Source organism: Manacus candei, unplaced genomic scaffold (genome assembly GCF_025592945.1).
Source record: "Manacus candei isolate 608988 ecotype Guabito, Panama unplaced genomic scaffold, ASM2559294v1 h1tg000034l, whole genome shotgun sequence".
NCBI classification, from domain to species: domain Eukaryota; kingdom Metazoa; phylum Chordata; class Aves; order Passeriformes; family Pipridae; genus Manacus; species Manacus candei.
Window position 1 is genome coordinate 15,911,507 of NW_026138082.1, and position 144,179 is coordinate 16,055,685.

At 39.2% G+C, this 144,179-nt stretch overlaps 2 protein-coding genes across 4 annotated transcripts; both read left to right on the plus strand.

Moving 5' to 3' along the window:
- Positions 1-2,666: 2,666 nt before the first annotated feature.
- Positions 2,667-90,375, plus strand: PREP (prolyl endopeptidase). Its single transcript, XM_051792377.1, has 15 exons — positions 2,667-2,944; positions 4,242-4,316; positions 10,884-11,017; positions 13,811-13,941; positions 16,802-17,011; positions 18,222-18,343; positions 27,992-28,097; positions 44,878-45,069; positions 50,152-50,349; positions 53,319-53,422; positions 73,555-73,691; positions 78,915-79,009; positions 82,065-82,196; positions 86,693-86,849; positions 88,691-90,375. Exons 1-15 carry the CDS (start codon positions 2,708-2,710, stop codon positions 88,983-88,985), a joined length of 2,325 nt encoding a protein of 774 aa, XP_051648337.1. The 5' UTR covers positions 2,667-2,707; the 3' UTR covers positions 88,986-90,375.
- A 30,316-nt stretch (positions 90,376-120,691) lies between these two features.
- On the plus strand, positions 120,692-140,391 carry POPDC3 (popeye domain containing 3). Of its 3 annotated transcripts, none has more exons than XM_051792431.1 (4): positions 120,692-120,838; positions 129,799-130,536; positions 132,285-132,393; positions 133,236-140,391. In XM_051792431.1, exons 2-4 carry the CDS (start codon positions 130,046-130,048, stop codon positions 133,557-133,559), a joined length of 924 nt encoding a protein of 307 aa, XP_051648391.1. In that variant the 5' UTR covers positions 120,692-120,838; positions 129,799-130,045; the 3' UTR covers positions 133,560-140,391. The 3 variants fall into 3 exon arrangements, with proteins under 3 accessions (XP_051648391.1, XP_051648389.1, XP_051648390.1); XM_051792429.1 differs by lacking the exon at positions 120,692-120,838 and adding an exon at positions 121,306-121,478; XM_051792430.1 differs by lacking the exon at positions 120,692-120,838 and adding an exon at positions 121,604-122,129.
- Positions 140,392-144,179: the final 3,788 nt, after the last annotated feature.

The window sequence follows — 144,179 nt, forward strand, 5'->3', positions numbered from 1 at the left end:
AAAGATCAGACAATGTAGATTTGCTCCTTTTACTGTTGTTCATGTGTGATCCTTCTTTCCTTCTCAAGCCCTACTTCATCCCCCCTCCTCTCTCCACAAGAAACAAAGGAGAAATTTACAGTAAAAAGAAAATTCACTTTCTGTCCCTGGTGTTCACCTTTAGAAGAAAATTACTGCTCGTAAAATACAGGTCCAAAGATCTTATCTTGGACAACTGTGTACTTGGGTTTCTTTGTACATTCCCTCCTTCTCTGTATCCAGGGTGAATTGGAAGGTATGAATGGATGATTGCTGTGCTTCCTGGATGCTTGCCAGCCCATTCGGGAATTACCCTGCTCTGCACTGAAAGGGCTGCTGAAGCCTGAAAAACCACGGGCACTGCCACGTGCCAGCTGCCAGCTGTGCAGCAGCGTGCAACCAGACTGCCCTCTCCCGCCAGCTCAGGACTCTGCAGCTGTGTGAAGCACAGCTGTCCAAAACTTCCAATACACCTCAGACTGGCTGCTTTTACAGTATAAAGCTCATCTGCGCTGATGTTGCAGGAATGCCCAAGATATTGGGATGTACAGCTGCTCAGTCAGAGCTACTCACAAGCCTTGACCGAGCTGCTAAACATCCAGATATTCTGGACAAACATAAAATACGTTCATCTAGGACAACACCTTGAGGCTGAAAAAGACATTTTCATCAGACAAAATGCAGCTCTGAATCAGATGCAAGGTCTTCGCTGCCTGTGAAGTTGCAGTCGAGACTGCTCAAAACTCCCAGATGTACTGTGCACATACAGCTTGTTTGTGTAGCCCACAGGCAAGTTGAATGCTTGACAGAGGTATTGAACTAATAATTCTCCATATGATGCAAATTTCTGTGCATATATAATTCTGTCTGGGAAGCTTTAGTCAGAAACAGCCTTTGCCTGCCAGTATTTACCTGAGCAAGTTGCTTAGACAACTAACAAGCTTTTATGAGCATTGGGCACATCAAGACATTGCCACTAACCACCTTGCTGGTGGCATGTTCTTGAGCTCTGGAACAAAAGGTGTAGTTGGCAGCTGTCCTGCTGCCTTGCAAAGGGAGAAGATGAGCCGAGAAAAAAGTTCAGAAGGAGAAGTGGCCAAAAGAGAAGGGATGAGAGACAAGAAGCCATGTAGGTGTTGTTTACTGTGTAAGCAGAGCTGATGAACGCAGTTATGTCACTTAGTAAGAGTTATCATTATTTCCTGGCATATTTCCTCATATTTACACAACCCTCAGCCTCCCTACAGGATGTCCAATTACAGACAGTAACTCTTTCCATTAAGAGTAGGCAATCGAGGCACAGTTCTGAGCTGGTAATTATAAAGGTTTCATGCCATTTCAGAAATGCTTTAGATCATTGTCATTTCAGGCAGTTACTTTATTTGCAACCATGAGCATTTTTGGGGCTGATCAGACTTTAAACACCACCACACGCAAACCTCCATGCCTCCAGCTGGTGCCATGCACCACATATACACACGAGTTTACCCTGGATGAGAAGCTGGGGTAAAGTCCTCCCCAGGCTGACAGGACAGCATGGCAAGGGCTCCTGGCAGCAACTTCATTTGGAGGAAAAGCAGTTCATCCATCTTACTAGCCAAACCATCATCTGCCCCCTGCATGTTTCTGGTGTATGGGAGGAGTGCACTGGGTCTCTTCCTTGGATGTAAAATGTTTGCAAGTTTTCTGACCCAGGAAACCCTATTGTAGAATAACCACCGTGTGGATGAGCCTGAGGTCACCCACTTGCAACACCTTTATGGGCTGCACGTTCATCCAGACCTGCTGCACAGGCCAGAGCCTGCAGTGGTGCCAGACTGTAGCCCCTGACAGCGGGAGTGAGGGGGATGAGCACCAGCCACCAGGGCTGTGCACTTGGAGTGGCCATCTTCACTGGGACTGGGTGGCCAACTTGTCCTTTGTTTTTAGGGTGAAGGGGAGTCTCTGGTAACATGTAGAAGTGTGTTGGATGGAAATGTTCTAAAGGTTTGGGTGGACCAAGCCAGGTTTAGCCTGGAGGAGGCTCAGGGGTGACCTTACCACCCTCTACAACTACCTGAAAGGAGGTTGTAACCAGGTGGGAGTTGGGCTCTTTCACCAGCAATAGGAAAAGAGAACATAGTCTTAAGCTGAACCAGGAGAGATTTAGATTGAACTTTAGGAAGAATTTCTTCACAGAAAGGGTGATTAGACATTGGAATGGGCTGGCCCGGTTGGTGGTGGAGTCACTGTCCCTGGAGGTGCTCAAGGAAAGACTGGACGTGGCACTTAGTGCAGTGGTCTAGTTGACATGGTGTTATTCGGTCATAAGTTAGACTCGATGATCTCAGAGGTCTTTTCCATCATAGTCGATCCTGTGATTCTGTGCCTCTCGGCTTCGAGCTGCAGAGCCCCTACCCAGGAATCAGCTGCTGTTTTCGAGGCAGCTCTGCAGGTCAGACCCTCTGCCAACGCTCAGGAACTGAAAGGAAAAAGAATGGAAATCTAAGATTTAATTTTTTTTTAATTATTATTATTATTATTACAAGGAGGATGAGACCCGAGCGGTGCCCGACACACAGCTCCGCCGGAGCTGGGTGAGCAGGAGGGTTTAGCAGAGGCCGGGGGCAGCAGTGAGGGCGGGAGGGCCCCTCGGCCCGGCCCCTTCTGTGCCGGCGGGGCGGCGCGTGCCCGGCAGGGGGCGCGACGTATGGCGGCGGCGCTCCGCCTGTGCCGCGCTGCGTGCCTGCTGCCGGCTGCTGCCGCCACGGCCCGAGCCACGGCCACGGCCCCGCCGCCGCCTCCGCGCCTCTCCACATCCTCCTCCACCTCAGCCTCCTTCTCAGCCTCCTTCTCTTCCTCCTCCTCCTCCTCTTCTCGCCGCTCTCCGCCGCCGCCCGCCATGCAGGCCTTCCAGTACCCCGAGGTGTACCGCGACGAGACCGCCGTGAGTACGGCACTGGCCGGGGCAGCCCCCGGCGTGCGGCGGCCGCCGGGCCTGGACGCGGGGCTCTCCGCTGGCCGGCCCGCCCCGGGTCGCCTGGGGGCGGGTGTTGCTGCCCCGGCTCTCGGGGCTTTGTTCGGCTCCAGCCTGCTCCGTGCGGAGGTCTCGGGCTTGTCACGCCTGCGGGCCGCGGCGGCTGCCGGGGCTGGTTGGGGCGGGATTCGGGGCCTGGCGCCGGTGCCCCCGGGCACGTCCCGCGTGTGCGGGGCCGGCCGGGGCCGCAGGAGCAGCCCAGCCCACGGCGGATCCCGGGGCTTCGGCACCGCTGCATGTGGCAGGGAAAGCCCAGGCCTCCACCGGGGCTGGAGTAGCGTCAGCAGAGGAACAAATAGTCTATTTATATAGGATGGCACATCTGTAACATAGTCCTATCTCCTCATGTTCCGACCGTAACTGGATACACAAGGATTACGGTGTTAGTTTGAGTGAAATGGGTTCGGTTTTTTTTTTCCCCTTCTGCAAAGCGCTGTGCTTTGGGCACCGGCCCGGTAATTATTTACAGAACTAACATGCATTTAAACCAAAATGTTTGCCGGCATGAGCCAAATCTGTAAAAGCTAAAGTATTTATTTTCGTAGTTGGCTAAAAGGCTGAACTGTGCAAGTCCTAACAGGAGGTATCTAGTCCTGTTTTGTATACTGAAGGAAGGAAGCAGGTTAATTCAACCACGTGGATTAGTCTTTTGTGGGTTTTTTTGCTTGCTTGTTGTTTTGGGGGTGGGTTTTTGGTTGCAGGTTTTTTTAATTATTATTTATATATGTACATTATGCACATGTTTGTGGGCAACAATAGTAGGGAGGGCTAAACTAGAGACAGTTCGTGTAACCAGGAACCACATTTGGGGTACATCCAGTAATCAGGTTTGATAATTTGGCTCCAACACCTGGATTTGGAGGAAGCTTTAGGTTGTTTGATTTTTTTAGGGATATTGGTTTAGTGGGGTATATTTTTTACTTACTAATCTATCTTGTGGTAGGACTGAATGTTCATTTCACCCTTTTTCTGGTGCTCTGTGTTTTTTCTGAGGACTACTCTGCTGCCTTAGTGCCATCACCAAAGAATGGTTATATTAGCAACTCACCTGGGAGCAATGTGTTGCTTTTCTCTTTCTTTGCTCCTTAGCACTGTATGTTTTCGTGAAATTCCGAATACCCTTCGTCGTGATGACTGTCATTCCTTGATGGACCGAGTTTGCTTGCGAGTATGTCTCTTTTAAAATTATTGTCTTTTATGAATTCAGGTGCAGGATTACCATGGATGTAAAATAAGCGACCCATACTGCTGGCTTGAAGATCCCGATAGCGAACAGACAAAGGTAACCTTTCCTTGTATGAGAATAACTGTTTTCACATGATTCTCCTTTATAGACTCTGTTTTGAAGAACCTGCCAGTACTTTCTGAAAAGTTACATAGTGAATCATAGTGAATGGAAGTGTAGTTCATGTGGCACTCATGGCGCCAAGAGCAATGCTGTTATTTTGTCCCTGTATTTTAGTGGGAGAAAGGTCGGATGGGGCTTGGAGCAACCTGGACTACTGGAAAGTGTCCCTGCACTGGCAGGGGGCTTGGAACTAGACGATTTTTAAGGTCCATTCTAACCCAAACCATTCTGTGGTTCTATGAAAGACTGGAACACTTTGTATAACCTAGATCACAGAATTTGCAAAATTAAGGCCTTGTTTATCTTGCACCCATTTTTCTTAGACAATTTGAATGCTCAAAGTGGTGTTGTCACACTGAAGAGAAACACTCAGATTTTAGAGTGCTTTATCCACTGTCCTAAGTACATCTAAAATTGCTGTAATAAAATAGTTAGGAAAGGGTAGAAAGAAAACTTCTTTGACTTGCTTTTTATACAGTGATCGAGTGTGTGAGTATATTTTTTTGTTTAATCCTTTTTAAAAGCAAAATAAAACCAAAAACATTTTCCTTCCTGAAGTTAGGCTTTTTTAGTGTCTGCTATTACAGATTGCAGGTGTTGCGGTGTTTTCAGCCTGCAGTCTGGTACAGCTAGACTGTGCTGTTGGAATCCGTCTTTCACTGAGAGAGAATCCTGAAAAGTGATAGGAATGACTGTGAGCTAGGTCCTCTGATATTAATGGTATAGGGACTTACAGGGGTGGTGGCCTGAAAGTGGTAGGTGACCTTGTGGAAGAGGTTTCCTCTGTAATGCCTAGTAACTTTGTGATAATTGTAGTTCCAGATCTAAAACACTGGTGTCTATCCAGTATGCATGATTTTGTCAGGAAGATGATGGAGGGCAGGATCTCCCTTCAAAAATATCCCACAGTGTAGCTTTCCATTAGTGAGATTCCTTCTAGGTTCTGTCATGTATGTGCTTACTTAATACACCTTGATGAGCCTAAGGTTGGTCAAAATGAACTTATTGTAACTGTCAAGAAAAAATAAAATGTGTACAGTTAGGAACTCATTCCCTACTTATAAATCTGTTAGCGTATTTGAAGACTCATGGGATTAAAAAGCTTGGTTTGGGATCTGGTTTTAGTGAAAATGCCAAGACATGATTTTTGTGTCCCTGTGTTCAATACTGTAGCCACGTACTGTGAACAGGTTGGGTGAGAACAGTTGGAGGACAGTGAACCGCATTGTCCAGGGGCTGTAGTTTATATAGGAGGCAAAATAAGGAGTGAGGGATTAGAACATCCTCATAATAGTGCAGCAGCTCAGACACAAGATGTCGTATTGGTGGAATGAAGATCTTGTTATATCTTACTTGCCTACACTAAAAAAACGCATGCCTTGGCAGTGCAGTAGTAGTATGACACAGAGTGGAGAGAGTTCCTGTATGTGTAAGTATGCAAAGTATCCAAAGTTTCAGGAGTTACAGAACAAAAGGGAGTAAAAGTATTTTGCTGTTCTACTTCTTTCTTAAAAGAGGTCAGAAAACAATGGTCTTGAAGTGCTAAACGCTAAACTCCTTGGATCTCCTTTATCACTCACTTCTTTGTGCTCTGCAGCAGAGGTTGCTGATGACCACTCTTTCTTGCTAGCTTTTAATAGTTACATCTCCAAGTTCTTGAGGTAGTTTGCAGGACTCCTGCAGAACAGCCATTCTGAACCTACCAGATCAAAAAATAACCAGACACTGCTATAGAGACAGTTGAATGACCATATGGGCTTCAGAGAGAATATGGAGCGTGCTTTGTAGGCTTTTCAGACCTTCATGTCATTGACCTTGAGACATTTGTCCTTCCCATTCTTCTTCCAAGTCACACTCTCTGTCCTTATATAGTCCTTTATATCCCAAATCTGCATTTGTTTTTTGGAAAAGCAAATACACCCTGTGTACACCTCCAACATTATGCTACCTTTAAGTTTCTACATATTAAGTACTGAACTAGAAGAATTCCTTGGGCATTTATGCTCATCTGTGGTGAAAGACCCCTATTCAGTTCCCGTTTACAACATGCTTGTTTGATTTGAGTAGGTGTAACTTGATTTATGCCAAGAGGGAAGAATGAACATCTTTCATTTATTAAGTTAGAATCTTTTCTCATATGCGAACAATCAAAATTATTTGAATGCATGCTGTCAAATACATACAGAAATATGTTGGAATTCTACTTTTCTATGTGTAGCAGAAATAGTTGTGTCAACTATTGGTGTGCTCACAGAAAATAAATGAATAGGCTTCACTTAGTTTCTGTTTTGAGTCAGTGAAACATAAAGTTTGCTGTTCCCTGAAGCATGGGGAAATAAGCAGGTGAGATTGGTTTTAGCTCTGAAATGTTCATGGCAGTTTCACCTGATGTTCACTGTAGCTAAGACTGAAGGAAATTAGAACAGTTATGAGTATAAAAAAGTCTTATTTGGCTTTTGCTTCAGCTAGTCCAAATTATCTTGTGGACCTTGATAGTTAGCAGTTTACAAACAAGTGAACACAGAAGGGTAGAATTTTTTTGTAATTGGCTTAATCAGGTATTTTTTCAGCAAGAGTAGAGTGCAGATTGTGCTGTACCTGTTCAATTGTAGTTTGAATGTTTCCATTAAGCCAAGTGGCTTTGTAGTTGCCCTCCCTCTCATTCTTGTGCTGACATGAATGCTTCTGTCCCTCCATTGCATGGGTACAGATATCACAAGGTGATATTTTGGGAGGGAAGACTTTAGTGGATTAGTTTTCTATTGACATACATGGTTCATATAGGTCACCCCAAGGCCACATGATAGTTGGATCTAAGATGTTTCAAGAAGGGGATCTTTCCTTTTCTAGCCACCCACACTCTAGTTTTAATTAGGTGAAAGTCAAATAGATCTAGAAATTTTTCAGCCAGGTCACCAGGATGATCTTATTCTGTATGCGGTGCATTTATCTGCTACAAAAAGGAGGTTATTGAAATCTACAGGTGGCTAAGCAGGACTGTTTCTTGTCAAATGGGCAGTCTTAAGAGTCCATTAAGCCAATCATCAAGTCACATCCTCAGTCTTTTGTGCAAAAACTGTTATTCAAGAAGTATGGGCTTTCATATTAACAGTCTATGCTCTTTACTACATCCCTTTTTTTTCCCCTGCGTGTGCTTGGTTGGAGCAACCAAGGGCAGCTATAAGCAAGCAAAACTCCCTTCTCCAGATTCACAAATGAAAATTAACCCCTGGGCAGATGGGGAAGTTCCTATTAGACTTTGGAGAAAGGAAGTGTAGAATGTGGGTTCATGCTCTGCTACTGTTCAGCCACTGACTTTTAAGACAAAATGAGGAAACATCTCTGGCATAGTTAAAATCTGCTACACTGGTAAAATGCTTCTGGTAAGGCCACAACTGCAAACCCACGCTTTCACTGTTGTTTTAGGTTTGGCTTGGCTGGACTTTTGAACTTCTTGGTTTGTTTTAACACTTTGTGGGAAATAAGCTGGGAGATAAGCTCTTTTTTAGACTGCAGCAAAGTCTTTTGCTACTATGTCAGTCATATATAGCACCCCAACTCACTGATGGTGTAGCAGCTAGTTCGAGAGATAAGGGATGGACAAGGGATGAGAAAGCAGGGATCATGTAAGGTCAGGTTGTACTATTATGAACACGTGTATGCTTGGATTAAGACTAGAATCAAAACTCTCAAAAATACAACTAAGTGGATTTTTAGTTACTATAGACCAGTGTTTAGTTCACATTTTGATACATTTCTAATTGCACTTAATTTTTCTTTGTAAATACCAAAAAAGTAAATTCCAAGAGGCAACCCACAAGAAGTCTGATTAGTTTTAATTTTTAATACTTAACAAAGGTATGTACCCTCTTGTAGGAGTTGCAATGAACTACCTTTTACTGAGAATGTATATATGAACTGTAAATATTTTGCAGACAAATAACAAAGACTAGTAGTGTTAAAACAGTTTGTATTCTGAGACTTCTCCATGGAAAGTATACTGTGAGTGGAAATCATTGTCTTGAGAGAGTGTCTTAGTGGAATGTAGAAAGCTGATAGGTTTTAAAATGGCATGGTCAAAAAAAGCTTGTGTTTCTTAGATGAAGTTTAATTATACTTTTTAAAAAAAACAAAAACAAAAACAACAATTGGCCTGCTCGAGTAATGACCAAACACTTCAACCTCATGTAGAGCATCTCTACTCTTAGTACAGTGCTTTAGACCCTTACTCTGTTCTTTCTTCTGCTAGCAAATTCTGTCCTGGTTCAAACCTTATGACAGATTGTCAGATGCAGGTATAATAAAAATCTTTCTCTTTAGGTTCATGAAGATGTACAGTTACTGTTAGCCCTGTAGCATGAGTGGCACGTGTTTTGCTCACCGTGGTGGATGGAGTTGTTTACTGTGAGAGTTTCTGGTGACATATGTTCCTGTACCTCACTTAGAGCAATATTTCAATTAGGTATTGCTTTTTGAACATGAGTGCAACCTCATGCTCAAAGGTGCAAGAACGGAAAGTTGCCAAACTGGACCATATTCTTCTCAGTGGAACTCTTTCAAAAACCTGTAATTCCTTCCTCCTTTTTCAGACAACAGTGGCACTCCCTTTTTCATATAATCTTGAAATATTTGGTGCATATTAAGGGGAAATGAGAAAAATACGTCAAGTTCCTGTAAAAGCAAAATTACTAATGATTCAGTTGTGAGTGCAATAATTAGTATGTAATCATGCTTTTATGCAATGAAGGCTTGTAAGAAAAAGTTTGTGTCTCCTCCTTGAATACCAGTAATGAAAGCAAATGTGATAAGGTGTGTCTGCAGTTAAAAGTGAGTAATGCACAGTTCCAGTATACCCTTGCAGTGGTGTTGTAATTTCGGTTGTGTTATTGATAGATGAAAAAAATATCTGTGCCAGTTTCTGTCCACTGAATGCAAATGAAAAGTGCTTTTGCCCATCCAGTACAATGGATGGTTGTATACATGTTTTTATAAGCCATTTTTAATCTGAAAATGTCACAGCCCTTGGAGAAGTTAATTTGTGTAGGATCCACTGTCTAGATTTTTGTGTATGTAGTCTTTGAAATTCATGTGTTTCCATTTAGAGAAGACAAATTCAGAGACACACAATTCTTAGGTAGATTTGGTTAAGTTCTTTCATCATCTGATGGGGAGAACAGTTCTAGCACTGCAGTGTGGAGGCTGCACGCTGTTTTGACTTACCACTGGGATGTGCTGTGCACATATTAATTCTTCACCTGAAGAATTAATAAATGACTAAACATTGATAGCAATTGGTATACGTGTGCCAGGTACTCTCTCTGACAGCAGCTGGCTTTTCTGAAGAACTGCAAAACACATTTGTAGCCCTACTGTCTTGTAGTTCCTGTCCTGCGATGAAGTGTAACTCAGATGTTACAATACATTGATCTGATTGCTGTGTGACAGATTTGGGACAGGTAGAAACAGTAGCCTCTTTCAAAGCAACTGAGAAAGAGACCTGTGTATGCAGGAGATGAATAGACAGGGTTTTGTGCTCTAGGCAAGAGGCTGGAGTCCCAGAGCAATACTGCTGCTGTCACTGCGACATTTGGCTGTGTATTACAGCCACGCAGTGTCCTGTCCTACCTACTTCATGTTAGATTCAGAGAGGCCTGCTTGTTAGCAGCTGTGGTTCACCTTAAGATGCTTAGCTATTAATTTTATGTTAATGTACCATGCTATAAATAGGGATGGCTAAACACCAGTAGAGTACCCCATTTTCCATGCATGCCATGGGAGTGGCAACCTCTAGCAAACAGCTGGTGTGGTTATGGTTTTGACCACTGTCCTTAAGTGTTTGTGACAGGGAGTTGGAATGTTTTAAAGAAACCAGACTTCTCAAAGCTTTCAGAAATTGCATATTTTTGCCTTTTGTAACTAAGAATTGATCTGTGTACAGCACTTTGGCCTTCTCAGGAAATACTGACTGGGACTAATTCTGTGTGTTATGTTAATAATATGAACAGATGATGCATGTGAGATTTTGTATCATCTTCCCAGCTCCTGAAATGATAGTGCAGTCTGTGGGCAATATTAACCATTTAGACAAATATAAAGAGAGTTTTTAAAAGCATGGGGTGTTTTTTTGGGTTGTGTTTTTGGATTTTTGTTTTGTTTGTCTGTTTTTGTTTTGCTTGATTGTTTTTTATTTGTTTGGGGTTTCTTTGGTAGTTGGGATTTGGGTTTTTTTGTTTTTAAGGAGAATGGCAGGAATATCTTGTCTTTTGGCTGGTTACCCCTGTGCGTGCCCTGGAGAGACATTATTCAAGATATAAGTTCAATTTTATTACAGAATTGTGGTATAATGCAAATAAGCATGTAAGATTCTTCAGGTATGATACTGCACAACCTATGTGGGCAGAAAGATATGTGTGAAGCATTGCTTCTGAAAACATTTCCTGTAGAAAATGTGCATTTCTACTTGAGTTCATATTTTTTTGGGGGGGGATTGTTTTCTTTCAGGCTTTTGTGGATGCTCAGAACAAGCTTACAGTACCCTTTCTCGAAAAGTGTCCTGTCAGAGGACTGTTCAAAGAACGAATGACTGAACTTTACGATTATCCTAAGTACGGTTGCCACTTCAAGAGAGGAAAAAGGTATGTGAGGAATGTCTTGGTGATGAATGTGAAGCAAGTCAGAAGCAACTACTAAGTGGGAAAACAAATTATAAATTATATTTGTATTTATTCTTTTATAGTTCAGAAGTAGGAAAAGTAAGCCAATGTTAACATGTGCGGTTGCATGATGCTGAGCACAAGATGCTTGACTGTCCTCTTCTTGTTCTTTTGTTGTCTTTTCTTTCTGTAGGAAGAATTGTGAGTTTATCAGAACTCAGACAACTTTGTAGAATAATTGTAGTAAAAGTAAGGCTTTGAGGAGTTCCTTTCGGGCCTGGTCATCCTGGAAACAGCATAAGTCTGTCATGTTGTTCCAAATATTTGCTAAAATACTGCTCTTATGTTGGTCATTCTTTTAGCAGCTGGTAGATTTCTTTTGTTTAGTCATAGCCAGTGAAAAGCAGTGGGAATTCCCTTGTGAAAAACTGCTTCTTTATTTGCATGATGATAAGGGAAAAATAATTTGGAGGATTTAAGAGTACTGATGCAAAAAGATATGTTTTTTAAGAAACAAACAAATCCTGCTGTGTTCCAATGTCTAGTCTGCTTGTATCCCTGTTTTAATTCTGTGGCTAGGTAGAGAGATGGTGCTTCTGTGGCTTACCGAAGATTACGAGACTGCAGCTGCTATTGAATTTTGTGTGACTTCTGTTAGAAACACTATCAGGCTTCTAAAGAAAGGAAAGGGAGTAAAGGGATGAAACGCTTGTTAACTTAGTAACATCTAAAGATTGTTTTAGCAATTGAAAAAGGTAGAGGGAACAAGCAGCCATTCTTAATTGTGGGAAACACAAATAAGGTTTTTCAATATTTTCGATTTGTTTGATCCTGGTTGAGTGGTATGCCAGGTATGTTTTCACCATCATCCATGGATCATGAGAAGGAGCAGAGGATGTCTCATTGTCTTAAGATTTCTGCACAGATATTGAGGGAAATTTGCTTTAGTTATCTGTGCTGTGGGGAAGGTATAGATATAGATAGAGAGAGAAATTCTGTCCTGTATGGGGTTTTGTGAAAGAATAATGTGGGCAGTGAACCCAAGTTGATGTTGGTTTCAATTGTCACAGATGCGGCTCAGCATGTCAGTGTATAGAGGTGTCAGGTTTAAGCTCAGAATCAGTGGAGATTTTTAGGACAATGCTGCATCCAGGGAAGTATGCCTTATTGAGAGAGTCAGGCAAAGCTTATTAGTTTGTATGTGATGCATCCATGTATGTGAAGCTACAGCTTCAGCTGTAGCTATGCTGAAGCAGATTCTAGAGCAGGCCTGGTCAATGACTACTCTGGATTCTCTGCAGTGCAAACATGTCTGGATGTGGTTACCTTCAATGCTGTTAAGGCTTGATGTTGCAGAAATGCTTATGGCAGTAGTCTTCACTACAAGATACAAAGTCTTAATTTGATGCAGCTGACTGTCCTCCAGGAAGAACAGTTATGCCAGGAGCTTAATGTGCTTATGATTTAGGACACTTTACTCTGATTGTAATAGATGTCTCTTTGGTCTTTCTGAGTGATACTCTATTTCTTGGCATGTGCTGAAGTTTAATCAGAGCAATTTAAAAATAATACAAAACCCCCCTATATTACGGTGTTTGAGGCAATCAAGAGGGCTTTACCAAGTTAAATAACACTAAGTAAGGGGTGAGGGAAGGAACTGTTCTGTTTGAAGAACCATCCAAACTTCCCATGACACTTAAAAATTCTGAAATTTAGTTACTCCGGTTTAGTGCTGAAGAACAGCTGATAAAGGACAGTGTCTCAAGAGTTCTGCAGAATCTGCATACAGGAGTACTGGGAGGTGCTGTGCCTGTCACATTGTTTGAGGTTTGCTTCCTATCTTGTTGCCCAGCATTGCAGAGGTGAAATAGACAAGAAAATGCCTGGTCAAACTGAAAATTACTTTTCTTTTCCTTCTATTTTTTTTAATCTTTCAGTTTTGCACTTGCTGAACATTACTGTTACTACTTGAGCATATTACTAGCTCAGACTGTTAACCAGACCTTTGTGAGTACAGTTTCCCCTTCTTGGCTTTACCAGGTTCCCATGCTTGTATCCAAGTACTGGTTGGTCTTAGGGGATAGATGAACTTATTTTTAGATTTGAATATTGCCCCATAAATTCCCCTGTTCCCCCAGGTGAGGCTGCTATTTGGTTTATTAAGTCACAGGTTTGTGTAGTAAAGTTCTGAGAAGGAAGAAAAGTGTAGTACCTCTGTCTTGTGTAGAATATGGGTATTAATTTCTTTGAGGTCTGTAGTGTTTTGTGATGTGAAGAGTATCGCTCACTAAAGACAATTCTGTAGTTCCTACAACTCTTTCAAACACTGTTTTAGGGACATTGGTAAATACAGATTAAATAGTTTTGGTTCTGTTTCATTTGAACATAAGTCTACCACCCAATATGGATTGAAAGCAGCTATATGAATGACAAAGTTGAGAACTTAAGGAATGGGAACATGTGCCAGTTCTTGTAACAGGGAAATGCTGTGGCTGCCAGAGATGTTTAACACAGACAGTTATGTCAAGTTTATAGTATACTAGGCATTCTTTGAAAAGCACTGTGGCAAATGCAGCTTTTTATTTTTAAATAATGGTTTGGATGCATCCTACAGTCTCTAGCCATGATTCCTACTCTGCTGTGGAGCTTGTGTTTCCCTTATATATTTATCTGCTTTTATTTCCTTCATGACAATCTCATACAAGTTTTTTTTGTGCTTGCCTAACTGAAAATCAAGAGTTTTCCTGCTTATTTTCCCCTCTTGTGTTCTTTTAGGTATTTTCACTTTTACAATACAGGACTGCAGAACCAGCGAGTTTTATATGTACAGGACTCCTTGGATGCTGATGCCAAAGTTTTTCTTGATCCAAATAAGCTTTCTGATGATGGCACTGTGGCTTTGCGAGGTTAGTGAGACCGCGGTTCTCAGTCTTCAGCAGACACTGGAAATTTAATCAAAGTAATCACAGTAACCCTATGGGGATTTATATAGTGTTTCAGAAGAACACATCTAAGTCTACACTGTATCAACAATGAGCTTGGTTCAGTTTCATTGTGGGTTTTTTTGCAACTCTGTAGCAGCCTTCCACTAAATATGAACAGGTCTTGAGGCTGTCCATAGAAAGGACAAAAAGTTTATGTATTTTTATTGACGAGTTGTCTTAAAATTGTTTTTTACATCTTTAACACAAGCCACCAAGTTAAAAAAGTAAGAGACTGTGAAGGAATATGGCATTAAGTTTTATGAGAATCACAAAATTTCTTGTTTTCACTAGGGCTGTAATTTCTGGTAGCTGTCCCCTTTCCCACTTGCTAGTGGCTTAATGTAAAAGCGAGATTCTTGTATCTAGAAGTCCTGTAAGTCTGTTCAAGGCCAGTTAATAAAAACAGAGGATGGAAAGAGTGAATGCGTCTCTGAGTGTGACCTAGTTGAAAAGAATCAATGTGGCTTTTTTTAGTGAGCAGTCCTGCCTTGAACTATAGATGTAAGGAATTGGGTTCATGTGTTTTTAAAAGTCTTACGGCAAAGTCTTCTTCCAGATGCATTTAGAAAACCAACAACCGTGTAACCAGAGGGAAAACTCATGGTGTGGATAAATGATTGATTTAAGGGCAGGGAATGGAATTACTGATGGGCTGTCAAAGTGGAAATCATCAGTAAAGTTCTGTTAGGGACTATGCTAGGACTTGCAGTGTTCAGTACATATTAGAAAAAGGAGTGAGCCTTGAGGTTGCAGAGTTTGGTGACAATACAAAGTTATTCCAGGTAAAGACTGAGGAATGGCTGAAGAGCTACAGGAAAACCTTAATAATAGTGAGTGGGCAATAAATTGTCAGGTAGAGGTCTGTGTGCAGATAATTAAGTGATGCACAGGGGGCAAACAGTCCTAATCTCATTTGTAGAGGAACGGATAGAATGAACTCTCGAGCTGCTATGATCACGTGATCACCAATGCTTAGACTGTAACACATAGTTCCATGAAAATGTCAGCCTGTTTCTCGGTAGAAGCCAAACAAGCACATCAAATACCAATTTATTTGTCAAGGAGAAATTAATCCCTGGAAGTGTTCAAGGAACGACTGGATGTGGCACTTAGTGCTATGCTTTAGTTGACAAGATGGTGTTCGGTACAACTTGGTGATCTTGGAAGTCTTTTCCAACCTTAATGATTCTATGATTCTATGAAATAGAGTACAGAACAGAAGACATCATTTCATTACCAACCCAGGAGTTTATATCGTAGCATGGAATACTAAATATGGTTCCAGTCTCCTCGGCTCAAAATGGACTCTGAAATACTATTTGGAGAGCAGTAGGAACGATCAAGGGTATGGAGCAAAGGTCAGAAAAAACTGAGTGTGCCTGGATCAATCAGCTTGGAAAAGGGACAATTTAGCAAGGATATAATAGAGGTCTACAGAATCATTTGTGGCATGGAGCACGGACAGAGGAAATAGGAGTTGATTAATTGGTTTTTCTATTACAAGAATGAGGAGATATCAAATGAAGGCATTGGGAGTTGAGTCTAAAGCAAACAGAAGAAAATGACTTTAAACTGAGAGTAGGTTTAGATTGGATATTAGAAAGAAGTTCTTTACTGTGAGGGTGGTGAGGCATTGCAACAGATTGCCCAGAAAAGTTGTGGATGCCCCATCCCTGGGAGTGTTCAAGACCAAACTCTACAGGGCTTTGAGTAACCTTTTTCTTGTGGAAGGTGCCCCTGTCTACAGCATGGGACTAGAAACTAGATTATCTTGAAGGTCCCTTCCAACCCAAACCATTCTATGATTATAAGATTGTTCTTATTCATGTAGGCATCACATTGTGGTTACTCCTGAGGACAGCTAAGTGGAATTTTGCTCTGAATCAGTGGCCACTCCTATGTTCTTATAGGGAGAATAGTGAGTGCACAGTAGTACCTCTCAAACCTATGATGTCTTTGAAATACGACTTTTTTTTGGTCATTTTTTGGTGAATACTTTCAGGTCCATACAGGCCTATGATAATTCAGTCTCTTGACTTGAATTGGTTTGCAAGTAGTGAATTCCATCCTTATCAACTATGACAGAAGCTCTTCTGAATTTTTTTCAGAATAGTGCTTTCCTCACAGTTTGGATAAAGTGAGGAAATATCAGAGGTCTTATCTGAGAGTACTGGTGATTAATACATTTGTGTACTAGTGGCAGAGCTTTCCAGTTACTTCAGTTCTCGTGATTTTGCAGCATCTAGTTTTCAGGGACTCCATTTTTTAAGTGGTATTTACATTATTTGAGGATACATTGCTTGCATCGCAGTTTCTGTGGGCTTCTTTGGTACTGTTTCTCTCTGAAAATACCACTTTTAAGTTCTCTACTTGTGTCCATTTTCATTTTCCAACTCTTCCCCCCAGACTCAGGAAAGTAGAAGAAATACGACTCAAATCATAATTCAGATGTTGAGCATAAGTTATGCTACTGAACATAAATACTTACTGAATATCCTTGCCTAAACTTGGATCTGTGAACAAATTGATAAAAGTGCTGTGAATCCCAAGTCATAGCAGATGTAGTTGCTTGCATTGTCTTTTAGAAAATAAACCGTCTTCTCTCAGTGTTTGGTGAACACAGTGCTTTTAACTAGTATCCCAATTTCATGTTTTCCATTGGGATTTGTCTAGCATGTAGTAGATGATAAAAAGATGTGTGGCAAAATAACAAGCACTTTTTTGAAAATACTGTTTCCTTGTGCTGCTTTTCACTTCATCTTGTTTCTTTCCAATTTCCTAGGTTATGCATTCAGTGAAGACGGTGAATACTTTGCATATGGCCTGAGTTCTAGTGGCTCTGATTGGGTTACTATCAAGTTTATGAAAGTAGAAGGTCCTGAGGATCTTCCAGATACACTGGAGAGAGTTAAATTCAGTTGCATGGTATGGACCCATGATGGAAGAGGCATATTCTATAACTGCTATCCAAAACAAGATGGGAAAAGTGATGGTAAGTATGAGTGTGCTAATTGCATGCTATGTGGAAGCAAAATGACCTTTGCACTACATTGGTGCAACAAATGTTTCAGTTTATACTGAAATAATTAGCTGTACTAGTTTATACAGTTAGAGATCAAACTATGCCTTGTATGGCCAAAGCCTGTGCTCAGTTACTGTGAGTATCTTCTTGTCTGCTCCTGTTTTTCTTTTAAAAGTTTGATATTCCTTTTCTTTTTGTCTGGAATGATTTACTTAGCTTTCATACAGGGTTCTGTTGGGTAGAATTAGATGTCTGGTGACAGCTTACTTAGATCTTTCCCCTTATACATTTGTGTGGGCATAGATGAGCTGGTTTGGGATGCTGACCTGATGAATAGCAATCTGACGCATAAGGCTTTTGTTATTCGACCAGATTAATTCATCTGTGGTTCACAGTACAGCAACACAAAATGTTTATGCTAGCAAAAGTCAAGGAGCAGCACACAAAGTGAAATAAACTGCTGAGAAGCGTCAGCAGGAAAGGAAATTAGCAACTCTTACTATAAGGCAGAACTACTGAAAAGTTTTCTGGAGCTGTGCTTTTTGTTAAACTGGAGAAAACCTGAATTTTACCTCTGTATTTGCTCTTGAAGCCTATCATTTTGCCAAACTTGCAAGACAGATACCCACCTTTTTTTTTGTTGGGGTTTTTTAACCTCATATTTGTAGTTCAGAAGCTGGAGTGTTAGAAAACATTGCAAGAAGAAAATTAAAAAAAAAGTTGTAACTACTCAGTGCTTTAAAATACACCACTTTTATATTTTCAACAAATGGAAATATGAAGGTTTTTAGAAATGTTAATTAGCAGTAAATCTCCCCTTAGTTGCCCAGGATAAAATGGGAGTGAAAACATCATTAAAGGGGTTGTTTTTCCTTGCTTTGCTTGCTTGTATTTCTAGAAAACAAAGCTTGAAATGATAAATATTAAATGTGAAGAACATATTATCAGCAATAAAAGGAAAGGGTAACTGTTTGAAGAGGTTTGCAGTGTGAAGTTTTATTTTGTTTTGGAGGAGAGCGTTTGTTTGGAGGGGAATGGCTACAGTTTGGAACCATTCCTAGTTCTCTCTGCTGAATTTCTCTTTCATATGCAAAGGGATACAGATGTTTCTAAGGGTTGCATATGGTTATTGTTGGATTTCTTTGAGAACTAATTGGTTTAAATATCTGCATTTCACTAGGCACTGAGACCTCTACTAATTTGCACCAAAAGTTGTATTATCACGTATTAGGAACTAACCAGTCAGAAGATATCCTATGTGCTGAATTTCCTGATGAACCAAAATGGATGGGTGGAGCTGAGGTATGGTAAACATCCTGCAGCTTGTCATTGTCATGTTCTGTGTTTCAGATTCTAACTGATAGTAGGTGTTAAATGGAAAACATTTTATTAAAAGAACATGTTTTATTAGTGTTGTAGAGGTGACCGTTGAACTAAGAATCGTTGATGAAGAATTCCCAAAAATAAGACTGCCTAGTTTGCTTTAAATCAATCCTCCAGCCTGTAATGACACAATCTCATATGCTTTTTCTTCATTGAGGTCATTCTGCCTGATACACATTCCAAGACAGAGAAGGATCTTTTGAGAGATAATGTGTCACTGTTCTTGTTTCTTCTTCGTCGATGTTTAGCCCGATGTTTAGCAAAAAGCTTGTTCCAATAATCAGCGTATCTGGATATTCCCTGCCATATATTTATTTTGTTTATTTTCGTCGTGTCTTTCCTGAAAAATAAATATGTCTATTCTGCTTAATTAAAGAATGGAGACATTCAGGTCAAAATCTGTTAATACTGTGTGCACAACCGGAGAATTCTAGATTTTCCTGTAAAAAGTTTTATCAACACAGATAGAGTACAGACTGTGTTGTTGGAAATGGAACCAGTGACTGCTGCTGGAATTGATTTCTTAAGCTTATTTTGTTGAACTACTACTATATAGTGCAAAGGTTTTGTAATTAATATGTGGTTTGTTCTTCATATTAGGTTTAACAGTGCTCAATTCAGTGTACTAAGTGCTGTTGGAATGGAGTGTTGGTCATTCTGTTTATCAAGGAACTGATGTTTTTCCAGTGGATGAATACCCATTGTAATACCTTGCTTTCTCCTAGCTACTATGTTTAATCAGTACATTTTGTTTCTATATAGGGTTGTTTTTGGTTTGATGCTTTTGATAAATATGAAGTAGTTTTACTCTGATTTGGGTCCTAGACTACTTTTCCCTGAGAGCGTCCCTCTTAAAAAATTTGTTCATCAGTCTGTGTCACTTTTCAACACATTAACCCATGAAAATGTTGGTGGGAGTCTTTTCTGTGGGCTGCAAGAAAACAGATCCTTTCAGAGAATTTGAACAGTGAGATTTAAAATGAGACAGTGAGTGAGAACATGAAGGGCTTCCCAGCAAAGTGATGACACTGAGCTTTCTCTATACAAATCAGATTTATCTGTAGGTTCTGTGAATAACAAGAACCTTTTTTACACAATCTGATGTATTCATGAAACGTACATTTAACAACTGACCTGAATATCAGTGTAAACTTGCAAACAGGGCTTTGGATTTTTTTTTTTTTTAATTTTTCAAAAACTAGTCAGTTCTGTTGAGTTTAACTGGCAATAAAATGGAATTTAGAAATCATTATCCTTATTTTCCCCTAGTTCCATAAATAAATGGACTTTCTGTTGGTGACAGATGTCTTGTAGTGATGTATCCACTGATTCACAAGTGATGTTCATTATTATTATTATTTCTTTCCAGTATCATGAGCTAAACTCCACATGTTGTTGTGAAGGCAAATTCGTTTTCCATGGGGGAGGACTGTTGCAGTCTGATTCATTAGGCTCTTGCTGTAGAAGGGGAAGATGAAAGAATATGGTGCAGCTATGAGTTCTGAAACTACTGGAGTTGAAACAGGGCAGTGAATAGAGAAAACACCTCCCTCCTGTGGGTTCTTGTTTAATAAATTTATATCATAGAATGGTATGGCTGCTTATGAATGTCCAGAGATGTTCCATAAATGCTATTTTAAGGAGTGGTAAAACAGAGATCCACCTCAGTGAATAATCATGAACTTATCTAAGTGAGAGTACTTTGAAACAGCTGATATTCTGAGGTTGTGCTGTGAGCTCCAGCTGTAAATATGGCTCTGTTATAGTGATACTAATGAAAAAATGGGTTTTAATGGCCAGGAGAAAAAATATTCTGCAATAAAAAAACCCAAAACCAAATTAAACAGTGCAATTGCAAAACATGGTTTCATCCTTGTGCAGTAGGTCAAAAAATCTTCTTTTCAGGCCATTCCGACAAGTTTTCTGGTGAATTTTTTAAAGTGTTTGAGAACATGGAAGACCACAAAGTAATGGGGGAAAAGTTAAAATATTGTTAGTAAAAATCAAATTATATCGCTTTTTGGTGCTTCCTTGGTGCCGATATGCTGCCATAGATTTTAAAATACACAGCTCAACATGCTGTGAAATGAATGCTTTCATGCATTCCTATCAGATAAATAAATAAATGTTTTAATTTTAGCAACCTTACTGGTCCAAATAGGTAGAGCCCTCTATAAATTGGATTCTTTTAATGTTTTACACAAGCTTCAATGAAAACAGTTGGATTATGGTGTAGGAGTTCTAATCTCAACTACCAAACCTTTCTCTATGGTGGGGGTAGAGTTGAAACTTTCATACTCAGAGCAGAATTTGCAGGTCTCACAACCACTGGGCCAAGAAAGAGAAATAGAAATTCCAAGCTTGCAAGTGAAAAGCACTGAGAAGGAGATCCTTCAGAGACTGCAGCAGTAATAATGTTGCCACGATACTTCAGAAAAAATGAGTAATCTCAGGTACTGTAGGAAGTCAGAGTGGTGTGTATTCTTAACGGAGAGAAGAAACTAGGTCACTGATGAGGACAAAAGAGGCTTGTATAAAATTCTGTCAGCTTAATATATGTACAAGACAATATGCAAGAAAATAGCTTCAGGATTTTTTTCCTCATTACACATTCAACACCAGCCCCAAGTATGCTTGATTTAAACAAAATCTGTGGTGCTGAAAATGGTATTGGCAGAGAAATATATATATATTTCCAGTTCTTCACTTGAAGGGATTGCATGTTTATCTGTTTATTTTTAGTCATACATATGTTTTGAAAAAGAGCCTATGAAACCTTTTTTTAGTTTAGAGAAAGCATGTGCAGTTCTGGTACAGATTCTAGGATGGTGGGGGAGTTGGGAAGAGCAGGGATGGAGTTTAATTGAATAAACATCCCAGTAGAGGGCAGTCTGCTATGAAGATTTTTAAAACCTTTGCAATGTCTTAGCTACTCTGGAAAAAGGAACATCCCATGCTTCTCTGTTTAAGTGGCATGTTCTTGCTTCTTCTCCAGACTGACTGAGCATATATCTCTTTCACAGACAGGCTGTTATTCTCAAAGTTAAACAATAAGTTATATAAGAGTCTTTCATGGCTGGTAGTGTTAAAAGTCCCTATGGTACTGGCAGGAAAGTAAACAGGAGAGAAAGGAGGGGGCGAGGGGAACTCTCCTAGCCCAATTCTGCCAGCAGTAAAACAAATACAATTTTTCATGTTGTTGTTTAACAAGCACTGCCTCTGAATTGACTTTTTTTTTAGAATTTTTTATTTTGTATTTAGAGTTGTCACTTAACATCAGTGACTCTTAACTAGGGAGGTGATCTTGCAAATGAAATTCAGAGCACAGAGGGGTAAGCTGTGCTAGGAGAAAGTGTACTGGCTGTGGTTCGTTTTCACTGCAGGAACATTGACATGCAGCATGCTCAGGGGAAGAGTGAGTAGCGTGGAGGGGAAGGGCTGAAAACATTGTCAGCTTGCTCAAGTGAGACATACTGATGGTTAAAACAGGGCTGTGGGAATTTTTCTAAAACCTTACACTATCTTTGTCAAGCCTGGATCTGGAATAGAAGCCTACTATGACTATCTTCCTGCAACCCTGGCAATAGGTGTGGAGAATTTTACTATCGAGAAACAGCCGGGTAGTAGCTTTATTATTTATTTATTTTACTATAAGCTGAAGGCCATCATAAAAGTTGTGTGTGATGTTTCTGACATCAGAAGATTACTGATTTAATTCTGACTAGACTTAAGAAAGAGAATGGATGTAAATATGCATGTACATATTGCTGGGGTCCTCTTCTGAACAGGGCTGCCTGGTGTCCTGTTGGAATTGAAACAGTTGTCAGCCCAATGATCTAGGGTCAAAATCCCACTTCTGTGGCTCTGGTAGGGCTCCTTCAACCTCAAACTTAGCAGAGGCTCAGATGAATATGGTCAGAATAGAAAGGCTCTTTATACCAGCACATGATATCTAAAATCCCAGAAGAAAAACCCAGCTGGAATAAGGAATTTAAATTAATGCCCGGAGCAAGTTTTCTAACCAGGGAAGTGGGTGGATAAAACATATCAGACTGTCATTTACATATAACTGTATCCATGCCCTGCATAAAGTATGTTGGGTCTGCTCTCAGAATGTAGTAAGTAGTTTCTGTTGGACCCGATCCTGAAATCATGCAATCCTGTGATCACCCATCATCTCAGCTTCTGAAATCTAGTCGATTAAGCCAGTACTCTGCAAATAGAAAACAAAACAAAGCCTTTGCAGCCTGAGAGTACCAGCTTCGGGTGGCTTGGATTGTTCAGATGGTCCCAAGAGGTCGCTATTTGAAAGGGAGTTCTTGCCCCAGTCCTCAAAGTCTCAAAAAACTGCTAGAACATAAAATGAGACAGGAGGTATGTGCAAACTTCAGTGACTTACTGGAACCACTGCAAAGATAATGTCAAAACATAGCTTTATGTTCCTTTCATTAAAAAAAAAAAAAACAAACTACACCTCTTCCCTCCCCAAGGAAAAAAAAAAAACCAACCAAAAAAACTCCAACCCTTCTCAATCATTTTATCTAACGAAAAAATTTAGAAAATAAAAGTGGAGTTTGAAAGGCTGAGAGATTACAGTGGGGGTTCTTTGTGATCATGCAAGCAGATCTTTGTGGCATGGGAACATGTGCACATCTGTGATATTAGAACACTTGAGGCTGTTCAGAGAGCATAATTGCTCTTTACTGATCAAATGTTTCAGCAAATTCTACAGCAATTTTTTCTTTTTTCTCTGTAGAAGCGATGTGCTTTTTGGTTTTTTCCTTAAATAACAACAGATAGGTAATTTCTGCATCAAGTGAAATTTTTCTTGTATGTGAAATCTTCTTAGTTGAGTCAAATGCAGGGTCAGTGTTATGCAAAAGTGCAGTATATATGTAAAGTTAAGGAAGTAACTGATGTTATGACTGTTTTATTGTGGTGACTAGGTACATCCCTAAATGTAGATTTAAAAAGAAAAAAAATCTAGTCAGTCACTCTGTGTTTTTAAGCTGTTACATCCATAGCATATAGTGAAAATTGTGGCAATGTTAAAATGCAGCTTATTGATGCAATGAGTTTTTAGTTCCTAGTTATTAAAGCCATGCATTGCACAGTTGCATCTCTCTTGCCACCCGTCTTTCTTTCTCTGGATGCTTTCATCTTCCATGGCTGGATACATGGAGTCCAGTTAGTAATTTGACCTTTTGGCTCTGTTTGAAAGTTTTGATTCTGTTTGCGATTTTTGTGAACTTCAATGTTTATTTTTTTCTATGAGATTGATTTGATGTATTTCATTGGAAATGCGTTAGATAGCAATGCAAAGGGCACTAGTGCATGAAGAACAGTAGTTTGTCAAATAACCACGGATAAAGATCAGGCTGTAGATTATCATGGTGTTAATGTCTGCAGTTAAAGAAGAGAGTTTATCTTTTCCTATATACAGGCATATTATCTAATAACTGAATTTTACTTTTTTAATTTTTAGTACATTGTTGTGCAGAAACAAATTATGCAGTAGAGTTTTTTCCCACCTTGAAAATAAAAAGGGGAAAGGCAGTAAAACTTGTAATTTATCATCTTAAAAAGGAAGGCCTTAGTATGATACTATGTACTCAAAGGGCCCCTATTTGTGAACTAAATATAAAGAACTCTTCCTTGTCCTAAATCTGGCAGTGATGATTTTCCAGGTAGTGTTCAAAGAACTTGCGTTAATAGTCACTGGGGTTGCTGGCATGCACATTACTTGGAAGTAGAGCACTCTGATGTCTGTGCTATTGACATTTTAGTTGAGGGGTAATACATAAAACCAGGAAGTCTGAAAACCACCTGCCTTCTCCTGTTCATTCTTTTTGTTGTTGTTGTTTGTTTAATTATGTATGAATTTTTGGTTTGAAATGTGCTGCTACTAGACAAAATATTTAACTTTGCTTTTGCTGTGGATCCTAATAAAGCTTTGGCATTCCTTATATGGCTTGTATGATGAATCAATTGGATTTTTTAATGAAAGAAAATATTTAAGTGATTACAAGATTCCTTTTACTAATTAGGCTTTAAATAATTTTTCTTATTTTGATAATCATTGATTTATTGAAGTTGCAGGTAAATCACTTCATCTCTTAATGCTTACCTAAGCAGTGCTTACTTTTCATCAAACTGAAGAAAAACAGGTAACATTGAAACAAAATTGCTAAGGGAAAAAAAACAATTCACAGAAAATACTCCACCAGAAACTAAAACTCCTCTATAAAGGTTTTACTTTAAAGAGTTTGACGCTTGAAAGATTAGATAAAATAGTACTTGGGAGCACAGCTATCTTAATGATACTGCTGTACATGTTGGTATGGTGTAATGATGGTCATAACGAATGTTTAAGAAATAATAGATATAACAAATTCAAAATTGCCAAGTGACTGAATGGCAGTAGTGAAACTAAAAGCCATGTACCAATGTCAGCTCTTTGAAATAATCCTTCCCTTACTAGTGCCGAGTTAGGGAGTATGTGTTATGCTGTGTTATGCTTATAAAATCATTGTTATGCTGAAGGTTTTTCAAAGCTCTAATTGAAAGGCTACAGGATCTTTTCTGTCCTGCTTTGACAGATCCTAAATGTTGTTTTGAGAGTTGCAATTGGTTTATAACTTCCTTACTTTTACCAGTGGGTGTTGTTCGAAATGATAGTAATTATTTTAATGAGAGAAATGTGCACTGAGTGGCATTCCAGAGCTCCTTCAGAAATTATTGAAATGTGTTTCCTTTTCAGTTTAGATGGAGGAAACCAGGTCTGACATTACAGCTGTCTCCCTTATGCTGAACCATGAATGCATTCTAAGATTTGACTGAGATGCTAGTGTGAAATTTCAGTTCATAAATTTGTGAACCAAGAACAAGGATTGCAGTTCAGCTCATGAAGATGATGTGGCAGTATAAGAATAACCCAAATGATAGTTGGTAAATCCTATTTCTTTTTGCCATCCTGAAACCCAGGATACTGTCTGTTTACAGTATAGTGTCCGTGGCATTCAGGCTGTGATTCCACATTCGTCAGTGCTGCAATCTGAGCTGCCTTAAGCAATCTCTGCCCCTAATATTCATGTTTCCAGCTGCTTGGTGCAGTGTGTTAGCTTGGCCATTTGTGCAACTGCACAATGAATGGACCAAGATAGTAATGTGGCAGAGGGACTTCTTTTATTATTTTTCTTTTTTTATTGTGTTTAGTCTTTTTTTTTATTTCCTCCTTCCCCTCCTGGATTCTTTGGTTTTTTTGGATTTTTTTTTTTATGTTTTTTTGTTGTAACATGCTATTTTTTCAGCTGGATCAGTTCCCCAGACTGGTTTACTTCACAAATGGCAGATGCTTGTACTGACATGACATGGGGAATGAACTTGCATGGATACAAGCAAGCACAGCAGTAGAAAGAGCTAGAGGTGGAGACCTCCTAAGCTGATACTGCTGCCAAGATTTGCTCACCAAACTGTGACTTTGCATCGTGAATGTCTAAATCTGTGGTATAATGCTAAACATTTTAGCGTGCTGCAGTCAACTGTATCTTGTCCTGTTTCTGTCAAATTCCTTTGGGTTATAGAACACACTGATGTAAGAATAGCTTTAGACAGACATAATTGCTATCCCACCAGCAAGATGCATTGGGAGTTCCTACTTCAAATTAAACATGAACTGCTATCAACTCTTAACCAGTCCAGCTGGGAATAATGAAGGAAAAACTCATTAGATGTACTCAGATTTGCTGTCATCAGAGGTTCTGAATTGCCTTTGTAACAACATCAGAAATTTGCAAGTCAGTGTTCTTTCTTGGGGAAAGCAATCAGTCTTCTCTTAACTGTTTAATTCACAGTATTAAAGAACAGATTTACACAGGTTCTGACTGTGACTTAAAGAATTTTGTGTGTCATACTCTTAAGTTTAACTGAAATTTATATTTCTATATACCACTTAAATTACTAGATATGTTTTTTGAGTTTGGGAGGAAGAGGAGGAAACTTGGTGCTTTTACAGGTATGGACAGATGTTTAAGCAGTGTATTGCAGTAATTTTCTTAATTACAACTGACACCTTCAGTTATTGTTTCTCTACAAAAACACTTACGATGCTTCTTTCAAGAAAGATCACCTAATCTTGGATTCCTTTTCTGGATAGAATCCCTTCTAGGAGGGAGGAAACAATGTCTCAATTTTGCAGATTGCCCTATTAGAGCTATCTTTACTGTTTCATATAATGGGGCTTTTTTTTGGTCCAGTAGGAATCTTAGGTGTTCTTTTCTATTTGTGTTGTGAGATTTCAGCTCTGTAGACGTTTTTTAGTCATATAATTAGTTGTTGACAAAATGCCTGTAAAAAATACAACTTGGAAACACTCATTTGGGGTTTGTTTTTGTTTTGAGGACTCTTTGGTTGTTGGCTTTTTTGTCAGCTTTCATACACTGACATTTGTCTCTATTCTACTAGGTCCTCTTCTTGTGTCTTCAGAACTGTGGATTTGTTTGAGTAGCAGTATCGTTAGAACTAATTCTTTGGAAATTTATTTTCCTTAACTCATTCTACAGATATTTTGCACAACTAATGTTGCAAATATTAACCAAAATATGTCTAAGAAGTAGTGACAATGTATGAATAAGAATCCTTTGAAGATGTGTTTAGGGCCAAGTGGAAAAAAAAAAAAACAGATTCATATTTTTTGATTAGGGGTTTAAATTTCCATTAGATACTGTCATGTAAGGACAATATGGACAGGACATGGCCTGTGTCAGCTCAGTTCATTAAACATCTATGGTACTTATGGAATATGCTCAAAACAGCTCAATCAGGAGAGGGAAACTTTAAGTTGATGACTTCGTGTTACTTTCTGCCTTTCCTTGTTGGGCTTGCACTTTCAAAAGCTTTGCCAGGAAACAGACTATGTTTGCAAAGCCCAAGTAGCAAGAAGGATTCATTTTGAAAATTTTATCTTGTGTTATACGCGTGCAAAAATGAACCAGAAGCTTCAGAAAATTTATAACTTAATGCTCATTTAACAGCAGCACTAGATTTTTGTGTGTGTAAACATAATGAAAAGGTCAAACCTCAAAATTCTGAGTGTCATTTAGTTTGCCACAGTAGGCAAAGCAAGGGCGAGGAGGTGCTCCAGGTGCTGGAGTAGAGATTGCCCTGCTGACTGTGCTGAAGACCACGGTGAAGCAGGCTGTGCCCCTGCAGCCTACAGAGGTCCACAGTGGAGGAGATATCCGCTGTGACTTATTTAGACACCTGTTTAGCTGGAATACATTTAATAATAATAAACTTTCTTTGTTTTAATTCATGGTTAAAATAAACAGATAATGCTGTTTGGTTTTGATCTCCTGAAACGTTAGCAGACTGTACTTACTTTATTTATTGATGTAAGTGATAAATGTGGGTTCTTGGTGAGTTCTCACATTCCATACGTGTCTGTTTACTCAACTAACTGTAGAAACAATTCATTTTTTCCTCGGGGTTTAGGTAGTAACTTCTCAAGTTAGACTTTTTTTTCTCCAGAGAATGAATTGTCTTTGGTTTTTCTATACCTTCTTATAGGTGTCAGATGATGGTCGATATGTCTTGCTGTCTATTAGAGAAGGCTGTGATCCAGTGAACAGACTGTGGTACTGTGATTTACAAAGAGAATCTCAGGGTATATCAGGTATGTGTTTTCTTGCTTTCTAAGTTTTGCTTCATTTTAAGGCAATGTATGACTTGAATTACTTTGTTTAAATATATGTATTTAAATATGCGTATTGCTTAACCTCCTTAATGCAGAGATTATGAGAAAAAATAAGCACTGCTTCCTTCTGCTAGAATTCCATTTTCTGTTATATATCAGTAGATGGAAAACTCTGTTCATAGTTCTGTGGTTTGTTTAAAAGGTCTCAATGAAAAATCGATGTAATATAGGCAACCTTACCCAGTGTATGTTTCATTTCATTCCACCCCACTAGTACTTTTCCATGTTTAATTTCTTTTTTTGTATTTTAAAATAATTTAATTTAATTTAATAATTTAAAATAATTCATGTCTCCCTTCAAGCACTAATAACCTTTTTTCAAAAAAACATAGCTGCTTTATGGATAACATTTTTTTCTTCATATAGTACTAGGAAATGAACAAAAATCTTCTGATTTTGTTTTGTAGCAACATTGTTATTACAGTAGAAGTATCTGCTCATACTTCCAATACACTGTCATGGGATGTTCCTTCCTTGCTTTCTAGTTGGATTAGTGTTTGGCTTTTGTGTATTTGGCTTTTTAGCCTCAATGGTATGGGATGAAAGTATGGCACTTTGCTCCCTATGGCTGTTGTTGATGGTTGGCATAGTTAGCTGTTTTATTGATTGGTGGTTTTGTATTTCCAGAGTATTGGATTATTGAAATGTCATCTTCGATATGTGCTTTGCGTACAACACAACTCAGCTTTTTTCGATTCTTTGCAACTTTGTTTCTGTTAAATACTGGATCTCAAGAAACTTCTTTTTTTGTTTATTAACAGAATATTCTAGGCTTAGGAGTGTGATTAGGACTAATAGCAGCTTTGCAATGTGGAGTGTATAGTTCTGTTTCACCCTGCCTTTATTGCACTAGATGGTAGTTGTGTTCTTCCCTTAGTTCATCAACAAGTCTTAGTACAATATTTTGCATTTTGGTGAGTTTGGTGTTATTGATGATAGTTAACAGTTTTATACTCCTTTCTGGGAGTAATTTTTTGAGGCATGTCACACACTCATTTTATAAAGGATATTTCTTAATTACTTCTAAACTTGTCTTGAACAGCTGTAGTTGTTTAATGCCCTCTTGAATGCAGGAAGTTGCAGGCCTAATCAAAGTCATTATGTGCTTTCTATGCAACTATATTTCAAACATAAAATTGTGTAGATAAACTGCTTAGTATAGTGAAGCATTTTTGTAAATGATAAATTGCATTGTCATTCAAGTTGACACTCTTCAGCTGGAGACAGAATACACGAAAAGCATAGCTCTCCTCCCATATTCACCCTCCCATTTATAGAGACACTGGACAATTTTGAAGAGAATACTATCATCAAGCCTTGAAATGACCATGGATGAGATAACGAAGCATCTATTTTGTACTACCTGGTATAAGGTAAACCTACAGTTTAACCTTTTCCAGGCTTGAAAATGCTTCTTTAAAAAAGTGTTTTCTCTGAACCAGTCTTTGATTTACCTTGCTACTTGTTTGTCATTGGGTAGGAGTTATGCAATCCTTCAAAATTCTCCGTTTTACCTATAAAAGGAAAGATCTAGCTGTAACCATTTGCTTGCACAAATTCCATATTCTATAAAGTTAGGAACTCTCCAGATCTGTCTCACTAAGTTGCCAAGTGCACTTTCAGTACAAAGACTCTTCTTTACCCATGTCTTTTTACCTCCATGTTAGTGAGCACAGGCTTAACAGTAAATGTCTGGGATACTTCCTAAAGTTGATCTTCTGTGGAACTGTAAATATGCTGAAGCTTCAGCTTTTGGTGGCCAAAGGCAATAAGTTGAGCAAGCAGTAAGACATGTAAGCTTAAATTAATCTATTAATCTAACCCACAAGAGGTGTAATTTCAGTTCAACTTTTAATTTTCTGAGACAGCAAGTGTAGAACAGGTTGCTTGTGAAGTTCAGAGAAATTAATGCCAAATTTCAGTTAAGCTGTTCTAGACAAGTAAATGAGCAGCTGTGGAGTAGTGGAGTTAAATGGCAAATCTGTTTCTTAAGACTTGCATTTAACTGCTGGTGGTACAGGCTGCTCAGTAATATATCAAGATATGTTCAGATGGGTTAAGTGATGCTTAGAGAATTATGTATAACAGAAGCATATTCTTAACAAAACCATGAGATACAAAAATACTGACTCTTGCTACGCTATCTTTGGAATGCAGTGTTAGTACAAGGATCTGCGTAAGTATCAAACTATACCTCGTTATGAAATTTTAGGAGAATCAAGTGACTTTGAAAAGTATCTCTACTTTTAAAACATGTTACATGATCCTTCTGTCTTTTGGAACAAACTATTTATGAGTAGATCTCATACCTTTGGTGACATCTAAGATGGTTCTTGCCTTCAGAACTATTGAATGTTTAATCTATGACTTTTTATTTGAATTGTTTACAATTATATATTTGTTCAAGAAGCCATTCTAGTGTTCAGAATACCACATCTTTGTTTTGGAAAAAAAAAAAATACAAAGGAAATAAAAAGTAGGATACCTAGTGCTTTTCCAGTCTCCTTGGTGGTACCTGATATAGATAAATAATTAGATTTTCAAGCACATTTTTTTTCCCTACTTGCTCTTTTAATCCAGGTTGTCCAAGAATACTCTAGTTCTTTAGAAAATTTTCTCTTTATGCTGTAGATCTTTTAGGTCTCAAACCTCTTTAGACTTATACAGAGACAATCAAACACAAAAAGCAATGAGGCCTTTTCAAAAGGTAACAGTTATATTTTACATAGAATCCATTAGTTATACCACATGTTTCTTTGTAAGGAAGTAAAAGCAACTGCTAGCAAAAGCTAATGGGTGAGATTCAAATTCTTATGAAGTTTGTGGCAAAACCCTAATTATAGAATGACATGCTTCAACAGATTGTTTACAGTGCTCCTCTGTAGCATATATGGTTTATAAAATAATGTATCAATCATGTAATCATGGATTTATCTTTTTTAAAATATTTTGTGTCCCGGAGTGGCTGGAGAGCAGCCAGGCAGAAAGAGACCTGGGAGTCTGGACTGACAAGAAGCTGAACATGAGCCAGCAGTGTGCCCAGGTGGCCAAGAAGGCCAATGGCATCCTGGCCTGGATCAGGAACAGTGTGGTCAGCAGGACCAGGGAAGTGATTCTTCCCCTGTACTCGGCACTGGTGAGACCACACCTGGAGTCCTGTGTCCAGTTCTGGGCCCCTCAGTTCAGGAAGGAGGATATTGAGGTGCTGAAACAGGTCCAGAGAAGAGCAACAAGGCTGGTGAAGGGACTCGAACACAAGTCCTATGAGGAGAGGCTGAGGGAGCTGGGGTTGTTTAGCCCGGAGCAAGCTCAGGGGAGACCTCATCACTCTCTGCAACTACCTGAAAGGAGGTTATAGCCGGGTGGACGTTGGTCTCTTCTCCCAGGCAACCAGGATAGGACAAGAGGGCATAGTCTTAAACTGAACCAGGGGAGGTTTAGGTTGAATATTAGGAGAAAATTTTTTTACAGAGAGAGTAATCAGACATTGGAATGGGCTTCCCAGGGAGGTGATGGATTCGCTGTCCCTGGAGGTTTTTAAGATGAGACTGGATGTAGCACTTAGTGCCACGGTCTAGTAACCACAGCAGTGTTGGATCAAGGGTTGGACTTGATAATCTCAGAGGTCTTTTCCAACCCAGTCGATTCTATGGTTCAGGCTTCCCACTGCTTCATTGTAGGGATGGCATACACTGCCTATGTAACTTAGAGACTATATCCATACAGTGACAGGTTGGCCACAGCCTGTATTCTGACTCTGAAACTAAGGAGTGTGCCGCCTCACCTCCATGTGTCAAAGCTCTCTTTCTCCAAGATATCGTAACTATATCCAAGTTGCCTGTTGGGAATGATTTTGGCAAATACTGTCCCCCAAACTGTGATTGCATGTTGTCTGTTAATTGGCAGAGACTAAAAATGTGAGGGGGGATGTGGTAGTCATTAAACAGTGCAGAAGTTGGAGCCTGTGTCTCACCTATATATACATATATATACACATATGTAAAACCAGGTTGATTTCACATGGCAGCCTGTTTTGTGTTAATTTCTTGTGCAGTGAGACATGAATTACCTGACCTTGATTAAAGACTCCCTGTCATGATGTGTTTCCAGATGAACTATTCAAGAACTGAGATGATGGATGTAAGTGAGGAAGGGAAGCAACACAGTTGCAATTTTCCTGCCTGAAAGTTATGTTCCTTTAGGAAGCAGTGGTCGCAGAATGAGAATGATAGTAATTGCTATGATGGTAATGACTGTAAAAATGAAGTTGTCTTAAGGTAAAAGTAAACTGAAAAGGTGGTCTCCATCTCTCCTTCTCTCTGGCAATTCATGCAATCTGGCAATATTGCACTGGACATACAGAGGTGGTGAGGTGGCAGATTTCATATGATCTCATACAACTCTTAAGTTTTCTCTGTCATGTATAGAGATTGTTGATACAGTTTTTCATTATATTCATCTTTGGGGGCTTTTTTGATTTAGCTGAACTAGTGAACTTCAGCACACAGATGGACATATGGACGTGGGTTATACTCTTATGAAATATTTCAAGTCTGGTGTCAACAAATTTCTCATAGTTCTGAACTGACTTATTTTGTAAAGTCAGTTTAGAAAGATAAATGCCAATAGAGTAAATATGCTGTACTTAGGGGTCGTAAGAATTGAGGTTGACTAGCTCATTTGTGGGCTTTGTTTCTAACTTACTGTAGATTAATGACATGGTACAATTTTTTGGAACATTTTTACCTATATATTAAGAGACTCACTTGCTCAGAGTAAAGTTTTATTTTGTTTGTCTGAAAGACGGAAAAAAATTGTTTTCCTTCAAAGAGCACAGTATCTGATTGAACTATTTTGCAGGCTAGAATGGAGAAGTGGGGTGAAAAGGGGGGATCCATCTTGGGAAAAGAGAGAGAAGAAACAGGAGTGCAAAATGAAACAATATATTTCATGTATGGAAATGGAAAACACTTAACAAATATCTGCCTTGTAGAACTCAGAAGATGGCTGTGAATTCAGGGATGAGTCAGCTACTGTGGGAATCATTAAGCAACACAATATAGCCCATAACAGGCTTACAGGAGCTCGGGGATTTCTTTCCCCAGCAGGTGAAAGGAACGTGCAGTCTTTGCTTTTTACTCTTATTTATATATGGCATGATTTTATAGCAAGAAAATTATTTCCTTTTTAAATTTCAAATTAAACTCAACAATTTCTGGCTGCTTTGAAAAGATAATCCAATAGAATAAGCAAATCCAGTTGAAAAAATTAAGCTGTAAAACCTTTTTTTGCTTTCTTAAATTGTGAACTTTTCCAGTATTTATGTTCAGTTACATGCCTGTCCCATTTTTACTGGCTGTCTAGACAATACAAATAAAAAAGTAAATTTGCAGTAAATTTTCGATCTGAGAGGCTGAAAAGGAAGATCCAGATTGTTCCACAAGAATGAGCAAGAAATGGAACTGAATAATTTTGCTAACAATCTGTAAGTAGTCAGAGTAATACCTTCCTTTCCAAAGCGACAGAATAATATTGTAGTTCTTCCTCTGTTTCTCATCCCAGATGTTGTTGGGGTTTTTTGTAGTTCCTTTAAGCTTTTCTTTACCACGTTGGTCTTGTTTTCTGACTGAGAGTTAGGCAGTGGTGCTAAATCAAAATGTCTTGTTGTTTTGAGGTGCCTGGCATAGGTTTTAATTGAGTTACCATTAGTAATTTTTGTTGTTCTAAATAATTTTCATTTTTTCACAGAATGTGTTGCTTTCTCCTGCAAGAAGACAGGTCATCTTCAGTCTTGCTAGTGAAGAAAGAATAATGGGCCTTACAAATAAGGAACATAAAGTATATTTTCCTGGTTTGTCCCATATTGGATAGATCTGTAACATGATCTGGACATTGCAACACTGAGATATTTCAATATTTATCTTTCAGATTCTCTGCTACTCCATGGTTCATGCAGTCCTGAGCTACATTTCCATTCTATAAAATTCGAAGAGATAGGGACCACAGAAAAGGATGCAGGAAAACCTACCTGTGGAGCTGTTGAAATGGGGAAATAGGCAGTGTTGAGGGGTGAGGGGCAAAGTTCAAACTACATGGGATGTAGATACTCCATGTTTAATAGGTAACTACCTTTCTGAGGTATCACAAAATATACAAGGAGTTGGTGTTTTTCCTGTAATGGCATAGCATGGAGAACACATACTGTGTCTTTGCTTTGACTATGGATGTTGTCTCTTGGGATGAGACACTGTATTCACTCCATACTTTGCTCGAAGATGAGCTTCTTAGCTTGGATATTACCTAAGTACTTGCGGAAAATCTGTTCTTTGTGAAAATCATCTACTGGTACCTCAGTCACTTCTGTGCATTTCAGGACAGTATTCTAGGTGCCAACCAATCCAAAGTAAATTGCTTTGATGTGGAGGAAACCTCTGACTTAACTTTCCCACAAGTTATCTTGTTATGAAACGTGGTTTACCCAATATTTGCCATTTCATTGTTGCTTTAGTAATGGTGATGTGATGCATTTCATTAACTTCTTGCACAGCATGAATTGTTGCTTCTTTTTGCATACTCCCTTTAAATAAGTGAGGTGATAATGATATCATTAAAGACTCTATGCGAGCATGACATTTGACTAGATCTGCTGTACTGAGGGCAGTTGTGTTCTGTGCATTCATTGATTCTTGATGTATTTCTCAGGCTATGGACTAATGGTAGTTAACTTGCCCTGTGTTTAGCAGGAAATTACCTTGTCTCTGAATGGAAATCACATCTAATAAATGAGAGTAGACTATTTCTAAATGTTTAGGAAACTTAAAAGAGTTTGACTTGTTTATTTCTACATTTGAAAAATTAAGTGTGTCGGATAGGACTTCCCCCTTTACTGTATTTGATTACTCATGATATTTTTGTCAAGAGCTATAGATTAATTGAACTTGCAGTGCAATCTTCTGTAATAATTCTTGTCAAATTGTATTCCCCAGAAGGTAATCTACACTAGTGTTTCTGCTTCTTTCCATGAATAGTACAGGGAGCATCTGAACATCTTTTCTGCTTCCCAGAGTGCTTCCCTTCCCCCTTTCACAATGTTTCTGCTGTATACAGACTGAGTCATTTTCCTCTTCAAATGTTCAGGTTGTTTGCTAGGTTTTCAAGTGGGCCATTGTGAGCTATTTGTGCCAAGAATGGTCCTTTTTAGAATAGAAAATAACCGTGATAAGTAACCTATGACAAATACATAATAGCTTTTTTTTTAAATGGGAATTTTAAATTAGTCTGAAAAGGTAAGAGGTTTGGGGGATAATTTTCCCCTGCTCCTCTACTACCCCGGGCCTCTCGTGAATCCCACCAGGTAAAGCCAGTTTGTGGTGTAGTTTTTAAGACAAAACTCTTTGTGTTAGAAGTGACTAGATTTACCTATTGGAGTTTTGTGTTTACAGCTAACTTAACTAAACCCACTTTTTAAAAAAAGCTTTTATTATCTGATATTGGTGCTTTACAAATATTCCATTTCTCAAGACTGGGTATCTGTGGTCATAATTCACAGTATTGTGGCAAGGCAATAGTGAGGAGACATCACTGGGAGAAAACAAGAGGGCTGCTCTTGGGGTAACTCCCTTGCTGTACTCTGCTTCAGGTAGCTGTGGATATGGGAGCTCTTCCCTTCATGCTTGCTGCTTTGGTTGCTTGTGGGGTGAGCTTTAGAAAGATCAGGCAAAATTAAAATTATGGGATTCTTGTTGGGATTTGACCACTCTTTGTCAGCCACTGAACCAACTCACACAGTTTAATTTTGCTTTATGAAATTTCAGTAGCAGGAGTGCAACAGCCGTGTGTTGGGTCAGGAAGGACAGCACTGTAGGTTCATGTACAGAAGGTTATCCCTCATTCAGGGCTCCAGATTTCCCTACTTATCTTGCCAAACTGCTGGTAGGCTTTTCAACCCTTGACTCTTGTAACAAACATTTAAAAGTGATCAAATACTAAGTATTTCTTTAAAAAAACACACATATTTACCCAGTAGCTGAGCATTATAAGGCACAATTTTTAGTAACTATTTTACCAACTTGCCTTCCAGAACACAGACAGCACTCTGGTTTGCTTGTATGTTGAACCAGTCAAACAAGAAAATTCTCTCATTAATCACTTTGCTTAACTGTTTTTGGGAAATCTGAAAATGTCTCATAATAACCAAGCAGCTGGATACACAGTAATCAAGCGATTATATATAAGCAAAAGGTCCTTGTTGTGCACCTTGCCAAAAAAATCCCACAAAACCCCCCAACCAAACAATGACTTCAAAAAAACCAAAACCAGTGGTTTTTTTCTGTAGCATGTCTCTTCCTGTTTCTGTGCCTGATAATAATTTTGTTCTTCCCTTTTCTTGAGAAATGAGTTTGTTTCTTTTCTATTAGATTGTCAGGCTTTACTGTTTATTCTTTTGAATATGTGGTTTGGTGCAGCGAAGAAAGAATTTAGCACCAATCTGTTGGTGTGGAACAAGAGACAAATGAAAGCTGTTTAATCACTCTTGGCTATGAACTTAAACCAGCATAACATAGCCTGTTGGTCTTGCTGAAGTTGTCCTTAATATTGACCTTTTTCTTTATTTTGTGTTATGGTAGCCACTATGAAGCCTAATAACGAAATCAGGATCCTCTTGTGAGCACCACAGAACTGTTTTATGAGTCACTGACGCAGAGCCCTGGGCAGAGCCCCACTTTGCTCTCTTGGGGGAGCTGAAGCATGAGAATAGAGGGGGAAAAGAAGGGATATAAGGCAGTGCGAGGAGCAAAAGAGGTAGCTCTTGTTATAACCTCTGGGAACATAGAAACTGTGAAAGGCTGCTGTGACTCCGGAATGCAAAAAGTTGAAAGGGTTGGCTAATTGGAAGGCACAGCCTGAGTTGTTGACCTGGAAGGGAGACTAAACGCAGGTTTGTCTAAGCAGGAGGTACAAGGGCTTTGTGGAGAGAGGACAGTGGTAGAGGCTTTTATGCTTGGGTGCTGGGCTGCTTGGAGATTGGTAGTTTGTGTGTGATGGGAACAGTGTGAGGTAGTAGGAGGACACATAGAAGCTAGTGTAAAATAGATGAGGACCACTAGCTTGGAAAGATGAGATAAAAATTGAGCAAACACAGAAGTTCACAGCTTGCTGGTTGCTTAGTCATTGTCAGCTGGAACAGCTTTGTACTAGACTGGTAGAGAGAGGTTGCAAGAAGGAATTTGAGAGCAGGACTGTCAACCTCAAGAATTTTTGTTTTGCTTCTTTGTTTAGAAGGTTGTTCTTTTTTTCCCCCTCACTGAAGAAAGCATGTACGTGACTTGAGGGTAGGTGGAAAAGAAAAGGTAACATTTGTCCAGTTCCTGTTGAAAATAGGATTCTTTGGCCTTTTGTGTCTGAGTTTAGCCTTGCAATTTATCAGGCTCTCTTAAAAATAAATAAATAAGCAACGAACAGTGCTATATACAGTTACATCAAAGGACTGAGTCACTATGTGCTGGGTAGCCTGAAAAAATGGATCAAAACCTTTGTAATGAAAATAAACAAGAGATACTGAGGAGACAGTAGACATCAGCTATAAAGTGGAATGTGGTGGGAGAAAACTCTTCCCTTTTTTGAAAGACTTTTTGTGATTGAAGTAACTTTAAAAAAAAAAGTTTCAAAAGTCAACATCAAAACAAGGCCATTATATCCTAGTCCCTAACAAATGGGGAGAAAAAAATCAGTTGTCTTGAAGCATATGTGGAAGCCTCAACAATAGTGTTTACTTTAAGAAAAATGTTTCATATCCTTTGAATGGCAATTCCAAAGAGTTTTGCTTTCAGTGCATTTTTTTAATTGGAACCAAATTATTAGTAATAAAAATAAATAAAATTAGCAACAAAAAAAAGACCTGCATATGTCATCTGTCTGAATTTCTATAAGGCCTTTGACATGGTCCCCTACAACATCCTTCTCTCTAAATTGGACAGATATGGATTTCATGAGTGGACTGTTCATTGGTTAAGGAATTGGCTTCAGACCCCTCATCATCTTTGTGGGCCTCTGCTGGACCCTCTCCAGTAGCTCCTTGTGTTTCTTGTACTGAGGAGCCCAGAACTAGACATGCCTGGAGAGGAGAAGGCTTCAGGGAGACTGCTGACTCTCAGTACTTAAAGAAAGCCTGTAAGAAAGATGGGGACAAACTTTTTAGCAGAGCCAGTTGCCAGTGGTAATGGTTTTAAACTAAAAAAGAGTAGGTTTAGATTAGATATAAGGAAGAAGTTTTTTACAATGAGTGTGATAAAACACTAAGGTTGCCCAGAGAGGTAATAGATGCCTTATCCCTGGAAACATTCAAGTTCAGGTTGCGTGGGGCTTTTCATCTAGTTGAAGATGTCCCTGCTCATTGCAAAGAGGTAACCTTCAAAGGTCCAAACTGGGTAACCTTCAAAGGTCCTTTCAACCCAAACTATTCTATGATTCTATGAAATTAAATAGCTTGCTATTAATTTGAGCAAGGAGATCTTCATGCTGCCACTGTCTAACTGGACATTACATTTATAAATAGTATTCATAATGAAGTTATTTTTTCAGATTAGGTATTTGTGCTTTTGTTTGTGTATATTAGAAAAGTGTGGTGTGAGAGAGAGATTACCTTTGATGCCTGTTCTTTTGTTGCTATATTCTTCTACCTGAAGACATAAGCTATAACTCTCTCAAAACAAAGCATATTCTCTTGTCCTGTCTTTTGAGTGATTATCCCAATGGAGGTAAAACAGAAGCCTTGAAACTGATCGAGAAATGTCTGCCCATAAAAGTGCTTGATTTGTTTTTTCTGGATTAATCTTTGGTTGACATGTCTGAATTTATTTAACTCAAAGGAATAAATAATGCCTGTTTCCATTTATTTATTTTTAGATGGCAAATACATTAACTTTGCATGCTCATTGAGTAGCTGTCATCCATTATCTGCAACTTGAGTGGTACTGAGAGCCCTTTCAATACAAACCCAATGAACTTGGCGTTCCTTTCAGAGACATCTTAATATCTCTTCTCCAGTCTTCCCCCCTTCAGACCTTCGTAAGTCAGGTCCCAAGAGATAAAGAGATCTGGCTTTCAAAGAGAGTCCAAATTGTTTGAAAATCTCTCTTGCCCTTAGGAGACCAGAGTAAGACACTTAATTAAACATTTGTGGCTTTGAAAAAGAAAGAGGGGAAAAAAACCCCTGAGTTCTTTCACATAGTTACCTGGCTCAGACCAAAAGCTTGAGAGCAAGCTGAGTATTGCATGATTTAAAAAGAAGTTAGATTCTGATGTGGAAGTAGATGTCGGAGTGAAGGGCTTTGCTTTGCCATTCAGTTCCCAGAATATGTTATGAATGTACCATGAGGACCCTGAAACAGTCTCTCTCAATTTGAAGCATGCTGTGTACCATGAGATTATCTGTCTTCTATCAAACGTAAAAACTAGTTTGGATTAGTACTATGACAAACTCCAAAGTAAATGCCCAGTTTTCAAAATCTCCTCTTGTAGAGAATACTTGAAATTTGGAAGCCTTTGAGTGTACATATCTTAACTAAGTCTGATAGATCTAACTTGCTTTAGTGAGCCAGTATTCAGCAATGAAAATAGGCAGCTCTCTGATGTGATGAGAAATACAGTGAGAGTGAATTGTGGCCCGGTGACATGCAGCAGTTGAACACTGCCTGTTAAGCTGTATAGGATAAATCTAGGACAGGAAAAGAGAAAATGCAAATGGGAGAATACTAAAAGGAGATGTTACTACTAGACAAAATTTAAATTACACCATGAGATTTGTGCTGGGGATTTTTTCCCCTGTGATGGAAGGCTTTATGTATCCTATGATTAGGGTTTGCAGAGATGGAATAGACCTCTAGCAACTGAAAGAATTTTTCGGTTAGCAATTGACAGCCCAAGTGCAAAAGATATCTCTCTGCTATAGCAAACTTAACGTGTCTATATATATACACACATGTGTATTATAAATTTTAAGCCTTTTTAAGTATACTGTAGGTTATGTAGATTAGTTAATATTGGAAAATGGAATCTCTAAAGGATGCAGAGGATTCTTTAAGAAAATAAAATTTGGTGTTTAAGAGCTGTTTCTTTAGTGAGAAACATAAAAAGCAGAAATTATGAGAAAAAGAGTGGCTTTAATCCACTTTCCTGAGACTAAGAAAAAAATAATAATCCACTAGCAGGGATGACTTGCACAACTGGAGTGGAGCTGAGGCTGTTCAATCTGGAGAAGAGACAGCTCCAGGGTGACCTAGTCGCGACTTTCCAGTGCCTAAAGGGGGCCTGCAAGAGAGATGGAGAGGGACTTTTTACAGGGGCACGTGTGATGGGACAAGGGGGAATGGCCTTAAACTGAAACAGAGCAGGTTTAAATTAGATATTAGGAAGAAATTCCTTACTGTGAGGGTGGTGAAACACTATAATAGGTTACCTAGAGAGATTGTGGATGCCCCATCCCTGGAGATGTTCGAGTCCAGGTTGGATGGGGCTTTGAGCAACTTGATCTGGTAGGTGTCCCTGTCCATGGTAGGAACGTTGGAACTAGACAACCTTTAAGATCCCTTCCAACCCAAATCACTTTATGATTCTATGAAAATCTAAGAGTTGAAAAATCAGGATCTTTCCTTGAGTAGAAGTTTATCTGCTTAATGCAGGTACCACAATGAAATGTGGTATGACTTTTTTAGTTAGAAAGCCTTCCTATTGTTATGAGCCGAACCTCTTCATTCATTTTCTGAGCATTCTCAGCACGAACTGATTTCCAGAAAAACTGTCTTGCAAAAAATAAAAATGACAAGTCAGAATGGAATATAAATTTATGGAGATGAACATTTATATCTTCACCTGATAATTATGACTGCTAGAGTATATGAAAAAAGCCAAATGCCAATGTTTGCCTTTTCAAAACTTTTTTCACATCAGATAGCCCTACTTGATTACTAAGCCCTGTCTCTCCAGCAAGCACAGTCGAGAGGTTATTTGCCATGAATTGATTGTTTGGCCTTTCCATGAAACATGAAATATGGAAGGAAGTATTGAGAACATTTTGTGAACTGATGATCAGTGACTCTCAGCTGCTTTATCCTTTCTGTCTAAAGACCGTTGGTAACAGACTCTGTGATCATTCATGCTGTTATCAGTTTGTTCACATTAGCTTCTCCTTCTCCTGTAGCTGTCATCATTCACTTACAGACTTGCTTCATCACACAGAGCTCTCAGCAAACCGGTGAATCTTTTACTATGTTCAGAGACCAGTACAAGACCGAGGGCTTATTCTGTGATGCTTACTGATACAATTTCCCTTTTGATTTTCTGTGGATCCAAAATTTTTTTAAAAAAATTCTATCTGTTCACTGATAGAATTTGCAGAAGGGCTTTTCTTTTGTCCTTTGCAGAAGGGCTAGCTCTATAAGATTATGATTTTCTGTTGTGTGGTATGGCTTTATTGTCCACTGAATAAAGATTATAGGTCTTCTACCTGCAATTCCTCTTCTACTGCAATTATTTGATGATGGATAACTGGCTGGTATAAGGTATAGAGGCAAAACCATCTGTATATCTGTATGTTTTCAGCAATGTGTTTTAATGTAAGGGCTGGCAGGGGAAAGGATTAGGTTATAGGGGCAGCATACAGTAAACTGTCATGCTTTTCTTATATATAATAAATCTGTCTCATTGTAACCTTATGTGGATTAAACTTCAGTGGTTCAGGTATTAAGAACAACCTGGACTACAAATGCCACTTCTCAGTGACTCTCCTCAAAGATTCATGTTCTCATGGGCTGCTGGTTAAACCTGCAAATGTCTTATCAAGATCTAGTTCTTCAATTCCTCTCTCCCCTCCTTTCTTTTAACAAAGAATGAACTGAGTGCCCATCCTTCACCTTGTTTTTTGAGTACTTCTTGAAGTCATAAGTTATAGATATACTGTTCTTTTTGTTAGTGAGAGTGCTTGACAGGGGGGCAGAGCCATAGTAGTGAGCTGCATGGGCCTGCCCCTTCCTTATGCTACCACTGGAATAACCTGGGGATAAATGATGTGTGTGTCCCCATCAGTTTTCAGCCATATTAGTGACCAGTGAACTGGCTGTGTTTGTTACCAGGTTGTTATTCCTAGCCCAAAAGAGAGAGCTAAGCAAGAGAATCTAAGGCAATGCTAGAATATCCCTTTCAGTCACAGCCGCAACTAGGTCAACTGGAACTGGCCATAAAGAAGCATCCTCTTACGTCTGATATCTGTGTCATGGCAAAGGGTTTCTTCCTCTCACTGGAAAACTACAGCACATACTCTGTACAGTAATGTACCTGATATAATTGTCTCTTTCAGTTCCCTGTGGTCGCCTCTTTACTGCCTCTGATCTTAGATTAGGTACTGGCTTATTTAACCACTTCAGTGAGACAGTGGTTTAGAGGTAATTCATCTGCAATATTTGTCTTCTAAGGACTATATCACATCCACTTTAATAAGATGAATGCTTTTATTTTTGTATAATAACAACTAAGTGTACCCCTGTAGAACATCAACCCTCTTGCTTTTTTACTAGCTGTTCATTTGAGAGTGGATGAATGACTTGCAAGGAAGCAATGTAAATCCCTAATATCACATTATTGTCCTTTTTCTTCGTGGAATCCAAGTCCTGTTACACTTAAGGAGACTACAACTATTGTGAACATTTAGCATTAAAAAAGTGGGTTTTTTCAACAGTCTGGTGATTCCTTTTTATGAAGTCTTGTTCTTTAGTAGGACTGTTTCATTCTGTTAGATACTAAAATACAAATGTTCCGATATTGTTATGGTGTTACACTGCAGTTAGTGTTTTTATTCACTAAAATGTTTGTGCGTGCGACTTGGGATCTTAAAACAGTTTCACATGTGTTTATTAGAGTTCACTGTAGGTTGGATTTTCTTTGTTTTACTAGGCATCAAAGCAGGTTTTCTCTGTAGAACTCACAGGAACTGGAGTGACTTAGCAGGATTTTTCTTCAAGATCAAATCAAAACTTTGGACCTCACAGCAAAAATCAAGGTTTAACAGGCAATGTATTCATTCAGAGACAGGATACTAAGTTTATATTACAGCAGTATACAAAGTAGAATTTAATTGGCTAATCTATCACTTTGCATGAAGAGACAGGGAAGTTTTTCTTAAACCAAAATGGCAATTAAGAACTTTATGAATGTACCGGGCCTAATTATACTCTGTTATTACATCTAATGGGTTTAAAATGACCTTAGTCATCTCACTGCTTCCTCAATTATTCTTTCCTTTTTTTAAACTTCCAGTAGTTACAGCTCAGCTGTGATCTACTTTCATTATTCTACTCAGCTTTTAATATTATAAAATAAACTGAAATGTTTTTTGTTGATGCAAACATTGCGTTATAGAGTTTTACAAACAGATTTATAAACAGTTTATTTGTTTATACTTAAAAGCAAAGACCCAACCTTTAGTTTTGGGAAAGAGACAGAGAGTGTACCAAATGTTATTTTAAGATATAAGTACATATCAACAGGAGTTGATCAATTTAAGATATCATATATCAGTAAGGGTTTTGATTTTTCAGCACAGCTAATTTTTGATACTTATAATAGAAAGTTTGGATGGTAGACTGTGTTGTGGATATAACAAGTATATTGCATATCTTATCTAGTCCTGCTCCTTTTCCTTTCTACTAGCCTTTTGACCTATTACAAAACAATAAAATGTGAATAAAAAGTAGTGAAGTCTTAAAATCCCAACTACCGGTTGAGTCAATACTATTCACTCTGTATCACAGTCTGAAACTGAGGCAATTCATGTTTGAGAGAACTCCACTTCTGTTCCTGAGTGTGATATTCTAGAAGGTTGATAAGGAGAATGCACTTTCATTCTTGAAAAACCCAGATCTTAACATTTTAGCTAACTGTGGTTGTCCTTATAGGTGGTGACAAGCTTCTGCCGAACAACATTTCAGGAATGTTGTTTCTTGAGTTGAAAGGGAAATTCCTTATGTTGAAGTTTATTGTACTCATTCAAATAGCATAATTTCTATTCTGTGGGAAGTTCTGGGCTTTTAAGAAGAATGGAAAACTTTCCATTCAAAGTTGTTTTTTTTCCCAGAAAGAAAAAAACAAACCAGCAACATTTCTTTATAATTATATAATAATTTTAGAAAAGCTATTTGAAATAAAATGGAACTTGAAAGCTTAGTGCAGCCTTTTGACTCAGCTGTGACTCTTCATTCTAAGAAGTCTGTAGAAGTGGGGACTTGTGAGCTCCATTGACAAGAACCCGATGTGCTCAAAGGCGTTGGCTTCAAGGCAGTCAGTGTGGTAGAAGCACTTCTGTAGCAAACATCTGAGCTTTCCAACAGCCCCTTAGGAAAGCTGGTAAAACACTAGCCATAATCCTGTCAGTATTCTGCATGTATTTCCCTAGAAATTCCTCAAAACCAGTTATGTTAACATGTCCATGAACTGGCATTTTTCCACTGCAGCCTATCAATCTGGAGAATTCTTGGGAAATTCTTAATACTTAGTAGACATTTTGGCCTTTCCATAGCTGTGCTGCTTCTGGTCACTGCTGTTGTTCAAGAAAGAGCCTACAACAATTGTCAGGAAGGCCTTGCCCTCCGGTGTTAAAACATTTTGTTTCAGGAGATGAAGAATTTATATTCAATGTTTTATCTTTCAGGAATTCTTCACTGGGTGAAACTGATAGATAACTTTGAGGCTGAGTATGAGTATGTCACCAATGAAGGAACAGTGTTCACTTTCAAGACAAACCGCCATTCTCCAAATTACCAGTTAATCAACATTGACTTCAGTGATCCAGAGGAATCCAAATGGAAAGTTCTCGTCCCTGAACATGAAAAAGATGTTCTAGGTAAGAGTTCAAGTTAAAGAATTCCTATTCTGCTTTTTTCAAATTAATTCAGTAATTAGTCTATTGAATGATCTTTTACAGGCCTTCTTAATTTTTTCCTATGTTTAAACTTTGTATAGGATTAGCAATTAAAAGGTTTCCTGAGATACAAGACATTTGGAATCACAGAATATGCTGAGTTGGAAGGGACCCACAGGGATCATTGAGTCCAGTCCTTAGCCCTACACAGGAGCATTCCCAAGAGTCACACCATGGCCCCGAGAGTATTATCCAAATGCTTCTTGAACTCTGTCAGGCTTGGTAACCACTTCCCTGGGGAGCCTGTTCAAGTAGCCAGCCACTCTCTGGGAGAAGAACCTTTTTCTAATATCCAGCCTGAACCTCCCCTGACACAACTTCAGGCCATTTCCTTGGGTCCTGTCACTGGTCACCACAGAGAAGAGATCGGTGCTTGCTCCTCCTCTTCCCCTCACGAGGAAGTTGTAACTGCAATGAGGTCTCCCCTCAGTCTCCTCTTCTCTAGGCTGAACAGACCAAGTGATCTCAGCCACTCCTCATACGGCTTCCCCTCAAGGCCCTTCGTCATCTTCATTGCCCTCCTTTGGGCAGTCTCTAACAGCTTAATATCTTTCTTATATTGTGGTGCCCAAAACTGCACACAATATTAAAGGTGAGGCTGCACCAGTGCAGAGCAGAGTGGGACAATCCCCTTCCTCAACCAGCTGGTGATGCTTTGCCTGATGTCCCCCAAGACACAGCTGGCCCTTCTGGCTGCCAGAATCAGTCTCTCACTCCTTCTCTCTCTCCTACAGCCTGTGTGGCCATAGTGAAGTTGCTTCATCTGTCCTTAGTTTAATTCTGTGTTTGTAGGAAATGAGGGGAAAGTATTTTCCTGCTTTATGTCAGTGTAATAAATGTTTACTAGACAGTCAGGGATTACAACAAGAGGGACTTTGTAAGCAGAAAGAAGGAAAAGAGTAAATCTGGCAGTAGTGTAGCACACTTTGAACAGAATTGATCAGAACTTGAGACAGGATTTTTTTGTTGTTCCTGGAATAAGAGGAGTAAACAATACTTCAAAAAAAAGCCTCAGGAAAGTTGAAGGTCATGGAGGTCTCTTAAGTGTAAAAGCAAGTTCGAAGCATAAATCTTTGGTTTTGATACAATTAAAAAAAGGTGTATTTTTTTAATGCCATCATTTTGCAGAAAGTTCTATGAAAGCTAGAATTAGTTTCAGATAATGCAGAAAAACCTCTTCTGAGCTGTTTTTTGACAGATGCTTAGTGTACATTTATGTAGTTTGTTCTCCATACAGTACAAGGTACAATTCGATTTATCTGACCAATATTAGTTATTCAAAAATACACTCCTTTTTTATTAATAATTTTTTATACAAACTCCTTCATGTTTGCTACTTTTCTAGTGAAGGGTTACTTTGTAGAATGAGTAGAATTCTCTTTGTGTATATGATTTGATATGCATATTTACAGTAACATCTGTCTTTCCTCACTAAAACAAACCAACAGGCATTCAGCTCTTAAACACTTGAAAGCAAACATAATCTATCATATAAAACCATCAGAGTGACTTTCAGGAGTCTGTTGTGTGTCATTAGTCTTCTACTGTATTTGAATGTGAAGCCAGAGGAGGCAGTCAAACATCCACTTCTCTCTCTAGCTTTTTGGAGTGGTATATAAAGGAATTTGATTAACTAACAAACGAAAGTGTCTCCATAAGAAGATGAGTTTAAAGTAGATCTTAGAGGAAAGTAAGTTTGAATTGTTCGGTTGCTTCTTTGTGGCGGACAAAGAATTACTGTATCCTTAGCACCAAGGTAGGGAGTTTTCTCACCTTCAGGAAGCTGTAGACCTGAATAAATAAAAAAACCCCACTCCTTCACTTGATGAAGCCAGTAAGCAAACCAGTCTCCATGTCATCCTTTTCAAATCATTCTAAGATTTGTTAAGGAAGACGTAATTATAGCAAAGACAGTTGATAATTCATTGTCTTGAAAACCTTGTAGTCAAGTGAATTTGATTTTGTGTGATCCAGAGATGACAATGTGATGAACACCTTCTGCAAAAGCTAGGACAGCAGTGGGTAAATGAGTATTGCTACTTATCCAGTTGTACATATGTGTGGGAGTGACTCCTTAACAAGATGTAGTTTAGCTGTATCAGTATTTCTTTATAAACATTATAGTTAGTGATGCCATAGCTCACAAATATGTTTTACTTGGATATATTGATCCTTGGTTTAAGTTTCCAGCTCTGTTGTGATCTGCCTGGAAGCCATAGCCTGCTTCATTTCTATGTGTTAACTTAAATTTCATAAAAGCTGCACTTGCACCTATAGAAATAGGTTTATCTACAAATAATAAATTCAGGATTAAGAATTATGAATCCCTGCCAGTGTCCATCAATGGCATAAAGAAATGTTCAACAAAGTATCATAATGCATTCTTTGGAAGATTCTATAGCTAATATAATTTAACCAAGAAATACACATGCCTACAAGGTGGTGTGAATGTCATTTAGTTTCTTCAACATATTAAGATGGACTTTTTATTATCTTTGACCTTTTTTTTTCAAGAACTGTTTATAAAGGAGATAATTTGGGAAATACTGGGAAAAAACCAAGCACATTACTGCAAAGGGGTTGTACACACACCTCATTTTACAACTGTCAGCATGAATTTCACACAGAGTTGAGGTAAATTTAGATCTCTACTCTGTAAGCTGAGGGGAAGAAAGAATGACAGCTATTTTAAAATGAAATTGAAGAGGGCGTCTCGGAACATATTGTAGTGTGATGAGACTCATTTCCTCCCCTTTGGAGTTTGTTTTATAAAGAGTTATTTCTCATTTTCAGGGAGTCTAAAATAAAACCATAAGAGACATTCACATCTAGCACTGAACTTATGCTTTAAGTGACCACATAGCTACAAGTAGGTGTGCTGAATTGGTTGAAAGGCAACTTTGAAACTGTAAATGCAGACTGATCATTATAGACACTGCAACCTAAGACATAGGATAAACCTGCTGGTTTTAGAAGGTTAAAGGATTAATTTTGAGAACTGTGACAGTCCCCATCTCCCTGCCCCTGCAAAATGCCCAGTACTGGTAGAGCAGGGCGACTTGAGAGTAGCAGTTAGTATCCAGCCCTTTACTTGTGACAATGTAAAGAAAAGCAGCATAGATCTCCTGAGTAAGAAGGGCTGAGAAATAAAACAATTCATGAACATGTCATAGATGTGAGTGTGATCTTGAGCAGTTCCTTGAATCTCAATTCACCATTTAACAAGCAGAGGCAAAGCTAGCAATTGCTCCCTGTACCTCACTGTACCTACACATCTGCACACCTAAACTCAGTGCATGTAAAATGCTTCCCTTCCCTCAACTAGAATGTGCACTCCCAAGTGAAAAATGGTATTTTTCTTCATACCTTTAACCTTCAAACCTGCTAGCTAATTGATAAATGGTTAAGAGATAGGGAGGGGAGTTACTGCAACTGAAGTTTATCTTCTGGCATTGTAGTGAAGACAGGAGGGAAAGTCAGAATGAGCACCATGAGATCGTTGATCCTGAATGACAAGAATGCGTGGATGTTAGTAATCTTTCATGCTCATCTCAACCATCAGGAAGCTTGTGTGCTCAGTTAACCCTGTGGTGTTTTTCAGAGTACTCATAGGCTTACACGCTTGGGAGTTTTGTCATTTGGTTCCATGTCCTCATTTTTTGCTTCCGGCAGATAAGAAAAGACATTGTCCAGTGCTGGTGCCTTGCCCATGATTTAGAGTTCCAGTCTGACTTGTCAGGGAAGAAGTTGCACATACATAGTTGAAAGAGAATAAGAATCACCTCCTTACCTAGTCCTACAAACAAACAAAAAAAAAAGCCCTCATTACCTTCTTCAGGATGCTTTTTCTTAACTTTTAACCTTGTTTGTCATTTTTCTTGTTTGTATTTGATTTGTGAGTTAAGGAGAAGTTGAAATACTTTTATTGCAAAGTAGTTTCTTATATGACAGAAATACTGAGTGAGATTGAGAGGTTTCAGTCTTTTTCTTGCTTACATGAGTAAACAGATTTGTCACTAAAGAGTAAAGCCAGCGGCACAGGAGACAGGAGTGACTGTGTTACATGATATGTTCTGGGTGAACCAGAGCTCTGAAGGATACAAAGATAGAGATTGAAGTGAGATGGTCAGTAGGACTACAGAGATTGTTTTTAGAAATTACCAGCCCAGATTTTTTATTAAAAAAATTAGCATACCGTGAAGAAAAAGTTCACATATCTCTAGTAACTGTTCTGAGGAACAAACTCAGAATGTGACAGTTCTGCTGTCTTCTGTGAAGCAGAAGCTTTCATTCCTGCACAGCTGCACAGACAAAGTGGCAGGTCTGCAGGAGCCCAGGACTGCCAGGAGAGGCATAAAGGCAATGAACCTCTGCAGAGTTTTTTGTTTCTCGGTCCTTTTGGTGGATTGTGTTCCCTGTGCTGCATCATCCTCCTCCTATTTTACAGTCTCAAGAATGATGTTTAGCAACATTAACTCCTTGAATAAGCGTGTGGGGTATTTTTAATGGCCTGTTGAGAATATCACTCCAGAATAGCCCTTTTCTTACACCCAGTAGAGCTTACTTACAAGAATAGCATCCTGATTACTTAAGCAGTAAAACCAAGACAAATAGTAACCTTTAGGTTCTATACTTCAATGCAATATAGGATCACGTCTTTTTTCATTAGTTTAGTTTGAGTATAAATCATAATGATTGTTTTGATTTTCATGAATTTCTGTAAGTATTGCTGGAAAAGATAAATGTTTTGCTTGGGTTTTGCATTGAAATATGTGATATTTAAGAGCAATACTGATCTATAAACATCCCAAATGCATAAGCATATTGATTAGACAATTCTTTATTCCTATGTCTGCATAAGTTAGCTTCAAGTGGCATGGTTAGTGCATTTCTAGAGAATGTCAGACTTGATTTTGGGTTCACTTTTTTGTTTCAGAAGGCAGGTGACTTACAAAGATTTAAGAGTTCTGATTGTTTGCTTTCTTACATTTTTTAATTGTGCAGAATGGGTTGATTGTGTGAGGTCAAATTTACTAGTTTTGTGCTATCTGCATGACGTGAAGAATATCTTGCAACTTCATGACCTCGCCACTGGTGCACATCTCAAGACTTTCCCCCTAGAGGTTGGCAGTATTGTGGGATATAGTGGCCGAAAGAAGGACACCGAAATATTCTATCAGTTTACTTCCTTTTTGTCTCCAGGTAAGACTTTTTTCTTTCATATTGTTGTTCTTTTTCCTGTGAACAAGATCTGTCTCTTTTTCTGTTGTTTAGTTGTTGTTTGGTATGTTTAAGATGCAGATAAAACTGCTTCACCCTTCCCCATGTAGTAAGCAGTGGTTGTGCGTTTCAAAACGTACCAGTCCTTCATCCATCAAGCCTAAATAATATGCCTACTAGTATTTTAGAGGCCTGCGTTAAGAAATTAGTCAAGACAGACTTGTAGTGGAGATGAAATTGTAGCATTCTCACAACTCTTGCTTCATACAGCAAGATATAAGTTGACAAATGCTGTTGAAGACGATTGTTAATGTATTTAATGTGATTTTTATCAAAATTTTAAAGAACATTAATAAAAGTCACAGAAATTCTTTCTCTGAAAGTTTAGTGATTCATTTATGCATAACTCATTAGAACAACCTTACTGTGTGTCCTTACAGCACTTGCTGTTGTTTGATTGCTGTAGAAATTATTCTTCTACAATCCTGCAAAGCCGGAGATGTCCAAAGCATTATGTAATGCATATGTGGCACACCAATAAATATTCTAGAATTCTGCATAGGAAGGGAGTTTCTACGCTATAGTCTAGCTAGTATATGACAAGAAAATGTGTTTGCTGTTCACTCTTTTTAATTCCTCTTCTTCAATAGCTAATAAAAGACAGGATTCAAATATGGAGGGGGAGATAGGCTTCAGGATCTTTATCTTCTTCCAAGGTTGGGAATCATAAGATGATAAAAAACGTTCTTATAGTATCTGACATATATTTTTGCTCTGTTTCAGTTAGAGCACAGCAACATTACATTTCAAAATGGCCATATTGCAGTTTTGATAGGTTTACTGGTTTTGCTAGAAAGGATCATATGAAATTATCAAAATTATCTTTCTTAGCAGATAAGAAGCGTGATTAATTTCCTGTTATCTTACTGTTTACATAACCAGGAATAAGATACCTTATGTTTTCAGTTCGTCTTTTAAACAACATTCAGATCATTGCAGCTGGATAGTAGCTTGACACTCTTGCATTTACTTCTGACTTCATCCAGCTTGATGGTGCAGATAGTTCACTTGCTCATGTCCTGCTTCATGGACCAGTCTTACAAGCCTCCACTGTTCATTTCAGCTGAGCCAGTAGAGTCTCTGTGGCTGCTAAACGCGTAGGGGAAGAGCGCGGAGATCTGTTTGAGCCCATGACTTGCCAACCAGTCAGCAATGGCTGCTCTCACTGCCTGCTGGTTGCTTAGGCAGAATTTTTTTCTCCTTTTGATTCATTTGCTTAGCATCTACAAAGGATTCGCCATGGCATAGCTCTGTTAACTGGGGCAGAGTGACCTGGAACGTAGAATTAAAATGGAAGGTAAGAAATGGAGGCAGACTGTATGGGAATAAGGAATGGGTGAGGAAAGCAGAGCAGAGAGGTAATTTTTAGGAAGGTGTATGGATATTTTTTAATTTGCATGCAACCTCCATTCACCCAATCATTGGAATAGTCTGACAAAGGGTATGGGGCTGATCCTTGATTAACCTAGATCTTTCTACTTTACTGTTAGAAATCAATACAATTTGCACTTGTACTATTTTTTTTTCTAATGAGAAACAAATTAACATACTGGTGTTTAATACTTATGGCAAAAGTAATAGTAAACATATATATGAAATAATGAAAAAAGCACTTCTAAAACCGTAGATGTTGATACCATAAAAATAATTTTCATTATTCCCTGAAAAATATGGTTATCCCTGCTGTCCACTCCAATCAGACATTTAGGTGACCACTCTGGTATTTTTATTTATTTAGAACACTGAAAAGGAATGCAGGCCCCAATATTACAATGTTTCTTGATATAACTGCTGTGACACTAAAAATAGAAGAAAAGATTCAGTACCAGGAGCTGAATTGCATGTTACTGTAACATTAGGCTGATTGGCTCCTGAAATGCAGTCTGTGACTGTGCTTATACTTCATCATGTGGTTTACTAAGATGCAGCTATTCTGCCTGCTCTGTGTGTAATATTTGTCAGTACATTATCCAGCTTGGGCAGCTGCATTTATGTCAGTTGGCTGCTCTGCCTGTTACTGCCTCCAGTGCTTTACATTGCTCTTTCACATCATTTTCTGGATCCTAATCTTTAAGGGAAACACTGCTTTAATGCTTGTTTGCATCTGTCACCCTGATTAGGTTTGCTAGTCATTTTGTGATAAATGAAGAAAAAAAAATCCCAGCAGATTAGAGTAGTCCTACTTTTAGTCCCCTATTAATTCACCATTATGGAAAAAGCCTTTATCAGTTATTAGAAATGTTGATTTATATCTGTATTCTTTGCCAACCTGTAACTTCCTGATCTTCCACAGTCTATAAAAGTGATTTAATGAGGCAATTCCCTTGTATCAGATATGTTTCCTCATCATTTCATGTTTCAGTATAAATTTTTATAACTGTAACCTCTGTATTAATTACATCTGGTTTCCTGAAAGTATCTAAAATGTACACAATACAATATGGCATTATTTCAGTCAAGTCCTGTCCACATTGGTTAGTTTTATTACCTTGAGGATCCTAGTAGAATACTTGTTGCCTTAACTTTTAGTGTTATTTTCTCTAATATGTGTTTCTAATTTTGCAAGGACCAGCTTGCTGTAAAGGAGAAAAACATAGAATAATTAACAATCAAGTTTGTTTATGGATTATATGTATCTCTAGTGTAGCCATGAATATTAGGGTTTTGTAGTATGTTAGCCAGTGTGCAAACATGATAGTCGCACTGTATGGCATGTACTCAAATGTGTTAAATTATATAATAAATGAAAAAATGTCAGAAGCTACTGTTTTTCACCCTGCCAAGTTACCTTTACCATTCATTCATTACTGCATCACAGTGTGTAAACTGGCATCCTTTTAATGGTGGATATATACTAAATTGATAAACTTGCACTGTATTTTGTATTTTAGGTATTATATATCACTGTGATCTGACCAAAGAGGAACTGGAGCCAAGAGTTTTCCGAGAGGTGACAGTGAAAGGATTTGATCCTTCGGTTTATCAGACAGTTCAGGTAATAAACATGAACCCTGCTGTCTTGCTCTAATCATTTATGCAAGAGTTTAAATTTGTGCTTGGCTGTGAGCGAGAGGGCTTTGATTAGCTCCTGAATTCAGGTCTATGTGCATGCTGAAGGAATCCCACCAAGTCTTGATAGAGAAACTGAAAGATGCCACTGCAAGTAACCAGGGCAGACTCCGTGCTCCCGTCATCTTATATTAGGAGGCAATATGTTCTTTAATTTTTTTTGCGTGTTACGGTATTCTTTTCATGTTTATGTATCTCTTCCATCAGGACAACTTGATATGGCTCCCATAGGCAAGTGATAGGACAAGATTTAAAAGGCAGTGGAAAAATAGAGGAAACTTGGAATAACCTGTTGTCTTCCCAGCACTTCCACAGTATTCCGTGGCCCATAGTGGGAAGTGACAACAATAGATAAAACACTTCAGTCTTCACCACTCTTGTATAAAAATAGTGATAATTTTTGCCCCAAGTTCATGCTGTGGATCGCTATTAAGACCTCAAGAAGAAACTGAGAAGAAAGAAGGAAATGCATTGATTCATTTTTAACTTGTATCAAATATAAAATCTGCCATAGAACTATGAAAAGTCTTACTAAGACAGAAAGTAGGAAAATATCTAGTGATGTGAACAAAAATCATATTCATTCATGTTATGTAAGAATTTCCCATTCTGTTCACCTTACCAAGGAGTGCCATAGCATTGTGTTCATTAATGCATCAGTGCAGTTAGACATGGAGCAACTCTGGTTATCCTAAGAACAGGATTAGACCCTTTGTTTACAGTTCTGGGAGGACTAGAACAAGGAGCAAAAGATGAAAGGAGTTTAAAATACATACATATATGTAATTATAATTTCTAATATAAAACTCCATGAAGCAGTTATTATAAAGGTCTAAGAATTTTTAGTGTTATTCAGGAAGAATTTCTTCATGGAAAGGATTGTCAAGCATTGGAACAGGCTGCCCAGGGAGGTGATAGAGTTCAGCATTCCTGGAAGTGTTCAAGAAACGACTGGATGTGGCACTTAGTGCTATGGTCTAATTGGCAAGGTGATGATCAGTCAAAGGCTGGACTTGATGACCTTTTAAGATCATGGAGTCCAACCGTAAACCTAATATTGCCAACTCCATCACTAGATCGTGCCCCAGAGTGCCCCATCTGCATGTCTTTTAAAAGCCTCCAGGATGGTGACTCAACCAAAATAATTAGGGATCTAGAAAAACAGTCATTATATTGTGATGCTTAGCATATTTAATATTTACAATTTATAGAAAAAAATATTGGAAGGTGGATTCATTATTTTCTATGTAGGATTTTTCATCTGAAAAGTAAGAGTAGAATAGAAGCTTTTTCTTCTATAGACAAAGGTATAACAGGATCTAGTGCCAAAAGTGGAATTTAAACTTAGCCTGGAAAAAAGTGAAATTACGTAGAAGATGAGCAACAGTGTGACAGCATGGCTTGGAGTCTTTGAAAGGAGATTAGATATTTTTCTTAATATCTTATTTTTAATTTTACCTCTGGCACATGCACAGGGCAGGTTCTCGAAAAACATAAAGACAGTAGTATGTGTGCATGAGGTGGTTGTAAATAGCCCCATCTGTTTGTCTCTGCATCTCCAGACAGAAATAACAGTGTGGTAGAGGACAGTTTGCTGGAAGTGTTCTTACAGAAAATGTGTTTTTACTGCTTCGCTTAAATTCATAAATAGACTTTGCAGGATAACTTCAGGGCATAGTAAGCTGAATAAAAGAAAGAAAACTGCATTCTCTTTAGGAAAGAACTTGCTGCAATTATAATACTGCCATCAAACCCAGAAGTATAATGGAACACAAACACCCATGTAATTAGAAAGGGTATAGAAGATGTTGCTGTGAATTAGAAATAATGTATTTTTCTAGTAAATATAATTTTATAAAATAAATGTCCGGAAAAACAAAATCTCGTTTTATATTTAAATCAATTACATGCTAAATTAAGGTAAAGTAGAGCAGTAATACAAATAATTCAAGGAGGAAGCATGCTGTTGCTATGGCCTTGTAAACCTTCAGTTTGCAAAGCACTGGCAGAGCTTCAACGCTAGGCTGTAATAGCGTGGAAGTCAGTATCACTGATTCTGGTTTTCTCCTTACTTACTTCTGCTCAGTTCCAGCTCTAGGGAAATGTGACCTGTGTAGTTACACTGGGATCAGTGCTTCTAAGGAGTACTCTTGGCTCACCAATCATCCAGTTTTGCCTTTTACCAACAAATTATCTCGATATGGCAACATCTTGGAAATTAGTTTCTGATAGCTTTCATTCAAATCCATGGAGAAATCTCAGCTGAACTGTGAAAAAGACTATTTGTAAGAGCCAGGACTGAGACTGCATGGTCACTGTTGTGGTAACTCAGCCTGTCAGTGCTACACACTTCAGCCAGACTCCAGTCCTCATTTCCATTTGTGGAGTCCCACTTAGAGCCTTGATGGTACTTCTACTTGGAGGAGGGAAGGGGAGATGGAAGCTTATCAAAGCAGTGTATAATAAATGGCTATCAGCCTAGATGAAACCTTTGCACAGCCATTCCAAAACCTGGGCAACATTGCAGAGAATTGTGACAAAACCTCAAAATTTAGAATGCAAGAAGTATACTGAGAGTAGGCAAAAACTCATGACTATAGGAGAATGAACAGTGCTGCAGAATTTATTGAATAGTTTTAATTTCTGTCAGAATTACTAAGTAGTAAAAAAAAATGTTGCTGAATCTGTCCTGATCCATGTCCTTAATGAAAGGCAGGTCTCCTGCCAAGGTTCTTCCTTTATTCTCATATACCTGAAGAAATACCTACTATTACTAGCAATCTTCCTAGCTTTGCTATGTAACATACACAGAACTTTAATGAGTTGTTGTTCTTTAGCAGTCTTTGAATATAACTGAGTCAAGATTTGAACTGAAATGTAAGGTGTCATGTATATGAAACCTGAATTAATGGCAATTGGAAAATGCCACAATGCCTGTCTTTTGCTCTTTCAAAGATTTATTACACAGATGTTGTACAGTGCAGGGGTGGACCAGTGATAAAGATTACTACACTAAGAAAATTTGTGGTAGAGCAGCTGCAGTGTTGTACCTAAGTTTAAGATCTTACACTTTGACAGCCCAAAGGAAGAACAAATTACCCACCTTACCTTGCACTGAAGGGAGAGCTGTTTCAATATACTTGGCACACCAGGGTAAGAGCATGCCTGTAAGTTGTTGGCTCTATATGACTCCCTGCAAGTACACAGTCTAACTTACTGTGCTGTAGCTTGTACATATGCCCTTACCTTGAAAGACTCTGTGACCTTCATGAAAAAGTCAAACTGATTAAAATGCTTGCCACACATCAAAAATTTATCCTGGCTAGTCTTGTTGAATGATACATTAAGTTGCATTAATAACTTTTCTGCTGCCAAGCACTTCTTGAAATTTGTTTTTGCTTCCCTGCTTATTTCCATCTATCACAATGACAGACTTTGTCAGGAAATAGCCTGGGGTGGGTTTTACAGAAGGAAGAAATACTTTTGCAAGGACTTAAAAACAGCACTTGCTCTAAGGTGTTTACTGCATTAATAACTCAACTGTTGTTTTAAATAAAAAGCCTTTATTTTATCCTTACAAAGTTGCCAACTAAGTTCTTATATGCCTGTCCATATTAACACCTCACAGTGACACTTAATCATGGATAAAGAGTCTTCTGGTCTGGCTCACAGCTCACCTACTTCTAGGCTGATATGTAGGCTTATAAGTGTTAAAATTGCAAAAACAAAATTGTTGTTTGGCTCCTTTTGCCATTCTTTGAATACCATCTAGTACTGTCCTTAAAATAGTTTGAGATGAACCAAAAATAGATGTTGCTATTGACAGATGCACTTTGGATTAGCTCTTGCAGAAGAAAGATGGAATTTAATAATGCAACTTGCTTTTACAACTCAGTTTGATTTAAAAGCAGCTGCCATTTAGATATTGTTGCAGAAATGAAAGAAGGACAAGTCTTTAAAAGGATATTTCTCATCTTGGGACTGGGATGAATTTCTTCCGATTTCTTTTGCAGGAAGTTTTCTAGGTGAAGTAATTTTCCTGAGTTTGTTTTCTTTTTCAGTCTTTCACTTCCATCTTCAAGCCCTTACAGCACTGATTTCAAGTTATGAGGCATTGATAGGGAAAATTTGTCTATAGTCATTCTCATTCCAAGCGGAACTTTACACTATACAGTTTGGCACAGTGATTATTCTCTGCTTCAGGAAAATACAATACTGAGAGAAGATGAGTCAGGCTTGGGGTTGATTGGCAGAGCTTTGGGAGAAACTTGTGTACAGCACCTGCCCATGCTATTCCTGGATCTTACCATTGCCAGTGGTGTCATTCCATGAGTATTAGATTCCCTCATTAGTATAAAAAATAACAGAGAGAAGCAGAGGAAAGCAGTGTCCTCTGAAAACTGTAGTAAACTCAACCTGCTAAGCAATGCAAGAGCTGATGATATAATCAGCTCTCATTTTTTTGGTATGGTTATAGAGATGGTCTTAATGTTGTTTCTTTCCCTTATGCACAAATATATCATAGAATTAAAGAATGGTTTGAGTTGGAAGGGACTTCAAAGATCACCTAGTTCCAACCCTGCTGCCTTGGGCAGAGACATCTTCCACTAGACCAAGTTACTTAAAGCCCCATCCAGCCTGGCCTTGAACAGTTCCAGGGATGGCACATCCACAGCTTCTCTGGGGCAACCTGTTGCAGTGCCTCACCACCCTCACAGTAAAGAATTTCTTCCTAATATCTAATTTAAACCTGCCCTCTTTCAGTTTAAAGCCATTTCACCTTGTCCTATTACAACATGCCCTTGTAAAAGGTACCTCTGCAGCTCTCTTACAGACCCTCTTTAGCTACTGGAAGGCCACAATTAGGTCACCCCAGAGCCTTCTCTTCTCCAGGCTGAAGAATCCCAGCTCTCTTTGCCTGTCTTCATAGAAGAGGAGCTCCAGCCCTCTGATCATCTTCATGTCTCTCCTCTGGACCCACTGCAAGAGGTCTGTGTCCTGCATATGGTGGGGGCCCCAGAGCTGAGTGCAGCACTCCAGGTGGGGCGTCACCAGTGGTGACCTGCTGGCCATGCTTCTTTTGATGCAGCCCAGGACACAACTGGCTTTCTGAGCTGCGAGTGCATATTGCTGGGTCATGTTGACCTTCTTGTCAACCAAGACCCTCAAGTCTTTCTCCTCAGGGCTGCTCTCAGTTCATTCTCTACCCAGCCCATATTCGTGCTTGGCGTTTTCCTGACCTAAGTGCAGGACCTTGCACTTGGCCATGTTGAACTTCCTGTCATGGTCCCACTGAGTGGCATCCCTTCCCTCCAGTGCGTCAACTGCACCACACAGCTTGGTGTCATAGGCAAACTTGCTGAGAGTGCACTCAATCCCACTGACTGTGTTGCTGACAAAGATGTTATGCAGCGCCGGCCCAAATGCCAACACCTGAGAAACTCCACTCATCAATGCTCTCCACTTGGACATCAAGCTGTTGACCATGACTCTGAGTGTGACTATCTATATGGATAGTCACTGGAAGCTGGAGAAACATTCAGTAGCTTTGAATCTCTCTGTTGAGAGAAAGCACTCTCATACCAGAGAATAAAGGCATGTACTTTTTACGTGGATTCTCAGCAGAGACAAATAATTCTCCCCTTTTCTTCAGAAGAGTAAGTTATTTTAGCATCATTTTCATCCCTCTCTTAAGAGTCCATCACAAGCAAAAAGGGATTGATTTTTGAAGAGTTGGACTTTCTTTCTTCTAACAGTATTTGAGGTTTGAATCCTTCCCTGGTCTCATGGGATGGGAGGGTAGAATCAATACTTGAGGAAAACAAGTTGCATATTTTTATTTTTTTCTGGTTTATTCCTTTTATTTTCTTTGGGATTTCATATTGCGGTAAGGAAGAAAATAAGGAAATATTGGGAGGAGGAAGGAATGTGACAAACACCACAGTTTTAGTGCTCACCACAGTGTAGTAGACACCTGCCCTCTTGCAGGGAGAAAATAAACTTTGAGCCACTTCTTTCAGAGCTCCCAAGAAGAGGGCTGAAGTCTTCAGCTCTGATCTCACCTAGTGTTTTGGCAGTGACTGTGGTTTTGGCACCAAGACACCAGTCTGGCTCTGGAGGACATCAACAAAATGATAGTGACAACTGTGACAGCATTGGCAGTTTGCCTATGTGAATTTAACATCTTACACCCTTGGCATATGGTTGTTACAAACACCACTTTAATCTGCCATTACCTCTTCTAATTGGAGGTGAGTGAAGAAACACTAACTGAAAATGTAGTGCTCTAGTTTTAAGACCCCATAGTTCTTGAAAGCCAAGAGATTGTATATTAAATATGTTACGGATTTGCAGCCACAGTACACTCCTTTTTAAGGGTCGAAATTGTCAGAATCAAGGCGTTTATGTCTAGAAAGAGTATCAAGTAAAAGATTTCTTATGATGACCTTACATATCCTTGAACTTTGAAATCCATATGCTGGAGCAGCAGAGTAGCAGTTGTCTACCATTTAAGTTGATTCTACACTCATATTTGAGCAACTCCATTGAATGCAGCTCAGATATTCCTTAAGTATCTGGAATAGGAACAAGATCTCTCTATTTCAAGTAAGAGGGTGAAGGGATAGACTTTGTATTGCTTTCTTCACCAGTCGAGTTCAAATCCTGGTTTAAGGTGTAAGTGTCTGGATTTGCTTTGTCCCCTTCTTATATACCACAGGGGATTGATGCACAGTTTAGGAAGTTGGGAGCTTTTGTTTAGCAGAATGCACAATGGAAATGTGGTTTGGGATGGAGGAGTACAAAACTGCTTTTAGGAAGAATTAACACAATGCTAGTCCACACAATGTGGAGAGTAATGCTAAAATACTAAAATAATATTCTCTGTGTTCATTTGGATCATTATACAGACTTTGTGATTCACTAGTTCCAAGCTTGTAATAGTACATTGTTTATTTTTTCTACTAAGTGTGCAAGGAATGGGAGAGCTTCTTAAAATGTAAGATTCTGTAGAACCTTCATGCTCTAGACTTTATAAAAGCATTCATTTTAAGCCTTTGAGAGAAGCAATTGCTTAGTAGTTTAACTAAAACTCATTATGAAATATTATTCTTGTACCTTCCTCAGTAGAACTCTTGTTTGAACTTGCAGTGATTTGTTTTTCACTCTTCTAGTTAATAGAGATGTTACTTGATTTACTTAACCCAAGCTGCATTCCATGCTCCATTTCCTTGTCAGAATTCCTTAAAACACAAGGCAAAATAGCATGGCCTAAAACAGACCTGTAACCATTGAACACAGTGTAGAGAATCCCTTTTTAAACACAGGAGTTTCAAACAAGAGCTGAAGCAGTTGTAGTAGAGCTAAAAGAATTGCCTCCCGTGTCTTAAATAATTGCATTGTTAATTATAAATAAATAGTTTTGATTTTTACAATAAATTACAAAATATATTTTCGCCATCAGGAAAATGATTTAAAAACTTGTTCACTTAGACACCTGAAATGAGCATGTGTTGTTGAGCCTTCAGGAATCTCAGTAGGTAGATTCTTTGCCAATATAGAGATACTAAAATGATAATGTTGTAGTGAAAATGCTTAGGTTTTGTCCTTTTTCTGAATAAGTCAGTGAAGATTTTCTTCCCTTCTATTTTTCCTCCAACTTTCATATTCACTCCTATGATTGAATGCACCTCCAATAATTAAGCATGAACACATTACTGTTTTAATTAACTTTCTTACTCACAAGATAAATAAAAATTCTATTTATTGTTTCTCAGTAGGAATCTACTTTCAACTTTTCTTCTCCCATTTGTATAGGCTTATCAATGTTATTTCTCAAAGGCAGTGAGTATTATTAACTTCATTCTATAGGAGCAGAAGCATTCAGAATGAAATTTGTCTGTGGCTGCACACTGATGAGGTGTTGCACAGGGGATATTCTTTGCTGTTCTGATAGCACTGGTTTGCTAATCCTCAGAGCTGAGTCTTCAGGTGTGGTTTGAAAACTTAATCAAGACAGTTATTAAAATCTTACACAAATGGCAGTTCATACAACTTCAGCATCAATAAAAAGCCACCATCTTGATATCTCTAATAGTAATAAATGCTGACAAAACACTGTCTTTTGATCACTATGGTGTTTGTGTGTCTTGTGTAGTGCAGATTGTATGGCCAATACCATCACTGGTGGAGGATCAAACATACAGAATGCTTCTACAGAAAAACTGCTCTGAAGCTTCTTTGTGGCTGTTTAATTCTTGCTCAGACTAAGTAGTCATAAAAATGGGAAATTTTGGCAGACTAAGGACTGCCTGCATAGTCCTCTACTGAAAGTAAGAAGTGGTAGCTGCTCCTTTTCTTTTCTTGATCACTTTTTTGAGACTAAATGTCAAATTTTGGCATGCCAACATTGTTCAGAATGAGAGTGCTCCTTTTCAGTGTGGAAATTTTTCTATCCATCTGCCTACCCGTAACTTTCCCTCATGGAGCCTGGCTGGGGGGTTGTTAAATTGTGCTGATAATGCTTCATTGAGGACAGATTGCTCTGGGACAAAAATTGTTGGTTTTATTCACACAGCTGGCAAAAGGTCATTAGATGATTGCAGTTGTCAGTCATCACTAGTGTGGGCCAGCATTTGAGCCACTGATCTAGCAGGGAGACACATTGAATTCCTTTACCAGGTCAGCAAGATAACCACTTTTCTGGTTATATTTTTCAGTACTGTGCTAGCAGTGTCATGTAAGTCTGTTTAATAGTCACTGGGTTTCTGAAGAAGGGAATTTACATTTAGTAAGAGTTAATTACACAGGTATGTATCTGTCTCTGCCAGAGAATGGTTTTTAAATTCAAACAGATTTCCAGAATAATAGTAATTATAGTCATTTATTTCTTAGTGAAGCTTATATTACTTGAGAATAAAATATTGTGCACTCTGTTAATAAGTATTTACCCATTCTGTAATATAGAGTTTTAAAAATATTTTCTTTCATTTTAAATGTAAATGTTTAATATATAAATATTTAAACCATTTTCTGCAATTTAACTAATACAGATTCATAATTCAAGTGGTGAATTTTTGAATGTATCTCTGTTCTCACCAGCTGCTCCTGTAGTTTTTATTACATATGTAAACTCCCTGGATGGCTTTCATGTTCCTCGAATAGTTGTGGTTTTGTGAAAGGCAAAAGGCAGTGAGAATGGAGGCACTTGTTCTCTTTCAGAGTCTGTCTTCTCCACTTCTGGTTTTGAAGCTTCTCTTCTTGATATCATATAAAACCTGTATAAAAACAATCTCAAAGCTCAATCGGAGCATGCTGATCTGTCCTGGGCATTGTGACAGGCCACTTCTGCCTGTACCATTCACGACTGGTTCTTTGTCTGCCTTATTCTTAAAAGCCTTCAGACTCCCTAGGCAATCTGTCACAGGTTCTCACTGAATTTACTGTTAAAAAGCTTTTGGAGGGAGCAGGGTATATGCCACAAGGTCTCACCTAAACTCCCTTGTTGCAGCTGAAATGCACTGCTTTGTGTCCCTCACTGACGTGGAAGACAAATAGTTCTCTTCTAGTTACAGCAAGCTTCTGCATATTTAGAGACTGTCACCATGTGTCCCTCAATTATATTTTCCTTTAGACTAATACCAAACCAAACAAAAGAAAAATCTGCACTCTGTTGGGTTTTTCTAGTGGATTCTACTTCCTGGGCCTCCTGTCACGCTTCTTTCTCCTCCCTGGAATCTGTTTAGATGCTCATACACACATACGGTGTGCCATGGTTTCGACTAAACACGACATTCTGTCTGAGGCTTTGCAAATGTTGAATGCAGCAGAAGGGGTTATTTCATATGTCTTGTGACTGAGACTGCTTTATATGTCTCCATGTAGAGTTTGCCTTTTCTCTAACGATTCACTGTTTGTTCAAGTTCAGTTTGGCGTGCACTGCAATTCCAAAATACTTTTCTAAATTACTTTTTAGTCAGTTGTTTGCTATCGTGTATGTGACTGCACGTGTTAGAGTACAGTGTGTTACATTTCTGGCCTTGCTGGATTGAGTTTTACCTTTTCAGGTAGTTTTGTCTTCTGTTTGTTACTCTTTCAAAAAAGCACTCCCTCTTTTCTGCAGTCTCAATGTTTCCTGTTAGCAATTAAGCTTCACCGCAGCTCCATACTCCATTTAAATACTTTACAGTGAATGCATCTCTCGTTCTGAATGGTGTCCCTGTAGGCTACCAGGGGACTGGAGTGCTTTCAGAATAGACATGGCTCTGGCAGAGCTGGGAGGTTTGTGTTTCAGAGCTCCAAGCCTCCAAACACACGCAAGTTGATAACTATTTTATGCAGTTATTTATTATGCTTTGCATATAACTGTTACAAAGAGGTTTAAGATAGTAGAGCAGCCTGCAGAGAACAAATTAGAAAGTTGTTGCTCCTTTATTTACTTGCATTATTGCAGTTCTTTGGAGTCTTAGTTGCAAACCACATTCAACAGTGTGCTGGATGGCATAGAAATGAAGACCGTCACAAGGCTCTTCAACCACAGCTTGAAACAGAACAGAGAGATATATTATGTTTGGAAGATTAATAAAGATTGTTATGCATTAACTACATAAAGGAGATAAAAACATATTAGAATTGCTAATATTTAAAGCTAATTAAAAATGCAGATAAACTTCTGAGATATGTATATCTCAAGAGATATTCTGAGTTATAATTATACTCCTAATCACTGTAGCCCAATAAAATTATACTTACTGTCTTCACCCAGGGTCAAAACTACTTGGTGGATTAGGATTTTTGTTGTTGTTAATTAACATTCATCATCATGGTGGAAAACAGATGAATAGAGTTGAGAGTGGAAAACAGCCATTTCAAATGTTGGTGAGATTTTACATAGACATATGTAAGATGAGAGCCTCTGCAAAGTAAATGAGTCTGTGTGGCCACTCCTGAGAGCAGACTCTGCTGTTGAGAGGGAAAAAGGGAAGCAAATTGTAGCATATCTTATAACCTTAAGTTATGACTCTTGCATTCAGTGTGAACATGATTACCGTAGAAAAGGATACATATTAAGATGAACATATAATAGTTATGAGCAGTTCAGTTTGTACTGAGAAAATAATTTTAATAAATAGTAATGAGGAGGTTTTGGAGAACCTCTCCTACCAGTTTTCTATGGCACAATCACACCTCTTAATAATACATTGGTGTTGCTGGCCACTTTCAAGGACATAGTCACTGTTTGTACCAAACAAAAAAATTGCACTGATAACAGGTAAGGAAGAGCTAAAAAATCTTCTTAGTTAATAGTTGTGTCAACAGATTTTGTGGGTTGTTTTTCTTAATTGGCATTCACTGCTAAAGAGAGAGGACTAGTTAAATACAAAGTGCTTTGATAAGTATCCAGAGATGCAGTTGTAGACTTGTGTAAATGGAACATATGTGAATGGGATTGTTCAGGAGACCTCTCTGTTCATCCTCAGTATAAGAACTGAAGTAGTAAAAACTCAGAAATCACAAAATCTTGGAGCATTCTGAAAGAACATTTTTTCAAAGGAAAAGAAAGGAAGATAGCACTTCACTTTCTACTCAGAAACAGTTCAATCACTAATTATGTGAGCTTTTTTCTCTTGGCTTTTTTCTGCTTATGATGCAGCACAAATTCATCAGTGTGCAGTTTTATTAAGGGTAATCTAGTTTGCATCTTCATTTAGCTGTTGATTTGATTTTATCAACACTGCTCAGAAGTACTGGTAGAATATTATCTTTCCTTAGATTAATAATTTCTGTTCTGTCCTTGAGACATCTCCCAGGAGATTTATGGGACAAGGGAAGCCTCTAAGAACTATCATTGTTATTCACAGTAACTAGTTTTTCAACTGTGTAGATGAATGATATAAAGAAATAGATGATTTCCTTAATTCTGGCTTCCATTCTCACAGACAGGGAAAAATTGATACATAAATTCTCCTTGACAACTCCCTGAACTGCTTGCTTTTCAGCCAATTTGTCAATTATTTTTGAAAGTAATAGTGCACAGTTATCCCTGCTAACAGATAAAAATAGAGAAGATGCAGAAAAGCTTCAAAGCGTAATTGTAGAATGCCGAAATTAGGAAATCTTTTATTAACAATAACATCCGTGACATTTTCTTTCTGCTTACTAGTGGTTTTTGAACTGTTAGCACTCACTCGAGTTGATTTGACATCATTAGATACTTGATCTTATTAGTAGTTGATTATTAGTTGTGGATTTCCTTATGTATGAAACAAGTTTGTTGAATTTTGCTGTCTTGTTCACATTTTGCCCAAGAAAGGATTGCTGAAAACTGTCCTTAGCTTAAAAAAAAACGAAAAAGCATTCCTTTTTTGTTACTTGTTTATCTCTGCCCTGTTCTAACAGTATTACAAGGGTGCATCAGCACATTCCTTGGTGTTTCTGTTATGAATTATCTTCAAAGGTTTTGTTTTGGCATCTGTCTGAAAATTACACCAGCAATTGAACTTTTTGCTGGCTTGCTTTATACTGGATTTGGTTTAATTTTTTTCCCGAAGTATTGTTACAACAGTGAATGAAAACACATCCGCATAATTCTCTTCTGCTTCTTGCTACTCACTGAGTGATTTTTCCTTCATTGTACAAATGAGTACTGCAAATCTGGAAACAATAATACTGTCTCAAAGGCAAGGAAGTGGTCACCAAGACAGAATTGTTGAAATCAATAGCATCTGATCCTTAGAATTATTTTTTCGAAGATAGCACCACAGATATTTTCTAGGACTCTAGTTTTACCTTGACCATTCTCAAGGGCTTTTTTCCCTTTGCTACCATTTTGGTGGGTTTTTTAATCATGTAGGGACACAAATGGGTAACTTTAAATTCAGGCTTAAGCTCTAGAAAGTAAATTTATGTAGCTATAAATTGTGCGAGAAAACACACGTGGAAGTGCTTCACAATACTTGTATTGACCTGTTTATGTCAGTAAGTACTTCAGAAAAAATATGCACAGGATAAGTGATTTGGAACTGATTTTGAAACTTGCACTGCCCAGTGCAGATGATCTCTGTTTCCTCTCAAACCAAAAAGCAGGAACAAAGAGTATCAACCATTTTTTCTATTATTATACTAGCCACATGCAGAATTTTTGTAGGTGTTTAGTGATTTATAGCACCTCTGATTTTGGGTAACCAACTTTACATCTATAAACATGATTCTCTAAGGAAGAGAGAGTAGAACCCTCTGAAATTGCCTGGCTGTTGAAAGTCACAAAGAAAACTTCTTGGCAATATAAGGGGAATACATTGGTCTTCTTGGGGCTTTTCACAGAAGCTGGGTACTTGACATCACCAGTGTCAAAATTGAGTTTTTTCTGTGCAGGAATTTTTGAATTCAGGTTTACACCTGATATTTGAGCACCCTGAACTCTGTAGATGCCTGTGTGTTAGGGAGAAAATCCAACAGTGATTGTGTCATCTTTTCGAAGCTTATAAACACTCAGAAGTGGGGCCGTGTGGAGATAACCAAGCAAGTTTTGAGCAAGATGGGGTCAGAAACAGAAAAGCTGAATTAGCTAATTACTGTTTGAGTGAATGTGTCTGTTTCTCAGCACATTGGATTACATGTGTGCCCCTACCACAGCGTAATAAATAAGAATAGTTATTTTGCAGTAGTTTGGAGAAGGTAAGTTCTCTCCCTTGCTCTACCTCATGTAAGTTGCCTCTACATTTTTATTCTTACGGCGTTTCTCATTACAACTTGAACTGATTTCCAGCATGGTAAAAATAAGTAGTGTTTACTTTCTAATGCCTACATACTGTTACAGTGAGTTGTCTGTCTCCTGTCAGGACAGTTTACTCAATGAAGTAAAGCTTGATTTATTGACAGAAGTTGGACTAGCCAGCAGCTGTTATTTATGTTTTTATTCAAAAAGGTGTACTACTTCCATCAAGACATCCCTTTGTTTATCTCATGCTATACTAGTTCATAGTACTGGATTTCTTGAATACATAAGCACAGAGGTAATTCAGAAAATAGACTGTAACTTACAAAGGCTCCTGGGATGTTTTTCTGTTCAACATGACTACAACCTACATTTTAATGAAAAGGTAAATATTATCTATCTGGTATCTGGCTGCATCTACACTGTACACCAAGTCATCTTCAAGGCAAATTGATGAAAGACAAGGAATAACTGTGTGGCAGGTGCTAATTATTCTACTTCAGGAAGCTTGGAGATCCCACTGAAAGGATAAACATTTAGAAAAGAGGCAAGAAGTCTTTCAAGTGAATGTGGGGGGGGTCTCATTGGATCCCATTTACCACTAAGGCTTTATGTGAAGGGGAATGCTGCCTTTTAACTAATCTAGAAAAGTGGGGTTTAAAAGAAGTATATGCCATGCCAATCTTACAGGATTTCTGATTTTTCACTTGTATTTTTCTCGTCTTCCCCTACATCCTCCCCTCATCCTTTTAGATACCTCCCTGCAATCAATTGCATCTCAGCAGCTGAACTTATTAGCAAGGCATTTCTTCTAACCGTCTTCTAACTTTGCCTCTCTCAGCATGAGTCTGCTTTTTGTGCTAGTGGGTAGGTGGTGAAACAATTTCTTCTGAAAGGCTCCTTGATTATTTTCATAGTGCCTTTGCAAACATCTGTAGGGGGTGTTCTTCTTTCTGAGTTTTACCTGCATGAATTTTTACTGTGCTGAGTTACCTTGGCCCATGTCCAGCTCTGTGTTAAGCAAGCTTTGCAACCCACACAGAATTGCTTTGAAGCTAATTTAATAGGCTTTAAGACTGGTGAGGATTCCCCTCTGAAGAAGGGAAGCCACAGATCCTGTGGATTTGCTCTGTAGTGGTAATAGTTCTCTATTATTTCTCCTGACTTCTGATTCTTGCTGTATATAGGAATACAAAAACCAAAGTGTGATGAGAAGTCTTCATCTCTCACTTAATGAAGGAAATGCTTTGTGTGAAACTGGATGCTTGAAATGCAGTTCCAAGGAGTAAAAACTGAAGTAGGCATTCCCTATAGCTGACTACTCAGCACAGCCGTGCCTGTGGCTGCTGAGACTGAACAGGGTGTTTTGCTTCCCCGGCACTGTCTGTGACCTTGTGGTGGCCACGGCAGTGTGGGGGCAACCACACTTATCTAGAAGCAGAAAACAATTGCTACATTTCACCAAGACTGCTAAATCCTGTGTTTGTTTCACATGAAAAGAAGTTCTCTCAGGAAAAGTATATAGGGAACTTTGGAACAAAACTAATTTTAAAGGCATTGTTGTGGCGTTATTAAACCTAAATTATCGAACAAGCGTTTTTAATAAGGAGTATTCAGGCTTGATTTGTATACCTTTTTAGTTGCTCTTTGTGTAATTCTTTGGGATTTTACACAATGAATGTCAATCTAATGAAAAGTGTAACTCTTACCTGGTTTTGATCAAGCACACAAAGACATGGAAAGAATTGCTATTTCTGATATGTAATATCTAATCTTGAAAGAGGGTTTGGGAGAGACATTATTAGAATCACTACTGGCTTTCTAAGAATAATTAGCCAACTGTGGCTTACGGAATGTTTTTGAGTCCCAGAAATCAAAGTTTCTTTTCATGTGTAAATTTCATGTTTTATCTGCAGGAAATAATCCTTTCTGAAAAGCCAAACTAACACTTTTTAACTGGATTTTAATTCTCTGCCATTAATGAGCAAGTCAGAAAAATGATAAAATGTTTCTAAACATTCAGATATTATTCACAGTTTAAAAATATATGCATTAGACCCATATGGATAATATTGTCTTGAATTTGTGGTTTACAGCAGTATTTCAAAACCTGTGTTGAATCTCACCTTAAAAGGTTAATTTTAAATGTGTGCAATTTTGGAGTTGGTTTTTGCATAGAAGGATTTTAGGTTTTGTAAAAGCAAGATGATTTCACGTGTACATTCAGTTTTCTTCACCAAACAACTATAATTACATCCTTTAATCTGACCATTATATAAACAGAGAAAATATTTCTGAAAGTGAGAAAAAGTGAAACTAAATACTCACAAGTGGCTGAGTTTTTTAAAAATGGAAGTTTCTATTCAATGTCAGTTGTCTTCGGTATTTTTAATTATGTGACACAATGTGAGTATTCAGGCAGATTAGGTTTATTTATCTGTTGTGATGATTGCATCATTTCATTTAATATTCATAGATACTGGTTTCATATTTACTCACAAAAGAAATGCATAATGGATGATTGCCAAAATTATTTTTAGTTCTGTGTGTAAGTATAAATGTCTGTCTGTATTGTCTCTATAGACAAATGAAAGAAAAACTTTGTCTTCAACCTCTTACTTCGAAATTCTCTTAGCTTTTTTAAAATACTTAGTTTTACCTCCTTGTGACCTGAGATGGAGAGGATGCTTCTTGTCACTGCAGAGGCAGAGGTGGATAACCATAGTCTTTCTGAATTTAGGTCTCTGTCTACAATGCCAGCTGATTGTTCCTATCTTCCTTAAGTAAAGATTCACCTAACATAAATACTGCACATTTAAGACAAATAATAATTAAGAGGATGAAGACCTTTCCAGGAATGAATGTATAGAACCTTTTAATCCTGTTTAACTCCTAAGTAAATTTACAAGCCCAATCACACAGTCATTAACTGTATTTACGTGTAAAATTTACTCTGTAAACTGTCTTAGAGGTAAACTTCCACTGACTTTTTTAGTCCATGAAAATGGAATGTAAATTGCTTTCAAATGCTAAGTTTAAAAACAAAATAACACACCACTCTATAAATATATATGTGTGCATGAAGGAGGAATGACTGAGATTCATTTTTGTGTAGCTTATATAGCTTAATCTTCATGTAGTTTGTAGTAATGACTAACTGTGCAAACAGTGTTGCTTTCTGCCTGAGTCACAATAAGTACACTCGAGGCTATAAATTTATGCCTCAGGTTCCAGCATCTTAATCGAAAGTGATTCCTTCTGGCACTGAGACCCCTCTGGCATGTGACAGATAGGGACTTCAGTGTGAGACAAAGTGAGCTACAACTATTTCGGGGCTGTTGTACTGCTCCAGCTCCTAGAATAGCACCAAGGGTTGAATGCAGCAGGAGTGCCCTGTCAACCACACAACATTGCTGGTGCATTCCTAAAGGCTGAAGATACTTATTTTTGGCATCTCCCCCCTTGAATGGTGAGTTCCAGCATTCATAATAATGTTTCTGAAGTGTTTTGTCTCCATCCTTTTCCCTCCAAAATCACTTTGCTAACTTGTCCTCTTATATATGCTGACTATAGTGACATGAGTCCTTATTTGAAAATATATGAGCAAGAAGTAATATAATGTGACTGGCACAAGTGGATCACTCCTATCTGTGATAAAACAGAAAACAGGAGTACCCTTTCATGAGCATTTACCACTGTAAAAGCTGAGGGCTTCTAAAATTAGGCTGAAACACCATCTTGGGAAATTCTTCTTTTTAGGGCTTGCCCTTTGTGGTTTACCTTAATCTTTGAGATAGAAGCACATCCATTTATCCGTTATGTGAATAAACCATTGGACTTGCTTCAAAAATAACACCTAATTTAAAGATGAGATTGAATCAGTTGCTGAAAATAGTCTATTTGGAGAAGCTTAAATACCTTCACGTATCTTAGTGTCTCACTGAATTGATTTCCATCGCACTTTCGTGTGTTCATCTTGGTGGGAGAGGTAATCATTATTTTAGCAAAGATAGGAGTGAAAACTCTTAAATTGCAAATGTCATCTTGACATACATCTTTTATTATTTTTGAGTTTTCATTTAATGCTATGTTATTTTATCTAAACTGATGACAATAAAATCCCTACTGAAGTCAGTTTTTAGAGAGCTATTTAAAAAAAAAAAAGGCCCTTTTTCAGAAAGAAGAAGTAAAATTAGTGGCATCCTTTAATCATCAGGAAAGAACTGGCCAATGGCAGTAAGTTTCCGGAAATGTAGGAAGGCCAGGTGCTCACATCATGTGAGTTGCCAGCAACAACTGGAGTTGATGGATGGCATTTTAGGGAAGAGTCTCTGGAACTCCTCGTTACCAGCCTCAGTGGTTCTCCTGTTTATCGTTTACTTTATTTGTTTATAGTGTTCAACTAATTACTTAAAGTGAAAATTCTTTGTATTCTACTGTTCTGCAAGCACTTTGTCAGCAAAGATACAGTTATGGCAGTAGTTGGAAACAGTGATTTAATCTGTGTAAAAATGCCCTTAGGCTTTCGTTTTGATTTTTTTTTCCCATCTGCTGGATACTGAAATACTGAATTTTTATCTGTAATATGTCTACAGGTTTTAGTGAAGCCTTCAGAGGTAGATGTGGTTTTGAAATTTCTCGCATTTCATTAGCAATGATTAAAATTAAATGTGATTATTTTGTTTTCAACGTGCCGTGTGGATTTACATGTTTCACATTACAGGCAATGCTCAGAATAAATGTGTTGTGCAGGTTCATATTACTGTTGAGGTTCATGTGTTGTAAAAATAGATCCTGTTGATTGTGTGCTTTATAAAGCATGCTAGGACTATTTCCTTTAAAAGCACAGAAATTATAAACACACAACAAAATTATAAGAATGTGTCATTTTTCATTTACTACGTTTTTGTTCTAATTAGAGTTGAAGCTGCAACTAATGATGCTGAAACAAAGCAATGAAAACTAATCAACCAGAACTTTAGGACATGCCGCAAACTCCATTCACACCCACATGTTTTGCTTGACTGGTAAAATATGACAGGCTGGATTCTAAATTAGAGTATGCAGGCAGATACATACATCAAAACAACAAGATGTGAGAACTGTGTTAAGCAACTACTATCTATGTTTGTGTACATGGAGTTCAGCTTTTAACTTCACGCAGTGCTGTGGCAGTAATAGAAAGACATCTGCAAGCAAGTGCTATGTGGGTACTTGGTGTTTTGGGAGCTGGTTTCCTGAAAGCCAGTGGGCAGTTCAGAAGTCTTGCTGGGTGGACTGGAGATTCTGCAACATTGGGGCTCCTGGTTCTAGTTGCCTGGTAGTGTCTGGAAAGCACCAAGTGCTACAAAAGTTTCTGTCATATGGCTTATGTTACCACCATGATGAGGTGAACTGGTTGTTCAGACAACCGTGAAAGACTGGGCAATGCTGAGTCCACTTTTGCTGGATACAGACTTGCTTTGGTGAATTCATGCTGCACGTGGAAGAGTTGAGTAGTCAGCTTTTTGCTGTTTTCACAAGGCTGAAAAAACAGTGTCTTCAGCTATTCAAAGTTTTTTATCTTTGCACTTGAATTCAGTGTGTGAAGTGACTCCACTGAGAAATGTTAATGCTAATATATTAATGCTAATGTATTAATAAGAAAACCAAAATACTCTGACTTTTTAATATCTGTGGCCTTAAACTTGTGGTGAAATTTATGTTTTTACAAACAAAGACTGCTGCATCAACTGATATGAAGGAATTTTTGGTGATTTCAGAAGCACAAGACCAGATCTTCAGAGAGTTTTACCTATTTATTTGTACTAACAGCTCTCTCATGTCTGAAACAGTGCAATGCATGAGTTTCTTCTCTGTCTGCTGTTCTCTAGTGTCTGAAGTTTGAATTTTTAAAGAGGAGAAATTTTAGAAATTATAAATTTAGATTGGAAATCTGATTTTAGTTCTGTTTGTTCTCTGTGCCAGCTCAAGTCTGCTGCTTTCACTATGATGGACCATGCAGCCCTTGAGTTTTCACAATGCCAATCTTCCCTTGCAGAGAATTGTATTCTTTTTGTAACATTTTCTTTAACCCTCTTGTATGTAGAATTAATGTATAAGGTACATAAACATGATACTGTCATACCCTTTGTACTGTCTCATTTTGATACATTTTCCAGAGCTGTTAAGCAACCAATTAGGTGATGGCCATTACTGAACCTGACCTGGGCCATTGGCACAGATTGCCTGGAAAGTTTCACCCCTAGGACACCTTAGAAGGGATCACCTCTGATTCTTGTCAACAGCAGTTGTGGAGAGTTACAGCACTTAAGATCATTAAGGATTTCTTTTTCTCGTCTTAGGTTTTCTACCCTAGCAAAGATGGTACTAAGATCCCTATGTTTATTATTCACAAGAAAGGAATTAAATTAGATGGTTCTCATCCTGCCTTTTTGTATGGATATGGAGGCTTCAACATATCAATTACACCAAGCTACAGGTAAGTGGGGTATTTCATACGTTCTTCTGAAGTATCTGGTATTAACAGCTGTCACAGACTGAGAGCAGGGTGGATGATGGATCTGACAGGATGCATTTCAGGTCCTTGAGACGCAAGGTGAGGGCCATAAGGACTGCACATCAGTGCCCAGGCGCCATTTGTCTGCTTTGTTAGTTCTGAATTCAAGGGTTTTGCCCAGGCTCACAAAAGAAATTTATGTCAGAGTAGAGAAGTGCTCTGCTTTTCTAAGGTTTACAACAGGCACCCTGCCCTTAGGATTATACCTCGGCTTCTTCCTGCTCTGTCACTGAGCTCAACAGAAAAGCATATGGACATATATTAAGCAAATATTTGAACACTTTGCTGAACTAATGTCATTGGAAGTTTTCTTTTTTCCAAGTTAATTACCTATGTCTACATATTATAGAAGATCAAATGTTTGTCTAAATTAATGGAAATAATCAAAATTTCACAGCATTTTCATATAATACTTTAGAAAAGATTACATCAGAAGCAAAATCCTACTGTGTCCCAAAGGATTGGGAAAGACGAAAGATGATTCTGTCTTGAGAAGTAAATGATGTGATCTCTGCAAATGCAAAGCAACACATTGTAAATCGAAAATGCTGTGTGCAAAACAGGATTTGTAGCCCTCAAAAGCCATAAGCTTTATTGAATAGATGATCTTTTTAGAGAAAAGGCTTATTTCTTCAGCAAGGGAGTTTGAATAGACTTGCTGAGAGGCAGCGATTTTCTGAATATCTAAGACAGGCTCCTAGGTGAGGCAGAGGAAAACAGAAAGGGAAAGGATTGAATAGAGAGCAGTTTTTCAGATAGCAGAAGAGAGCTCACCAACAGAAAAATAATCTACTATGAAGCAATCCTATTAAGCTAAGGTACTACTAGTCTTGCTTTAGAAGCAGCACATTTCAAGAAATCCTTAGCAGTGCTCACTTTTCCAGGTCGCAGTGATTGTATTTCTGAATAGCATTTACAGTTTCTCGTCCTTTCTAGCAAATACTTTTTCAAACCATGGACCTCCCATCTTTTGTTCTGTGATTATTTGTAAGCTTTTTATCTGCCTCATAAAGCTACATTTTTAATTTCCTGTGGTTTTTAAGAAACACAGTTATATAGTCCAAATAGTTTTTAAATTCCTTTTTAGTTAGGTTCAACCACAGATTTATTACAGTTTATTGTAGATGCTGAAAACTGTGATAGAACTTACCAAGTTTTCTTTTTTAAAGAATGTAAAATAAATATCATGTATCTGTTGATTTAAGGTAAAATTTCACATTCTGCAGAGCTGACATGAGCGGGCTGTTAGCAAAAAGAGAAGGTATTTCACAGTGCCTACTTCCACTTCCCATCCATTGGCCCTGGTGCTTGCTGGAACCTTTGCTAAGTTGATTTATATTGAAAGAATGACATAAAACTATCCCAGCAAAATGGAGTGGGTGGTTTTCTGCCATTTTGGCAAGTTAAAAATTGATTCTCGTAGGAGTCCAGCAAACAGCAGCAAGAGGGTGCAGCTGACAGTCAGAAGAGATGAAGATGGGAGGTGTGAGCAGTGACCTATGTTTTCCTGAACCCTATGAAACCTTTTTTATACAGTTCATAAAATAAGAATATGAATTTGTAACAATCCCTTAAAATTAAGTGCACAGAGAACTACCAGTGACCTCCAGTTCAAAATACATTATCCCACTGACAATATAAATAAAACATGATTGCCCATACCTCCCTCCTAATTCTATCCCTGTATTATCAACATATCCTTTCTCAGCTTTCTCTTTCTAAAAGAAAAATAAGGATAGCAGAAGCCTTCAAATACATCTTTATGGTTAATAACTTGAGAATTGAGTACTTGGTGAGGAACTATGTTCCGAAAGTAGGCAAGCAAGATCAGGGAAAGGTAATTGTAAGAGAGAATTTTTGCCAGGAAGGCAGAATATCCAGTTCACCCTTTACCTGGTAAATTCCAGTAATGTTTTACTACATCCTTGTTACTATATACTGCAATACTCCACAAGGACTTCCCCGGTCCAAGTGCTGTTCCAAACACAGCCCAACACCATGATTTGATCTTTTTTTTTTTTAGATGACCACAGGCAGGAGTGCTAGAAAGCAACCACAGGATGGTCAAGGCTGAGGCTTACCACATCATTCACCTGATGCTGAACTGAAACATATCTATGGAAATGCAACCAAGTAGTAGCCAGATTACCTTTAAAACAAAACAAAAAAAAAAAAAAACAAAACAAAAACTACTGGATAAATATTTCTGAGGTTTTTTTTTATTTAAGCTTCAGGCTCTTATAACTTTTCACAAAGCATCTAATTTTCTCCTTTCCAGTGGTTTAATTCTGTCCTGTATTTCTTCCAGACAGTACAATGTTTTCTCATTGGTATTTCGCTCCCATTAACATGAGCTAAATCTCTGACTTGAGGATCTTATTTATGCTTAAATCAGAAACTAGTGTTCCTCTTCCTTTTTTCTCCAACAGCAAAAATTAAAATAAATTTTTTTTCACTGAAAGCAGTAAAAACAAACCAACAGGTTACAGGGTCCAGAAATAACTACAAGAACAATAGCCTGAAGTCATGAAGTCAGTTACAGTAGGGATTTATTTCTGAATGCAAGCATGCATCTTTCATATGCTTCTCTGGACTGGAGAGCTACATTTCAAGACGGTGTTTGTCAGAGCATTATCATTAATTATACAGCTGGCATAGCAAGTGCAAGTGAAGGCTGATGGAACCAATACCCAGAGAGCCGCTGGGAAAATGCCATGACAAACCTACCACTAATGCCTCAGATTTGGCTAATTACCCTATAGGAACCAACATGTTTCCCTTCACTGTTCCATATGTGCCTGTGTGGGTACAGGAGAAGCAATTTCTAATGCATCCTGGAATATAGCTGGTTGTGCAGCAGACTGTGAAATTGCATTTCACTGGCAGTTTGTACCCAGCCTTTAAAGCAAAGAGGTGGTGCAGGGAGAGACTGTAAGCCCAGAGAAAGGTCAAGCAACATAGCAGCCCTGGGTGCAGAGTGGAAGATTACTCTTTTCGGTTACTCTATTACTGCTCCCTTCTGCTCCACAAAAGCCAAGAAAGCAACGAAGTCCAGTGACTCAGGACTTCTTTCCCACCACCAGTGCACTAGCCTGCATTTCTCTGTCAGCTGTAATACTTGACAGCAGATTTTCTGCTCTCTCTACTGTCTCCTTCCTTACCCTTTTGCCCTTTCATTTACCCTGCTCTCAGGAGGGAAGGAAAAACAGGGATAATGAGCAAAAAGCTACAGAGACTGTTGGGAAGAGCAGGAAGCCAGACTTCCCTCTGCAGAATGAGACATTTCGTTGCCATCTGGGGTGACTGGGCAGTTTGCTGTGACTCAGACACCAGGTTGACTGGAAATCAAATCTGGAAGCAAGAATACACCTGGAAGGACATAGAAGGCAGTAGCAGGGCTGTGTGTGAAAGTTGAGTTTTGTGCTGGCTGATCACTTGGAATTTTCACTTTTTAAAAAAGTTAATAAATTCTGATTCTCTACTTATAAAACCTGGTTCTTTGAACTTTAAAGTCCCTTTAGGAAAGCTTGTTTTAAGCTTGAGGCACATTTGCCTCAAAGAATTGGTCAAGTAAGGGTCCTGACTCAACTTACTACTGACCATATGGGGGTGGGTATTGATTAATCACCACTGGTAGTGACATGACTAGTTGTTTATGTTGAGGTAATGTGTTCTGAAGTGCCTAAATCCCAGTAGTATTACTGAGAGTGAGCACACATAGACTAAACCTTGCTTATAATTTGGGCAGTATAATGGTTGTTACCAAACTCTGAACTTTATCCTGTTGAGGGTCTGTGCATCAGGAAAATTGTTTGCTTGTGGAAATGGGGACTAGCTACCTATAACAAGAGTACTTCATATGCTATGAGATCCTAAGTTACTTAGACCCCTCCAAAAATCATCATCATCAAAGTACTATCTCTGTTAGAGGAGTCCACAGGCAGGATAGGATGCACTTTGGTTTTGCATTGCTCGTGGGTACTTCACTTGTTAAATATGGTGATCCCTCAGTGGGCACAGTTTATTTCAGCAGATGGAAGAAGACAGACTCTGTTCCAGAATTTTTTATTTTTAAAATATTTTCAGGCAATAAATTTGGGTAGCAAGCTCTTGCCTTATCTGTAATACTTTCTTATACTTGCTACCTTTAATTATTGAGAATCAAATAACTTTGGACCAAGAGACCCAAAGTTTGAGACAGAGACAGAGAAAAAAAGTGCAGAATATTCTGAGAGGTTTTGTGACTCTAACATACCAAAAATTAAGAAGCCACATCTAATGAGGAAACCTACTGTCAGGCTACTCCACATTAGCTGTGCAGCAACCTGTTGAAATTAGGCATCCTGGAGTTTGACAGAATAATTCCCTCTGATGTTTGCACAATGTGCTTATAGAATATCAATCTTGCATCTGTTCAGCATGTCACAGCAATCTAAGGAAAATGCAATTCACAGTAACAGACTTAAGTATTGATTTTACAGAAGCAGAGATAATTCATGCATTCTGAGCAATCTGGTGGCCAGATAACCAGCCTAGGTAGAAAGTTTTTCCTTTGATGGATTATGAAAATACAGAAATCTCTTATCAGTTATCCTTCTGCTTTTCTTTTTTTTTTCCTTAATCCTTGGTATATACTTTTAAGAACATGTGCTACTACATAGGTAATTGCTTTGGGAGGTAGGAAGATTTTACCTGTTTTGATACTACGTCCACATGAGACACACTGTAGGACTACCATCTTTCAAGCCATTTCTGATAAGCAGTAGTAGGACTTAAAGGTAACAAGACCCAATCTTTTTTCTTGTGGTTGAACAAAATTAATTTCTGCAAACAGTGGTTTCTTGCATGAGCAAAGATTTCAACTAAATAAGAAATTTAAACCTACCAGAGGGGAAAAAAAAAGACTTGTTAAATTTTAATATTTTATTTATCTCCTTGGCATATGTGCGATTGGTCTTCTGCAGCTTCTGCTAAGTTAAGCTACTGCCTCTACAGATTACTCAGGTTTGCTATCAAGGGGGACTTCACTCACAATTTCATAATTGATTTTGGGAGAGATCTTTCCCTCAAAGTATTTTTTACAAAAGTGGTAGGTGTATAAATATTGGAAATTAAAAATAATCCTCTGTCGATTTGCTTTTTCAGTGTGTCAAGACTTATATTTGTGCGACACCTAGGAGGTGTTCTAGCAGTGGCAAACATTAGGGGAGGTGGTGAATATGGAGAGACCTGGCACAAAGGTGAGTCAGTCAAAGCAGGGAAACAAAACTGCAGGCTTAGCAATGAAAATTGCAACATTTTCTCTTCATTCCTTCTTTCATGTTCAGATCTCCTTTTTCATTTTACTTATTCTGTAGAAAAGTAATTTTTTTCCTTACTTACATGTTAGATCTGTACATTGTCCAGCGTTAATCTGATAGTTTTCGTAGATTCTTTTAATTTTTGCAACTTCTTAAAAATAGCTTTGCACAAAGACAATATTTTCCAAGAAAATATTTTTTTTAAGCAAGATCAAGTTCCCTAGACTTTCAGAAAATTTTCTGTATTGCAGAAGACCTGTCTGGATTTCAGAAACCTCTGTCACAATTTGCAAGTGCACATGGCTCTACAATTCTAAATCCCCAAGACAACAACACTGACTATTTAGATTCTCTTGGTATCATACCAAAAAAAAAAAATCATTTGCAGAACCTTACAGAAGATGTGCATGCTTGAGTTCAGAATGTAACTCTTCCAGACTGTTTTTGCATAATTTATGAATAGACCTTTTTTTTTATATTTCATGAATGTGATAGGAAAAACTTCTTCACCAAAAGGGCTGTCAAGCACTGGAACTGCCTACCCAGGGAAGTGGTTGAGTCACCATCCCAGGAGACATTTAAAAGACATGTAGGTGTGTCATTAGGGACATGGCAGTGCTGGGTTAACAGTTGAGCTTGAAGATCTTTTCCAATCTAAATGATTCTATGATTCTGTGAGTGAAGTTCATATGAAAACAGTCAGCTCTGGAAGTACAGTGACATGTGATCCCCTGCACGCTCATAGGGGATCCAACTTCAGGTTTTTTTAAGCTGACTTTTGTGCTACAGGGAAACCCAGTCACTCACTGCAAAGCTCTATAAATCTCCTTGCCCCTTTTCTTAATATTTTTGCTTTATTTCTGTCCATGTTTTTCCCATCCAGTCTTTGTCTTAGTCCTTTGATTGTCTTTGTCCACTTGCCTTATTGCTGACAATTGTCTGCATCCCTTCACCAGAGAAAAAAGCTTGGAAAAGTCCTACTTATTTCTGTAACATACCCATCATTATTTAATAGTGACACTTTACTCATATCCAAGAATCTGGAAGATAAGTTGCTGGAGATGTTGTCAGCAAGGCAAATGTACCAAAACAGTGGTGTTTATGATGTAGCAATTTGCCATGGCAGTAATCCATAATAACTTTTTATCAAACAAAATGGTATTTCCAGATCATTGCATCTTGATTTTACTGTTTGATCTGTGGTAACTATTTGTCTGGGTCATTTCCTCACAATTGAGTTAATTATGTAATAGCTTCATAAATAGAAGCTGTATGTGCTTGCAGATACAGGATATTATTGCTAAAGATGAAGTATCCTTCATTAATTTTAATTTGCTGATTGATTTGTAATAGATTTTAATAAAATTTATCTTAATATGATAATGCTTCTTTGGTCCACCTATTTCCTGCTTGATTTTGACCCGAGTCTTTTATTGCAGTTGCAAATATCATATGTATCTCTTCTTTGTTACTTCCAGAACCAATTACGAAAGTCTTTTTACTTAGGTTTAATTATATAGATAGGATTCTGACCTTAGACCAGCCCAGGATTTTGAGCAACGAGTAAGATTTATTTCTCCTTTATTGCCACATATTTGAAGACTTTTCTGTTGTCCCAGTATATCTCTCTACAATGATGTTGTTAATGTGATAATGATGTGTATTTGTTAAAAAAAAAATACAAAAAATTAAAAGTGTAATGGTTCCAGTTCTGCAAGATCTGTATGACTAAATGTCAGAGTTATCTTGCCAAACTTCTGCAACACAGAAATAAAACAACCATTGTAAACTGGGTGTCCAGGATCATTTGATGGGCAGTGGAGTTAAAGAGACACCTCCAGTTAAAGAGATGTAGCTCATCTCACTTATTTTAGGGTAAAATTAATTGTCCTGGAGGTTCCTAGACCATAGTGGGAACCTTAGGCAATCCACTTAGAATAAATATCCACCCTTTAAACAAAGTAAAAGGAACTGGAGTTAGATTTCTGTATCCTTTGAGTCCCTTTTACCTGGCTGGGCCACAGCCTTTGCTACACAAATACAAGGATTTTCTTCCTAGTTCCCATTTCTTACTAGCATTTAATTGCCTGAGATTACCATGGTCTTAAGGTAGGGTAACCTTTGAAGAAGAGCTAGTTTTAGTCTGTCGCCAAACAAGTGGGAAGATTATGAGATTTGGGCAACTTTGAGTTCTCAAGGTTGATATTCTTCTACTAAAATGATTGAAAATTGTAGGGAAAACTATGCTTTTCTTTCCCTATCCCACCCTGCAAAATTTTTTATTTCCTGAACTGGAAGTCTCATCAGTGGTGTCATCTGGACCTATATTTTCAGTCATGATTTATTCCCTCATACATCTGAGGACATTTGAAATTCTGTTCGACAGGATGGCAGTATCTTAAGCATTTCCGTATTGAAAATTAATTAATAAAATTTCAAACCAAGAATGCAACTCTGAAGTTCCTTTTTCACCATAGCTGTATATCATCTGATTTGAAAAAAACTAATAGGAAAAAAAGTAGATTACCAACCACATATTATATGTCCAGGAAATTAGAAGTGCTTATTTTATATAGCTTATTTTATAAGCTGAAGCTTTATTGCCTTAACAAACTGTAACTGAGTTTAATGATATCAAAGTCCCATTAGATCAAACCTCAAGTGGATTGTATGTGGTCATTTTGTATATATTTTGCCATGCAAAGCTTTTAGCTTTCATTTTAGTGATTAGGAACATTACCTGGCTCTCACTCCCCACTATAGGTATATATTATTCAGAATTTCTTAAAGCATCAGGGTTATTGACAGAACCATCTTATACCCTCTCTGTGTTGAAAGAATCTTTTATTTTTGCTATCTTTCTGAGCTCCATCAATTATTAAAATGTTCATGAAACTGGAATTGTTCCCAGGTATTTTTGCACACATGTTTTTCTGAAGAGATGGTATCAAATGGATTTTATGGCATCAGCTGATTTGTTTTGTTTCTGTGCTAGGTGGTATCTTGGCCAACAAACAAAATTGCTTTGATGACTTCCAGTGTGCTGCCAAATACCTCATCAAGGAAGGCTACACATCCCCAAAGAAACTGACTATTAACGGAGGCTCAAATGGGGGCCTCTTAGTTGGTAAGAACTGCTCGTATACTTCCCGGGTTTGCTTCTGGGTTTATTAAAGTAACCAGACAAAAATTTATGAAATCTGCTTGTCCAAAGTTGCCAGAATGTCAATGCATTAATATATACAGCTGTTAAATGTATACAATTGTACTTAATTTGCTGTTTGCATGGAACATTGGGATTCTGCAGTCTCTAGCAAAGGATGAAAGCCATACTTAGAGTCTTGTGTGGTAAGAGCTAATCTTGTGGTAGAATCACACAGTAAGTAAAAATGGTTTAAGAAACATTTGCATTTTTTTATTTTTCTTTCTCAAGGCTAATCACTACAAAATAACTATTGAACCAGAATTGTATTATGTAGCATATTGGGGAAACTGTATGTGGTCTGTAATGTAAGCCAGGAGCCCATGTCCTGCAATCCTCCATCTTGAGTTTCTCATTCACTCCTTCTGTAGTCATGCATTCTTGTTCTTAGAGAATGAGTGAGAACATAGCAGTTCTGCAAATAAAGCCTTTGTACAGAAGGGTATTACAAGTTGACTCAGCTTTCATTGTGTAGTTAAAATATGACCACAAAGCAAATCATTAATGTCTCTGATGAGAAATTGGGGTTTATCTGCCTTTTTTTTTAAACAGCATGAAAGGTATGTGACAGTAGCTTGAGTTACTTATGTGAGAAGGGGAAAAAAGACACTTCAAATGCATAAACCATAGATATATAGAATGCATAGATATATAGAAAATGAGCAGACTTCCTAGACCCACTCTTTACTTGCTCTTCTTTTTGTACACCTTCCTGTTTATCTGCTTCTGAATACTGGCCCTATTGATTTTATTCTATTTTTCAGTGTATTAGCATCCAGCATAAGAAAACAGAATTTGACATTATATAGGTCTTTTGTCTAAGCCATCTTGGCTATTCCTGCATTATTATTATTTTTAAAAAACAGTTGTTTTAAAGATAAAGTAACAAGTACATCTAAAGTTGTATTTTTGCTTTCTGCTTATATTCTTCTCGATAACAGGTGGCAGGAGGTATTTGTGCATTGAAAATAGAAATGGATGAATATGATAAAGGACTAAAGGGTTTACACTCCATTTGAGAGTGCATGCATTGCACAAGTCAGTTTTATGTGAGCGTAGATATATATTTGGAAATGCAGTTAAACTTTCAACATATTACATACCTTCCGAAAATACTGTTATATATATATGTGGTTATATGGACTTCAGTTTCAGTTAGGATGAGATTCATCCTACCTAGCTTTAGTAATAAAATACCCTGTTTTTCTGGCTGAACGAGTCAGCTGGGCTCCTTGTTTTGATAAGGGGAAGCAAGTCACATCTGCAGGGCATACATCATTCTGGCAGGAGACAGGTATTAGTAATCTAGACCTCTCTGCTCTGAAAAATCTTGTTAGAAACCTTCCTTTGCACTTACAATCCAGCTGGATTTCCATGCTCTTGATGAGCCAGATAGGGATTTTTTTTGACTGGGTGCAATTAGGTCAATTTAGAAAATTCTTGTAAGTGCTTTTTCATCAAAGCAAGAATAAATTTTGCAATAGTTGTTCTTGCAACACTAGAGATCATAACTCATCCTTTAGGTGCAAGGACCCACTGCCAGACTTTCTCAGTTCTTATTTATAGAAGAAAACGCTGACAAGGAAGAGTATTGTCACTCTTCCAAATTAGTTTCCTTTCAGTCAGACTAACAGGAGGTGACTCTAAGGACTACAGAGCCCTGAGCTCTTGCCTCATTCAATCGCAAAACAAGACTTATTTGTCCTGCAATGTGATCCCCAAGCTGAGCAAAGCAGCACAGCTGTAAGCTGAAAACCTCCTTTATGCAAATGCCATGTTTGATCCCTCATGTTTGCTTAGTCAAAACCAGTTCTGATGTTTTGAAGGCTTACTTTCATACCGAATTTTAAAGCTCAACGTATATGTAGAGGGGTAAAATTAATGAATAAATTGTTGATCTGGATTACACTTTATTAATGCATTTAATTAAGTATTGTGGCTAATTAGAGGGGTGCAGTGGGAATGGGTGAATATCTCCATAAGTGATTTCTTACTGAAGTAACTACTTAAGGAAGTAGGAAGCAGCCATTTCTTACAAAATCCTGAGCAACAGACAGTGCTTCAAGAGACACTCTAAAATAAAGAGTATTAAAATGAAATGTTGTGATAGTTGTTTTGGCTTTTTTTCCTACCAGAATATAATTTATGTTCATAAAAGGAAATAACATGAGGGGGAGGGATCTGATCAAAAGCTTCAGTTAAAAACATCAACCTCTTTTACATAGCATCTGTTTAAGGCACTATATATACCTTACAAAAATGTCTTGGGAACAAACTAGGAAGAGTTAGCATGGTTACCTATCAGAGATGACCAGAAGTAAAATCACATCTTTCAGAAAACAGAATTCATGTTCAAATAAAGAAAATAGGGTAAAGTATAAACTCTTGGCAGGGACTGACAGACCACAGGAGACTGATGAGCAAATTGCCTCTAATGTAAAATTAGCAGCGAAATCTTTCTATGCACATCAGAGGCAGGAAACTGGCTAGAGAATCTGTGGGACTTGCAGGTTTAAGGAGATGTAAAAGGAGCATTAAAGAAATATAATGGCAAAGCAGAACAACTAAATGGTCTGTTTGTATTGATGTTCCCTCCTGAGGAGTGTGGGGGGTTCCCTGCACCAATGTGTTTTCATGAGGAATGTTCTGGGGAGCTGACTCCAGCTGGAGCATCAGCAGAAGAGGTTTTGGAATTAATCAATCCAATGAAAAGTAGCGTGTTGCCAGGACCAGATGGTGCACATGCAAGATCCTGAGTGAACTCCAGTATGAAATTGCAGGCTACTAAGCCTAAATATCTGAGGAACAGAAGGGGGCAAGTGTAATGCCAAGTTTTCAAATGGTTCATGGTGATCCGCAAGCTGCAGATGAGTAAATCTGACTTCTCTAACGGGCAAACTAGTTGGAACCAATAAATAATAGCTGACATAAAAGGAAGAATTTTGCAGGGTGAAGTTGCATCTTTCAAATCTATTTGAGCTATTTTGAAGGAGCCAGGCTACATATGGTGCTTGTAACAGTGATCTAGGTGAAGAATTATTCTTGGATTTTGAAATGCTTTTGACAAGGGCCCTCACATAAGGCTATGAAAGAAAGTTCTTGCTGAGCTGGAAGCAAGGTCATGGGATAGCAATATCCTGGTTTGCAGGAGGCAAAGAATGGGAATAAACAATCCATTTTCAAAATGGACAAAAATGAGAAGATACAAGAATTTGGGAAAGAGTATACCTACATGTGGATGCACAGTGAATAATTCTGAATTACAAAATGGATTCTGTGATCCATTGTAGTAGTTATGTGCAAATTTCAGTGCTCTTATTTCTTAAAATTCAAAAAAAAGCAAGGGAATTTGTAAAATCGTGAAAAAACAGGTTTAAATCAAGCAACAGAAATTGGAATTGAAGAACTTACTGCTACAGGATATGATGAACACTAGATGAATAAACATTAAGAAAGAAAATAGATGTGTTTACAGAGGATGAGTATTTTGATGGCTGTTTAACAGGGTGGATAAAGAGAACTCCAACTGAGAGAAAGCTTAAACAACTAGTTTATAAGCTGATAATTTACAGGAGAGATCTTCCAGTATTTGTTTAATGCCTTCTCCTAGAGCATCTGCCAGTTGCCACTCTTATAAATTGAACACTGAGCTAGAAGGGCCTACTGCAGTTATTTTTAAAATATCGGAGGCAAGCGTTATTCTTAAAGAACTTGTCCCTTCCATTTGTAAGAAGATGGAAATCATAAAACAAGAAAATACAAGTTAAGTTGAGGTTATTCCTCTGATTTTGTAGCAGTCTGCTTTTATCAAAACTCTTTCCATAAGGGTTTATAATAATAATTATGGAAGAAAACTTTCTTCAGTAAATGGAGGACTTTTGATCCTTTTCTTTCTTGATGCTAATATTAAAAGCTTAGACAGGGAATGGTTTAGGAACCTTCAGTTCCGTAATTGAAAATCTCACATATTTTCAAATTTCACTTCTTCAAACCTAGTTTGCTAGTTTGAAAGGCAGTTTAAAAAGAACAGCATGTTTGGTGCCTGAAGAACAGAGAAATAACTCTTAAGCTCTTTTGAACATAGCATCTTTGGAAGTTACATTTTTTATCCATTCGTGTATTCGCTTCCGGTTTTGCTTGAAAGTCCTATTTGAATTCCTATTCACTGGCATTCTTCTCCCAGTGTGATTTGGTTTATATCAGATATTTTATATTTAAGGTTTTTTGGCTCCAGGTATTATATGGTAATCTTATTTTTTTCACATTATTTTAACAGTTTTACTTTCTTTTTTTTTTAATAAACTTTGAGTTTATGAAAGCTTTTTGGAAGTTGGTCTTTCACGAACTTGGCAGTGGACCTTTTACTGCTGACCTTAATTCTTTAAGATAGGAATACTAATCCAATTGTTTTTCTGTTGAAGCTGCCTGTGCCAATCAGCGCCCTGACCTATTTGGTTGTGTTATTGCCCAAGTGGGAGTGATGGACATGCTCAAGTTCCACAAGTACACCATTGGCCACGCTTGGACCAGTGACTATGGTTGCTCCGACAGTAAAGAGCAGTTTGAATGGCTGTGCAAGTAAGTGCCTTTAAATACTCCTGTGGTTGTTAAAAAGCATAGTCTGCTCAAGAGTTTCAGGTTGTCATGATCAATATCTATTTGAGTAATTATTTCATCCTGTCCTCCACTGAATTTGGGGAGTTCTGTATTTCCTTACAAGTTGGTTTTGAATTAAAGACTGTCTTCGAAGTCCTGTTGAGTCAACTGGTCATATTTTCAAAGACCTTGTTCTCCTAGCAGCTTTTAGCAACTCATAAGGTTTTCTTTCTGGATAATGACTCCTTTAGGCTATCACAACAGAATATTCTCGAGTGAACCAGGACATAAATTGTACTTTTTAGTGTAAGAGAGAGAGAGTCACCACTGTGAATTGTGTTATACAATATGGATGGGATGTATTTGTAGCAATTGAATGGCAGTAGACCATAGCAGGATATTAATTAATTTCTTAACTCCTTGCTGAGAGGTCTAGAAAGATTATTTTAAGAAAAATTAAAAATATATGGGACAGGCAGCTGTGCGGGAACAGAAATTATCTACATATTGGCTATGGCTAATATGGTGTGTAAGAGTAAGTGCCATCATTTTAAAATATTTTTTGTGGAACCTCATCTTCAGTTACTGCATTTGTGTCTCTTCAATAATGAAGATTGACATTCCAGAAAAATGCTTCATACATGCTAAAAAATTTGACTGGTCTTTAGATATTAAATAGATATTTATATATTAAATATATCTAAATATAAAGATATAAAATAGATGTTTAGATATTAAAAAGAACATGGGCCGCATGAACACTCCATACCTATTTACTCACATACTTGCCCACAAAATCTAAATGCACAATTTTAGAAACATCTCATGTGGCAATACCTGAAATATACCTTTGTCTCCTTTTCAAGTGCTGGCAATTTCCTGTCAGTTAAGATATATATGTAATGTTGCTTAGATGGTGCCTTTACATATACTTACGTTGTTCCTTAGATGAAAGTGAGGAAACAAGGAATCTGTTAGGTTAGACGCTCAAATATTGTCATGTATTCTTAAAAATAATTTGAACTTACTTAATGGGTACTCCTTCAAGGGCAAAGTTCATTCAAAAATAAAGCAAAATTTCCTTCTGTATTTCCAGTTATGAAATAGGGGGGAAAACAGTATCCTACCCATGATTTAAGAAATGTAACATTCTTCTTAGGTGCAACTTTGTCTAAATAAAGAATGAAATGGTTAGATGGAATTTTTTGTAACTTATTATTACGTTTAATTTCTAATGTTAGAGACCACTTTGTGTTGACATATGTAGAGACACCTTTTATGGTATGTTACAGTGACTGAGAGATGCAAATTCTCCTGAAAAGAAGGCAGATTTTGAAAGTTAGATTATTCATTGCTCAAAAACTAGGAATCAAAGTCACCTATTGAAAGCAGAAAAACTTACAGTTCTTTCCATTTCCTGCATGGCATTTCCTCAGCATATGTGCATGTTCAAAGGTGGCCTAAATATTGGAGGGAGAGAGCAAATTTAGTAACTGTACAGCACTTGTGGCTTACCATCAGAGACTGTTTCCAGATTTGCATGGGATGAAGCCATCCACATGCAGACATAGACTGCTGGGGATATGTATGCTGGGGAAAAGTCACAATTTCCCTGTTTCCAGCAGGATGGATCCTGCTATGGACTTGATAGCTTCAGCTGCAGTTTCCCTCTTATCCGTCCTGATATTTTGGACATTCTGTGAGATGTACACATATGTCTTCTGAAATTAAAGAAACACACTTGCTTCACATTTGAGAGCCAGAGATCCTTCTTGTTGGGTCTTAAGGAAAAAAATATGTAAACATTTGTGTGCTTTTCTCAGGTACTCTCCACTCCACAATGTCAAGCTACCAGAAGAAGATGGCATCCAGTACCCCTCTATGCTGCTGCTCACAGCGGATCATGATGATCGTGTGGTCCCTCTGCATTCACTGAAGTTTATCGCTACTCTGCAATATGTTGTGGGCCGAAGCCGTAAACAAACCAATCCACTTCTCATCCACGTTGACACCAAGGCTGGGCATGGAGCAGGAAAGCCAACTGCTAAAGTTATAGAAGAAGTGTCAGATATGTTTGCTTTTATAGCACGATGTCTAAATCTTGATTGGATTGAATAGGCAAAATGCATATTACTGTCTCCTTTAGAAAACAAGGGCTTTAACACCATTTAAGAACAGCCACACTACTACTTGGTGTAGTACTTACATTTAAGAAGTGCAGTTTAATATTTTATTGATCTGACCTGCTATGGAGTTTTGATCTTCTGTGCTTCCCTTTTTTTGGCATTTCTTTGAATTTCTTTTTTACTGCATTCCAAAATACATTTTGAAAAGCATGTTCAAATAAATTACTGAGCTAATCTTGGTACTGTTGTGAAAATTAGATTCCAAAGTTAGTGCTAGTTGAGCTTATTTTCTGTAAACAATTTTAATGTATTTCACACCTATCAACATATCCAGATCATTTGTAATTAAATGTAAGTACTGTCCACATACAAGAACTGTGAGCATACTTTATTTACACAGTAATTTATTTTAGAATGTAAATTGAAGATGTTCAGTGATAACCGTGAAGTACTGAAGAGACAGTGATCTGGTTAAGTAAAATATTATTAAAAACCTTCTGCTACATGCTGTTCATAGACATGTTACAATCTATAATAATGATGTTGCTAGATTGTTCTTTCTTTCCAAAGAGACATCAAAATGTCACCAGTTTTCTCTTCTGTGTGGGAATAAATGGCAGAAGAGGCCATTATAGAGGCTGGAAAACTTGAAGAATTCTTAGATTCTCATTGTAATCTCAGTCAAGCTATATAGATACTCTTCAACAACCCATCAGAAGTTCTCTCTTTAATTGTTTCTGAAGAGTAGACCAAACACTGATTTAAACAAATAAACAAAAACAAACACAAAACATAACCAAAAAAAATCACCTCAAACCCACAACTTTGTCTGGATTTTTCAAGTTCACTTTTTCCTGATGCCTTTGTCAGAAGGTTCTCTAACAAGCCAAAATCTGAACATACATATATAGCCAAGTTTTGCCTGCAAAACGAGAAGAGCTTGTAGTCAGACTCCCTAATGATTTGACACAGATACAGTATTTGAACTGCCATTATTCCCATCCAGGCTGTAGAACTATAAAGTAGATATGAGTATTTGCCTGCTAACTGTCTAAACTCTGATGCACTGCAGCAATTAGAGTTTGATGTTGCAGAGAAAATAGTATTCTACCGATTATTATTATTATTATTGTTCTTGCCCTTCCAGAAGACATCACTGCTTCTCAGTTTCGGATAAACTGATATATTCTTCCAGAATCATGATTGTCATTGTATTCACACTTAGGGTCTAAGGCCTGTATTTTAATTCCAGGCTCATCTCTCAGGAGTTTCATCTCTAAGCAAACAGTGTCTCAGTGCAAAAGGAGGAGGGAGTGGTATTTAAAAGAGGAGGGGGTGCTCTAAACATCATCAAAACTAAAAATAAATTTATATCAGATTCACTCTGTGTTTCCCTCATGATCTGGACTTCTTTTGATTCCCTCTGCAATCCAGGAAGGATCACCCCCTTCAGGCCCTTATTATATGTAATTTGATTTTAGGAGGAAACTAATAGAGGCTTTCTGCTTTCCTGTGAAATACCACACTAAATCCTGTATGTGATCTGGGGTTTATTTGTGATCTATGGGCATTACAGTTGTTTACAAGATTCTCTGTGGACTGATGTATTCTGATCACAGCATTACATTAAAACAATCAGAATAGGGAGTTGTGGGAGGGGTGGCTTTTTCCCCTCCAGGCTCTGAAAACAGGGTTCAGGTTCAGCACCCTCCTTTTCCCAGAGGTATGTGAACTGCTCTCTGTGGTCATCTGAAAATTTTCAACAGCTTAACCACGTGGCAAGAACAGCCCATGAAGCAGTGCCATGTCCACTTGTAACACCCGACAGTTGTGGCATGTGACCTTCTATTAAATTTACAGTTATCATCAAGAGAGCAGAACTTCACGTCTGATACAGAGCTTTGCAGGATAGGGTGTGTGGAAAAAATGGTCATTCAAGAATGGACATTCAAGAAATAGACACACAACTGTGTCGGTGCGTGGTTTGGGCACAGCCACCTCAGTCATCTGTCCATGTCTTTGTTCCTAAAAATGCTTTTCCTTGTTCTCCAGTTGTTCAAACACAAAACTTCTGGCACAAATTAAAAATAACTCCTTTTCCTCCTGAAACCTTCTGCACTGAATGACTCAGTGTCAGGACAGATGACACATAATCTGGAGAGTTTGGAACCAAAATTTCTCATTGAGTGACAATCAGTAATATTGAAGGTGGAGCTGGCTTTCTGGAGAACCACTCACAAAATAGGTGTTCAAGAGTATCCCTTGTAGAATGCTGGTATCAGTACCGGGAAGGCATTTCTGTAATGTTGGCATTTATTTTATATTAATCAGGTGTGCCAAGTTCAAGATTAAGGTGCCAAAAGAGTGATGTTGCAGAGCTGTCTTATTAGCTAAGTTGCTGCTTTTGGGGCAGAAAGGGTCATGCTCCAACTGGAATCTGTAATTAAGTCTGAGCTAGTAATGCTCTTGTAATATAGTGGGATTTAAACCTTCAGGGCTTGGATTAAATAGACCTGGAGCCAAACCGTTCCTGCTGTATAAAACTTAATGAAATTTCTGTTAGTCTAGTTTCAAGGTTAAGTTCTTTTCTCTGTAGTGGAAATGCTATCTTATGAAGATGCTCTGTATTTTGTGGCTTTTATTTCCAGTACCTGAAGCAAAATTCACTAGCTGGGCAAAGTAACCTCCTTACAACTATCTGCTTTTTCAAAATCATGTTTCTTAGAAAATAGATACTAATGTTTTGCACCAAGATCAACAAAAAAATCCTGTAAGAGGCTCATGCTACATGAAGTAAAATCTGTTTTTAAGTGGAAATAAATGAACTTTTCACATATTGCTCCTTCTGATACTCTTCAGAACTGATGTAAAGATATCTTAGTTGTCTTTGCTCCCTTGAGTATATATTTGCATCAGAGTTGATTTATGTGAAAAAGGTCAGAGGCATTTTTAAAACCTGAGAGTCTTCATATTCTTCACGGAGAGAGATATTTGAATTCCTTTGCAACAGAGTTAATTTACATTTTGGTAGCTGCAAAAAAAAATATATATACAGACTTCAGCTGGGTGCTGCGTTTTTTGTCTAGCGGTGGAAGAAGGGCAGCTGATCTGTGGGTATGTAAGTATAAAGGACACTCAAGACAGAGTTTGGAGGCACCTGTTCCTGACACCTAGGGTTTCTCCTCTTTCACCAGGATTTTCTTGACTTGACTCTACTTTACCATCTGTCTGTAGGAAGGCAGTAACATGAGCAGCAGTACTTTTGGATTTGCTATGGCAAGCAGCAGCTTTCAGACATCTGTGTTGTCAGGTCATTTATTTATTTTTAGCCTGAGGTTGCCCCTCAGGATTGCCTAAAGGTCTGCTTATAGACTCTTCCTGACAGCCTCTCCTGTGAAAGGGGTTTTCCAAGCTGAGTAGGATTTAGGGGGAAGGGCCAAGGGAGGGACTTGGAAGTCAAGCTAATAACAAGCACCCAATTTCTGCCAAGCTCTTCTATTTTGAAAATCTTCAGTAGGCAGCTTTTGTTCAATTGTCTCCCTGTGCAGACCTTTCAGGATTTGGATAGGCCATGCTGTTTAAACAGCCAGGTTTGGCAACTTTGTACATTTCTCCATATGTTCTTTTAATTACTTCTACCTTTCTATACTGCATGCCAGGAAAAGAAAAAGCATTCCTCGGGCGTTTTTTTGGCCTTGCCCTGGCAGGAGGGGGAGGTGAGGTAGCCTTCCAGTTCTCATGTCCCTGAAGATAACTACAGTGTGTCCTCAAGATAACATTTCTGAATAGGCATTTCTGAATAAGCTTGTGTATTCAGTTTATTCATGGCAGAGAAATCCTTGTGGCAGGGTCCCTTAGTGGAAGCTAGACTAGCTACTGTCATCCACAGAAATGAACTGAAATTCTGGACTAGGAGGACTGTACTTTGGCTGTTTCTCCTAATTTTCTGTAACAGCAACTGAAAATTCAACATTTAAAACCAAAGCTAAGCAGTAACATGTCAGTGAGAATCTCTGTTCTGTAGACATCCCTCTGACTTTCTAGCAAGAGTAGCAGGGACAAGGAACAAACTTGGTGCTCATGCCCTTAAACCAACGCAGGGTAAGCTTAATGCTGAAGGTGTGAATAGCAAGAGTCATATGTGGTGATATCCCTAAACATTTCCAGCTTCCACAGCTGGAGTCAATGTATGAATGATGTCCCTGCCATTGTGACATTACTAGCCTGCCATGTGCTGCTCAGAAGACTACAATTTATGTGTATGCACTACTTTCAATGCCTCTCATGCCTTCTATGTGCAAAAAAGGAAGGAGATCTCATTCTTGAAGCTCCTAAACTATGGGAAAGCATGCAGTTGTAAACAACACACATATCATGTAGGTATCTGATAGGACTAACTAAGCAGTAAATTAGATATTTGTCTATAATTTACACAGGGCATTATTAGGCCCAAAATATTATCTATAATTTTCATCTTATCCTCACTGTCAAAATACTAGGGAAATAATCAGAATAAAAGCAATAGAAAGATCTTGAGTTTGTAGCATTTGTATTGACTTCTTTCAGTACTTCAGGAGACTATGTGAATGTTCACTGTGTGGGCTCCAAAATAAGCATTCTCCCAGACATGGAGGGGAGTAGAATTTCCTGGGTTTAGGAAATAAGATTGTATTACAGTGTAAGATTGCACACAGTGAAGCTACAGACCAGCTGTAGGTTGAGCTGCATGAAATGCCTTAATTCAGCGGGTCACCTGAACTCATAGGTGGCAATTCCATTTAGTTCTTAGCACCATAATTTTCATGCTGCTTTTCTTTCCCTGCTAAGAGCTGTACTTAACCTCTGATGTCTCCTCAGCAGAAGAACAGATAAACATGAAGATTCATTGCATTTCCATGATGCCATCAATAATATATTCTCTTCTCCTGTGGGACTTCAAGAGTGTCAGAAGACAAGAATGAGAAAAAAAATTAATGTTTGCTTTGCCACCTAGCAGTCATTGAACAACCATGAACATACTAAATAACAGAGGAATTTATTCATTAGTTAGTTATACATCAGTTATTGCAAATTTTTAGAAGTTTGGGTGAGAATGCTTAGCTGGTGAAAAACTGTTCTCTGTGCTGCTTTATGCTTTCAGGCCATTTCTGGTGTGCAACAACAGCATGTCATTGTGACAGCAAGTGATGGAGTGCTGTAACATGGACTATTGTTTCCTTCCTGAGAAAGAAACTGAATAAAGGGCTCAGGCATTTCACTATTTAGAATCCTTTGGAGCAGTAACAGGAGCAGATAAACCATTGTCTTCTGATTGTTTCAAACTTATTGCCTTCTGATTGTTTCAAATGAAACAGTGTCACTGCTCAACAGAATATGCTGGGTTTTGGTAGTGCTGTATTTCAGAGGAAGCTCTGCTGTAGTAGAACAAGCTTTTTAATGCAGGTATGTGCAGGTATCTCTTTCAGTAGCTGGGCCAAGCTGTTAAATACTGTTAATTCCTACTTCATATATTTAGTGTTGATAATTAACATTCTGCTGAAACTGCTTCTTGGTTTACTTGAAAGCTTCTTAGTATGAGAACTGTGTTTTCATCATGAATGGCATAAAGCTGAGACCTAAGACCATTCACAAGGACCCAAGCTTCAGCTCTTGAATTTTGTGTTTCATTTTGTGTTTCATCAGGTACTAGGAAAACTTTGCATTACAGTAAAAAAGTGAAATGACCATTTATAATCACTGCCTATAAATTGAAGAGCTTGGGAAACCTCTATTTTTGACTCTATGTAAACAAACCTCCAGCTGTATTTTTAAATTAAAGAGATTACTTTTCCTGATTAGAGATGCTTAGCCCTCCTTGAGCTTCAAGGAAATGCAGATCCAAATCTGATCTTCACAAGAGTACCCGTTACTCAAAATGCACAAAAGCAAAAGCAGAAATTCTTGAAATTCCTCATATTTGCAATGTGGTTATCCTCCAGCAAAGCTTTGGCTGCCAAGGACAAATTGGAAAACATCCTCCTCTCACAGATGACAGTCACTTGCACAACAACCCAGTCATTAAACAGTTTGCTGCTGTGGGCCTGCTGCCCATTCTTCCTGCCTGCTGGAGCCTCCCAGGGCTGCTGCTCTTGCCAGAGGAAGTCGATTGAGGGGGAGGAGGATCAAAGTTACAAAATCGCTTCCATCTAATGAATTCTACAGTTGTTGTGACCATTTCATTAGATTTTGGACTGCTTTCATTATTTTTGGTGCTTGTTCCCTGTTAACTGATGAGTGAGAGATGGCTCTACCTGAATCGAGGGGCTCACGAGACCATATATCGAAGTCAACAATACGGATTTTATTTAACAATAAATGTGATGTAGAGAGATAGAAATAAGTAGAAAATTGCTGATGGAAGCAGGGGGAGAGAGAGAGAGATAGTCATCACCCGTGGCTCCAGCGGCATCCCAGTGGCCCTTCTTCACCCTAGGCTTCTCAGTGGTAGGGAGGGGGACCCTGTTTGTAATTATGCACAGAAAAGGGTGCTCGGTAGCAAGTCCACAAAACCCACTGCCAACTATCAAATCTTTTCACTGTTGATACATTTTAGCAAACAAAGGAATTAATGCTTATTGGCTACAAGTTACATAGTTCTCATATTAATTAGTATTCTATCTTCTATTGGTTAAACGATTCTCTTGCTTCTGATGCTGATTAGTCTGCATGCTCAGTCTCTCTCTTCTTTTGAGTCAGTGGCCATGAGTCAGTGGTTGCCATCTGCCCCTGCCGGAATTATCTTTTACTCAGTCAGACCTGATTTCAGCACAGTTGTTGAGTTGGTTTTATTAGTTTTTTCCTTATCTTGGAAGTTCTGCCAGATGTCCTTGTGGCCCCTAAATGCTGTATTCTTTGTATCTACTTATAGCGATACGTTCTTCTCCCCAAGCTTTGTTAACCCCCCTAGGTCTGAGATAATGGAGTTTATCTTCCTGACACCTGGAAAACAGTACCACCTTTATACAGTCCAAGTTTTGGGTATCCACAGAGCCATATTCAGGGGGCTTCCATTGCTCTTTGTGGTCACAGATGCCGTCTGTCCCACAGCCTGGGATGATCTTTCTTTCACTGGTGGTATGCGTATAAGCAGTTGATCTTTTCCAGAGTCTGTCACAATGGGCAAATGTTGTCCAGATGTGTTAACCAGGATGTGCTAAACAGATCTTACCTTTGCCAGGCCTGGAATTAGCACCCTCCTGTCACAAATTCCTCTCTTCTGTGGCCTTAACAGTGTTTGAGACAAGTAACCATCCTCTTTGACTGCTAACATTCCCTGTGCTGAGAATCGGGCAGCTTTTTCTGCCAACTAGAGACAGCAATTCTGGATCAGAGAAAGAATCACCCTGATGGTGGACATCCTGGAGAGGCATTCTTTCCGTGAAAACATGCTTATTGTACCTCAGGGTTTAACAACAATGTGCACTGGTTTCTGCTTTACTGATCTAATCAGGTGCAAGGGAGTATCCATCAGAGCATTAACTGCAGAGGGATGTCGTGGCCTCTTCAGTCCCTCGGAGTGCAAGACACCCCTTGTAGCAGGACCTGTTGAAAAAAGGGGAGCAGTCACCAGGGAAATACAGACATGTCACGTCTCAGGAGATGATGGGGATAAGAACTGTGTATCTTTGTTTTCAGAGGCACAGGCTGATGGAGTTCCTGCTTATGAAGCCTAAGGAAGAGCTGTTCCCCTCAGCTGTCAAAGGCTGTTTTTGAGACATGTAGCTCATCCCAAGGTCCTACAACAGCCATCAGGCTGGTGCTTAGCTGTAGTCACTGAACCATGCAAGTTCTCTCTTTGGCTCTTACTTAGGGAGCTGAGGATGATGTACCAGTAATTTGAGGAGGGATGTGATAGACTGAATCATTTAACCCCTCAGCCACTTCACCCTGCTCTGAAGGCCGTGGTGCAGATGGGCTTTATTGTGTTGCAATAGCAGTGGCCTCCATTGGTGGCTGAGGGCAGCTGAGTTGGAATGGAGGACAGGTTTTGGTCAGGAGAGCTGGCTTTCTCTAACCAGCTGAAAAGGCATGGCAGCCTCTAGCTGAGCCTCCCTTTTGGCCACCACCAAATGGCTGACAGGGATCTAGACTCCAGCAATGGGGGAATCCTCCAAGACTGGGACAGTGCCCAGGTGCTGCCCCATCTCAGCGTCCCCCGCAAGATATAGATGCTCTGTTTACCAGCTCCCTTATCCTACATGTCAGCTGCAGCCTGTGCCAAGTGATGTGGTCACTATGGCTGAGTTCCTCTGGACAGCCCAGTTTCCCTTTGGGGCAGCCAACAGTGGCCTCAGTTGTTAGATGAGGGATCTGGGAGCAAGGGGGACACCAGCACAGACCATGCCCTCGCTGATGGGTGCAGTCCCACAGGGTTGGACCGTGGTCAGCAGATCTGGGAGCCGGGAATGGGAGCCATCAACAACCCCTGACATGGGCAGTGTACCAGGTCCAGCGTCCAGCCGCGGGCTCCAGACAGGATCAAGAGGAGATGGGGTCAGAGACAGGCTGAAGAAAAGATGCAGTGCCCATCCAAGGAGTTCATGGAAGAGACAGGCTACCCATAGTGTAGATACAGAAATGGGTTACCCAGCACTTGAGATGAACACTTGCAGGATTAGTTAGTTATTTCCCAGTCACTAGATAAATAGAGGCCCCTCCTTTTCAGGAGCAGACATCAGACCCTGTTCCAGGGAGAGAATGGGGAATTCAGACATAGATGTTGGTGTTGGTGCCCTGGGTGCTGCAGGACTTCAGCCCTTCCAGGTGCCTCACATGTATGGTTTGATCTGCTGTGACTTAATGCTTAACCTGATAGCTACTCTGAATCCTGTTTTGAGATCTAGGTTTACTTTTCCTCTGTTCTCATAAAGTTCTGGCAGGCACTTCTGACATCTTTTGGAAAGCCTAGCTCCTAAAATTAGGTATTCATACACCCAACTTAGGTGGCATTTAAATCCCACACCAGAGTTAGCTCGAGGCATCTCCACTTGACTGTATAATCCTTTGAGGACTTTTAGTAAAGCTTCTGTCTGGGCTCAGTTTACTCCATTCGGACAATTCAGCACCTCACTTCAGGCTAGGTACTAGCTGTTTGCTCTGGTTTAGTATTTTGGGAATGTGATTCAACAGGCATTCTCAGAGTACGTTTTCACAAACAGTCTACCAGGACAGAGCACTCTGTGAATCACAACTTTCCCCTTTTTGCCTTTCCAAATTCAGCAACCTTATGGCTGGGACCCTCCCCAGGGAGAGGAGTTTGGGGTTGAGTGACCCTGTAGCCCTCCCTGGCTGTGTGACACACACTGCAGTGATAAACACAAGCTGTTGTACCATAGAAAGCACACAGCAGCCACTTGCTCTCTGTAGGGATGCCATGGGCTCTGGCATCAGCATCCAAAACTCTTGTTTCATCCCGTGATGTAAATGTAAAATGCCAATATGGGCTAAGCAAATTCCAGGGCTCTCCCATTTGCTGGTAAATACTAAACTGCAGGGTTGGGATTGCTCTTTTTTCATTTTTTCTTTAATCCTTCTGGGTCTTGAAATCCTCTACTTGTCCCAGACCAAAGGCAACTGCTTGTTTGAGTAACAGGCAAGAAGAGGACGTCTGCTCAGGCTGCACACACCCGTAGGTGAACACAGACAAGCAGCTAAAGGCTGTGCCTGGCAGCTCCTGAGTTAGTCTTGTCTTTAACAAATATGGCCCACTGTGAAAGGTTTTGTACCTCTTTAAATAAATAAATTCTCCTTCCTCAAGACAGCTTCCAACATTGCAGCCATCTGGTCAGACTCAAATAGCTGGTGATAAATCATTCTGGGGAAAAAAATATTTCTTTTCTCCTTTGTCCCCAGATTTGATATTCTTCCAGCTGACACTAGCCCCAAGGCAGAAGTCTTGTGTTAATCATTTTTGCCTGGCTGCCATGATAAAATTCAGAGGGTCTCACCTCAAGCTGCATCAGGGGAGGTTCAGGTTGTACATCAGGAAGAATTTCTTCATGGAAAGGATTGTTGAGCATTGGAATGGAATGCCCGGGGAAGTGGTGGAGTCACAATCCCTGGAAATGTTCAGGAAACAACTGGAATAGCACTTAGTGCTATGGTCTAGTTGATGAGGTGGTGATTGGTCAAAGGTTGGACTCAATGATTTTGGAGGTCTTTTCCTACATAAATGATTCCGTGTGATTCTGTGTGACTGATCCTGTAATGTGGTTCTTGGCTGCAGAGAAAAACGGGCTTACATGGGAACTCAGGAAATATATTTGGAGCATGAGGTCTTGAGGATCACCTGCCCTGCTTCAGCAAAGGGAGCGCTACCTTTCTCTTCCTTTAAGTATAAACATGTCCTGCACTCAAAGCTATTTTTTTCAAGTTTATTAGCTTACTCATCTCATTTGTGGGTTTTTCTCCACTGTTCAAGATGACAATAGATGTCTAGGGAAGCTAATCGCTCTTCTGGCAAGCCCTAGAAGGCTCTGCAAGCCTTTTGGGAGAGCATGTCATCCTTGTCTCTAGCACAAATTTTGATGAAGATTCTAGTTTAGCTTAGAAGCCAGCTTCCCAGGAATCTTTCTCCTTACGATGGAAACATGGAGCTGATCTCCTTGGCTTGCCAATCCAGGACCCACAGAGACTTATGGATAATGGAGACTCAGCAAGCAAAGAGATTCCTTGAACCAGCAATGGCAGCCAAGGCAAGGAAACTGGGGAGCCCCAGTGCCTCCAGGACTTACCAAAATTCTACTGCTGGTTCATTTGTTTGAGCTGTCCAGCTGTTCTGTAAAGCATAAGGCTGACAGGAACCTACCCCTGCCACTGAACGACCAAGGCCTGTCACTCATCACAAAGCCAAAGTCCTGCTCAGGTCAGGCCCTTGGCACAATGGAGACCTTTATCTACCAAGGGAGCTTTCTGGCTTGCATGAGGGACATTTCTGGAGGGAAGCAATGAGTTGACAGGATTTTCTGAATCATAGTTTCAGACTTAGGAACCTAAAGACTTTCTGACATAGATTCTCCTATGGACTCTGAGCCTTTATCTTAACAGCAGCAGCTTCACTCTTCTCATTCTCCCATCCCATTCTCTCTATGCTGTGTTGCATGTTAAGGAATACCTTACTTTCTTTACCTGCTTTGAGCTTCATAAGGTGTTCTCATCTTTCCTAATCACACTACATCTGCTCATTTTTCATTCTTTGACCTTCTTGCTATTTAACCTTGTCTACTCGTTGAATCACCTGGAGCTTCAGCATGTGGGAATCACTACAAATCTTATGGCAAAACAAACAAGCTGCAGGCTAACACACACACACATATGCAGAGGAAGACCTTTCCTTGGGATCTTGCTTCATTTTCTCTCTGCTTTGCTCCAGATCACTTATTAGAAATTCAGAAATCCCTTGAGCCAATTTCTTAAGACTAGCTGTTCTCCTTGGGTGACATATGGTTCCCACATACATGGCCCTCCAAAGGACTATGTTTCACTCAGACTTTAGTTCTGGGATGCAACGGGGACTTGCAACAGCATGCTTATTATCCACGGATGACTGAATCTTACCCGACAGGAATGTTTGGTACTAGCATTACAATTCCCATTTTGCCCTCTGGTTTTAATTTCTGCTTTCTCTATGCTTTCACCATCTGTTGCTAACTCCAGCTGTCGGCTTTTAAAGAAACACTTTAGGAACATTAGCTATGGCTCTGGAAAACCACCTCTCCAGGTGCTTCTGTGAAAATTGGGTGTTACTAGTTAACAAACAGCCAGTGCCTGAGACATACTGCTGCTCTGAACTTCCTCCTGGTCTGTTTAATTAGCTCCTCTAGCTGGAACTAGCTGTGGTTTAGCTTCTGTCGTTTTTCTCTTTCCTTCGTTATTTCACCAGGGCAAGCTGTCCTCACAGACTTCTGCCATCTCTTGTGCATCTCCTTCATCTTGAAGTTGCCAATGAAAACACATTGTCTAAGTCTGCTTTCCATGTTGGAAGATGGGCAGCTGACAGAGCTTTCAGCCCTGATGGTGATTTTGCCTCTGCAGCAGCCACTTGTTCCAGTAATTGTCTTAGAGACACAGGCCCCCTGACACGATGTGGGCTTCTCCTCCTGAAAACTCCATGCTGTTTTCATTACTGCATTTTTTTGTGGACACATAAATAGTATGTCTGGCACAGCCAGCAACGTCTAAAACAAACAAAATCCAACAGAATGGAGAAGTTTGGAGATCCCTCAAAGGACCCAGCATCTCCCCAACCCAGGGTTTTCAGTACTGGAAGCTGAAAAATGACTGGCAGCAGAAGACAGTCCTCATCCAAAGCAAAACAAAGTGCAAATCTTCCCATTTTGGCAATGAATTTTCAGATCAGACCCCATAACAGCAGGGAAATTTTCATACTAGTGTAATTTTGAATTTGCAGCATAAATGGTACAAAAGGACCCTCAAACACCTGTTGAGATATTTCAGTATACCTTACTAGGGCAGTTCTGCCATTGCTAATTTTGTGCCTGTATTTAACCAAGTCCTTGAACAATCTGGGACTGCAGATCATTAATTATCACAGCCACCCTCAGTGAGGGGGCAGGTGAGAGCACATGTTAGAGGATGGCCAGTAAAGGGTCTGTGCCACAGGGAAGGGGCCAGGACCTGTGCCCTGTTCTCAGGATGCTCCCCAGCTGGCTCAATGCCAGCAGCTCACCCTAGGGAGCCCTGCAGGCTTTCCTAACTTAGGATCTCCTTCTCAGCCCTGGCCCTGAGGGAAGCTCAGCATTAGAAAAGTGGCATCCTGACACCCTGCTGCATCTCCTCATTTCAAGTCCCGGGAACTCTGAACCTTACCACAAAAGTGTGGACAACCCCCTTTGAACTGGAACCAAAAACATTTATGTACAAATTACTGTTGAAATAGAAAAGAAAAAAAAAAGGCATGATCATTCTCAAGTCTTCATGATGCAACCAGGATAGAGATATGGTGGGAGAAAAGTGAGGAAGTGGTTGTAAAAAGGAAACATTTTCCTTCATTCTTAAAACCCTTTTCAGCCCTTGCACCCTCTGCAAGATAAAAGAGCCATAGCAGAAAGTGACTGAAGCCATTTAACCTTTTAAAAGAAATAAGATTATGAGGAGTAAGATCATTGTTTTCTTTGAATGTGACACCCCACCACTGATGGGTTTTTTCAACCAAAGGGATGCACTTCTATACTCAATCCTTGCGTGTCTTCATCCCCTGTGATGATCTGAGATGGTTTTCTAGCCTGTGGAAAGGTTGAGCAGCACAGCATTTTGAAAGAGAAAGAGGTGAAATGCTCAAAGATGGTTTTGTGCAAAGAGCCATGTACATACCTGTGCATTACTGCTCCTTTACCACCTGAATTCATGAAAGAGTCTATCAAGGAGTTTTCTGAGCTCCTTGCTTTCTGATCAAAACAAACCCAAGCTTTTGATGCCACCTTATTACTAGAAATGCCTTTAAACACCTTCACATCTTTTGGTCTCCTCACACTCAATTATAAGATGGTTTGACAACTGACAATTAACCTGATTTCTTTTCTTTTTTTTTTCCTTCTCTCTTCTGACTGCACTGTAGATGGTAACATTGATGCCAGTGGTCTCTGCCTTTTCATTTCCATTTTCCATCCCTGCTATTTGTGCAAAACCTGGTTTTCAGTTTTTTAGTCAAACTCAGATATAATGGGTTCAATGTCTTTTTTTTTCCTCATTGAAATGCATGTCCTAAAATTCATATTTAATTGAAGAAAATGTGTCATTTGTCCAGGAAAAAAAATTAAGCACATCTATCACAAAAGGGAGGCAATTTGAAAATGAAATTACTTGACTTTGCCAGCATTTTGTGAGATTGTTTTTCCAATATGTGATCCTAAAATATGGAGTCCTGTTTGTGCAGGACTCCATTGTTCAATGACATTGTTCAATGACTTTCATGCTGTAAATAATCCTACATTACCATAAGACTCCCAAGCTTTTCCTAAAGCATTGTAAATCTGTGAGAGATTTTTGGTGCGGTTCCACCTTTAGTTTTATAAGTCTTCCTCAAAGAACAGGTCTGCTTCTGACCCTCTGTTTTTTGCTACCACATTGCTGCTAAAGACTTATAAGGTCTCTACAGCAGTGCACAATAGCATTAATCAGTGTCTCCAGCCAAATTCTTGCCAGTTCAGAACAGCACTCGGGGAAATATTTCTCAGACTCCATTCATAGTCAATGACCTCTTGCTTATTATTTTCACTGCAGTGACAATTTTGCTGAATTGAGAGACTTCCCCTTGTATCCTCTGTTGGATTTGTAGCAGTTACATTTTGGTTTTCCTAAGTTTGTGTTTGGCTGCAAGTTTTTACCCTGTTGTCTCATCTTCAGATGTGTCTCCCAATGGATTAAAACTGACTTTGACCCCTTGTACAGCCACTACATATACAATGGGTTAGCATCACAGGGGAAGCATGTTTTCTTTTTTCCCCCATTCTGCATGCTTTGGTTTCCCTTTCTCTTACAGTCTCAGACAGATGCAGCAGGGAAAACTCCAATCTTCAAGGATAATCTGAAACAGTAGTGAGAAATTGTGGGTTTCAACCTCCTTCATCATTTCCATTTTTCAGGAAACAAAACCTGACCCAGCTACATAGCAGCAGCGGCACAGGAGCCCTCAGCCTCCCAGAGTTCTGTGGTCCCTCCATGGCAGCTGAGTCCTGCCGTGCTCAGGCATCATGTCCAGGGCCTGGGTACCTCATCTCCCACCAGTGACACTTTCCACTAGTGGTCACCCAAACCCATTCAATGAAGGGCTGCCTTTCCTATCAGAAAGAGTAGTGATGCTGCAGGTTCCATGGATGTGCAGGGAAAGGCAGGAATGATTCCAGCAGTAAAATGGACGTTGGGATGCTGTTATTGCCATGCTGTGTTTCCCAGTAACATTACTGGAAGATGTGTGCACCAAGCTCAGTTTAAAGACACCGGAAGACAAACTTATGAGCAGTCTACCAGAAGGTTTCTCCTGAGTCTTTCAGACAATTCAGGTTATACCATCCCATTTTTAGTTCATTCTTTCCCATTTACCATAGTGCTGCAATGAATCTCATAGACACTTCTTCAGGGGGAAATGGAAAATATCTTTTAGTTTGCCAGATGCAAAACAAATGTTAAGATTAACTGCTGTTGTCAGCTCTGTTAACAATATCTTTTGCAGATTTGTCCAATCTTAGTGTTATTTTCATGCATAGTGAAGTATTAGCAATTACTGCTGTCATAAGCAAAAAATTCCATTTCTTTAGCAATGTGTTAAAACCTGGAAAAGAAAAATTGTGCCTTGTAATTCCTGACAAGAGTCCATTATATGGAAAAGGAAAAAGTGATCTTGTATTTTATGTACACAAAAAATTATGTCTTGAAGGCTGTGATGCTTCTGTTCCACAAAGAATATTCTTCCACATCAGTGCAGTTACTCTAAGACAACATACCCATTATTCCTCTCCAAGTCTTTCATCTAATATGACAGCACGTTCTGTGGAAGACACATGACGACTTTCACATCACATCAGAATTAATCAAAATATCACAGAGAAAATATTTTTTCTCAAAATCTTTCAGCCTAATAAATTCGGAACAGAAATCTGTCATTTATAACAAACAGATAAATCTTAACCATCTGAATAAACTACACAATACTGTTTCACCACATAAGTTTGCACCTCTGGGGTTTTATAGCAAAGAAAGCTGGAGGAATCCATGACAGCTGAAGATGAAAAGGCAAAATCCTTCCCTAATAAAAATTCTTCTAACTTCATCAAATTCAAGCTAGCTACAATGATTTACACTTCCCCAGAGTGTTTTCAGCACAGTTTCTTTCATAAGTAGAGGGGGAAAATGGGACTAGGAAAAAGTAGGATTACAGATAAGCAAAACAGAGAATGGAGACTGCATGAAGCCTGCTAAGGCCCCCTGCTCAAATGTAATTCAGCTAGCAAGTGTGTGTGCTTTATAGTCCTGTGGTGTGCACACACACACACACACACACACACACACACACACACGACATATTTTTAAAAGATCTAGAAAATTAACCTATTATGCCCTATGTAGCCCTTGTGTCAGATGAGCTCTTCTGTGATTACTAAAAATGCCAGTTCAATGATGTGTCATTAGGAAACCAGTTCAGTTGCCCATACATAGATGTTTAGCAACATTTGAGATGCTTTCAGGCATTGCCTCAGCCTCCCAATGCTCTCCCAAAGAGTGCAGGTTCCCCACGTCTTGGGAGGTATGTGCCAGCCCTGCACAGACATCACAGGCATCCTTGGGCATCTCAAACTGAACAACCTTCTTACATCTGGGCACCTGAAACCATCTCCTGGCAGAATGCCAGCTTCAGGGTGACACCTACATTTAGATGCCTACATGTGTCATGGTTTAACCCCAGCCTGCAACTCAGCCTCCCACAACCACGTTCTCACTTCTCCCCACTGGAGTGGGGGAGAGATCCAGAAGGGTAAAAGTGAGAAAGTCTGGGTTGAGATAAAGACAGTTTAACAGGTAAAGCAAAAACTGTGTAGATGAGCAAAGCAAGCCAAGGAATCCATTCACCACTTCGCATGGGCAGGCAGGTGTTCAGCCATCCACAGGAGAGCAGGGCTCCATCAACCATGATGGTGTCTTAGGAAGACAAACACCAGCATTTTGAATGTCCCTCCTTTCTCCTTCTCCTCCCAGCTTTATATGCTGATGTAGTGGGTTGTTTTTTTGGATTTTTTAAGCCTTCCTTAGCAACGGGGGCAGAAATCTAAGGAAGTATTCCATATCATCCCTTTCCATAATACAACATATAAAAAGGCATAGATAAGAGAGTTCGCTCCTCTTCGCTCTTCCGGTGGTTGAAGACAACAGGTCCCTCTAGCAGACAGTTTTGTTTGTATAGGTCAAAGCCTGCCTGCTCTGACCTGCCATTATCTCCATTCCATTCAGGAGGCGTGGGGAGTTAGTTCTGCTGTCCCGTTCAGGGAAGTATTTAATTCTTTTTTTGGTATTTATTCACTAGCTCTCTATTAACAGGTATATTTGGAGGATATTTGTTTTTAGGGTTTTTTTTATCCCTATTTCCCTCTCCCTTTTCCCCCTTGGGAGCTCCCTACTGTGTATAATATATTCAAATTGTATATATAATGGTAAATATATGTAATATATATATTTTTTATATAATCCTGTTTTGTTTGGACTTCTTTCAGGTTTTTTTCCTCTGGTTCATTTTTTTTTCCTTGCTTGAGGAGAGCAAGAGGGGGCAGGAAACAACTTGGACTTGGTGGGAGAGTCAAGCCAAATTAATACAGCTGAGCATGGTGCCATATGGTATAGAATATCTCTGTGGTCAGTTGGGGTCACCTGTCCCAGCTGTGCCCCCTCACAACTCCCTGTGCACCCCCAGCCTCCTCTCTGGCGGGGTGGTGTGAGAGGCAGAAAAGGCCTTGACTCTCTGCAAGCACCACTCAGCAGTAGCTAAAATGTCCCTTTGTTACCAACACCATTTCCAGCATAAATCACAACCATAGACCCATACCAGCTACCATAAAGAAAATTAACTATCTCAGCCCAAACCAGCACGACAGATAAGCCATCTGAGATGCCTGGGGTTATCAGCTTATCCACACAGCACTGCTGGATACAACTCAGGCAGGAGAACCACAGTGCACTGAAGAGGCAGCAGGAGTTGGCCAGGATACTCCTAGGCACTTCATGTGGCCTTAGGTGCTCATGTTTGGGCACTTAGATGCAGCCCTAAGTCTCCACTGACATAATGGGAGCCTGATCTAAGCTCATATAAGTGCACTATATGTCCACAACACGGACAGTAAGGCTGAAAGACTTCTGCAAAGTCTTGAGTCACCCAAGTATTAGCTGACCAAAAAAACAAAAGGCTTAGTTATTTTTACCTTCTTTGCTAGAGCAGGGCTTGAAAGTGGATGCCCAGTCACAGCTCTGACACCAATATCCCTGTTCTGAGGAGATTACTCATAACTTTACAATTCAAGTGTTTAAATATGTTTTAGTACTACCCTGCTGCCACAAATACAGAATTTATACTCTATTCACTCCCTTGGCTTCAAAAATAGAAACTGTCCAGCAACTACAAATATAAATACAGTCTTTATCAAGTGGCATTTTGTTATTTTCAGACTTTTTTTTTCCTGAGACAACAACAAATTAAAGTTGGATACCAAGTTAACTCTTCAAGGGCAAGGTCTCAGCAGCTGAAGCTCTGTAGTGCAAAGCTTTCTGGTTACTGGTGTGAGTAGGGACTTCAGGGTGATTTAGGAGTTACTTTGAAGATTGGCAGCTTAGTTCACCTCTTCAGGTGCTGCCACTTTGCTGTCAGAGTTCATTTCATATGCCCATTTTTCAGTACAAACCATTTATGAATGTTTTGAAGACCTGAAAAGTGAAGTTGCTGTTTATTGGCTTTCAAGTGATTCTGGCTTGATTTTTTGAATTCATATTTTCTGCATTCATCTGTTCAATAGAGAGAATATTTTCCACTGGTTCAGAAAAAGTAAAGATCTCATTCTACACTGGGTCAAAAGTCTCCTGCACTCACTCCATACCTTCTCTGATGTGCCCCAAAGAGCCACAAAAAGCATTTGGGCACCAAGTTATCCCAGCCTTGTCTCTGCAGACTCCCTAGTGCAATGCTTAGACATAAAGTCAAGAAATCTTTACTTTAATAATTTCCATTTCTATCATACAATCATCTAGACTAAAATGCATAAATCTATAAAATGCCACTTTTCAGACATGAAAACGCATGTTCTGACTGAGTTTAGGAATAAGGTATCTAGCCCATACTTAAACTTTGCTGGGTCCTAAAAGCCAGACACTCAATACCTTGTATGAAAACCCACCTGGGTCATGCTACCAGAGCACACACCTACCCTGTCCCAGGTGTAGCAAGTGTGAAGGCAGCTTCCCAGACAGCATGCCAGGCTTTACCAGTGGTTTTCTCTTGTGTCTGTAGTACAGTGGGGACACACAGAGTCAATTCCAGTACCAGAAAATGCTGAAAAGAACCTCAGTGGTTTACTATTTACAATTGCTGCCCTATGTAATTGTTCTTCTGCTGGTATATGCAACAGCAATCCCAAAGAAGGCTTTCTAACTATTTTCTAAGATGCTGTTTCACAGAGGAATGATTGGCCTATTTAACAAACAGCGCAAAGAGCATCTGCTCTATACAGAAAAAAACTAAGCTAATTATAAACAATTTTGTCTATACCTCCTATTCCATACTTCTCTAATTTCTTCTCTGATTCAATTTCATTTTAGTACTGTTTCAGGGAAATAAGATCTTTTGCTTTAAGACTTCATCTGCTCTCGCTTGTCATAATTTAGAAGCTAATAATCCTCATCATGACATCACACACACTCACTGACACCCATTATGGCAAGGACAAAGTACGACAGTCTCAGGCATGGGGAATAACAGATGAGAGACAGCGACTGATGCAAATTAACTGCTAAAACCAAAGAATTATATTGTACCCTTCCACAGGAAAACTCTAGGAGGAAGGCAAACAGCCCAGTACTGCTCTCTGTACCCTGTGGATGCTTTCTAAAATCCCTTGCCCATTGTTAGCAGCAATGGAATTGATCAGACCAAATCTTCTCCTTCACAAAGGAAATGTAGTGGGCTAACAAATGGCAGCTAAAACTTAGTGTTAAACACAGCCTAGCACTTAGCATAACCAACTAAGTTAGCCTTGTGTTGCTTTTAGTTCAAAGTAAGAGCTTGGCTTTACTCCAATTCATAGTGTTATCAGTTTTCCTGTGCAGCTTGAAATTATGCTCAGTATTTTTTAAACAATTGTATTTTCTTTGATCATTTCTAAAGGACAGATAGCACTGTGAGCTGAGCCAAGTAGGAGTGATAAAAATGATCATGACATTTTGATAGCTACCAAGCTGATCAGTCTTATGTTTTATGTGGTTTTAGCCAAAGGAGTCCCACCTTTATTGAAAAACTGAATGTTTTTAATAGCATTGTACAATAGTTGAGTGGTGGAAACATGTTCAGGGACCACAGTGGCCACAAACACAGCTTTTACTCAAACAAGGGGATCCCTGTGAGTGCTCTCAGCTGGTATAAACAAGGAAGGAAGGTGAGTTTGAAGGGTGCAAAACCGAGCTCAAATGTAAAGGATAAAACAGCATATTTGTCTTTTCACTGTAGGTTTCTGTTTCCAAACTTCAGATCAGGAACCACTTATCCTAGGAGAAAAAAAAAATCTGCTTTTCTTCTTTTTTTTTTTTTTTTTAACATTTAGAGCTGCTGTTTACAACGTGAGACCAGAAAGGTTCTTAAGGTGGTGCCTTATCTCCAGCAGTGACTGCAAGTGACTAACAGCACCCTGTAATCCTCAGCAAAGCTCTTTTCCATGAGCTTGTCCTGTGCCCCCTGAGTCCATGCAAACTTTGGACATCCGTGATGTCTATGAGCAGGAACTCATAGCCCAGGGACACCCCGAGGGTGGAACAACCTCCTGTGCTGTCAGCTGAACCTGCTTCCTACTACTTTCATCTGCCAGAGCCCCATTCCTCTATCAGAAGGAGTGTGCTGTTGATCCCCTCTTTCAATGCCTTCTATAATTTCACAAATATCTGTGCAGTTTCCCTCCCTGCCATTTTGTTGTCTCTTTTTCAGACTATTTTGTTTTATCTCTCTTGTTGTTCCTAATGCCAAAGCAGTCTCACACTTTCGTTAATTCTTGTTGCCCTTTTCTGAAGCTTTTTCAGTCTCTCCACACCTTTTCGAAGAAGAAAGACCAGAACAGCATGTAGAATACAAAGAATGAGAAATCACAGACATATATAGTGGCATCAGGATGATGTCCAGTTTTCTCTCTCTTTCTTTCCTGGCAACTGTTAATACTTGCTTTGTCTTAGACTTCGTACCAATAGCAAGCATGGATAGTTTTCATGGCACTATCTGTCATAGCTCAGGGTTTTTGCTGCTGAGGGAAGCAATCAACACATCTTTTTATCTATGAAATTAGGATTGGTTTTCCCCCACCTTCATATTTGTCTACAGCAAATTTCATCTATCATTTTATTGCCCACTCAATCTAGCAGGTTTCTTCTGCAAGTCTGCACAATCATCCTTGCTATCCAGAATAAATTGTTAACTTCATATCATTAGCAAACCTCTCTCCTCATCCTGTTTCCATATAACAGTGTTGAAAAGCACAAGTCCCAGTAAGAATTTCTTGCAGGATCCCCCTTACAATCTCACTTTAACACGAAGAATGACCATTTGCCCTCACCCTTTGGTTCCTTTCTTTTAATAAATTATTTATCCACACATCAACTTTCCCTTTTGCCACACAGCTGTTTTGCTTCCTTAAAAGCTTCTGGTGAAGGACCTTGCTGAAAGCCTTTTAGAAATTACAGTAGACAGCATAGCCAGCTTTTTCTTATTCAATTGTTGTTGACATTTTCAAAGAACTGAAGGTCTGAGAAGGTGATGTTCATCTATAAAAGCTATAACAATTATTCTCTAGCAAAAGGGATTGCTGCTACTCCAGTCAAGAAAGTTTTCTTGATGAAATGATAGTGCAGTGCATCTATGACTGATAAAATGGGTGATTTTCCATATGACTTATTACCCAGCACTCATTTCCAGAGGAAATCACCCAGATCAAGAAGTCAGCAGAATTCAAAAGAAGGTTTGGCAACCGCAATCAGAGTTCTCCTGCTTGGTTTTCACTAGTGTAGGAAGAGATATCATGAATCAGGCATTAAATTATTGTCTCAGTATAAAAGGTCAGGATAAAATCTAATGAAATGTAGTAGATGATCAGATGATCCCTTTATTTCTGAATACTCCTTCATTTGAGCCTCGTCTGACAAAAAGAAGCATAAAACTTACAGGAATGAGCCACTCATGAGGCATGGAGCTACAGGCTATGGAGCCAAACAGAGGAACTGCCTTCCTGTTAATCACCAGGCTGCAGCACTGCTCACTTGGCCTGCACATCAGGATAAAGACCAAGATTAAATTGTCTGCAAATCTTTTCAACCACTTATTGATCTTTATTTTAATACTTGGGCTATAATGTAAGATAGCTGAGATCTCAAAATCTTAATTTAAATGAAAAAATCTCATTTATAATCCTTGTAAAATAACTTGCAGCTCTCTAAATCCAGCCTAATATTTGTGCTTTGCATGTTTTTCACACTAGTTCGCCTTGCCTTTCCTTGCCTTTCCTTGCCTTGCCTTGCCTTGCCTTGCCTTGCCTTGCCTTGCCTTCCCTTCCCTTCCCTTCCCTTCCCTTCCCTTCCCTTCCCTTCCCTTCCCTTCTCTGCAATTTTCAGTAGGATGAGATTCTCACACTGTTCAAGTTGAATCTTGTGTTATTCAGTGTATTACAGCTAGTGCTGCAATATTTCTTAATGATAAACATGAGCTGATCAGTACATTGGGAAATATTTTTGAGCTTTGCAGCCAAAAACCCTCTTGGGTTTTGTTTTTGTTGTTGTTGTCATTGTTGCTTTAATCCACAGACCATTTGGTAAAATGTAGTATGGTAAATTATGTTTCCACTTTTTATTTTTTTCCTGTATAATGCTTTCCTGCGCAAATAATAACCAAAAAGTAAAATATTAACACCCTAGGTTCCATCTTACTTCTGGACATGACAGTGTATCTATGTGCCTGCAGGACTAAGCAAGCACAGACAGCTCTGAGTTAGCTTCACACTAAGCTAGGTATGTCCACTTTACAACTGTTGCACAGAAATAACCTAGCACAGAAAATCAGCATGCTCAGAGGGCTGTGATTTTAAAATTAGCTTGGATAGTTCTCTGATATGTATCTGCCCACACACGTTTACTTCAGAAAGTAAAGCACTGGAGCAGGAAAAAAAATGGCACACAGTATTTTTTGTTTACTCCCCTTTGATTTCCATATGCAGCCAATCACTGTAGGGGACAACATGCTCAGATACTCTAGAGACATAATTTTCTGTGCATGTAATAAATGCAAAAGCAGTGCAATTTTTATCAGCATTTATTAATTTTCTATGTGCAATAATACATCGCCTATTGGCATTATGGCAGACAATCCACATTAATGACCTTCCCAAATTTCCAGCCTTCAAGAACACAATTCAGTTATGACTTTCATAAATATTTCTGAACAGCTTAATTTTTGAGAACAATCCCATTGAAGGTACATTTTAGCCTATATATGTGTAGTTAGATTTGTCTGTCTTACTCTTTTGGCAGAATGTGTTTAGCGAAAACTGCAAATTGTAAAGATAATGCCAGAAAAGACTAAAGAAAAAAAATTCTCAGTTGCTATAAATAAGTGCAAGCAAACATGCATGACCATGGATTATGAAAAGAGTAATTGAGATTCTCTTTTAAAATAATTAAGCAACAAGGAGAGTTAACTCAGTTGAAAGACAACATCCTTATTAAGGGTGAACATGATAAAGGAATGTGTTGAAGTGGATGGTACTTTCCATAAAGAATAAGTCATGAAGTCCCTAAATTGAATTTCAGTTGTTATCCATTTTCTTATCTAAGCATGTACATGTGTACCTGGTATATGTATTCTGAAATCCAACCTCCTTTAATGTATTGATTTTCCCTCCCACTGGGCTGGCTCAGTAATTTATTTGTTCTGCTAATAAACAGCAGAGGTGCTTCACGTAAATGCTACTCAGAGAGAACAGCATCACATTCCTGTTTTGGGAAAAGAAGTCCCAAGCTCTGACTTACCAATACTCACTAATCTTTCACATTCTCTTGCACTTGCACCTCCCTGCTGACTTCCATGGCACAGAAATATGCTTCTGTAGTCACAACAGAGATCACTAACGAAGTAATTGCTTCTTCAATGGCTGTTTCCTGTGGTCAGTCTGGTCCTGCATATGGGCAAAGTCTGGCTGAGCATCTGGAGGTGAGGAGGATGGAGTGATCGGTGGGAATGATTCAGAAGCCAGATGTTTTTCGGTGCCACGGAAGTCCCAGGTGAGTTTTGCTGAGGAAACACCAGCTGTCCTATTGCCACACCACACAGACAGTGGACTAGCCCTTCGATGCTTGTGTCTTTTTTCATCTGTACATGAATGAATGAGAAACACATAAGTGCATTCATGTGTCACGGAGCTGGTCACAGCTGCTGCTTTAGGCTAATGAGCACAGCTAGCCAGAGGCTTCTTGGCAGTATCAGGGAAAAACAGATTTTGCCAAAAGTGGTCAAGTAGCTCTTGCACGGGCTTCTCTGCCCAAACAAATCACGGAGATGGTGCCAAGTCAGGGTCTAGCACCAGGAGGAGATGACTGCTCCCTTGCAGTCAGCACCTCTGCCCTTCCCCTCATCGGCTCAGGGAGGCACCGTACACAGCTCTGCCCAGACAGGCTGACCCAAGCAGACTGTGAGGAGGGGGCCTTTACTTGGGCTTTCCCTCCCTTCCTACCACACATTCTGCAGGACCTGCTCGCCCCTCACGTCAGACACCCATTGTCCTGTCCTGCATCCGCCTGCCATTCATAGTGAGTGCCTGCCTTGTCCCAGCTGGCCAGCCTATGGGACCTCACTGCTGAAAGGGACACAGTCAATGCAAACAGACAGGATGTGGGTTTTCCCCCTTGTGAGGATTTTCAAGAGTAGGACCTACCCCAAATCTTTCCTCATACAGAGCTACACCTAAACTCCTCTGAACTCAGGAAGAGTCTCTTTTTCCATAATGGACTTGTTGAGGGCTTGCCCAGAGGGCCATTGTCTCAATTCAGTGAGCTGCATGTGCAAAAAGAAATGCAGGAATGAACCGAAAAAGAAGCATTTAGCATTTTAATGAGTGAAGTAAATTGTGTTTTTCTTTGCTGTGTTGCTTTTTTTTTAAATGTCGTTTTCCCCACATGCAAATGTTGCACTTTGAAGGAAAAGAGCACTATCAAATGAAGTCAGTTGTGGTTCAGGCACTCTGCCTTTTCTTTGTCATCCAAAACATTTACAAAATACTAAAAACCTTTACTTTCTTCTGTAAGTTACTGATTTTGTTTTGCCACAGCCTATGTACAAGGTAACTGAGGATCTCCTTTTACTAAACTTTCACTTGGATCAAATATTTTTTAATACAAAGAGCACATAAAAGATGGATTCTTTATGTTTGTATATTCTTCATAATGGATTGATTGTATTTTGGTTTAACTTTCATTGATTTTAGCTAAATCATATACCCTGAAGGCATTGCATCCCACAGCCACATGTGGTACATTCCTACTTACTACTACCCCTCCTCATTTCCTGTCTCTGTAAATTGGTCACTTTGCATTATGCAAGACAAACCATACTAAACTAATTCTCCAGTGCTCCTTTCTTTCCATGTAAATGCACATGTTGTTTAACTAGATTAAAATAATCTGCTTACTGACATCTAAGTAGTTGGGCAAAAGAAACAACATTATTAATAATCTTCACAGACGTGAAGCCCATGTGTGCCAAGGACAGCTGGCAGTCAAAGTTTTCCATGTGCCTTTTACTAGGAAGCCAAAGAGGAATACCTAAGCTCAGGATTTGCTTATTTAAATTCAGTGCAAAAGCATTTTTCTCTGCCCATGATCACTTTCATTAAATCAGTCCTAATCTTTCAACAATGATGTGAATGCCATTATGCAAATAAGCAACTGCTTTTCAGCCTTGCAGAACGATGACACCTATTCAAAGGTTTCTTAGGCTCTTGCACGGTGGCAGTCGCTGAACTTCATAGGTACCAATTTGTAAGTATTGCATTAGATTATAATGATTTTTTCGGTGAGGCTGGTCACTTTTAAAGCTGTATCTTGAAGCTGAGAACTAATGAAATGTTTAATATTCTGGAATAATTCACCTCTGTGCATCAGAATGTTGTAAAAAGGCTCCCATCTGATGACGCCTGCAACTGGCACAGTACGCTCTGTATTTATCACAGTGCTCCAGATAGCATTTAATGACTGTGCACTGATAAGATGAAACTGGATGAATAGACTGTCTCTCATCTCATTCTGCTTAAGGTGACATGAACTTTCATTTATGTCGCAGCCACTTGCAGCTGTTCAGATACACTCTAAAGACGCTGAAAGGAATCAATCCACAACCAAATGAATGACCATAAGAATGAGTCTGTTGTCTTAGTGTCTTTGGATTGCTTTAATAAAAGCATTTGTATTCCAGGAAGGAGGCAAGAACATAATTAATCATTGACACAACTGAGTAGGCACATTGTGTAAGTGATTCATTAGGAAGCAATTTCAAGAATATTTATTTTGATGATATACATTTTATAATTCATTAGCAACATAATAAAGCTAATGGTCATTTCCTATTTTTATAACTTTGAATTAAATATAACTGCATCCTTGCTATCTGTGGCTCTCTGCAAAGCTTTGTTTTTGAAGCAAAATGCAAGAACAGTGATTATGATTAATGTAGTTAGTAATACGAGGAACCTGTATTTATAGGGTTGGAGTCCTATTCGTATTGATTATCATGATTCATAGAATCATAAAAATGTTTAGATTGGAAAATACCTTAAGGATTATCGAGTCCAACTCTTCAGACCAGAAATATGGTATGGTTGTAAAATTCAGTCTCACAACTCAGCATTACTGATAACATCTTGACAGGTAAGTCTAGAACTAAACTAGTAGAACCATATGCAAGAACAGATGTTTGCAATGATCTTTCCATACTCCAGCTGCACTTCAATGGGTGCAGAATATGGGCAGAATTCTCAACATGCCGTGTCACTCTCCTGCACCTACGTGGAGCTAGGGCCATCCTACAGCAGCTTAGTATGCTTCATGACTTTTCTCTCTTTGAATACTTCAAGATAAAAAGTTTTGTTTGAAGAGGAGGCTTTTTTGATAAATATTTGAGTAGTATTTCTTCAACTCAGTAAGATTTCACGGCAAGCCTACCCAGTCGAGCTCACCTCGGTTCTGTTCACTGATAGGGCTCCATGACATACATTACCCACAGTTTCCACCTGCAATTAATTTGACACATTTTTGTAGATGCATCTTCCTAAAACCAAGAATGAGAGCTACAGTGGATGAAACAAGAGGTAAATGACATTGTATGCGTGTCAACTGAAATTCATATGATTCTAAACTAGTCCAAACTTGGTTTTAACAAGAAGATGGATGCCCCCAGGCACACAAATCTCTTGCATTAGCACATCTGGTTATCTGGACCTTACTAAGCAAAGATAATAATTTATTTAAAAGATCTTTATCTATTAATGACAATGCTTGTAAAAGTAGCTTGATTGGTAAGGACCGAGGCAGAAGGTTTCTGGGAATAGATGAAGGGTGAGCTGGAAGAAGGTGAAAAAGTAAAATGAGTGGTGAGAGTATAGAGTTAAAAATACTAAGTGTAAATCTAACAGCTATTGAAAACTGTGTGTAACTACTAAGATATTTGATATGCAAGCTTAGGCTGGGAATTAGAGGTTTCCTTCCTTTTTCCAACAATATCCACTACGAGGTTGATGACAGCTCAAAACTTCAGGAACAGAGAGTATCAGATACTCGTAACATAAACCATCTCCATTCCTTAAGTCTTTAAACATTCGTGAGGGAAAGTACCTGATTTATTTGCCTGACTATAATATAACATTTTTACTTTCACAGTTGATATTTTCCATAGTTACATAATGCTTTGAGGAGGTTTTAGATTTGCACTCTGTATTTTTAACTTCGTATTCTCACTCCTGAGCAGACACCTTGCTCAAGGGATGAAGTAAACTACAGCTGTGCAGTGATGCCAACAAACATTAGCCCAGTGAAGCAGCCCATCTCACAGAGCCATGATTCAGCCACATCCCTCCCTGTGCAGGTAGCCCACCTTTTACCTAACAGTCTCATGGTTAAAGCACCCATCCAAGCAGCATCTGAGGGATGTATCTGAATGAGACAGCAATGCCATGGGGCAGTGGTTTTAGCATACAGTCCAGCTTTACTGCTAGCTTCCAAATTTGATTCTGTACTTGACATTAAACTGTATTTAGCTGCAAAGTGGAAACAGTCCTGAGAAAATGCAAGTCTTTCCTCTCCCACACTGAGTGCTCTGAACACTGGACTTTCAACATACATGTGTTTTGCACCCCTCGTTTTGGTCCATATAAATCTTATAGCCTTGTCTGGTTCCTACATCTGAGAACAGATGACATTTGTGCAGGGCTCTAACCTTTGAGGGTGAAAGAAGCAGGCTCTGAGCCTGACCCCGGCTCTGCTGTAGTCCAGCACAGCAGCTGAATCAGAAAGGGCTGTGGAAAATGCCCTGAGCAGAGCGACATGCAGAAACCACAGAGGAGGGACCTCTACAAATCTAAAGCCAGAAAAGCACTCACTGAGTGAATTTAAACATCTCCAGCAGCAGCCACCGACTGGGATTCACGTATTTTTGTAACAACTAAATCCTGCACTGGGTACTTCTCCCATCTCTTCTAGATGCTGGTGTCTGAAATGTGCTCAAGCTGGGAAGAGACAGTTTCCAGAAGGAGAAATCTCTGTGGTCAGGTTTCTTCAGGGTGTGAGGTCACTTGGTCAGGGAGCTGTAATTCCCACACCCTTTCCTATGAAAACCTGGGTGGTGAAGCAGCTAGGGCTCGCCATCTAAACTGCAGCTGAGAGTATGAAGATACTCAATTCCAAGTCTACTAGCTGAAAGCCTTTACATGTGGAAAGATAAAAATACGAATGTATTATTTAGCATTTTATTTTACTGATGTGTAAAAAAAAGAATGCTTTTTGCCTACATTTAAACTATAAATTAAAACTGTTTATTCTGTACTTGGCGGGGAATGCTGTTAATTGAATAATATTTTTAAAAAAGGTTTCCACTTTGAATTTTTCTCAGTTCTGCAGGCTGGAGATGATCTGAGTTACAGGATTGTATTGCGTTATGACACGATTTGGTTATGTCTTGCTTGTAAGAGTTAGCAATAAAAACTAGTTCACTACACAAATACAATCCTGATTCTGTTTACTTCAGTTGCACCCACAAATAAAGGGAAGGGCTTTATTAGAACTGAACTATACAAAAGTCTGCTAAAACCTTTTCAAAGTACACAAAGAATTTCATTCTCTTTCCAAGATGACTAAGAGCTCCTACAGAAGAGTGCTCTTCCAACTACACAGGAAAAACATTACATCCATAGTGGAAGAGAACATCACTTCTTAAAAGAGGTAATTCATCATATCACCTGCTACCATGTCACCCTGCTTCATAACTTACTTTTATTGACCAAGGACAATGCAGGGGAAGAAAAATGCAGTGGAGTTGCACTAAACATTTAAAAAGTCTAAGAAAATATAAAAAATCTTCCCATTAAACAGTTATTGATAACTTCTCCTCATAGAGTGCAGCATGATGTAAGGAATACCATTACTTTACTTCAGAGACAATGCAGAAGGCAGTCATCTGGTGTTGTAAGTCAGTCCGTCCTTAAGCAGTTACTGAGGAAATAGATGTGGCTGTTTTCTAGATGGTGAAATCATATGCTGAACTTTCTTCTTCCTCTCTCTGGGGGAGACTGTTGGCACACCCAAGGGAAAGTCTGGTGCCAGCACTAGGGGGGCACTTCTAGGTTCCTGCTTAGGTAACTCTGCCTTGGCTGCAGCAACACTACGGGAGGCATCTAGAGACAGGGCTGTGGAAGAGAAACAGACAGCAAGGCAATCTGCATGTTTCATAGAGCTGTCAGGCTTCTTGTAGCATGAATCATGTCCAGATATAGGTGCATCTAAGGTGTTCCCATAAATCTAATAGTAGATATGAGAAGAGAGCTGTTTACAACCAGGCAGAAGCTCATGGTGTCCAGTTTCACAGCTAAGCAGTGGGACTGGCCCAAAGACTCCTGTTCAAGAGTTCAGGTTCCTGCCCAGCCCAACAGGAACTAATCTTGCCCTTTCTGCTATCCCTTTCCAGCTGGTCTTTGTGGCCCCTTGATCAGCTGCCTTCCCACCCTCTGTGCAGAATGTTTGCTGCAGCTGAGCCTCTCTCTTGACCCAGGGCCGCAAAGTCTGCTACAGCTTCTCAAGTTGGCTATTGGATTTCTGAGTCTCACCACAGGCTCCCTTGTAAGCTACCTTTAAGTATGACCTTTATATTTTGCCATACTGCTGCAAAGAACAATATTGGTTATAATTTGGGTTTCCATTTATTATATTATTTGACCTTTTGAAAATAGCCATTTTATATAAGTGAAACAAGCAGTTTTAAAAATATCAGAGTGGTCCAATGACTCAAGTGGCTGGTTCAAAGCACACTGGGTAGTGCTGGTCTCTTCATATCACATGGTGACTTTGCCATTTTATTACTGCCTCCCTTGAATATCTCATCCAGGTTTGATTTTAAAGGCTAGGTTGAGAAGGTCATTTGTAGTCTCAGTCTCACAGCATTAGAGAATATAGATGTGTATTATCAGAAAATTGACTAAATTAAAATAAAAACTATAATAGTAGATCTGTTCCTTGGGGATTTCTATATTTGTGGAGAATTACACTGACCATTGCTTCCAACTAAATACGACTCAAAAAGTGTGTTACAGATACACCATCAACATTTTCTTGCTTCTTTTATGATGATTAGAAGGAACATGTTTTAACTGATATAACAGTTGTTTATTAGAACAATGTAATCTCAGTAGATACATAGACCAAATAAAAAACTTTAGGACTCTTCTTTTATTATGTATTTCCCCATCCCTTTGCTAGCATTCCAATGAAAAGTAAATATAATGGGTAAATTTATGCCTAATGCAACTAGGGATAAATCTGAGTAAGTGCTTTCAACTCCATCCAAGTATAAAGAACAAGAAGGGAAAAAACATGAATCAGTACTGCCTCAATTTTGCCAGTATAGACATCTCTCAAACGATACTGCTAAAGTTAAACAAGTTGTAAAATAGCATATGCAAAGCATGCCTGAAAGGTACGTATTGGAGCTACACTGCAAATTCCTAAAAATATTTAATTAACTACAAGAACTTTAATACATACTTGAATAGATATATAAAATATTTTTTCTCTCTCAAAAATAATAAATATAAAAATAAGTACTGAAATCAGATAAGATATATATGTAATATATATGTAGCTCAGGATAGCGTAAAGTGCTCTGGCTCTTTGCTTTCTCAAGTCTTAGGAGAATCACAATGTACTATTCCAAAAATGTATGTATCTTCTTCCCTGGCAAATATGGAGCTAAAAATCTTTGAAAATAAAGAACACCCTTGGGAAAGCAAGTTAATGGAAGTATTAATCCCTCTATCTAGAGCAGAACAGGTTACTCTGTCCTTTTACTTCTGGAGAAGGTCAGATCAGCACACTGCCCTGCATTGCCCTGCTGGGTGACAGCCTACCGTGGGACCTCAGAGCTGGCCACCAGGACACACACAGGGTTCTCCACACTTACCATTTAAAACACATCATTGCTTATGCCCCAGTTACTGAGATGTAGCTTGTGTGGTAACAGGAGTTGCACATTCAATATGCTGTGATTTTTTTCTGTGTTAATAACTTGTAAATCTGCGGCCTCCTCCTCCTCCATCAATAAATTCTGTCTCCCCGAGACACAAAGTGATCACCAGAACTAATACGTGGCTAGTACTGAAACGCTTCTGCACTGACACTTCTAGCTGTGTTCTCGGTAGGCATTTGCTTGTTTGGAAAAAAGGTAACTGAATATCGCGTACGAATAGGTGAGACAGCCATGTAATTAAGGCGACCCCGAAGGCGTGCATCTCCCTTCCGAAGAAACACGTTGCTGGGGTAAGTGAAAGAGAAGAAAATCGTAATTTTATTTATTCCAAACCAGCAGTTGCAGACAGTTTAACCCCAGACGGCCGTGCCAAAGGAGATGCCGCTCCCCGCCTGCCTCAGGAGCGGCAGGTTTTGCGTGCCCACGCCAGACCGGCACCGGGTTTTAAGGTGCCCAAGCTCAGGGCTCCGCTGTCCCCGAGGGCTCCCCGCAGCCGGCTGCACCGCCGCCCCCTCGACGCTCACCGGCGGTCCGGGAGCCCCGCGGAGGGACCGGCTGCGGAGCGGCAGGGGCGCGGCGGGACGGGCGGCACTTCCCGCTGCCCCGGCTGGCCCGGCCCGGCCCTCCCGGGGCTCCCGCCGCCCGCAGCCCCCCGGGGCGGGCGGAGGCGCCTGCGCGCTGCGGCCGCTCGGTGTCGGTGTCGGTGCCCGCCCGGCGCTGGCGCCGCCCGCAGCTCCCGCCGCCGCTGCCTATTTTAGTCACGGCCGCGGCTCCGTGCCCGCCACGGGACGCGCTGCCGGCAGCGCCGAGGAGCGGCAGCGCGAATCTGGTCCTGTCCTGTCCTGTCCTGTCCTGTCCTGTCCCGTCCTGTCGCGTCCCGTCCCGTCCGGGCGGCCGTGAAACTTTTCCTTGGGCCGGGGCACGGGGCAGGTAAGGGGAGCGGGCAGGGCGGGGGCCGAGCTGAGCCGGGGCGGGCTGAACTCCTGGCGCTGCCTCCGCCCACCCCCGCCGGCGCTGTCCAGTCCGGCAGCGCTCGGAGCGCCGCCCGCGCTGCTCGGGCCGGGGTCGAGCGGAGCCGGGGGCCCCTCCGGCCCCGCTGCGCTCCGGGGCACCCGCGTCGGGGCCGGGGCGGCGGCGGGACCGGCCGTCGGAGGAGAGCTGCCCGCCCCGAGGGCTCGGCGGCGTCCCGGGCGGGTGTGACAGGTCCTGCCCTGGGAGGGGAGCACTCCCTCCTCCCCTGCGCGCCCTGGTCACCGGAGGCAGCCCTGGCTGGAAGCTGGGGAGCTCTGCCGTGTCCCCTTTGCAGAACAGCGCGACACGCTGCCCTGCGCTGCCACTCGCCAGGGCTCTGTCTGGAGTGAGACTCTTCGTTATGTGTCTCGGGTTTAGGGTTCGTCCCTTAGGACGGCGTGGTTTCTGGTTCTGCCCGGGTTCAGCTGCTGCCGCTCACACAGGAGCCGGCTCGGAGAGTATCTCTACTGTCACAAAAGCAACTCGGGATCCGGGGATTTCTTTCTCAGGCTGGGGATTTGCCTCGTAGGCGGACGTTATTTGATTCTTCCCTCTCTCAATCAACAAATGGTAAGAGCAGATGAACCCTGAAATTAAGCTCTGGTTTTGCATTTGCAGTTGCTTCTTTGCAAAGACAGAACGAGCGACACAAACCACTTCTTTTCCCCAAACTATAATATTTTTTCCAAACATATTCTCCCAAATTGTAATATTTTAGCACATTTTCCTTCATCTGTTCTGTAAAGGTTTGTGTGCGTTTAGGCTGTCAATCACTTTATGGGCAAATATTTTATGTAGCTAATCTCTTGTAATATTGAATCATGTACCACCTGGTAGTATTATAAAGAAGTCATTAATGAAATTTGGCTTCCAAAATTAGGACTTCTTGCTACTTTATTGTTTAACGGGAATATGATTGTAAACGTACAAGTTAAAATGTCTTCACTGACCACAGCAAAACAAGAAATCGTTTCCACATCTGCAGAACTGGTGCTATTTGGGCTTTCCACAAAGGTCTGTGTGTTGCCAAACAATAAAGTAGCTTAAAATGTCAAGTTTTAAAGAAATGCTTTGCCTGCAAAATAGTAAGTAAACTGCAAGTCCTCCAGTGAGGAGAATAGATATTGAAACAGAAGAAAATTGTAACTGTGGTTCAATTGTGGTTCCTGGCACAAACTTTGCCTTGACAGTTACCTGTAAGGTTTGTGTCAGGAACCACAACTGAACCACAGGTTTTATGATGAAACTTTTTGAGAACAGAAAGTTTATTAAGGATTCAAGAAAAGGGTTATTAGCTGAAGCTAGGTTTGATCTTTTTAGTAAGTGTGTGGGCTCTTCAGAGAAGAGATTTTATTTCATCATTTTAGTGTGTTCCCCTAATTCGCGAAAAAGTATACACTGGTCAGTGTCTCCAGATGATGATAGAATACCTGTTGTTGGGCATGCCACTGTTGCCCAAACAAAAGTCAGATATTACATAATGAACAAAGCTGCTATTTGTGATTATATTATGTGATGAATCTAAGAGTTTTCTGGTTGTTATAGAAAACTAATGAAGGTGATGCTAAACCCATACCATGTCCATGCTTCTGCTTGTTTCTCCTTTGTATGTAAAGCTGTATGACACTTGCTCCTGTAAAGCAGAGAGTAGAAGTGTACCCAGACTGTACCCTCCAGTAATGATAAATAATTTCAGCAGCTCCATTAGGGCGCACTTTCTACCTTTCACTGCATTTCACTCTGGTTTAGAGCTTCCAGGGTATATAAATATGGTGGTTTGTGGCTCAGTGTGCCATTTATATGTTCGAACACAGGGGTCATGGTACAATTCTGTAATCCAGTTGTACATGCAGGGATAGTGTGATGAACCAAGCCTCTGTGTTTCTTTCTTTTTTGAGAAATTAAGTTCATGTCAGGTAGTTGATTTCATGAGAATACATTCCCATCCAGGGGCACTGCTACACCATACAAATTCATTTAAGCTGTATTCTGCAGAATACATTAACACAGTTTATTAACACAGTTTTAAAGCACTTGTGAAATATGCGTTGTGGCTGCTTTCTCTATTATAATTTAAAAGTTGAACTGTAGAGAAGCTTGAACTTGTACTTGACTTCGAAATTTTATTATAAAACACAATAAAACAGACCCCCTGAGTTATTTTTTGGCCAATGCTGCACAATTTACAAGAGCCTTGCTCGAATTTATCAGTGCTAGCAATCCATAGTTAGTTTAAAAAATGTCTGACTGTCATTCCATATTCATGTTTCCTAGGGCCAAAAGACCTTAAAAAAAGGAGAGAGGGGATTATGCTTCTTAGTTTGGCAGGAATACCACATGTACTTATGGTTCATCAATTCTGATTCAAATTGGAAGAAAATATGTAATTTTTTTCTTCATTTCAGATACTGTCCAGATGATAAAATAGACAGCATCTTCAATATTGGCTTTGCAACCACAGAGGGTTGCATTGTATATTTTACAGTGATAAATGAGGAATTGTTGAAGTACTGTAAGCTCTGTAGAGTTAGCTGGTCTTTAAATATTTAAAGACAAAATAATACCCGCTTCACTGTATACAGTGCTTCTAATGAACCTTCTGTTCTGTATTACTGTGGGATTTCTTTTTCTTTCGAGGCCTCCCCCCAGCCCAGCTTTTTTCCACTTAAAAAGATTAGTAGGAATTTGAGCAAACTGTAGGCAGAAACAGGCCTTCCCAGCTGCAAGCTCAGTAAGTGCCAAGTCCCACTGAAGAGCTCTGCTTTGGAGACAGCAATTCTGCATCTGCTGCAGCAGGGAGACTGGGAGTCAGCCCCAGCTTGGTGAGGAGGACAACCACTCACCAGCCTCGTGCCACTGGTGGGTCGTTCCTGTGGACCGTTGACTTCAATGCAGAGATGACACTGGGGTGTCTCCAGGGTTGGGCAGGAGCTGATTGAAGGGGCTGCCTTATTGAACAACCTTGAATATGGTAGCCTAAATTCTGCCTGATCAAAGCAGAGTTTTGGCCCTGAAAAGTCCTGCTTGGCTGGCGGTTGTTTTTCAGAGCTGTCCTGAAGGCAGTGAAGCACCACTGATGGCCGGGCATGCCCCAGCTTCTTGTTTTGTAGCTCTGAGCATTCCCAGAAAGATTGCTCTCCAGGAAGGTATCACTTCACATGGATGATCTGGGAGTGGGACAGTTTGGCAATTGCAGCCCAGGGGGGTACTGGAAGGACAAGGAAGAGTGTGGTTTGACCACTTTTCTTAACACCCGAGATACTTTACCTTCAGTGTGACAGCCTCCACTGGGAGCACTGATCCAGTGGGTGGGACATAGCAATGAGACATGAGTGAGACACAGGATGCCTTCCTCAATCCAAGAGAAGGAGAAATCTGTCTTCCCTCCTCCCATGAGCGTGCTCCCAATGACTCATTTTGACTCGTATGAACGGGTCACTTGCTGCCCTTTTCATTAAAGCTGTGAAGTTGTGCAGAAGGGAGGCTGAGAACTGCACTGCAGTCCCTCCTCGTTCCGTGATGACACTCACCCAGGGAGTGGGATCCTGGGGCTTGGTTGCTGGGCTTGCAGACACGTTTCATGGTAAAGCATTCATTGATAACACATCCCTTCCTTTGAAAAACATTCGCAGGAGGAGTGCTGGCTACACATGCATGAAAGTTTCTTCTATAAGGTCTATAGGAGAAATAATTTCAAAAATATACCTGTCTTCAGTGTTTTCTCTTGTCTTAGTTTGTATCTGAGATAGGCTTCTGGATTTCACTGTGAAGACAAGCTATATAACTTTCTAGATATATACAACTATTTTATATCAAGTAACTTAAGACAAGAGTCCAGGAGACATTGTTGCGAACATCTAATGTGACTTCCTGTAGAATAAAAAATAGAATTGTAGTAAATCAATTAATTTTTTAATAATAGCATACACAGATTTATTTTGGGGGCCAGACAGCATCCTGACTTCCTTAATTCCCAGCAAAGGAAATCTTTAAAACCATCCTACTAATTAATTACCTTTGCTATGAATGCTTGTGTGTCTTTGTGATCTGAATATATCTACTTTTATAGTGACTGATTATCTTGATACCTTTGTCTTTTGGGTTGGGTAGTCCTTCCTCATCCTTCTTCCGTCTTCCTGAATAGATCTTATGGACTGTGATGAGGCTACTGTACTGTTTTCTATATTGCACAGGCTGCATTTTCTTGGGAAAACCTTGTGGTTTTCAGTATTATAATTACAACTTTCTCTGGCATATAGTGTCAAGAAGTTTAAGGTAAGCTAGCTTGTGTTGTTAGTTACTGTCCTAATTGTTGTATGCATGTTTTGAGCCTGATGTGGATTCAAGGATGGATTATCACTGTATTATTTTCCTTATTTATCTGCCCATACTTGCCTACAGGTGCGTAGCCATAGCTCTCTGTAGGTGCACAGCTCCTCTGTGCACTGAGTTAGGCATTGCAATTAAGAGTTTGGTTGTCTTGGTCCCTTTGGGTGTCTAACCCCAAATGACAACTGCAGAAGGAAAGTAACTTGGAAAAAGCATGATACATAAAGAAGCCTCAAGAGCAGTAGGTGTCAGTAGGGGCCACAGAGGGGATTTCAGAGATGTAAGGGCAATGGAAGGAAGGGGTTCGTTAATTGATACATGTGTTTACATTGCATGTAAAACTACTTGCTAAAATTAAGCAGCAGTTTCTTTTTATAATCTAAAAGATTGCTAGACCAGATGTAATTTGCCAGCCTACAGGGGGTGCTCAGAGCTCATCCCTCTGGAAGTGGGGGGTGTCAAGGCAAGGAGGGCCCCCCCCTTGGCTGGAGGGACTGCCTTGCTCCTGGTGGAGTTGCTGAGCTGTTGAGCCAGGCTGTGTCCACTAGCTCATGTATAAACATACACACTGTAGTGGCTAAAACCAGTGAGACAAATCCTGCTAAATCTAGTATAATCTCATTTTGTGCATGAAAATGTATATGCTGTAAAGGAAAATCTTTCTTTGCTTCCAAACCTGTAGCAAACAATTCATCTGGGCTGGTTACACAATTAACATGTACAGCTCTATAGCCTGTCAACATGTGCAGTGTGAAAGTGCTGAGGGCTTTCTTTCTGAATACTTGGGATAAGGCAACTAAAGAATAGAGTATTCAAACTTTGAATAGTTTTACTTTTGACTTAATTAAGAAGACCAAAGAGAGAACTGCTGGTAGCCTAAGGGCTTTTAGGGTTTATTTTTCACAGGAATTATTGTGATCCAGACACAGTAACTAACACTCAAAGCTTCTCAGAGTTGAATTTGAGTCATCAGTGACAAAAACGGAGTAAAGTACACAGTTCTCAAGCAAATAAAAGATGTACATAATTGGTAATTCTTTGTGGGAATACTACAATGTATGAGGGAAATACCCATTTGAGGAGGGGAAGGTTGTACTATGTGCATTTAAATTACAATATAAATTCATTCTGTTTTGACTGGTTTTGTATATTACTTATATGACGTTTTAAGTTGCTGGCAGGTATTTATTTGGGAGAGTATAAGTGAAATACTCCATTTACTGCTTTGAAGCTCCAACTTGTTGATTTTAACACTTTCTGATGACAGCTTAGTCCTTCCAGCTGTTGTTTATTTAAAAGGAGTCCATGCCACTGTACATTGCTCCCATCTCTAGCCTGGGCTGATTTTTTGCATCACTTCATCTGCTCTTAATGAAGAAGGTGGGACGTGTGGTGGGGCAAAACACTCTGAAGCATCTCAGTAATTCAGCCTTTGTTGGCGGGGCACAGCTCCTTCCCAAGCTGTGAGGACTGATCTTGAATGAACCTCTGATTTTGGCAGCCTACAGATGTCAATGTGTCAGTGTTATTCTGAATATGGCAGACACTGTGCTGTGCGTGGTGCTCCTTCTTCTCCATAGGCAGGGGACAGAGTAGAAAGTACTCAATGTGTACTTGGGAAGATACAGTTCTTCAGGTTTATAATCCAGATAGCCTGCTTTAAATGCAGTTTCCTGCTCATTCAATCATCACCATCAAATGAACTTGTAGCAATAACTATTCACCACAACCAGGACTTACAAACTTGGCAGTGTTGTGCTGCTATGGAGGATAACTCAGTTGCTATCACAGCTCTTTGTTTTTTTGATTTGGAGGATTTTTCTCCCTCCCCAACCTTGCTTGCAGTAGATGAATGACTTAATTAGAGTGACTGTTCTGAAGCCCTCAAGAATTTAAATTTTGGACTTGTAGGAACCATAAAGAAAAATGTGAGAGGCCTTATCTAGCACTAAATACCCATCAAAATTAGAAATTTTATTGTCCTTAGGTCCATACCTGTTATTGTCTCTGTTCTACATAATACCTGATAATAAAAATTACCACCAATTTTTAGCTCACAAATATTAGAATAATTTCTTGATTAAGAAGAGGTGCTGTCTTGGTTTAATGACAATATATATTCCAGGAGGCGAGATCTCTAATGAGATGAACCCTCTTCCTTTCTTTTAAATATTCCCTTCCCCAAATTCAGAGAGAAATAAAAGATAATGCAGGGAGGACCCAGTGAGGGAAAAATGCATTAGAGTTCATAGTGCACCAGTATCAACCAAAGCTTTGTATTCTTGTGGGTCTGATGTGCCAGACCATCCAATAGACATGGTTATCCCATGCCTCTACCTGGCTAGAGGCAGGGCCTCTCTAATGCTGGTCTTGGTAGTCACGGCTTTCTCCCTTGAATACAAATGGGAGGTCCCTTCCAGAGGATCTGATTCTGTCTAGGGGCTTGCCTACAGGAGACTGGAGCTACATCCATCCTTTAGAAAGTGCCTCTGGTGGTCATTTTTTCCCTTTAACTCCTATACCCATGCTGATAAAGCAGAGGTGAGTTTTCCATCCCATCTCCTCATGTCTTCCCCATATTTGTGTAAAAAGAACCACAGGTTGCCCCATGTGGTGTATCCTCTCTCCATAGCCTGTCTAAATAGCAGGGTCTCCAGTTTGCACTGGCATGACATAGACAATGCTCTCCCTAAACTCCTCTTTGAGTTTTTTGTGGTCACTTTTTACTTCCTCAATTAGAGTCCAGAGGTCTTCAGCCAATTCCTCTACAGAAGAGATACAGGCCTGTAATGTGGCTCTTGGGGAAAAAATAAAAAAAAAACTTGAGCTTTGATATTCTTGAGAATGTAATAATGTAGATGGCAAGATATTTCTTAGCTTCCCTGCTCTTTTACCGGGAAAAGAACCAGACACTTAAAGACTTTGGAGGTTTTCAGTCTTGATGACACCACTGAGAGATACTGGATTTGCAATTTCTACCATGTGTAATCTCACATTGAAGCATGAATTTTTATTTTAAAAGACAGACATAGAAAGCTGATTTTGATTTTTTTTAAACTTATTTTGGTTTTTTTTCATGTTTATTGGTTGTGTGTTTTCCTTTTCAAATTCTTAGCAATTATTATATGAAATATATGAAATATAATCATTATCATATGAAAACAAATAACTTGTTGAACAAAAAAAATTATGTGGTCCATAGCATGAAATTATATGAGGTAAAACTTGGAATGTTATAAAATTGCTTTGTAAATGTCCTTTGAGTAATATTTTGCAGGACTACTTACTAAATTACCTCTAATAACATGATCTGTATAGAGATGCTTTTAAGCTTTATAGTCTTTCTTATATATGACAGGTTTTTCAGGCAAAAACCTTGGAGTAGAAAAGACCATCCCCTGTGATACTTGGGTTTCCCATACTGTAGTGTTTGGGGATGTAGTCTGTTGTCTCCAGGAACAGAGAGCAGCCTTGCTCAACACATTAGTGAGAGTGGTTGGACTGAAATCCAGAGCGAGATGGAGGAGGTGAACAAGGAAAAAGAGTTCGCTGTCTCTTCTTGTTAAAGAGCTTGGTAGAATGTTAAATAAGGCTCTCAGGGGGCAGTTTCAGGACCAACAAATGCAACTACCTTCTCAACAGTGGGGCTGTGCAAAGGCTTGTCACAGAATATTGTGGATACAAGTACAGGTTTACATGGGTTCATTTCAATGTTTGTGACAGGGTTCATAGATACAGGAATATGATCTTCAGTTGAATGAATATTAAGGTTTGATCCTGAAATCACAGAGCTGCAAGGGGAATTGGAAGACTGTAATGTAGTCTGTGGTTTTAGACAGTAAAAACTTTGATAGAGGCTAGCTGATGAAAATAATTTTATAAGTAATTAGTCTTTTCTTCACTTGTCCAGATCAGATGAAGCTACAGATGACATGACCAAAGTCAAAACAATGCATGAACTGATGAGAAATAGCATGGAGAACATTAACTGCCTAGTTGCTGGATATCCTAAGCACAACCTCACTACCAAAAGAAACCCTGATGTTATATGATCATGGAACAGAGTTCGCAAGAATGGAAAAGCAAAGGAGCTCACTAGTTGCATCTCATAAATAAAAATTTCCAAGATTTAGCTGAATCAACAAATTATTCCAGCCATGGGAGAAAATGCAAGTTTTTGGGACAGTTTGATATATGCACATCCTACGTGTACCACCTGGAAGCAAGAGGCAGAGGGATCTATCTACCACCTAGCCAGTATTCTCTTTGTTGTGGGCTTCATGGGTGGAAGTGGATTCTTTGGGCTTCTCTATGTCTTCAGCCTGCTTGGATTGGGCTTTCTCTGCTCTTCTGTTTGGGCTTGGCTGGATATCTGTGCTGCTGATATATTCTCCTGGAATTTTATACTGTTTGCTATATGCTTCGTCCAGTTCATTTATGTTACCTACCAAGTTCGGAGTGTTGCCTTTGACAGAGAATTCCAGGAACTCTACAGTGCTCTGTTCCAGCCTCTGGGAATTTCCTTGACTGTGTACAGGAAGATCGTCTTGTGCTGTGATGCAGAAGTGATTACCCTGGAGAAGGAACACTGTTACGCCATGCAGGGCAAAACACCTATTGATAAACTGTCCTTGCTTGTATCAGGCAGGTTGGTATTAGTTTGTTCAGGTATGCTGCAAATACCTTTATTTTTAACTCCTTGAAAATGAGAAAAAAAAAAAAAGGCCTGATTTATGTATTGTTTGTTTATTTTCCAATACAATAGATTAAATATTAATGCAAGTCATATAAATATTAATAGGCTAAATACACTTGTCTAGGATAGCACTATCATAAAAACACTAAACACAAAATCTGTAATAGCATAAAGAAAAAGATTTGAAGTCATTCTTTTCCAGACCACTATATCAGAGCACTTAACAGGTTAGGCAGATAAAGGGAACAAATATGTACTTCAGTTTTCAGGCTGTGGTTTGCTATCTATCTACTGCCTAGCTGAGGAGAACAGCATCTGTCTTATTTTTCTTTACTTATATAATCTGAAATGGGACTAAAAGTTAGTTATGAAACTGAATATACTGAGAAAAACTCTGTGTAATAGAGATCTTGACATTGATACAGATTGTATTTAGTTGCTTTCAAGGGGGTGGGAGAAGAAAAGGAGTAAGGGAGAGCAAAAGGCTTAAAAGCGCCTTTTCATTACAAGGGGACATAGTTGAACCCTGTCAAGATTTGCAGAACTGTATCTACAGTTACTGTATACTGTGGCCCTTTGTTAGACCCTGAGGCAATAAATCGACCTGCTTGTATTCCCTAATTACAGGGAAACCTTCTGGCAACCTTGCCGATGCTTTACTGAAGGGAAATACTAGCTTTCGTACTGTATGAAAAGCAGTATGCAATTCTAGACTGCCACAAGACTAGGTGAGATACCCAGGATGATGTCCATGGACTGTCTTTGATGGGACACTTTGTGGGTGAATTTTGATAGCCTGCTGCATGGACAGATGGAATTTGTAGGCAGCTTGACATTCAGCTGATTTAGGACTACTTGCAATGGACAGTATGGATTGTAGGCAATTGTCCTTAACAACACCCTGGTTCAGAGCACTGTTGGGAGTACCTCATGGAGATTGCTTTTGGTCATAGGTGTACTATAGGAGAGGTATCCACCCTTCTACATGCCCAGCCAGATAGTAATCAACTAACAGGAAGTTCCTACTGCCCTTCTGCACCTGGTACAGGGCTTCTTGTGTGCCTTCAAACTTAAATATTATTTAGAAAGTAGAAAGGAAATTTTTGTGGCATCTGCAGAAGGCCGCAACATTCCCATAGAGATCCCATACCTCCAGGCTGTTCTTCTGGCTCCAGACACAGTCCTGTGGCCATGTAATTCCTGTTAAACATGGAGAGAGCCCTCTCTACTACATGCTGTGGGGAACTCCTGCTTCCCACTCCCTGCTTTTGCCACTTTGTTCCCTCTAAAGTGCCTATTTGCCAAACCTAGAAGTAAATCCCATGGTTTTCAGGGGAACGAGGCAAATGGTGTTACAGGCATTGGTCTTTCACTGCTCCAGTTCACGCTGGCCTTTTAATGACGAAGCTAGCGTGTCACTGCACAGACTGCACTGCACTGCCACAGAGAGAATAATATGACTTGAATAAAACCTGCAAAGATTTCCATTTCAGTTGCGTGATTGTCTTGTGTTCTCTTTCAATTGGCCTGATCAAGTTGGGTTTAAAAATATAATTAGGATACTGTTGGCCATTGATTGCTTTTTTTGTGCTCTCAAAGCTGTATTTAAATTCCTCACACAGTAGAAACAGCACATTTTTGTTGCAGTCCTTGCTGGTGTACAGGTAGTGCTAACAAATTAACATGTCTTATCTTGGTAGGATCAGAGTAACAGTTGATGGGGAGTTTCTGCATTATATTTTTCCTCTCCAATTTCTGGATTCTCCTGAATGGGATTCACTGAGGCCCACAGAAGAGGGAATTTTCCAGGTAAAAGATGAGGGTTTTTGTTTTATGGGTTTCTTTTAGTACTACAAAAAACTGTTCAAGTACTATTTGGTTTAGAAATAAATTTATTCAGTTGTGGGGTTTTGGGATGCTATAAAAATAAGTGACATTCTATTAATTTTGGGAGGGAAGTCCTCTTTAGCTGTTGGACTGGTTTAGCTGTTTGTATCTTTTTACAACAGATAGGGTTTTTCTTAAAGCTAATCCAGGAGGTAGGCCCTGTTTGCATTCTTTGGCTGTGCCAATATCCAGCCCTGAGAAGCCAGGTTTGCATGAGGTGGATAGAAACTGGTGCTGAAGAGGCTTCTCAATGGGAGATGAGCCAGGGAGACACGTGCCTGTGACACAGCTTGGCACAGGTTACAGCACAGGACACTGTGTCAGTCGGGGCTGCCCCCTCTAATCTGTGAGCCCTCCCACTGCTGTTACTTGACCAACATGCTGTCTCCTGCCTGTGTGGGATCTGATGTCTCCTGTCACAAGGGCAAATGGCATTTGTCGAGAGCTTTCTTTAGACCTGCCTTTCCAGCTGAGGCTGCCAAGAGTGGAGCAGGGAGTGCAGGGCTGAGGCAGGGCATCCTGACAAGGTGGGCACAGTCATACTGTCACCAAGGCCAACCAGATGTGATCATTCAGTCCATCCCCAGTCACCCTTCTCGCTTGTCTTTTGCCTACAGTAGACCTTCCAGAGCTCTCTGCCTGGATTAAAAGGCTCTAATTGCAGTAGGCAGGTTCTGCTGAGAGAGGGGAGTGCCTTCTGAGCAAGGAGAGCAGTGGCAACATCACTGCCTTGTCACCTAGCTCTTTAATTTTCTCTCCTATAGGTAACACTTACAGCAGAGACAGATTGTCGGTATGTGGCCTGGAGGAGAAAGAAGCTCTATCTGCTGTTTGCTAAACACCGTTTCATCTCCCGCCTGTTCTCAATTTTAATTGGGAGCGACATTGCTGAAAAACTGTATGCCTTGAATGACAGGGTGCACGTGGGGCAAGGCTTTAGATATGACATTCGGTTACCAAACTTCTATCATGTTGCACTGCCAGAGACCCCTCCAGTGCAGGTCTCTCCCCACCACCTACAGCGAGGCTCCCCACGCCGCAAGCCCTCAGGGGTTACAAACTGCGGCTCCTTCCTCTCACCGCCCTAGGAAGGAACGTTCTGCTGCAGCCATTCCTCAAAGTGATGAAAGAAAATGCAAAGTGGCAAAACAGAAGAGCAGAAGCAGATCAAGACCCAGTCAAGCCAGATTTGACTGACAAGTGCCATTTACGTTTATTGCAGTAGCTTGAATTTTCTCCCTCTCAAGCCAGCAGGTTGGCTTCTGCATTTTTACTGTCTGTGCAATATGTTTACTTTCTGTTGATTCTTCTGTTGATCTTCATCTTCTTACTTTTGGAGGAAAACAAATCATAACAGGTCGAGGTTTTATTGCAATTGTGGTGGCCTCTGTGTTGTGTAGTTTGGGATTTTTTTATAAAAGCAAGCCCACGGTATTTGTAATTATATTTTCTCAAAATTTTTGCCATAATGAAGTACAGTCAGAATAGTCAGTGAAAACAAGTTGTCTTCAAAATATAGCAACTTGCTTATAACATTCATATTTATGCCACATGAACATTGTTTCAATTAACACGAATAATGCAGAAAACCAAGGACCAATCATATTGGGTTTGTTTCTTAAAGAAGTGAAAGATTTCGAAATGCACAACAAGATTCTTAAAGAAACCAAAAAAAGAAAACAACAAATTCTATCCTGTGAGTGATTGGTTTCTCTCTGACTGTCCTAAAGAGGTATTATGTGAAAACAAACATAAATGTCATTGCTGGCTTTACAAAAATAGAACAGTTGTAACTGGTGCAACTATAGCTTAGGGAAACGATTGTGTAGTGTTTCTGATAGAATGTGATGCTATAGGACTTAGGCTTCTGCAGTGCTGGTGCCCTTCGTGACATGTACAATAATCAATCAACTGCCAAACCATTGGAGTTTGTTGTACAATATTCTTTTTAGCTACATTTGTAGGAAGAGACTAAAACAGCTGCAGCAATAAATACAATTTTTAACTGAAACATTCTTGTTTAGCTTCCAGAGTCACTTTTCTGTGCCTATGAAATTCTTGATTGAAAAGATATTCTCTCCCTAATTCTGTAGTGTTTTAATGGTATAAGGGAGCCCCAGCTCATACTTAATAGGAAAGAGTTGGTTTCGACCCTTGAGGTCACTGTGCCTTTGGAGAGAAGTGTCTGAATGTCTTTGCTAACTCACCTTCCTGCTGCTATCCCTGATGCCAGCCAGTAATCAAAAAATAAGAACCATTACTATTTAATGAGAATGGATTGCCTCTTGATATATCTGGAAGTAGATCGTATTTTTAATATTTTAAAATTGCTGGCCTGTTTGGTAGGATGACCACTGTGTGTCTTTCTCATATGTGGGTATACATATGAGTTTAGAACTGTGAGTTGTTGATGGAGGACTTAAAATGATGATACAATCTTATGCTGAAAGATAATCATGCAATATGTATAAGAAAGCTATTAGAAGTGATATGAAACACTTCCTGTTTGAAGGACCTTCAATGTAGAGCAGATAGCATTGTACAAGTTTTGCTTTTAGCTTTATATTACTTTCTCAGAGAGGAAAATCTGACAAACAGAAATACCACAGTGTGCAATGGGATAATCCCCAAATCATTCTCATAACCCTTCCATGCACTGTATTCTGTATCTACTACTTAGTGCGTGAAGTCCCTGAGTCACAGAGCTACTTTGTCCTGGTCAAAACAGAATTTAAAAAAAAATGGAAACAGAGAATTTATTGGTGGCTTTTAAAGACCTGTTAAGATGATAACACGGTGCCTTTGCCTGGCAGTGTGCAGTAAGGATGTACAGCTGTGTGTGCCCTCTTCCTATACTTTTTATGGTTAAGGGACAGGATAGCAGGCTACCTGGCCTTGGTATGACTCAGGACAGGTATTCTCATGTAACTTCAGTGCTGTGATTGTGCTATCATGTCCTATTTGTCAATGGTGCCTGAGGTGGGTAAGAAGTGCATCATCTCTCATGGGTGTTGTCACTTGGGCTGTGCCTCACAATCCCTCTCTGCTTTAGTTGGCCGAGTTGCTCTGAAAACCTTACACTGTGTTTTAACAGACCATTTAAAAATAACCCCCCACCCCTCATTCTCATAAAATAACAAGAATATGTAAATTTCTCCTGCTATAACACGTTGGACCAATATGAAGTTTATACTCAATGTTTCATGTGTTAGCAATTTACAAAAATAAAAATATTTTATATACATAAAAGAGATCTTATTCTAGATTTAGGTGTAATATAAATGATTAATTTTCAGTTTTCTTGAATATATAGGTTTGGCCCATATAATCAAGAAAACTTGTCTTTACTAAATTCTGATCTTACTAAAGTTAACTAATTTGATCATCTTCACCTTCAAAATAAGACCAAGGAGTCTTGCTCATCCAATTTTTATATCAAGCTTCTATATTCTATTTAAACTATAGCATACTGCTTAGAAAGATACCTGCTCTGGAGTGGTAGGTGCTTTGTGACATACTTTTGGTAATTTTTTTCTTCTTTGTGATTGGTGTGTGCCTTGGTTTCAGCCTGGTTTCCAAACACAATCCTCTGTGATGCTTTTCACTGCTGAAATCGGTTACTGTCAGAAATCTCTACTAGGACATCTGAGTCAATATCTGAACATACTCTTAGCTAATCTTGTTTAGCTGTTGCTAGTGTGCTTTTTGGGCTTTGAGTCACTTTTAAAAATTGTTTCTAGTTTTCCAGCATCTGTTTGAGTTATGACTAGCAGAACATTTCAGCTGTAGAATTCAGGGCATATATATCTACAATAATATAAGTACACACAAAAGGACTGGAAACAAGACAGCAAGCCTACTCTACCTCTGTTTCATTTTTTTTTAAAATCTGGACAGCATTTCTAAAACATACTGTAAAATACTCTCTGGTATGCATCTCATAAACCAGTGTTTTCGGAGGGCTGTGTAATCTACCTGAGTGAAGACTCAAGACTGATGTCAGTGAAATCAGACAAGCTTTTGTGATATCCTGTACATCCAGTCATTAGGGAGTTGGGATTGCTCAACCTGGAGAAAAGAATTCTCCAGGGACACCTTATTGCAGCCTTTCAGTAACTAAAGGGGGCTTATAAGAAAGATGAGGACAGAATTTTTATAGCAGGGCTTGTTGTGATAGGACAAGAGGTACTGGCTTTAAACTCAAAGAGGGTAGATTCAGATTAGATATAAGGAAGAATCTTTTTATGATGACTGTGTTGAAACACTGAAACAGACTGCCCAGAGAGATGGTGGATGCCTTGTCCCTGGGAACATTCAAATTCAAAATCTGAGCAACCTGGTCTATTTGAAGAGATCTCTGCTTATTCAAGGGGCTTGGACTAGATGGCCTTTAAAGGTCCCTTCCAACCCAGACTGTTCTATGATTCTATGATTATTTATAGGTTAGTAAACATTTGGAGCTAGGATGGAGTTCTGACTTGAGCATCATCCAATTTAAGCCCCTGTTACTACTCAGGAACAATTATCGGTGAGGTGATCAGCCTCCTTCATAATCGGTTTAAGCAAATGGATACTTAAGTCCATGTTGCTGTCAATGAATCCTTTTCTTGTTATGCAGTGATTCCCCTTTACTCACATTTTACATTTTTACCAGTTCCATAACCTTTTGTGGAGTTATGTTTAGATTTGTATACTATTGTAGGTAAGAGTGGCAGATCTGGTGCACGTGATGCTCTACTCATTCATCAGCACCAGTTTATCTTCCAGAGTTTTTATAATTGTGGACATCGTGTTGGAATAGCCCCTACAGCCTGCAGAAGGGTTCAAATTTACTGCACAAGCCAGGAAAATATATGGCCTAGGACAGTCCAAAACAGGATGGGGAGGTAGGGGACAGGAAGAGAGCACTCAACTTCATACAGGTTTTGTCCAGGAGAGGTTTATTTTAAATCGGGCTTGTGGCAAATTAATTTGTTGGATGCAGCAATGTATAGTGAGAATTTCAAAGCAAGTCTTGCCTATTTAGGGGCATGAGACTGACCCTGCAATTCTTTCATTATGTAGTAGTTTCTTAACTACTAGTAGGGTAAGTACAGCTAACACTTTTCATCATGCAATTTCACTCAAAACTACACAAACTACAGAATAACCAGAGTGGACATACCCCAATGTACTGTTATAGTTAATAATTTTTGCAAGGCAAATTTTAAGTGCTTAATGAAAAAGATTATTTTATTCAGTTGCCTGTGATAACAGAGGCTGGACTTGGTGACTGAGGAGGGCCATCGAGGTTCTGTATTTTCAAGAATTAATTGTCCAGCAAGTATGACAGTGTTCAAAGGAAACTCAGTGATGGAAAGAATTATGGCAAACTATACATATAGAGATATGATCTGTGCTAGGATAAAACTGGGAAAGCTGCATACATGATTGGATGAAAATGCATAGTTTTGCTATACCACAAAAAAGGCATATGCTTGTAGTAATTAAATAATATGTTGATACTGCATTTTCAGGAAAAAAAGTGTTTAAAAGATTTTGCTTATTGTAAATGATAAATATAAGACATATTTGGTCTCAATGTATATTAAAAATTAAAATACAGTATTGTATTGATCATATAAACAGGTATTGCATACCATGTGTTAAAAGTGAAACAAATCTGCAGCTATTTACATAGAAGAAACCTGTTTAAATAGAAAGGGGAAAAAATAGTATCTATTTGGTGAATTCAGATGTGAACAGATTAAGTATTTTTCTTTCTACTCCTGTAATAATTGAATGCATATTTTTCCTCCCTAGAGTGTTGCTGTATGACAGATATTTTTTACTATATAACAAAATAAATACCATATTTAAGCTGATTTGTTAATCCCTCTTGAAAATACTTACTTTGTTTACATTAATATGCATTAAAATATAATAGGTTCAGAGGTCTCAAGGGAGAACACCCTTTTTTTTATGTTTGTCTAATTCACATTAACTTTCCTTTCTTGTAGATTTTTGTGTCCCTTCAGTTTCTGCTTACTGTAATTCTGCTTCTCTGGGAATCAAAAGAGTTAATTGAACTTGACATGTGAATCAAGCCACCTCATGCTGATGAATCAAACCATGTAGGTTGAGCTTCATCAGCAGGAGCGTGTAGGAGAAAGGCAGCGCAAACATGTCATCTTTGAGCTCTAGATTTTGGGTCACGTCCCAAACCATGGCTAGCAATGCCCTCCTAGAGGGTAGCTTTGCAGGGGGTTCTGCCAGCAGAAGGTTTGGACCCAAATCATCACTCTGCAAGCTACAAATGTTGTTAAATATTCTTCTGGACTGGAAAAAAAGATGGGACATTCTCAAAAGCTTGTGGGAGCAGAAGGATTTTATAGCAGTTACTCTTCTGCTGTGGATTCACAGGCAATTTTTTTTTAGTTGTCAGTTCCACTGCAGCTCCTAATTAGAGGGATTGATGGTACATCGTGGGGGCAGGACTATTTCGCTACCTGAGTGGGGTTTTGAAAATGAAGGATGATAAAAGATACATGATCAAGAACTCAGACACCAAAGTCATATAAATAAACAATTGCAATAAAATAATAGTGGTAAATATTTCAGCAGTGAATCTCATCATTTTCATCGTATCTAATGGTTACTCTCCATCCAAACTTGTCTGAAACCATATCATGTAGTATATAGGGGGATATAATAATTTTCTGGGAGTAAGGTCCATTAGGATAAGAAAGACACTGAAGCAAAAAATCCCATTTAATGGATAAATGCTCTAACTATGTCATTGTATAGAAGTGGGCACCACCATCACCTTCTATAGAAACTGCCCATCATAGGCAAGCATTAAAGCATCTCAGATCTGGAAAAGGAGGTGAGCAGGTCCCTGTCCCCAGGTAGAGATTCTGGCAGGATGATCCCAAGCAGCCTGCAGGAGTCTGGGCTCAGTGGAGATGAAGCACACATATAGGTGTAGTGTTTCCCATGTGTAGGTTTTAGGGACTCCTAATAAGAGTACAGGACAATGTAGATACCCAGTGCTGGGCTTGGACTTCCAGGGCCCAACTGCAGGACATGTCTACAAGGGTGGGATACTGGCAGGTAAGATATGGGATGACTTTAAAACACAGGTGTGACCCTATATCTTCCCATAGGCATTCTCTCACATGAGGGTAAATGAAAAATAACTCACTCCATAACAAAAGTGAGGCAAGCCAGTTCACTTCTGCCAGGATACACAGGCATGAGTATCAGCAGTTTCTATAAAACAGCTGTTGTGCTGGAAATCCTTGTTGTGCTTCATTCATCTTACTCTCTCACATTAAAATCTTTAAAACTTTCACTGAATTCTGTTGTAGTAGCTATTCTATTTTACTAAGAATTTTAGCTTAGATAAAATATTTTGAGTATGAAGAAAAACTATCCTGTTTTCATTTACAGAAAGATCATGTCCTCTCAGATGATATTCTGAAGCAGATCTTCCTACTGAGGGGAATGGAGTACTTCTTAAGAAGGAATTATACATTCAGGACTATGCTCTGTTTCTCACTGGATCTCCATTTTCTTGTTCAGTTACAGCTTTTCAAAAGCATAGTGTCCTTTCAGTATATATGTTCATTATTTAAAGAATTAATGAGTAAGTACTAGTAGAAAAAAATACAATAAATACTGATACATAAAACATTTTATATTGGTTTTTATTTTACAAATTATTAGTACCTTTTTGTTTACCATTTTTGTTGCCATTTTAGGTCTGAAACTGCTTTATACAGTGGTATATGTACTTAAGCTACATGCAAAAGCAATAATCTTAAATATATGTATGTTTATTGCAGTCTGTATCCCTGTTTTTAACCCTATATAATAGGGTTTTGTTTGTTGTTTTTTTCTTTACAGAACGAAAAAGTATAATAAACATTACTCAGAAGACTGGTCTTATTTATTCATTGAAATTAGAAGGATTCCCAATTTTTTTTTTTTTGCATTTGTGTTTACCTTTGCTCTCAAAGATCAGGGTAGGTAGAAGCAGTTGTGGCATGCTGTAACTCAGAACACATGTTGATAGTGCTTCATGATATCCACAGTTGAAGTCTGGCATCAGGCAGCATAGATGGGGTTCACACCAAAGGCAGACCAGACACTCCTTAGCAATTGTTTGGTGCTGACTCTTCAGAAATGGTGGAGGAGGCAATGAATTAAAAAATTGGGTGCTTATTATCACCTTGAGGTTTATGCTTAAAACAAGGAGTATTTCAAAGTCTCTTATTTAGGACTGCTAATTGGATCAAGTGCATAAAATGCTCCTGCTTGGTGCTTAGCCTAGATCAACCCATTTCTGTGCATTTGGACCAAACTTGTGCATTCCTGGTTTGCTTTTTGCTCTCAAACTTTTGTTCCTAATATTTCTTTTGGCTTACTTTCTTCCCCAGTGTGTTCCTTGGTGTTTTTCTCCCCCATCTTGTTCTCTGTGTATTTTTGAAAAGAAAAAAATTGTATCTATAAAAGCTACCTCATGCCTATACAAAGCTCCTCTGAGCTAATCTATTTACCTTTTCTTCCCCCTCAGACTGTGGAGTGTTTTCAATCTCAAATCCTACATGCTTTCTCTGTCGCTTGTTTAAATAATTCCTTAGACTCATCTTCTGCCTCCCCCTGCTTCTCTTTGTCCTCCTTCTTCAAGTTTTTAAGTTAGGTTTGTTTTTCTTTTTCAGTTCTTTCTGTCCTTTTGGATGTGTTAAACACTTGTTATTTTTTCTAATTTTTTCTAATTTCTAATAATTTTTTCTAATTTCTAATATTGTTCCTTTTCTAATCTTTAAATAAAATTCTAAATCCTTATCAATAATTTTAAAAATTCCTACAAAATTGTTAATAATGGTGCTAATATGCAATGTCCTGGAGATTCAATCCTAGCCTTTGCTTCTCAAAAATAGCCACCAGTGAATATTGAAATGTAGAGCCAAAAAGGACTAATACTGCAACAGAACATTAATTGTCATTGTACCAACACCCAAAAGCATGCGTGCATTTGTCCTCCAACAATATTCACAATTCCTTTGGTTTATAGTCACACAGACCCATATAAATTCACAAGGATCTCTGCAGAGAGAACTTTGAGAGCTGCAGTTGAAATGGATTTATTTCAGGATTAGCACAGATATCTCTGCATGATCATTTTGAACTTTCTTTATGCGTGGAAGTTGTCCAAAAAGGGAACAGAAAAATCACAGTCAGTTCACCCAGTGCTGCCAAATCTGCTGTAGCGGGGACCCCTAAAAAATGGGCTGTCACCCGATGAGAGGACAGATGCAATGCAAAAGCATGGCTCTATTACTTGTCTTTCAGTTTTATGTGAAGCAAGGGCTGCCTCACAGTAACAGAGAGCAACATGTTGATAGCAATTTGAGTTCCAGACAAGCAATGTAGTCAAACCGCATCTCTGGTGTTCCTGTATTTCCAGAAAGAAGCCAACCCCCAGAGGACAGGCTCCCCGCTATTCCCCAATGCGGTTAGCAAGCTGCCCTGGCAGGGCAGTGACAAGCGCATCATGACCCTGCTTTAGGAAATCCAACCTGTTTTATATCAGCTCTCCTATTTTGGGGGGGAATCATGTGATTTAAGTAGAGCTAGAGCAAGCAGAGCAGGCCCTTCTATCAAGTCCCAGAAAAATCACTTGCAAGCAGTTCATAGAAATCGTTCACTGAGCAATTTCAAATAATGAACATACAAAATAAAGTGTCAGCAGGGAACCGCTCATGCATAATTTGGGAACAGGGATAATTGTTCAGTGTGATTGAATAAATTGTTTACTCTGTACAGTTTAGATAATTTTAATAGCAAACAATTTTACTCTGTCCTTATACCTCAGGATCATGTACCCATTGGATAAACATCTACAACAACCAGTGCTTCTGTTAAAACTTGCACGCTTAGACAGATTATTTTAGAAGAAAGTTGGCTCCTGGCTCTAAGTTTGCAACAATCATTTACTATACTATTAAATCAAATACCTGGAAGCCCTGGGATATGATGTTTTATACCTCGGATTCAAACAAGAGGACAGCCTGTCTTGTATTAACAGGATACACACTCCCTGCAGGTGTTGCACTGGAAGAATTGCCTGATAATACATCAGAAAGTGTCTGTTGGAGGTTTGAGTTAAAAATGCATGGAATGCACATATTCCTTTTAAATTAACCTCCAGAATATTAGAAAGCCAAGAGAGTATTTGTCATTCACAATCTCTTACATACAAACTTCCTTCTAAGAAAACATAATTCTTGAGGATGCTTTCAAGCAAAATCCATATAAATAAATTTTCTGTGGAAAATATGTGTAATTTTTCAGTTATATGACAAATAGTTTCAGCAACTGGGATAGGATTTTCCTGTGTATTTTGTCCCACTCCAGACAGTTGTCAGATACACACAGGATTAATTACTTTCCAATGGAGCCCCCTTATATTGTCTATAGAGGGAGTTTAAAAGATTAGTTTAGAGTAGATGCTGAATACGCTTCCTGAAACTATAAATGGAAATGTTTCATAGATCTTGCCATTGTCTGAAAATAGCCCTGTCATCCTGGCACATCTGGGATCCTGAATACAAAGCAATTTTTCTCTTTAGTGAAAACTTTGTCTAAAAAAGGCTACGGAATCAGGCTCTCATTTGGAAGAGGCAGAGCGCTTGCAATTTTACAAAAAGTTACTTTATCATCCTCTTAGTAAAGTCTTCCAATGCTCAGCTAGGCTAAACTGAGAGGCAGGAGAGGGAGGTTCTGGTCTCAGCTGTGCTTCTGAACTCCTGCCTGATACCTCCAACACCTCCCTGCATCATCAACAGGATGATATTTTCCATGAAATACAGGATAACAGGCAGGCTGCAAGAGGTCAGGGTATAACTGCTGAGGATCACAAAGCTGGTTGCTAGAGATAAGGAACAAGACTGAGCAATTTGTAACACCCATGTGACATTTTCTACTGTGGAAAATAACTAAATAATTTGAGAAAGTACTTAAGCTATCAAGACTTTAATAGCAGAAGAAAGAGAGGAAGCCTGCATCAATGAACAGCTGTAACACCATTAAAACCTGTCTCCGCTAACAAAATGCATCAATTCAACACAAATCTCTAAAAATTGATCTATCTTTTTGAAGCCAATTCCATGTAAATTCAAACAGTTTTTATTTCTTTCCTCTGACAGAGTAATTTATATTAGCACACTTCAATGAACTTGAACTTTATTGACAAAGATAGGAGGTTAAGCCAGTCTTTATTGTGGTTTAACAGTAGGACATTAAACTAATCTAATTAAACCAGCCTATTCTCTCATGGTACATGAGACCTTGTTTTTAGAGGAGAAACTCTACTTAATATATTTTACTTGGACAAAGTTTGTTATCTGTATAACTATAGATAATATTATCTAGTCTTATTGTATAACTAAAGGTTATATAAAATCATGGCCATTAATATCTGCCTAGGACTATGTGTTATTACCTATATAAAATAATGCCAGTGATTCTATTAAAGGTTTTTTTTCTAGAAGTGGGTAGAGTCCATCAAAGCCATGTCTACATGCTCCATCTGCTTATGCTCCTCCTGGAGAGACAGCATATAGGGGCAGCTCTCAGATCCTCACTCATTTCTCTCTTTCTACTGACAGCTGTACTAGATACCACCATTTACATTAGTAAATGTAGTCTTGGTTCTTATTACT

Bases quoted from the DNA above. Each gene is read 5' to 3' on its own strand.
- PREP (XM_051792377.1), top strand. From the start codon at position 2,708: ATGGCGGCGGCGCTCCGCCTGTGCCGCGCTGCGTGCCTGCTGCCGGCT. The intron at 13,942-16,801 runs GTTAGTGAGACC...CCAATTTCCTAG, and splicing joins TGGCACTGTGGCTTTGCGAG to GTTATGCATTCAGTGAAGAC. The intron at 73,692-78,914 runs GTAAGTGGGGTA...TTGCTTTTTCAG, and splicing joins TCAATTACACCAAGCTACAG to TGTGTCAAGACTTATATTTG.
- POPDC3 (XM_051792431.1), top strand. From the start codon at position 130,046: ATGGGAGAAAATGCAAGTTTTTGGGACAGTTTGATATATGCACATCCT. The intron at 130,537-132,284 runs GTTGGTATTAGT...TTATCTTGGTAG, and splicing joins TCCTTGCTTGTATCAGGCAG to GATCAGAGTAACAGTTGATG. The intron at 132,394-133,235 runs GTAAAAGATGAG...TCTCTCCTATAG, and splicing joins CAGAAGAGGGAATTTTCCAG to GTAACACTTACAGCAGAGAC.